This window comes from Rhododendron vialii, chromosome 4a (assembly GCF_030253575.1).
Source record: "Rhododendron vialii isolate Sample 1 chromosome 4a, ASM3025357v1".
In the NCBI taxonomy this organism is placed as follows: Eukaryota; Viridiplantae; Streptophyta; class Magnoliopsida; order Ericales; family Ericaceae; genus Rhododendron; species Rhododendron vialii.
The window spans coordinates 40,419,366-40,544,589 of record NC_080560.1 but is presented as its reverse complement, the minus strand read 5'-3'; the positions used below and the strand labels follow the sequence as shown (position 1 = coordinate 40,544,589).

At 38.7% G+C, this 125,224-nt stretch overlaps 8 protein-coding genes across 14 annotated transcripts; 4 read left to right on the top strand and 4 right to left on the bottom strand.

Annotated features, from left to right (window-relative positions):
* Positions 1 to 18,016: 18,016 nt before the first annotated feature.
* On the bottom strand, positions 18,017 to 28,286 carry LOC131322650 (pyruvate, phosphate dikinase, chloroplastic). Its single transcript, XM_058354047.1, has 21 exons — positions 28,129 to 28,286; positions 27,096 to 27,423; positions 26,472 to 26,528; positions 25,644 to 25,877; positions 25,192 to 25,329; positions 24,830 to 24,992; positions 24,500 to 24,735; positions 24,276 to 24,404; positions 23,941 to 24,120; positions 23,120 to 23,257; positions 22,338 to 22,502; positions 22,074 to 22,235; positions 21,899 to 21,988; positions 21,342 to 21,480; positions 21,039 to 21,216; positions 20,451 to 20,580; positions 20,055 to 20,183; positions 19,620 to 19,757; positions 19,430 to 19,507; positions 18,746 to 18,837; positions 18,017 to 18,333 (listed from the first exon to the last, which is right to left on the bottom strand). The coding sequence occupies exons 2-21, from the start codon at positions 27,402 to 27,404 to the stop codon at positions 18,291 to 18,293; spliced, it is 2,928 nt and encodes a 975-aa protein (XP_058210030.1). The 5' UTR covers positions 27,405 to 27,423; positions 28,129 to 28,286; the 3' UTR covers positions 18,017 to 18,290.
* Positions 28,287 to 34,311: 6,025 nt separating this feature from the next.
* Positions 34,312 to 40,006, top strand: LOC131324483 (probable protein phosphatase 2C 35). Of its 2 annotated transcripts, XM_058356459.1 has the most exons (4): positions 34,312 to 36,027; positions 38,127 to 38,258; positions 38,801 to 39,030; positions 39,703 to 40,006. In XM_058356459.1, the coding sequence occupies exons 1-4, from the start codon at positions 35,107 to 35,109 to the stop codon at positions 39,704 to 39,706; spliced, it is 1,287 nt and encodes a 428-aa protein (XP_058212442.1). In that variant the 5' UTR covers positions 34,312 to 35,106; the 3' UTR covers positions 39,707 to 40,006. The 2 variants fall into 2 exon arrangements, with proteins under 2 accessions (XP_058212442.1, XP_058212443.1); XM_058356460.1 differs by lacking the exon at positions 39,703 to 40,006 and having other exon boundaries at positions 34,475 to 36,027; positions 38,805 to 39,034.
* Positions 40,007 to 40,767: 761 nt separating this feature from the next.
* LOC131324482 (SAC3 family protein B) lies at positions 40,768 to 59,661 on the bottom strand. Its single transcript, XM_058356458.1, has 16 exons — positions 59,283 to 59,661; positions 53,275 to 53,373; positions 52,853 to 53,071; positions 51,571 to 51,693; positions 50,454 to 50,678; positions 49,739 to 49,957; positions 49,388 to 49,644; positions 46,617 to 46,717; positions 46,278 to 46,493; positions 45,464 to 45,691; positions 45,300 to 45,391; positions 45,116 to 45,209; positions 44,496 to 44,588; positions 43,576 to 44,393; positions 43,373 to 43,487; positions 40,768 to 42,685 (listed from the first exon to the last, which is right to left on the bottom strand). The coding sequence occupies exons 1-16, from the start codon at positions 59,420 to 59,422 to the stop codon at positions 40,931 to 40,933; spliced, it is 4,794 nt and encodes a 1,597-aa protein (XP_058212441.1). The 5' UTR covers positions 59,423 to 59,661; the 3' UTR covers positions 40,768 to 40,930.
* Positions 46,739 to 47,845, bottom strand: LOC131324484 (uncharacterized). Its single transcript, XM_058356461.1, has 2 exons — positions 47,291 to 47,845; positions 46,739 to 47,251 (listed from the first exon to the last, which is right to left on the bottom strand). Exons 1-2 carry the CDS (start codon positions 47,567 to 47,569, stop codon positions 47,162 to 47,164), a joined length of 369 nt encoding a protein of 122 aa, XP_058212444.1. The 5' UTR covers positions 47,570 to 47,845; the 3' UTR covers positions 46,739 to 47,161.
* A 2,882-nt stretch (positions 59,662 to 62,543) lies between the features above and the next one.
* Positions 62,544 to 66,133, top strand: LOC131324787 (peptide methionine sulfoxide reductase B5-like). The gene is made up of 3 exons (XM_058356905.1): positions 62,544 to 62,869; positions 65,501 to 65,657; positions 65,740 to 66,133. The coding sequence occupies exons 1-3, from the start codon at positions 62,775 to 62,777 to the stop codon at positions 65,905 to 65,907; spliced, it is 420 nt and encodes a 139-aa protein (XP_058212888.1). The 5' UTR covers positions 62,544 to 62,774; the 3' UTR covers positions 65,908 to 66,133.
* A 3,768-nt stretch (positions 66,134 to 69,901) lies between these two features.
* Positions 69,902 to 74,928, top strand: LOC131324784 (putative E3 ubiquitin-protein ligase RF298). Of its 4 annotated transcripts, none has more exons than XM_058356899.1 (4): positions 69,935 to 70,046; positions 70,309 to 70,351; positions 70,944 to 73,010; positions 74,234 to 74,928. In XM_058356899.1, the coding sequence occupies exons 3-4, from the start codon at positions 70,950 to 70,952 to the stop codon at positions 74,768 to 74,770; spliced, it is 2,598 nt and encodes an 865-aa protein (XP_058212882.1). In that variant the 5' UTR covers positions 69,935 to 70,046; positions 70,309 to 70,351; positions 70,944 to 70,949; the 3' UTR covers positions 74,771 to 74,928. The 4 variants fall into 4 exon arrangements, with proteins under 4 accessions (XP_058212883.1, XP_058212882.1, XP_058212881.1 ...); XM_058356901.1 differs by lacking the exon at positions 69,935 to 70,046 and adding an exon at positions 70,127 to 70,141; XM_058356900.1 differs by lacking the exon at positions 70,309 to 70,351 and having other exon boundaries at positions 69,902 to 70,046.
* Positions 74,929 to 99,712: 24,784 nt separating this feature from the next.
* Positions 99,713 to 108,227, top strand: LOC131324785 (uncharacterized). Of its 3 annotated transcripts, XM_058356903.1 has the most exons (8): positions 99,869 to 100,009; positions 100,171 to 100,215; positions 100,712 to 100,854; positions 101,377 to 101,470; positions 104,283 to 104,318; positions 104,492 to 104,616; positions 107,916 to 107,990; positions 108,033 to 108,227. In XM_058356903.1, the coding sequence occupies exons 1-7, from the start codon at positions 99,943 to 99,945 to the stop codon at positions 107,988 to 107,990; spliced, it is 585 nt and encodes a 194-aa protein (XP_058212886.1). In that variant the 5' UTR covers positions 99,869 to 99,942; the 3' UTR covers positions 108,033 to 108,227. The 3 variants fall into 3 exon arrangements, with proteins under 3 accessions (XP_058212887.1, XP_058212885.1, XP_058212886.1); XM_058356904.1 differs by having other exon boundaries at positions 99,713 to 100,009; positions 100,174 to 100,215; positions 107,916 to 108,227; XM_058356902.1 differs by having other exon boundaries at positions 99,832 to 100,009; positions 107,916 to 108,227.
* A 12,863-nt stretch (positions 108,228 to 121,090) lies between these two features.
* On the bottom strand, positions 121,091 to 122,895 carry LOC131322476 (S-adenosylmethionine decarboxylase proenzyme 4). Its single transcript, XM_058353806.1, has one exon. The coding sequence runs from the start codon at positions 122,715 to 122,717 to the stop codon at positions 121,698 to 121,700; it is 1,020 nt and encodes a 339-aa protein (XP_058209789.1). The 5' UTR covers positions 122,718 to 122,895; the 3' UTR covers positions 121,091 to 121,697.
* Positions 122,896 to 125,224: the final 2,329 nt, after the last annotated feature.

Sequence of the window (125,224 nt, the reverse complement as noted above, 5' to 3'; positions counted from 1 at the left end):
TCACTAAACTTCCGGTGAGGGTTTGAAATACCAGAATTGCTGTGTATGAGAAAATTAAGAAGACTCCTCTGAAAGCCAAGACATGTCAAATTTTGAATGTATTTACCATTTATAGTAGTCAGAAACACAAAGCTTCTCCAAGGAAGCTACTAGCCAACTACAGGATGCAGAGTGGACTATAAATCCTAGCGTATGAGATCGAACTTCTCACAGGACAATTTAGCCAAAGAAGTTGTCCATCATTGAAGGTCAAAGCCACACGTCAATGAGGAACAACAGCTGACCAAAATAATTTAAGAAACCAAGGCACGACACGAGCCAAGCCAGTAGGCCGGGCCAGGAATCTTTGTCTCCAATGGAGAAACCATGCCTTAACTTGGAAGAATGAAACTACAAACGTAACCTGGTACATGAACGGGACAGAATTCCAGCCTGCACTTGAAAAATCAAAAGATTGAAGTGTTTTTACCATAGCTTTAGATTGCATCAAGACAGCAATTAAACAAACTAAGTTGCTTCAAACTGGTATGCAAGCCATTTGTGTCCTTAAAGCCACAAAAAGGAAGTGTTTAAGTATCTCAAATTTCCTTGAAGAGAAAAAAAAGTTCTGCAGGTTCAAATCATCACAACATGGCTGCATACAGTCGGGCTGAATGCAAAACAAATTCCAATCAAAAGCCACCAACAACTGACGGACGCCCTAAACCAAAACAAACCGAGCCTTAAGCCCCAATCAATTGGAGTCGGCTATATGAATCATTTTCCTCCATTGAGCTCTATCAAGGGTCACTTGTTCACTCAAACACATTAGACCCGTTTGACTCAACTGACTGACGCCTTGACTTCTACAAAGCCAAACAAAATCAAAACTAAAAGAACATAGAAAACACCAGCAATGGAAACTGAAGTAAATGCATTAGCACTAGTTATCGATCGAGCACAAGGATGTTCAGAGCATTCAAAACCTATCATTTGAACCACTGTTTGACCACCTCCTGGAAATGCAACCCGACATACTAGGGGGACTCTGGATTGTATGTTGAGAGGGTCAAGCCTGTTAATGCAAAAAATGCACAAAAATTGTGCTTTTTTTTTTTACATATAATTTGATTTTTTCTTGATATTGTATAACGTAGCTCAACAAAAGGAAACTAGGCCCAATAATTCGGAACTTTAATTTACACAGAATCTTTTCTTTTCTTTTTTGATCCGCACACAGAATCTTTTCTACACAGATCTTTGTCTACAAAACAAAAATTCCATGTGAAAGCAAGAAAAAAAGCGGGGGGGGGGGGGGCTCTATTTTACATAGAGCTTTGTATGCAAAACAAACAAAATCAACAGCAAAGTCAAACAAAATAAAAAACGAAAGGACATAGAAAACACCAGCAATGGAAACTGAAGCAAATGCGTTAGCAGTAGTTATCGAGCACAAGGATGTTCAGAGCATACTCATTCACATGATTTGTATAAACTAGATATAGTTCACATGATTTTAAAGTTGTTCAGAGCATACTCATTGGCAGTTGTTCATACTCATTCACAGTTGTTCAAGGATGTTCAGAGCATACTCATTCACAGTTATTCATACTAATGAAAAAGTTGTGCATTCTCATTCACAACTTATTCATTAGTGTGAATAACTTGCGAGTACTAATGAAAGTTGTGGTGCACAACTTATTTATTAGCGTGAACACCCCTAAAACTCACCGTGGGGTTTTGTACGTCAGATGGAAAATTGGAACAATTTGGTTGACAAGTCAAAGTACATTTGAGTAGCGAGTGTAATATTAAAAAGAGTAATGCTAGGAACAAAGAAAACTTATCGTGAAAGTGCCCCGAAAAAAACAATCAGTGGTTGAGATTTACTTTGACGATTTGGCCCCACACATCAAAGTGAATCTCAACCACTAGCTGCTCTTTTCAGGGCACTTTCGGGGTAATTTTTCTTTGTCCCTAATACCTAGAGATCCAATGGTTGGGAGATTTTGTTTGCTCGAAGGTCGGCTAATGGCGTAGCAGACTCGTCAGCAAAGCATGGTTTGCGAGGCTCTGATGTAAAATTTTGAAAAGCTAGGTCTCCCAACTAGTTATTATCTCCCCTTGGGAAAGATAACCATCTTATTTGATGTCTTGATGCATTCATTGTGATGGTTATAATAAAAGTTCTACCAATTTGGGAAAAAAAAACTCCCACATGTCATTCTATCGGCAGGGAAAATATGTTATTGTACTCCCTGGTAAAGTGCTATTACGGTTCCTCGTGAGTCGGATCATTCCATGATTGTTTTGACTAGTTTTAATCTGGACCATTGATCTCTTCACTTCACTTGCGCATAACACATTGGAGTATTTTTCTTGTACACTCTCATGTCTCAATTGTACTGACAACATAATTATTGCATGCCACATGTGGGATTCTGGAACGTCCGATCGTGCCCGGACTTGATCACAACATTGGGCTAGAGCAGTTTGGTTTGGCTGCCACATCCAGTTGAACAGAGGTAATGGCAATCCTACATCGGTTTTGAAGTGGACGTCTCAGATTGTGGATGATCTAAAAGATAGTGATGCTGTTGATTTTCTTAATAAGGTGGTGTTCATAGCATGGTACATTTGAAAAGCTCGGAATGAGGCTATTTTCAACTCCGCGCCTCTTAATCCTGAGCTTTCTATGAGGAGGGCTCTTCAGGCCTTTCATGAATTTCTGGAAATTAAGGTGTCTTCCCCTGTCCAGTTGGATAACCCAATAATTGAGGACGTTATTTCCCATTGGAGGGCTCCGGACCAAGGGTGTTTTAAGTTAAATTGTGATGTTGTGAGTCTTGTGACTGGAAAGGATGGTGCTAAGTGTAACGCCCCGAGAATTCGGAGATATTAAAGAAAAATTTAAAAGAAATTTCCAATTAGTTTTCCATTTTGAAGCATTTAAAATTTCAAAAGCCTTGTTTATTCCAATCAAATCACAACGTATCAACCTTAAAGTATATTGCCAGATTCTCTAACTATACAATGTTAAAATAATTAATTAAAATTACAAAGCAACTAAGGATGTAACCAGAGTTTGATGATATCATCAAATCATTCATTGTCTATGCCCTTCTGTTCCGTCTTCAATACCTAGCGTTCGATTTATCAGGGTAACATAGTACTGTGAGCGATGACACTCAGTAGCCAAAACCCACCTGAATCCATAACTTACAAGCAGCAAGGAAATAGATTTACAATGCATTAACATAACATAAAAAGTGAACAATCAATCATTTTATTACTATTCTTCAATCTAAGTGAACTATTGGATCTTATCCACAAATCCGTTCCTACCCATAACCTTTGACACAAGACATGGTGTGGTCCGACTCCCATTTTCCGGATCCAGATGAAAGCTATCTAAGTTATATACCTGATATCCCATCTGCGACCATAAGTTCAAATAAAACTTCACTGGCAACACACAAGCGCCGTCTAGCCCGGGTTGTGACACAAGCACAATGCCACCCTTATGTCCCATCCCAACATCCAAGAGCCGATCACCACCATGCCGTACCCGGGGTTTCGAAAATCAACAATTCACAAATCCACCACCAATCAATCTCTGATCAAAACACCACGGCGGGTGCCAAGCCCGGAATCCAAATCTCAGCCTCTCATTTTATTATATTTTTCATTAATCCTATTTTCATGTCTACCAAGTTAAATCCGCACATCGCAACCAATCACGAGAACCTATTTGTCCATTCTACCACTAAAACGAGATCCGGTATAAGAAGGTCATCCCTTATTCCATTCCTTTCTCAGGTCAAGAATGGCGGGATGCAGAACGACTACTGTTCAAAGACGGGGACTGGAAAGCTACCTTTTTTCTTTGGAAAATTCTAAAATCAGCCCAATGGGTTGACAATAATAAGTGTGTGAATGTGTATTAAAAGGTGCAAAAAGTATACAGAATTATGTGTTTTTCTTATTTTCTAGTGTATTTATCGTCAGCTGAGTGGGCTAACAATAGCAAGACCGTTTTTCTTTTTAGTCTTTCCTTGCAATGAACCGAAAGGTGAGAGGCACAGCTCGGTCTCAAGGTTTAAAGTCACTAGTCAACAGTCGAAGACTCCCTCAAAGCCCCTTGTCAAGACACTCTTTCTTAGGGCCCGTTCCGGAACCGAAATAAGAACTTATTTTTTGTCTAATAAGAAGCCTTGTTCCGGAAAATAAAAAGGTTGGTACTTATTTTGGAAGAATTTATATAGGTACCGACCGGCCGAGGAGGGAAATCGTACCGACGGCCGCGCCAGGCCGTCTCCGGCCACCGGACGGCCGATCCGAGCCGTCCAAAAATTCTAAAAAAAAAATTCGAGGGGCCTTACGCGGGAATCAACGGCATCCGAGGTGTGTAGGGTGCTTAATCTGAGCACCCCTTTTTTTGTGTGAAATCATATACACGAAAAAGGGGTGCTCAGATCAAACATCTAACACACCTCGGATGCCGTTAATTCTCGCGAAAGCCCCCTCGTTTTTTTATTTTAGAATTTTTGGACGGCTCGGATCGGCCGTCTGGTAGCCGGAGACGGCCCAGCGCGGCCGTCGATATAATTTCCTTCCGCCGACGCCCATTCTCATAGCAACAGTCTTATTTTTTGTATAAGGCAACTTCAAGCTCAAAAATCATGTGTTTACGCAGATAATTTTCTTATCACTATGGATCTTGTTTGATAGATCTCATTGAGATCTTTAATACGGTGCAAAAAAATTGAATTTTTTTTTTCCATTTACATTATTTTTGAGTTTGAAAATGTGAAAGGAACTTTTTATTTGGATTTTGTGGAATGATCCTTCTTATTTTTGAATGAAAAGTTCCAAAATAAGTACTTATTTTTTAAGAAAGTTTCCGGAACGGAGCCTTAGTCCCTTTGTCTTCTCCTTTTCCATGCCATCTCTTATTTCCCCTTAGATGTCACTTCCTCTATCAAATCAAAGAGCGGCTATTCGCAATCAGAAAAGATAGTAAGCCAAGGAATGTCACCCGATTTAACATTTCAACTAAAAAATATATGTACTAACATGCTAACAACATATAAACATGCGATAAAATTAATCATGCAATTAAAACAAATTAAGTAATTATTTTTATTTTCTCTTTTCCTTTCTCGAAACTAAAATATTACATTTACTCTTAATCTCCTCGGGGTGTTAACGGGATTAGAACCAAACCGAAACTAATTAACCTCGAGGCCTTATATTAACTTTTACTACTCAAGGGTTAGATTTATAAGCTCTTAAATCATGAGGGGCTAAACCGTGATTTATCCAAAGATTTTTCAAAAAAAAAAAACTGTAGTCTACACGTTCGGCAAAACAGTGGCCGCCTGGCAGCCGGATTTCGATCGGCGACGTTGGGTTCGAATCTTATCATACCGAGACACGAAACAATCAATACGGAACATAACATATATTTAGGGAGAAATACACTTGAATCTAACAAAAATTCCGAGAATACGAACAAATTACACAAAATGAAGAAAATAATTAAGTTTACTAACACAACTCCTTTCGGTCCCACTTTTGGAAAAAAAAAAAAAATACTAACCAAGAATATGAAACGTACCTAAAAAAAACTTACCAAAAAATAAATAAATAAAGAATCAAAGATGAACCTTCTTTTTTTTTCTTGGTCCCTTGGATCTTTTCATTTAACTGGTTAAATTGAAGTTTCTAGGCGTAACTATTAAAATTGCACGCAGTGGGTTGGGTTAAAGCTTGGGTTAAGCAACCCTAGTTTAAACAAACTCAGGAATTGCATTACATCTGACAGATTTTTCTCTTCCTTTCAAATGCAATTGTAAGGTGTCAAGATTGAGAAATTTTTTGGTGCCAGGTGGTTACCACGTGGTGCCCGCTCGGCGTATCCAGGCCGTTCATTTCGATTTTGGACGGCTCGAATTTGGAAAGAGTAAAAGAAGAGAGAAAAAAGAAGAGATATAGTTTCAATCTGGGCCGTCCAAAACACTTTTGGATGGTCTGAATGGACTGCTCAAACACCACGTGAGCACGGCCACGTGATACCCACCCAGCACCCAAAAATTTGTCTTCAAGATTGGATAGATTGGCAAACAATATGGGTTTTCCGCCAGATAGAATTTAAACTCTTTACGAGAGGATAATGAAATCTATCCTTTTTTACTTAATGAACTTTTCCGCCTGGTCCGGATAGAATTTAAACTCAATGAAATTTATCCTTTTGATTAATGGACCGACGAGAACTACTGGCAGGGTTATTTTTCCATCTTTTTTAAATGCTTATTAGGCGGTACCTAGAAAGACTCCATCAAAGTTCCCTTCAAATTGCAACTTATGTATGGTTGGTTTCCCCATTCGATGACGTCAGGTTGTACGACTCGGGCTTTTCCAACTGATGTAAGAAAGGGATGGTTTCCGCATTCGATGACGTCAGGTTTTACGATTCGTGCTTCGCTTCCCCTGCTCCGACCACTATGAAATATCAGCATTTCCCGACACTAAGAGCATCTCCAATCCACCTCTATTTCTCCAAAATAAAGGATGGATGTGACATATTGAGGGAAGATTTTATAATTTATTCTCTTTTTTCTTCACTTTTTGTAATTTTTGGGAGAATTTTTTAGGGACCCACCGTCCTTTTTAGAGTTTGGTCCTCTAAAAGTAAATTTGGTCCTCTAAAAATGGAGGATCAAAAGTAAATTTGGAGTACAAAATTCCTCCAAAACTCTAAAAAGGACGATGGGTCCCTCAAAGATTCTCCCAAAAAATACAAAAAGTGAAGAAAAAATGAAATAAATTACAAAATCTTCCCTCAATGTGTTACATCCATCCTCTATTTTGGATGGATTGGAGATGCTCTAAGAGGGTGTTCGGGAGCTTCTTTTTTCGGCTTTTGTTTATTGTATTATGGTCACTACGCATTTTGAATTTGGTACAGTATTTGAATGATATATGCAAAATGCGTTTTGCGGCAGAAATAGTGTATGAGAGATATGCATTGAAAATGAATTAGGTTTGATTTTTTACGATTTTGCTTGTGGTTATTTGTTATGGTATATAATGTCGTATGTATGAATAATGCTCCTGGCAATGTTGTAAATTTATATTGTGAAATAGGGATTTGTACTTTATTAACTGAAAGTCTCTACCTATTTTTAAAATTTTTTTTTTTTTGTAATTTGGAAGAAGAAACGATTTAGTAAAATAACGATGCCGAATAAAAATTACTATATTTTTTGGTTCGAAGTCGTTTTGGTTCTTCCTTTAATTTTCGGTAATTGAGAGTCTTCAACAATCGGAAAAACAGAAAAAAAAGAAAAAAAGAAAAAAAAAAGAGACTTCCAACCATCATTTTAATTCAAAAAGAAAAGATGTAGAGGGTAACTTTTTCATCTCACTGTAGAAGTGGAAGAAGAAAATGACGAGGTTTTACTGCAGCCTTGCGGTGGAAGTTTACTCGGAGGTGTTCCGGTTTCTCCGATCCAAAAAATATTTTTTGAAAAAGAAGATAATTTTAAATTCAAAAATCATATATTTATGTAAATAATTTTTCTATCAATATGGATATTGTTTGATAAATCTCATTGATATCTTTTATACAGTGCAAAAAAAATCAAAAAATCATTTTTTATTTTGTTATATTTGAGTTTGAAAATTGAAAAAAAAAAAGAACTTTTCCGCCCGGTCCGGATAGAATTTACAGTAAAGCTATAGTTCCCGATGGCCAAAATCCCGATCGGAATCCCGACGTCCCGCCGGGCACACTCTGGCCACTAGACGGCCGATCCGAACCGTCCAAAAATTCTATAAAAAAAAACCAAGTGAGCCAGCACGAGAATAAATGGCATCCGATGTATGTAGGTGGCCGATCCAAGCACTCCATTTTTGGCCGATCCAAACACTCCATTTTGGCTGATCCAAACACAAAAATGGATTGTTTGGATCGGCCATCTACACCAGTTGGATGCCGTTTATTCCCACGTAGGCCCACTCGGTTTTTTTTTTAGAATTTTTGAACGGCTCGAATCGGCCGTCCGGTGGCCGAAGTGTGCCTGATAGGGCGGGACGTCGGGATTCCGATCGGGATTTTGGGTCGGTAAGGGTAGACTTTCCGTAGAATTTAAACTCTTTATGAGAGGACAATGAAATTTATTCTTTTTATTAATGAACTGACGATAACTACTAGCAGGATTAGTTAATTATTTTCTCATCTTTTTTTTCAGCAATCGCATGTTCCTCACGTCATATAACTCTCGCACAGACGCGGTGACTGTGTGCATTATCAAATCGGATTCAGCTCCCATCAAGTTTGGTCCAATTTCGGTCATTTGAAGGCATATTTCGGTCTACAATAATAATCATAATCATTCATGATAAACATACAATACAATATATCATTGTGCTTAACATATCTCATTCATCGTATCATTATACCTATTACTCCCATTGTCCCATTTTCTCTGTCATTTTTTGAAATTCATATTAGTTTTCAATCGTTTATATCTTTTAAAATGAATCTCTAAAATATGCAATATAAATCTTGTTTAATAGGTCTTGATTAGGTCTATAATACAAAGTAGATGTGTCAAATTGGCAGGTTTGGACAGATTGAAACGGATTGTGAATTGAATATGGACGAGTCGAATATGTGTCAATAGAGACGGGTTGTTATTCTTTTTTGCCGTTGCTTAATTTCACAGATAAAGGCTATCTCTGTTCGCTTTTATACTCGAAACCAGAAACGGAATTTAGGTGGTTTTTTGGATGACAGATTTCTAGAGAGATTTACCAAGGGGAATTTGAAACTTGTTAGCTGCACGCCTGCACTTTCTTGCAAGATTCTTAATCTTTTCTTTTACTCTGTTCTGTAAATCCCTCCTCGAACAATTTATCCAAAAACAGCTCGTGTAATATGTCACGGTTAAATCCTAGACTAGCTATGAGATCAAACTTCTCACAGGACAACTTAGCCAAAGGAAGTTGTCGATCGAAAGTCAAAGCCAAGGCACGACACGATAAGGAACAACAGCGGACACCAAAATGATTTAAGAAACCAAGGCACGACACGAGGCCAAGCCAGTAGACCGGGCCAGGAATTAATCTGTGTCTCCAATGGAACTGCAAAAGTGATCACCTGTACATGAACGGGACAGAATTCTAGCCTGCACTTGAAAAATCAAAAGATTGAAGTGTTTTACCATAGCTTTAGATTGCATCTATACAGCAAATAAAAAAACTAAGTTGCTTCAAACTGGCATGGAAGCCATTTGTGTCCTTAAAGCCACAAAAAGGCAGTGTTTTAAGTATCACAAATTTCCTTGAAAGAGAAAAAAAGGGTTCTGCAGGTTCAAATCACAACATGGCAGCATACAGTGTCGGGCTGAAAGCAAAACAAATTCCATTCAAAGCCAAACAATATCTAAACCAAAAGAACATAGAAAACACCAGCAATGGAAACTGAAGTAAATGCTTTAGCAGTAGTTATCGATCGAGCACAAGGATGTTCAGAGCATTCAAAACCTATCATTTCAACCACTGTTTGACCACCACCACCAAAAAGGTACAGACCGACGCCCTGGCTTCTACGTCACCATTATTCGAAACAAACAAACAAAAAGGCCTATTTTACATAAAACTTTGAATACCCAGATTTCCTTTCCGTTTTTGGTCGCCGCTAACCGAAATTCCTGAACCCGCCTCTGGCCAGACTCCTACCTTCGAAAACCCCAAACCTCGACCTGAAGACTTGGCGGCTTGCCAAGTTTGGTGGAATGTCCACACCATTTTCTAGTAAACCACCACCATCACCACTACCGCCGCCGCCGCCGCCACTATCACCACCACTGCTGCCACCACCTCCACCATCACCGCCATCACCATCGCCATCACTTTCAGAATTCAACTCCAACCCACCATCTTCAATCTCTCCCACATCCAAATTCACCGCCAGCAATTTTCTTCTTGCCCCCAGCCAATCCACGACCTCACTCGTCACACCCTTGCATTTGTCAACCTTAATTTCCACCAGATTAGGACACCCGAATGCAAACGCCTTAATCCCCTGATTCGTAACGGGACACCCCTTGATACACACCTTTTTCAACCCCACGCATTGCGCAGCAATACATGAGATTTCTTCATCCCCGATATTCGTCCTACTACCGCATAAAGTTAACCGCTCCAATTTTGTGCATTTCCATGCTACCGACTCGATGCCGACACAAGTCACATCCACACCAATCAGAACTAGTTCCTTAATCCTGTCACCACAGAGCTTACTGATCAGAATCAGCGCGTCGTCGACGTTGATGACGGACCTGCGGTGGCATCGGATGACGAGCTCAGCGGCGGCATCGAAGCGGGAGAGCAAGGAGGGGAGGAGGTCCGGTCGTGCGGCGTAGAGGGTCAACCGGCGGCGGCTCTGTCCTTCGGCTTTGAGCATCCGTTTGGAGACGAGAGAGGCATTTTTCCGGTCGCCGGAGTCGAGGCAGTTGAAGATACTAGCCAAACACCCGTCCGGAAGTCGGGAGATATAATCTTGGCCTCCTCCTGTCATAACCTCCTCCGTCTCCATCTCCAGAGACATAAGCTCCCATGGGACGTGGGTACAGTTTTCACCGTTCATTTCCGATTCGTTTCTCCGTCTTGTTCGAACCACAGTACGAGGGCAGCGTGTGAGAGAATAAAATAGATGGGGTGAGAGAGGATCATGATATTATTAATATACTCGAGTTCGAGGGTGACCATGGTTAAATCAGACGAAGGATTAGGAGCAGAGGAGTTGAGTCTAGCAGTATTTTAAAAATACTGAGTTTCATTCGTCCACGGAGGGAGGGAGGGAGGGAAGGGGGGAGGGGTTTTCTGTGGCTTGGCTTGTGTTCCCACTGGAATACAGAGGATTAAAAAACTACTATTCACTTACACCTAAACGACAATATCAATACTCCCTCGTTCCCAAATGTTTTGTCCGGTCCGCAAAACGGAGTGTTAAAAATAATGCAAAAAAATTCAATTTTTTTTCACAAATTAAAAATACTTATTGATATCTAGTAAGTTGTTGAATTTTTTTTGATTTTTTCTTGTAAAAATTGTATTATTTTTAACACTCCGTTTTACAGACCGTACAAAAAATTTGGGACGGATGGAGTATTTGTTTTTGAGACATGAAAATCCATGGCCTTTGGTGTATTTTTTTTCCCCGGCAAATACATTGACTTTTGGTGTTTTATAGCTCAATTTTTCATCTGACTTGGGACTTTGCACGGCAGATGAAAACTTGGATTTTTTTGACTTAAATTACGACGGTAACGGATGTCAGCTTAATTCAAAGGAAATCATGCAGAATCTTTACAGAATTATTATGAAGTCATGCGACTAGAAACAATTTAAGTATTATTAAGAAGCTATGCGACTAGAAACAATTTACAGTATTATTAGAAAACAATTTGGTTGATAAAGTCATTACTTATGATACTTTTATATTACAGTAGCATTACAGTAACATTAAAATACTTCCAATAAAGACAAATGGCGGGCATGATTTCGTGACCAATAAGGATACGGTGCAGGCTCTCCGTCCATGCCCAAAAACAGGACGCTGTCAGCTTAAGCCCCCCGCCCCCAAAAAAAAAAAAAAAAACAAATTCAGGAACTTTTTGAATCGGACCCCAAATTAAATCTTGCTTCTCGCGCCAAACCATTCCCACGCTTGAGAATGGAGAGAGAGAGAAAGAGAGAGGAGGAGGAGGAGGCCAACCACCAGCGTCACCTCCACCACAAGCAACCACTAGCTTCACCTTCACCTCCGACGACCACAACCACCGCATCCACCTCCGGCAACCAATCCGTAGCAAAAATGGACGCACCACCGACGACCACCGAGGTCGAATCCACCACCAAGATCTCTCTCTCGTTTATATATCTGTGGGTTGTCGATTCAGTTCATTCTAGCTGGTTTAAATAAGAAAAGAATTAGGGCTTGTGTGAAATAAGGGATTTTTTGGGTGAACCCTATCTATGTATTTTTAGTTTCATGTTTTACGATTATTTGGGCTCCTTTGATCAGTGATTATTTGATGGTTTCAGTTTTTTATTTTTACATTTGAACTAATTAAGCTTATACCCTCCTATGAACTAACTAATTAAGGCAAGTGTATAAATGATACTTTGTATTGATCCCATTCAGTATCTGATGCTGTTGCACATTTATTGGAGCGATGGGCATGTTGTTGATGTGGTGTGAAAGCTTTTTTGAGGACCGGTAGTGCTGGTTTTTGTAGTTGTTTTGGAAGTTTCTATGTATTGATCTTCATGGTAGTTTTGGAGACTGGATATCAGTCTGCCATTTCAGTTTTCTTTTGATTCTTCTCAACTTCTCGTTGGAAGTTTTCCCCTTCTATCCCCCTCTCCTTTCTCGATGTACCCATTATCGAGTTTCTCATTAATAATATTTTTTCTGTTCCATAAAAAATGATACAAGGCATTAGTTGTATTCATTTCCTGATTGATATTTATTTGAAGCTACACTAATATGAATTGATTATTCATATGCATATACTCCACTGGATTGACATTTCTTGATTAAAACAAAGAGATACGTTTTCATGGTATTAGTGCTTAATGTAGCACCGATTTATATTCCGTTGTTTTCAAGGTTCTGGGATAGTGGCTTCTACACGTGATATTGGACATGCAATGATATTATGCTTTGCAAAGATAAGCTCATGTCATAATTTTTTATGTTTTAACATATAGGTGATGTTTCTGTTGCCATCACCATCGTCTTTGATGTCGCTAGAGTCTATTCTGTCAGCAATGCCTCATCGATCGTCGAATCAAGATGAGATAGATAGTAATGAGGAGGAGGAGGTATGGAGTGGACACAATGAAGAAGAAGAGGTGGTATCGAGTGATTCTTCAAAAAAAGTGTGTGATGAGATCGGTACTAATGAGAATGGAAAGGAGGCAACAGATAATTTTGAACTTACAGTTGAGCAACCGAAGGTTGGAATGATGTTCAACACTCCAAATGAAGCTTATTTATATTACTCAAGATATGCTAAAGAAAATGGGTTTAGTGTGGCAAAAAAATGTCACAAAAAGAGAAGAGATGGAACTTTGAGGCATGTAACTTTTTAATGTAGTCGCGGTAGAAAGGCGAGAGTGAGAACAACCAATCCGGTCAAACCACGGCCATAAACAAAAATTGAGTGTCCAACTCGCCTTAATTTTTCTATATGCCCGAATGGAAAGTGGAGGTTAAATCGGGTTGCCTTGGAGCACAATCATGAATATAGCCCGGAAAAGTCCAAGTTTTACAAAAGCAATAGGGTTCTTGATGAACATGTGAAAAGAAAGCTCATTTTGAATGATAAAGCCGGGATTCCGTTGCATTAGACTTATGACTCACTTTAGATTCAGGCGGGGGGACATGATAACCTTCCATATTATTAGAAGGATTGCCGAAATCATTTGGATGCTGAGCGACGTAAATTACTTGTTGAAGGAGATGCTGAGGCGATGCATAGTTATTTCATGAAGATGAAAGCCGACAATTCTGACTTCTTTTTTTGCCATGGATTTGGATGATGAGGGTCGACTGAGGAATATATTCTGGGCTGATGCAAGGAGTAGGGCAACATGCAAGGAGTTTGGTGATGTTGTGACATTTGACACAACATACTTAGTAAACAGGTATGACATGCCTTTTGCTCCATTTGTAAGTGTCAATCATCATGGTCAGTCGATAAGTCATTCTCGTGGTTATTTAAGACTTGGAAGACATGTATATGAGATTATGCTCCTAAAGCGATTATTACTGATCAATGTATGGCCATGAAAAATGCTATAGAAGAAGTATTCCCTAACACTCGACACCGGTGGTGCATATGGCACATCTTGAAAAAGGTGCCAGAAAAGTTGGGAAGTTGCGATGCGTATAAATCTATTTCACGCACTTTGCACAATGTAGTTTATGATTCACTTACAAAAGAAGAATTTGAGGATGCTTGGGAGGTGTTCATCAAAAAGTACGAACTTCAAAATAATGAATGGTTACATGGATTGTACTTGGAGAGGAATCGATGGGTGCCGACTTTTGTGGAAGATGTATTTTGGGCAAGAATGTCATCCACACAAAGAAGTGAAAGTATGAATCATTATTTTGATGGTTACATCAATTCAAAGACAACCTTGAAATAATTTGTGGAGCAATATGAGAATGCATTGGCGAAAAAGGTGGACAATGAAAAGAATGAAGATACGAAAAGTTCACAATCTTACATCCCATGCATAATTGAAGATGAGTTGGAGAAGCAGTTTCAAAGTGCTTACATAAACACGAAGGCGAAAGAGTTTCAAGATGAATTTGTCGGGAAACTTGGTTGTTCTTTACAAGAAAGAAAAGTAGGTGATGTTTGGTTGGAGTATGAGATAAAAGAGTGGGTTACATTTGGAGAAGGAGAAGAGAAAATGAAAAAACGTGTCATATACTGTTGATTTTAATGGTGAGACCAATGAAGCCAATTGTAATTGTCGATTATTTGAGTTTAGAGGTATGGTGTGTAGACATCAATTAATGGTGTTCCATGATAGGGGAGTTCAAAGAGTACCTAACAAGTATGTTTTGAGAAGATGGAGAAAAGATGTGAAAAGGGTCCACACTAAGATTCGAATCAACTATGCTAACTCATCAACAACAATTGAAGCACGTCGGCATGACAACATGTGCAATCTCTTTAATGAGGTTGCCGATTTGGCGGAAGATTGTCAAGAGAAGTATGCTAAGGTGATGGGACGGCTACACGAGCTAAAAGAAGAGTTGATTGAATCATCGGTTATTTGTGGAAGTAGTATGGGTTTGGGTATCCCTAATGATTCATTTTCACTTGGAGATGGAGTTGTACCTTCCAAAGAGAGTAGGAACATCCTTGACCCGGTACCTCTTCGTCGAAAAGGAAGACCACCGTCTAAAAGAAAGCAAGGTGTAGTTGAAAAAATTTGTAACAAAAAAAGACAACAAAAAAATAAGACATTGTCTAACGAAAAAGCGAAGAGGATGAAACCAGAGGGGTCTATGGCGGCGGACGCCACAATAAGAATTTTAGAAAATGCAATTATTATATGTGAAATTTTTTTAATCACCAACTTAATTATATAGTTTCGCCACTATTAGTTTTTTTTCCTTGTTTTTTTAATTATATACTAGTCATAAATCTTCTTTTTTTTCAAGAAAGGAGACCCAAAAAAGTATTCCAAAACTAAATTTAATAGGCCAAAGTGAATAAATGATGATGTATAATTAAGAAAAAAAACTCCACACTCTAACCCTAAAACAACTTAACCTAAAAAATTAAGAAAATTTAATTATAATGCCACTTCCAAAAGAGAGTGCGGTTATCAAGTTAGAAAATTCATATAGGGATCTGGGGAGTGAAATTATAAATTTGGGAAGTGGCATTATCGATGCCCAAAATTAGAGTTAGTCTTTTTCCGTACTCATGTGGAAATGACAAACATATCATTTACTATAGTTTTTGTTATGCTATTTTAATTTTTTATGGAGCCGATGACTATTACTATTGTAATGCATCTTTTTTATTATTTTAGTATACATTTTGCCACTGCTAGCGTAAAATCCTGGTTTCGTCCCTGCTTTCAGCCACATGAATAGTTCAATGAGCTCATCAGCGCCTGACCCTAAAATGTGGATCATCCAATGCACATCAGCATGGCGTACTTTACAATCACTTGACAGTGTAACGTGCTCTAGGATATTTTTTTTTATCAAATGCTAATTGACTTAGTCACTTTCGTGAAGATAATTTGAAGTCGAATATTGATCTTACTATAACGGGTCTTATGCAATGGACGGTCTTATGCAATGGACTATCTGATCTAATGGTTGAGTCACTTCTAACGAACCGATGACTGGCGATGAGAACTTCCTCATTTGTGTACTCATTCAGTAAATGGATCCAAATATACTGAGAGGAGGTCCGATTTCCTGGTACAATTTGACGACGTGGGAGGATATTATTGGTTTGGAGGAAAATTGAGAGTTTCCGATTCTGACGGGAGAGAATTTATTTTCATATTAAAATACATAGAATTGTTGTATGAGTAGCATTTTTAAAATACTTAGATATGATAATGACCACGTCAGCAGACGTCAACGGGATTTTGAGCGGGGTGGGTTGGTTTGACGGGCCAAAAATACTACTCACTACTACCAGCATGTCGGTTCCTCGTGCTTGAACCCTCTCAACATAAAAATGCACTACAAGGAGGTGGGCCAGAAATACTACTCACTACTACCGGCATGACATAAAAAAAATCTGTGTAAATTACTCTGTTTGGAACTCATGGAAAAGAAAAGAAAATTAAAAAAATTTCCCTTTGGGAGAGAAAGAGATCGAGAAGAAAATAAAAGTTTTAAGTTCAATGAATAGTAAATTTTCTCTCATATTTTCCTCCCTTTTTCTTTTCCTTTCCTTTCTTTTCTTTTCTATAAGTTCCAAACAGAGCCAGTTGAAAATTTATTGGGCCTATTTTTTTGTTGAGCTCATTTTTTTTGTGCCCACAGGATTCGCTTGAACCCTCTCAACATAAAAATGCAGCTGCCCCTAAGTCTGGCGCCTTGCACTACAAGGAGGTGCCAAATGGTGGTTCACATGATGAGGTTTTGAATGACGTGAACAAGAATTTCGAAGAAGGTTTCTTGTTCTGTTGGCTGATCAATGGGTACACTTCCAATTGGTGGTTTCTTTGGTCAACTTTAATTCATCAAGTTTTTTGGTTTCGTTTTTGGCATTTAGGAAATAGTGCAGAAATTACTCTGAGAAACTTGTTTCTGTTCCTTGTGCTCCATAACTTCTGGTAATGCATTTACTTCAGTTTCCATTGCTGGTGTTTTCTATGTTCTTTTGGTGTTTGATTTTGTTCGGCTTCGTAGGAGTCAGGGCGTCGGCCGACCTTTTGTTGGTGGCTTTCGAATGTATAATTTGTTTCCGTTTTCTGGCCGACTGTGTGTGCCCATGTCGTGATTTGAACCTGCAGAACTTTTTTTTGTGATATTGAATCACTGCCATTTTCTGGCTTTAAGAACACAAATCGCTTGCGTGTCATCAGTTTGAACACATTCCTGTGTTGTAGGTTACTTTTGGAGAATTCGAGATGCAGATGACGCTTTATCCGTGGCTTAGTTTTCTTGGTCTACTAATACTAGGGAATTTCGGAAGAGAAATGCTAAGAACACAACTTTAAAACACGAGCCGGTCGATAAACGTGGGTCCGGATACATTAGATGGGTCCAAAAACAGTTGTCTCCGGAAGTTGTGTTCCTAGACTTGATGATTACGAAATGAGAAGACCAACATCGAGCAACTTAGTTCGTTAGCTCTCTTGATGCGATCTAAAAGCCATGGTAAACACTTGAATCTTTTTCAAGCGGCCGGTGAGAATTCTGTCCCCTACGTTCATATACCATGTGACTTGTGAAGTTTCGTTCTTGCGGGTCAAGGCGTGCTTGCTCCATTGGAGGTCTACTAGCTCGGCTGGTGCCTTGGTTTCTTAAATCATTTTTTGGGTTCCTCATCTGTGTGGCTTTGACCTTCAATGATCGACCGCTTCACTTTTTTGTAATGTCTTGGCTTTCACTGGAGCGAGTCTTCTTAATATTCTCGATTCACAGCAATTCTGGTATTTCAAAGCCTTGCCGGAAAAGTTTAGTGAAGCTTTTTTGTGTGTCTCAATTGAAGCTTTCTCGGGTTTGGCCGTCTCATGGCAATCACTAAACAGCTAACCAGTTCCTGAGGGAATTTCGTGAAACGATGTGAAGACCAATTCCCTGGAAGATGACTGCTACTTTTTATCTCTTGGTTTTTTGTGTATCGGGCTACTACTTTTATCTTGCTAGACTGAAAGAGTCGAGAGGGGGCGGTGAGGCGTAGTGGTCCTCTCCTGGGTGTAATCATAGAACCTGCAGATCTGCAGACGACTCCCGAAAGGGGTCAAAGAGCCATAGCTTCTATACTTCCTATTACATTTGAATGCCTCTCAAGAACGTACACAATATATTTCCTATCATTTGCAACCAATTCTCAAAATCCGCTTCTTGATACAAAGACTGTATGCTATATATACGTATGAATGTATTTTCTATGGTGATTCCAGTTTAATGTTTTTCATCTTATGAACACTATTATAATTTATTTACAACTGCACAAGGTTTGCAGAAATTGTATGGAAGGTGGAGAGCTTGTCTTCTCGAAATTTCTTCTTCAAACAGCAACTTGAGCTGCAGCTAGCCTTGCAATAGGAACTCTGCCAAGAGACCATATACGTAAGGAATATAAAGCTCAATCTAGGCATCTAGAGGAAAACAAAAAGTCTAATTTAGACTCTATTTGGATCATGGATTGTGGTGCAAAATAGCGGATTTAGGGCTCTCATTTGACGGAGGTCAAAATTTAATCATCTAGAAAAAAACAAAAAAGTCTTATTTCGAATTTTGACGGAGGCCAAAATTCATGTGTCTGTCAAAACAACAAAAGTCTGATTTAGACCGCATTTGGATCATAGATTCAGGACCCTCGTTTGACGGAGGCCAAAATTTAGGCGGTTGGCGAAAAACAAAAAGTCTAATCTAGATTGATATACTCTTATGCATTCTAATGAATGGAATACAATCCATGATTCAAGCAAATTAAGATACAAAAATTGAGAGATTATGCACCTGAATGGAGAACATGAAACATAATCAAGCCCAGCCTCTGCAAAGAAAGCAACAGAAGAAGGCTCCCCACCATGCTCTCCACATATTCCAACCTGTTTTTGTTGCCAAATTATCCATGAATATTAACATATAATTGCAAGACATCTCAAATGTCAAAACTTGCAGCCCTTATTTTGAAATCAGGCCGATTGAAGAAAATTAATCACGTGGGATGGACGGAGAAGGCTAGATTGGCCGAAAGATAGTTATCACTCCTTCACTTCATTATATTCTTTTAATCTTCTGTTTTAGTACCTATTCCGGTCTATAAATCCCTCCTTGATCCACTTATCCAAAAACAGCCCATGTGATACGTTGCAGTTAAGTAGGAATTTTGTAGCTCTTTAAACTGACAATATTCCAAGAAATGCATGAAAATTTATGCAGAAAAATGCAGAAAACAAACAACTAGACAAGGCAGCAGCACCCTGTTAATTTGGTTCATTCGGAGCAATAATAAGATGCTCAAGCTTTGATAAACCACTCATAAAACCTATGCACTCTTCTGAAAGGAGATTCTGACAATTATGCAGTCTAATTCCTCATAAAAACCCAAAATACTTAAAAATAAGCCAAATGTTTATAAGTTAGGTCCATCAGTTCAAGGAACAGGCCTTATCATACAGTGTAAAGTTAGACACTGACCTTCAAGCTCGGCCTGGCTCCGCGACCTTTTTCTGTGGCAATCTTGATAAGTTGGCCAACACCCTTTCGGTCGATAACCTGGGGAATTTTCTCGATCACTTTAGGAGCTTTCCAATTGATCAAGAAGTTTACAAGTATATGAGGGGTGAGAATATGGAATTCATTGGTTAATGGATCTGATTTGACACACCTCAAATGGATCATGTTGGAGAATTCCTTTGGATAGGTATATGGGGAGAAACTTGCCAACATCATCTCTACTATACCCAAAGGTCATTTGTGTCAGATCATTGGTCCCAAAGGAGAAAAATTCTGCTTCCTTTGCAATCTGCACATATCAGTTAGAAGATGAAGAACATGAAACCATAGATACCATTGTTGGTGAGAAAGGGTGCAAAAAGAAAAGAAAGAAAAATCCCTTTCACTTATTAGGACAACTAAAAGAGACGAGAAATGGAGAAAACAATGATAACCCTTTCTTTTCTTTACCTTTCTCGCAATCCAAAGGGGCTGTTAGTGATAAGTTCTCTCATTTAACTTAACAAAATGTAAGTTTGATAAGTGTCTCCGAGAATTTTACCATAAGACTAAACACAAATGGAAGAGAAAGTTCATCACCACGTACCTCATCAGCAACAAGGGCAGCTCTAGGAATCTCAATCATGGTCCCTACCTTGAAGCTTAAGGAGGAACCCATCTCAGAGAATACTTTTTTTGCAGTACCACGAATTAAACTCACTTGGTGTCCTAGTTCCTGAAATCATATGTACCAAAATCGATGAATGAACATCTATAATACAAGCGAATTTGGATGATATCAAGATCAGTCAAAAGAAATAAACTAAGGTTAAATTTGTTTGGCCGAGTGAAAAAAGAGAGGTTAAATTTGTTTGCAGCACCAAACTTTCTTTTCATATTCTATAGAAGAGCAAATCCAAGAATTGATGTAGGGAAAAAGTGATAAGACTTATTCTATCACGTTTGGAAGTAACAGATAAAGAGAAAAGACTGAGACTCATGCCTGGGGACTTCCAACAAGTGGAACCATTATCTCTGGAAAGACTGAGACTCCTTGATTCATCATAGACACCGCAGCCTGGAAGATAGCTCGAACCTGCATCTCAGTCAGCTCCGGGTATGATATTCCTAGCCTTTTTTCATATAGCAGAACCCATTGTAAGTAACAACAGTTTTTTTATGAAGTATCCGGCCCAATGGACCTACTAATAAGTAACATCATTTCTGTACGTATACATAAGTTATTTCACTGTGCGTAGACTAAATTGATAATCAACATACAGATGTACAAGTGATGAAAAGTTTTGAAAGAAACATACTCCCTTAGTCCCCATTTATTTCTGCATTTTCACTACTCTTTTTTTTGAACGGCGCATTTTCACTACTCAATGTCCAAAAAATCATCTATATTAGATGATTTTGAAAACTTCGTACACAAGAATTAGTTGAGATCATTTGAGTTTTGTATAGACATATTTGTTAGTTGAAACTATTAAAAGGCATGGCTCTCAAAACAAGACAAATAAATGGGGACTAACGGAGTGTTTCGAAAAACATCAAATGAAGGCTAGCATAAGAAGGGCTGCCAAACCTGCAACCTCGGAATCCAAGCATGGGGTTTACTTCTGATAATTTCTCTATCCTTGAGTAAACCTCATCTTCTGTCATGCCAGTGTCTGTGGTCAGCTCACCGACAATCTGATCCAGGTCACCTTCTGGTAGGAATTCATGAAGGGGAGGGTCTAAGAGTCGAATTGTCACTGGGAGGCCTGAAGTATATATCATTCTTAGTACTGACTGGTGTATTTTACCAATGGCATAAGATTGACTCTACACATTACTTTAGGCGAAGATAAATATTATGTGTACTAATATTCATGGAAGAGAAAAGTACCATCCATTGCACGGAAAATGCCTTCAAAATCAATTCTTTGATAAGGCAACAGAAGGTCTAGTGCTGCCTTCCTTTGTTCTAGTGTTACTGCCATTATCATCTTTCTCACAGCCTTTATCCTCTCATCAGAAGCGAAGAACTGAAATAGCCAAAATGCATAAATAATTCAAACTATTTAGAACTATGAACATATCCAATGCAACATTGCATTGGCTAGTGGAACTACAGAACAGACACCTGAAGGTTTGAAATAGTAGTAAATATGTTTATCCTCTTGTCAGAATGGTAACAATCTAACATAGAGACAGAAGAAATCCACAGAATCCCATTAAGAGAGATTACTTTCAAACATCTTGGTGCGCCGAATAGTTGAACTCATCAACTAAGAGTGTGACAGGATAATTGATATGTGAAATTATAGCATCTAAAACTTCTGTTATTGGCAGTTTCTCATGTCGATTATTTACTTGGGAAATAAACTTCTTACATCTTTACTAGAAGTCTAGGACACACGGAAGAAGAAGAATGCTGGTGATGAAACAAAGAGAAAGACCTACCATGTGCTCAGTTCTGCAAAGTCCAATGCCTTCAGCACCATTTTTTCTTGCTGTTACTGCATCTTCAGGTGTGTCAGCATTTGCCATAACCTATCGGGCATTAGATCACTGATTAGTTTTGAACTCTGAACAATATATTCCAAACACAGCTCGTATGAAATAAATGGCCGAGCACCTTGAGGCGCCTTAGTTTGTCAGCCCAAGACATGAAGGTCTCCAAATCACCACTTAGAGCCGGAGGAGAAAGTGGTTGTTTACCCAAGATCACTTCACCCGTAGACCCGTTTAGTGAAAGCCATTCGCCTTCGTTTATTACCTTGTCTCCAATTACCACAAACTGCACTACAGAAAATGAAGAATAATTCACTCTTTTGCTAGAATAAAAATCTACTCCATATTCATAATTTACCCATTCAAAAAAATGCATTTTGAAGTCTACCTTCTCATCATCATTCACACGGATATCAGCACAACCAGAAACACAACACTTTCCCCACCCGCGGGCAACAACAGCCGCATGAGATGTCATGCCACCTCTAGCCGTCAGTATCCCTGCAGCTGCGTGCATACCCCCCACGTCCTCTGGACTGGTTTCAGTCCTCACCTGTCACCAAACATCAAAAATTGGATTAAGGAAGTTGGTTCCACTATCACAGCTTGTAGACTAGAGTAGAATGAATTGAATTGTGACAGGAGGTGATTATATTGTCTCACTAGTCTCTTCCCCATCTAAGGAATGCCTATCAGAGCTTCCTATACAACTTAACAAGCATGTGTATCGGAACCTATAAGCCTAATATGCGATGGAGACATTTAGGTAGTGCTTGGAAGTAGGGATTTAAAATGAAAGGATTTGGCTTCACTTATTTAAGAACTTAACCCTTACTTGAAGATCGTATTGTAGTGTTATTGCCAGAATGGATTAGAGAGCTTTAGATTGATGAATTTGAAATTACTTTGTGAATACAGTTATTTGAGATCCTTCCATAGATTGTCCGATTTTGCACATCTTTACTTTTACTATTGAATCTCCCACTCAACAATGATCACTCTGCCTCCAATGGTTAGCATTCCCCACATTTGCAAAAACTCAATCTCTGATATGTTCATATCAAAACCACTCATCCAAGCGACGCATTAGGCAACATGACTCAAATCCACGTCGATCAGCTTAAGCAACTGTAATGGAAATGATTAAAGTGAAGATTAATAGGAACGTACCATGATGACACTCTTTCCTTGTGCATGCCATTCTTCAGCATCATCAGCACTGAATACAACCTGGCCAACTGCTGCTCCAGGAGATGCAGGCAACCCATTGGCAAGTACCTTGTCTATGTAAGCTGATGGATCTTCAAACTACTTCAACAATCAAGAAGTGACATTAGATACCTCATGCCTATTCCCACAGAGGGAATTTTGCAGTGGACTGAGATGAAAAGGATATTACATTGCACATGATATGCAAGAGAAAACACAAAATGTTTGGAATGTAGGACAGAAAATCAACTGTTTCGGTAAGGGTCTGTTTGGTATTATTTTTGTTTTCTTCGACATTGTATCTGTTAATGTGTTCGTATTTCTGAAACAAAATCAATGGAAGTTCGAAATCACTAGTTTTCATATCAGTTCCAATTTTGTGCAAAAAAGGTTACCAAAATGTAAAGCACATATTTGTCGTTTCCCAATAAGAGATTTGTGAAATAGTGCCAAAAACAGTTTTTGGAAACAGTTGCCCAAACAAGTTTACAAATGTTTGTCGTTTCCCAATAAGAGATTTGTGAAATAGTGCCAAAAACAGTTTTTGGAAACAGTTGCCCAAACAAGTTTACAAATGTTTGGACAAATGAAACAGAAAACAGTAAATAAAACCGATGGTGAATAGACTAGAATACAGAGGTCTGCAACTGTTTAGTAGTTGTGAATCTGTAATCAGTGTGTCTCAAATTAAAATGTCCATTAGATAAATGAACTTGATAGTAGAAGGGATGAACGAAATTTCACTACGGTTGTAGTTTCGAACTTCTGCGACAGACGCATACCTGGGGATGCAGAAGTTGGTCAAGATGCTGCGGCTCCACCATCTTAATTGCAGTGGGAGTGTCAACAAGGCCTTCATTTACCATGTCCACAGCAATCTTCACTGCACCTTTTCCTGTACGCTTTCCGGCCCGGCATTGCAGCATCCAAAGCCTATTTTCTTGAACAGTGAATTCAATATCCTAGGTCCACCATAGATAACAAAAGCAACATTGTCACAATTTTTGCCGAAATGAAGAGATCTGGTATGTACTGTTCAAATATAAAAAACAAATGGAAATTGTTTTTTTGATAAGAATGGAGAGTGTTATCTTTGCACGAAAATGAGAAATTTCACCATCATGTCCTTGTAATGTCTCTCTAAAATTTCACAATTCTCCACAAGCTCCTTGTAAGCTTCAGGCATGCAACTTTTCATTTTGTCCAAATCCTCAGGTGTTCTGATTCCGGCTACGACATCCTCTCCCTATTCAGAAGTATTAATCAGCTAATTTGTAAGTTGTGCTAGAATGATCCATATAATGATGTAAACTACAAGTAGAAAGATAATGGTTTTAAGACCTGGGCGTTGACTAAAAACTCGCCATAGAGCTTGTTTTCACCAGTACTTGGGTTCCTAGTGAAGAGTACCCCTGTCCCTGAAGTGTTTCCCATGTTCCCAAAAACCATGCATTGAATGTTCACTGCTGTTCCCCTTAGTCCGGTTATCTGGTTAATGCTTCGATATTTGATGGCTCTCGGGCTGTCCCAGGAATCAAAAACCGCATTAACAGCCAACTGCAACTGTTTCTTTGGATCTGCGTATGAACATAAGCAATCATAAGCTTGACCCCTTCATTTTCTTCTTTTGTTGGAATAAGAAGTTGAAATGTGGATAATGTTACTAGGTACCTGAAGGAAACTTTTCACCCTTTGCTTCAAGGTAGACATTTTTGTATTGTTCCACCAGCTCTTTAAGGTCAGAAGCCGAGAGTTCAGTATCAAGCTTAGCTCCTTTTGCATACTTCAAATTTTCTAATTTTTCCTCGAATAGTGAGTGCGGAATGCCCATTACCTTTGATACAATTTTTTGGAGAATTTCAGAGCAAGAAAATGATAGGCCAACTCTATCAATCTTGACTCTTATTAAGACATTTTAGCCACAAAGTGGACAGAAAACTAAGAAAGAGAACTCCTGTAAGATGTGTCTCAGTAGAAAAGGTTTATGCTTTACTCAAAAAATGTAATGATCCCACATATAACGCGACACTTACAACATCCCCAAACATGTCTAGAAAGCGTCTGTATGAGTCATAAGCAAACCGCTCTCCACTTTTTGCAGCCAACCCAGAAACCACTTCATCATTCAGTCCAAGGTTGAGAACAGTGTCCATCATACCCGGCATGGATATCTAAATGGTAAATATGGAAACAGAGTTACTATATACATTGAACAAAAAAAAGAAATAAGCCAAAGGTAGTTACAGTCCTACAGTAATGGTCTCATACTTTCATCTTCCATTGGCTCAAGCTGAGTACTTTCCGAGTGATTGTAGCAAAAAATAAGTCATTGTAGATATAACAAGTTTCTTATCTACTGTAAGATGTGAAGAATATTTCGTCTTGATTTGAGCCGTGATGGAAATAAGAAACCCGTCAGAATTGACTGAAATATTTCGTCTTGCTTTGTACCTTTGATGCACCGTTGAACAGAAAAGGAACTTACCGCAGCACCAGATCGAACAGAAAGGAGGAGAGGCTTGGAAGGGTCACCAAGGAATGCACCCATGTCCTTCTCAACACTCTCTAAGCCTTCCAGTATCTCTTCCCACAGACCCTCTGGTAGCTTTTTGCCATTGTTCTGATACTCTTGGCATGCTTCTGTTGATATGGTAAGCCCGGGTGGCACTGATAAACCAATGCTCGCCATCTCTGCCAAGTTCGCTCCTTTACCTCCCAACTATATCCACGCATACAAATTCACGTCTATCAGAAGTTCAAACTAATTTGGAATGCCAATTCACAGTGTTAAATGTATACGGAGCAAACCACTTATGCAAGTTACAAATTGGACAAGTTGATAGAACAAGCAAAAGAAGAAACTTAGATTAAGAAGAAAGTCTCTTTCTGCTCATAATAGTTGCTTGCTAGCTCTTTCAAGTGACAATGTCCTTACCAGGTTGTCTAAAACGGAAATACGCATTGGTGCTTAACAAGTAACAAGTTGCCCCTTCAACGTCACTCAGAATTAGAAAGACTAGATTACCACTCATGGGTTTCCATCACCTAAAGGGAAAAAAAGAAAAGAAAAGAAGAGTTTTCCGTTCATCTGATTGACCCACAAAATTACCCAAGAAAACAAGTATTAAGAGCAATAACAGAAATTTGGAGTCGTCCCATCTTGGTATCAGAATGGTCCCAACTAATTTCAATACGGCAGTTCCATAGGAGTAACTTTTAGAGGTGGTCATAAGGCGTGAATTCGAGAATAACCATGGTCCACGGACAAAGATAAACATAGCTTTCTACATGTAGAGGGATGCAAGTTACTCACCAAGGACTTCATGCCTTTGTTGCCTTCACTCTTTCCCTTGCCAAAGGTAAATACGCGCTATGGCAACATTCAAAGAAAATGGAATTAGAAGTTACAACACTAGTTTGAATAAACTAAACTAAAAAAAAATGGAAGAAAAAAGAACATCAATGGTATAATGGCGTAGGGATGGCGGCGCATATTGAAATCCCACTATGAGCCTTGCAAATGATGGCCTAACGAATCGATCACTTTGAAGCTCAATTCTGAAATGACTTAAGAACCCAAAACCTTTAACCAGTAGAACTACTTCAGCAAGATTGAGCATAATGTGATGGGAGAGGGAAGACTGAATAAAACCTAATCTTTTCTTTAAAAAATGAAAAACGACTGCAATTATAACATTGATGTTCTATTGCTTTTGACAGCCCAAAATTTACAACCAAAACTTTTTTTTTTCTTCTCCTGCAATGGGTATCGAAAGAATAGAATAAACGAGAATGACATGCTCACTCTCCGAACTGATCAAATGAAAGTCACGCCCTCACTCTCAATTGTCATGCATTTTTAAACATTGTTAATGAAACTGCTACTAAACTTGTTTGTATGGAGATCAAAAGAACTAGTCACATGTAAATAACATACCTTTTTCGTAGTTAGGGTTGGATCTGATACCGGGGTTCTTATGGCTTTTGATCGCAACCGGTTTCCGATTGATTGCTCCCCTTTGTTAGGAGTCAAGTGGGTGAAACCATTGGCACTGCTATTCAGTTCCTGACAGCGAATAAGCCGAACTCGACAACAGGATGATCGGCTCACGTGAACAGAAGGTCGACGGTTCACTCGAAGTGAACCAATCTTTTTGTGATCTACATACTTGTGCTTCAACAATACTCTTTCAGCATATACATCACATGTTGACCTTATGAGCATTTTCTTTACAATTGAAGACATTTCCAATTATTCCTATTCCCTGCTTATATAGAGATACACACAACCCATTTGTCAATACGCCTCAATCAATTCAAGTATTCATAATTCACTGCGAAAAAAAAATATCGAAAAGTAAAAGAGGTATGGCATGCATCTATAGATGGACCGAACATAGATTATTCGTGTTCTAAGCAGCTGAAACTGGTTTCTCTATGAACAGTCCAGTTTTAACAAAAACTCTACTTGGTTTTTGAGCAAACTTCTCCATTTTATGGGACAAAAAGCTTGTTCATGCATATAAGCTTATGGATCTGTGGCATGCATCTATAGATTCTGTAGAACCCCAAGGTTTTGCTCGCACGTTCAACTTCCGCGGCCAACCCAAAAAACTCTTGGACCACTGGACGTTTGCTCTATTTTGAACTTCAAGGATCAGAAAGAATGCACGTAAGCTGGACCAGACACCCGGTTATCAAAAGAATCTAGCGGATACCGTGGATATCTCATTGTTTTTGACTCATGATAAAATCTGAATCATGTAAAATATCGGCACACATTGATACAAACTTATCCACAATATTGGCTTACAGGATCGAATGATTAAGCAGAAAGATCAAGAAATGGAACAGTGCTCAATCTCAAGTCATAGTAAGTATTGATCTTTTTCTTTTCTTTTCTTTTTTCTTGATAATTGTGCAAGTATTGATCTTGGAAGTTCTTGAAATTGTTTCAAAAAATTGCATACCTTGTTGGGTGTTTGTGCAGATAAGTAATGGAGAGGGTTGAATCAACTGGGTGTGCCCAGTTTAGGCTCAGAAGTGATTCAGTGGAACAGAAAATGGCAGTTGGAGGTTTTTTTTTTTTCCTTTTTTCGGATTTTTTTTTATTCATGAGGATATTAAAAAAAAAACGAGTGGTCGAAATTCCAATTATGGCGCTAAAAGTGATCGAGAGTTTGACTATTGGTTATGTTTATATGAACTCCCCAAACTGCCCCTGCTCTAAATTGTCTTGAGCTGTCGTTTCTAGCTAGAAACGGTTACGACAAAGTGCTGACGTGTTCGAAAGGTATTGGATTGTTGCGCTGATATCAACTACCTGATTCCCATTTTCTTCTTTATTTTTTGTCCGATAGAATGTTACTATGTTAATATTTTTTAGATTACTACGACGGCCACACATTCTATTGATACGAGGTCCATAGACCGAACACCAAGGTGAGAGGTCCACCCAATTCCAGTTGAGTGTGGATAAACCCTTGGCAGTTGGCACTCAAATCTAACACAATCTCTTTTGTTTAATTTATTGGTATGTACAAATTAGTTTAGTACTCGTAAATTAAATTTTATTTCATTCTACTTTATTTTTATTCTATTTTAATTTGAGCTTTTTTTTACTCATATCAGTAATGAGGTTGAAATATTCTTGTTAGTTTTTTTATTAATTTTTCTTGATGGAAAAATGTATAAACAGAACTTGTTTGTTAGGTTTGCATTAAAAACAGATAATTTGTGAGATTGTTTTTATGGTTTCTAAGCTTTTTCAAGTCAGCCGCCGTGCCGCTAAGGTTCATATTTTTTAAGTACTTATTTTTTGTTTTACGAGACATGTCATTCTCTCATAATAAATTGTCTTTAATTCAAAAAATAAGTACTTATCAAATTGTTTTAGTTAGTGGAACACACCCAGGGCCGGCCCAAGAGACAGGCCTTGGGCATCCAAAAAACCCCAAAAAAATTAGGGGCACTCCCATTATTTTTACTATTAGGCTTGAGTAGGAGTCTTTTTAGCCCAATAGGAAAAAAAAATGGCCCAATCTGATTTTAAAAAAAGGCCTAGACAAAAAAAAACTTCATTCAACCTAAAGGCCCAAACTAAATTACACAACATTCATTAGGCCTAAAGGCCCAATATAAGACCCATAATAAAATAAAAAGGAGATCGATTTTTCGATTGGGTTTTTTGGCAAGCCTTGGGTTTCCCGTCTGGTAAGAACCTTCCGCTATTCAGTGTTTTCTTTCTCTGTTCTCTTTGTTCTCTCTCTATCGATAGTTGATGTAAATGGAAAGGGAAAATGAATTGGGTTTTTTATTAATCAGCTTGTTGTTCTCTGTATCTTTAAGAACACTTTTTTTTTATTAGGTCTTAGGCACTAAAAATCCTTGAATTGGCCCTGAACACACCCATCTATAATTTTTATTTTTTTGATTTTCAAAAAATTCAAATATTTTGATAAAACTAATACTAACATTCAGAGAGAGAGAGAGAGAGAGAGAGAGAGAGTACTCATAGTTGTAATCATAATTGTAATCAAAATAAGCCTAGAACTAATGACATTCAGAGAGAGATCTACACACCCATCTCTACCACTTGATCAAAGATCTTTTAACCTTTTTATTGCTTTTACTCTTTTTCACAACATAAAATACTTAGAGCACTGCTATTCGCAGCCCTTTATTTTCTCTCATAGCCCGTTAAAAATTTTCAATTATACTTGATAGTTAGTTACCGAAATTGAGATATATTTTCAGCATCCAATTACTGAAATATAATATTTTTTTCAGCAGCTATTTACCGAAAATATATGTTCGGCAGTTATTTACCAAAAGTTGAACATATTTTCGACATGTAGTTACCGAAATATAATCTTATTTTCAACAGCTATTTACCGAAATGTTATGTATTTAACAACCATTTACCGAAATATAGTGTGCTATGGGAGAAAATAAAGGGTTGCGAATAACAGCGTCCAATACTTATTATTGCTTTTACTTTGGCTTCGGAAGATCATTGGAATTCCCTTTGCAACCACAGTTTACTGCGAGACCAGGGTGACTGAAAAATTCCCTTCAAGGTTGAATTTCAAAAAACTAAAGTGTGTTAGCGTTTGTGCAAACGTAGACAGAAAAAAAAAAAATACTCATAAGTTTGGACTCCGTCATATATTGAAGGAAGATTTGTTGTAACCCGGTAAACACTATCTCATGGGAGCAAATACTATCTTTAAGAAAGCAGCTTAATTAACGCGTCTCGAAATGATTTTGCATTCTAGATTTTCCTAAAGAGAAACCGTTAGTTTGCAATTCCAGGAGATCAGTTTTTCAAGAATTTAAAGACAATATTTTGCAATGAGGAAGAGCATGCATTATTAACGGGGCCAATAGAAAACAACTTAACAGCTGTTCTCTCTCGTGCGCTCTTTCTCTCACTTGAACAGGTCATTATTTAAGCTTGGTTTGAAAATTTAACGAACTTTTAAAATATTTTTGAGATTGGCTTGTTTATGAAATTTATCCATCTCAAACGAGCTATAATCGAACCGAACACAACTGTCTCAAGTAGCTTAACCATTAAACATCATAACCTGAACGAGTCGAGCAGTAGTTTGTCCGAACTTAGTTCAAAAGCTTGACGAGCTTCAAAAAGATTTTCAAACGTGATTTGAAATTTATGTAACAAAGAGTTCTCAAACGAGCAAACATGAGCTCGAACTTGAGCGGTTTTGTTCGGTTACAGCGCCTTACTGAAATGTGATTTGAAATTTATGTAACAAAGAGTTTTCAAACGAGCAAACACGAGCTCGAACTTAAGCGATTTTGTTCGGTTACAGCGCCTTACTGATTATGATTTGTTTCCCCTCTCAAAACCAAATATGGGGAAAACGCATGGTTTCCTTCTTGATTATCAACCTACTGAAGGTGCAATTAACAAGACCCTTTCTAATTGACAGTAACGGAGCCAGGAATCTTGTTCAGACGGAGCACTCACAATAAATTAAAAAAAATTCACAGTAAAATATAACAAAGAAATATTGAACACAAAAATTTAAATATTATCTATTAGGCACAATAACTTGTAGCATAATGTATTCAAAAGATTAAAAACATAAACAAAAGAGTCTAATATTCGTTGATATTTTTTTTTAATTAACCCCGACTATTTTTTAATCCTGAGAAATTATTAGTAAATGTTCAAAAAGGGTGATAACGATTAAGGATCGAGTTTTACATTTACATTTACGGATCGAATATTAATCATCTATTCATATTTGCAAATTAATCTTGTGCGTATACATTTTTGACTAAGGAACTTAATCTGCCGGTCGTCGTCTCCGTTGTTGTCTTCGTCTTTTTTCCGACTATCGTCTCCATTCTTTTCTTCATCTTCCTTCCAGCCGTTATCTCCGTTTTTCCATCGCCGTTCTTCCCCTCGCCGGTCTTCTCCTCGCCGGTTGACATCTCCTCGCCGGTCTTCCCCTCGTCGGTCTTCCCTTCGTCTTCCTTTTTCTCCACCTCCGATTCTTTCATTTCTTTCCCAAATAACACGTCCTAGTTCAAGCATCCTTCTCTAAAGGGAGAGAGAAAAATAGTGATTAATCAACTAAAAAAAGACCAGTATGCAAAAGAATCGGATAGTATATATATTGGTACCCTTCGTCTTCTTTGCCTGTCCTCCATTTCTTTTCTTCAACACATTGAAGTCACCAGCAACTGCAGCATTTCACACCATTTTAGGGGGAGTGTGTGTGGCAGTGACGTTCTTTTGTGTGCAGGCCGAGAGATGATGGTGGTAGTGTATTCATATGTGTAGATCACACTTAAGATTCTAGAGAATTTCTTGATTGTCTCTTCAGGGTAAGTTGGAAATTAGACTTAGCACAATCCTAGTGAATTTGTATATCAAAATAGAAAGCTCCCACCGTATTGAAAAGACTCGAGGAGCCACTCTTGCAATCAGAAAGGTCTCACCATTTCAAAGGAAATAATATCTTCTAGTCGGAAACGTTGAATACATTCCAACTTTGGAATGTTTTGTAATCTTCTATGCTCTTTAACATTCTAGTTCATCGTATCTTATCGTTTCTCTAATATTTTCTATCTAGAATATTATACTTCTTTTTGTAGGGTTAAAATTTTAGGATGGATGAAGTATTTATTTTTATTTTTTTGTAAAAAAAAACCTTAGCTAAGAGATACTCCGTGACCAATAAATACAATTTTTTTTTGAAAATTGAATAGATTTTGTATAAGTCACAACAGACTTATTTTTTGACTTATTTTTGTAGGAAGTCACTAATTTACTGTAATGGGATAGACAGATCTGGAAATGGAAGAAGGAAACGGGGAAGTAGAAAATGGGGAAGAAGAAGAAAAGAAAAGAAAATAGTAGTATTTCAATAATAAATGATGAGATAGATAAAATCTAAGTTACATAATGTGCGGGCTTGTGCGGGAGCGTAAGCGTTTTATGAAACCTTCTAAAAAGACTAAAATTCGTAAGAGTAAGAATTGAGAGCGCGAGCTCGGAACAAGAATTGAGAGCGGGAGCGGAAGCGAACCATTTTGAAGAACTATATGTGACTAAGGGTTAAATTGAGAGTGTTATTTGAGTGTTGAAAGAGATGTGTGACTAAAATGAAAAAAATGCACTAGTCATTAGCATTTTTCCCTATCAACTGATGTACATACTCTGAGACCCCTATCGCTTGAAAGTTATCTAATGCAAGTCAAATGTTTCATGGCCCTTTCAAAATTCACAAATGATAAGCACACACCTACCAACCACATCATTCTTACATATGTATGGATTCCACACATTTAATTGTGGGGTGGACTTTCGCAGTGTGTATTCCTAATCTTTTGAGACTTTATAAATATAGTGAGAGAAGTTTCGCAGATGCACAAACAATGATTCTAAAACTAAACCCAAACACCCACCCACACACCCAAACTCATATGAGAGGTGGGTGGTGGGCCCTGCACATAAGCGCACACTTTTGTGCAAGACCCACCTCTCATATGATTTTGGGTGTGTAAGTTTGTGTGTGTTTCGGTATGACACTAGCAAAGTTGATACACAAATGCCTAGTCGTATAAGTCTGTTTTAGAATGAAAAAATGAACACGACTTATTTATCTAATGGATTGGAGATGCTCTCATGCTATTCATGATTAATGTCTAATTTCATTAAAGAGAATAAGTACTTAAAAAATAGTAAGAATCTTAGCGGAAGAAAGATTACTAGATGTATACATCACAAATTACATGTTTTTTTTTTTCATTATTATTTTCAGGCTTCCTTTTTATAAGTACACATTTTTTTGGTCCTTTTACGTCATTACATGTGAACTCCTGTGTTATTCATAAACGGATAAAATGTCCATACATAAAAGGACAAATGTAAAATTGCATTTTAAAAAGGGTAATTTACACTTATACCCCTGTACTATCACTAATTTAAAGATACATCCTTTTTACTTCAAATTTAAACACTTACACCTTTGTATTTTGAAGTGAAAGAAGGAAAATTTGCACTTACACCCTTTACATTTTTATGCACAAGGGGTGTAAGTGCTTAAATTTAAAATACAAGGAGTGTATCTTTAAATTGGTGATAGTATAGGGCGTGTAAATGCAAATTTCCCATTAAAAAAGTATGATTATAAAAGAATTGAGCCAAAAAATTACTACCAGAATTTTATAAGGTTGGCATGGTGATCAAGACTTTTAAGATTTAATGATTTACTTCCTTCTAAGTTCTCATGTTCGAGTTCGAAACCTCACAAGTAATATCAACTCTTCGGAGAGACATTTGTTTCGACTTTAAAGTAGGCTCACATTAGTGAACGATGAGATTAATACTACAAAATTAGACAAGACACGCGTAAATTGACGCGACAACCCAAGTTGTGAAAAGGAAAGAAAAACTACCCAAATTTGATTGGGGCGAAACCTTTTGTTTTTACCCTATCACAAAAAACATTAAAGAAAACAGGGCCAACCATTAAAATTGTATGAGCATGCTGTCTAGGTAAATGCAAATGACCAATGTCCCATATTTTTCTTGTCCTGCCCTTTTTGTCCCTAGTCTGCAAAAGTCACTCTCCCCTGTTGCTTTTGTAATTTGTATTTTTCTTGGAACATGAGTTTTCCTCAGACAAGCCCTCCCCTCCATGCACAATCGTACATACACTATACACCAAACCTATACGTAATCCCAATCTTTTCTTACCTTCTCATCAGATCAGACCCCTCCTCTCTCTCTCTCCCTCTCTCTCTGTGTAGACTGTTGTCGGTTGTTTTCATTCTCTCTCTCTCTCTCTCTCTCTCTCTCTCCCTCCCTCTCTCTCTGTGTAGACTGTTGTCGGTTGTTTTCATTCTCTCTCTCTCTCTCTCTCTCGGGTTTTCATTTCTTGTCAATTCTTTGCTTTCAATGCTTCACCTCTCCTCTTAAAAGCCTTTGATCTCTTTACTGCCAAAACCCACGAGTACAAAATCTTTTGATAGAGACCCCACTCTTCAATGAGATTCTTTGATTAAAAGCAAAAGCAAAAAAATCGGTGCTTATTAGGGTTTCTTGCTTCTTTATTTTTTACCCCTTGATGTTCTTTTTTCCTTTTTCAAATCGGATTCATCACTTTGATCCTTTCTTGTTAAAGCGGTTATTCGTAACTTGTAGAACTTTTCCAAAAAATCCTTTCCTTGTAACCATCTTTAAAGCAATCCTGTTCAATTTTGCTTCTAGTCATGTTGATCTTTGATTCTGTTGGTTCTGTGCAAAAACCCAGATGTAACTAGTGGCAATGGAGGATTTACGGAGTACCCAGTGTCTGCCAAGAATTGGATTTCTTTGAAGGTTTGGCTCACACGCTCTGTTTCTCTTACGCGCTATATATACATTTCGACATTTTGTTAATTAGGGTTTGCGTACTGTGTTTGAAAATATGGGTTGTGTCCATGGGAAGTGTTGCTGTGGTCAGTACCCAACATCTTCAGATGGTGAGAACAGGGATGTTTCAGAATTGGGTCCTTACACTGGCCAGGGAAAACATATACTTGCAAATAGGTCATTAGATTGTGTTGTTGTTCCTTCCCACAACTTCCGGTTGGAGTATTCGGTCCTCACTCAGCGAGGGCACTACCCGGAAACCCCCGAGAAAGAGAATCAGGACAGTTTCTGTATCAAAACCCAAATTCAAAACAACCCAAATGTCCATTTCTTCGGTGTGTTTGACGGGCATGGCCAATTTGGTACCCAGTGTTCTAATTTCGTTAAGAATAGGTTAGTGGAGATTCTATCTAGTGACCCTACGTTGTTAGATGACCCTCTTAAAGCTTATCATTCAGCATTTTTAGCAACAAACGAGGAACTCCATAACAGTGAGATAGACGACACGATGAGTGGAACAACTGCTATTACTGTTCTTGTCATTGGGGATACGCTTTATGTGGCGAATGTGGGTGATTCGAGGGCTGTGATTGCAGTTAAGGAAGGGAATCGGATTGTTGCCGAAGATCTCTCTCACGACCAAACGCCTTTTCGGAAAGATGAGTGTGAGAGGGTGAAGCTTTGTGGGGCCAGGGTTTTGAGTGTTGATCAAGTGGAGGGGCTTAAGGACCCGGGAATACAGTCGTGGGGTGATGAAGAGACCGAAGGTGGTGACCCGCCGAGGTTGTGGGTTCAGAATGGGATGTACCCTGGGACTGCATTTACGCGGAGTGTAGGGGATAGTACAGCGGAGAAGATTGGTGTGGTTGCGGTTCCAGAGGTTTCAATGGTCCAGCTTACTCCTAATCATCCATTCTTTGTTGTTGCAAGTGATGGTGTTTTCGAGTTCTTATCAAGCCAACCTGTGGTGGAAATGGTACGTCATTATTAGATTACCTTCATCAACGTCCTAAACTGAACTGGGAATGGCATTTTTCTTCCCCTTTTGTGTGGTTATATAGAGTTCATTTATTGCGTACGTCCACCTTTTCTGGATCATGTTCCACTTTTCATATGTTGCTTGTTCAATTAAACATTGTTTAACAGTTGAATTTTGGTAAGTTTGTTAATATGGTGTGGTCATTACCCTTTATAATGTTTAAGTGGGAATGGATTTTATCCTTAGTATTTTTTCTTGGGTTATAGATATTTTATTGTGTACTTCCACCTTTTCCTGATCATGATTAACTTTCTGTACATGTTCTCTTCAATCTTGTTCAACTGTTGAATTTGGTATGTCTGTTAATATGGTGAGACCCAGGCCAGTTTTTGTTTTCTGTAGTTTTCCGCATGATGATTACATATCTTTAGAAGCTTATGACCCCTTTAAATTATTATTCTAATCCTTCAGATTTTTATTTGTGATGTGAATTGAAAAAGCTTATCATTTTCTATCCCGATTCATCTGTTGATTTCAGAAGTTCTGGTAGGGTAAGGCCCTAGATCTAACTCTTGTTTTTTAGTAATTTATTCGGTGAAGTGAATCATTAAGGGGGTTCTTTGGTATGTGAAGATGAGTAGAACTGTGACTGGCAAACTTATCCTTCATTTTGTCGTCAAACTTATCCTTCGATGGCATGGAATGGAACTGTAGAAGTAAACTATGTCTGAATGGTAAACTCATTTGTGTGTATGGACAATGGTTTATTTGTGGAGGTTGAGAGCATTACAATGACTGCAGTGATTTCCAGTCAAATACAGGAAAAGGAAAACTTGAGAGTTTGTCAGTATACACATAATAAACAAGATTCTGGTAAGAGCTATTAAATTGCCCGGTTGTGTTGTTTTCATTATGTAGTTGCTCGAGTTGACGGAGTATAAACTTGTAAAGGTAGGTTCTTAGCTGATTGAGAAATTCTTTAATGTTATACTTCATTGCACATTGAAGAAGTTCAGGCAAAATGATTTTCAGGGAGAAATCCTAGTTCTAATGTCAAAACATGAATTCGTAGAAAGGCTTACTCGTTCTAAGGTGACACACTTAGCAGTGATATACTGGTGCCGCTTTTGAGTCCACTCCGTAAACAAACTACCTGCAGTGAGCTAGGTTACCAGCTTTGGTGTGCTTGGTAAATTATGCAGTTCCAACCATATCTTACATGGATTCAAAATGCATTAAGTATGTGACCCAAATGAAACACCACAAGCCTGGGTATCTATGTGAGCTCGGATATGTATACTATTTCATACACATCTTACCTGCCCCCCAGGGGAGAGATGGTATTACCATTATTATACAATTCCATGATACTAAGAGAAAGTTTGATTTTGTGCTTTTAGGATAGATTCAAGAATGTGCTCCAAATCCTTTGGACTTTGGATATGAAAAGTGTCTCATATGCTTTCCGTAGCAAAATGCAGTAAGTCACACCTTAGGAATCAGGATGTTGTCTCGACAACAAAAGTGGTGGTATTCTTGGACTCTTTGAACCTTTAAAATGTTGGTCTGTTCGATTTCAATTCAGTCAGTCCAGATAATTCTAATGCCTTGATTTCATTTATGGGGATCCGTATTTGTCTGCCTGGCATCATTTCTCTAGCTATGTAATGCTCTATAGAAGTATGTTGTTGTTCTAGCGTGTTTTTCATGCAGAATTGGCATCTATGGAGGGAAATCGTTATGCTCCTAAACTATTAAAGGGGATCCATATTTGTATGCCTGGCATCATTTCTCTAGCTAGGTAATGCTTTGTAGAAGTACGTTGTTGTGCTAGTGTGGTTTCCATGCAGAATTGGCATCTATGGAGGGAAATTGTTATGCTCCTAAACCATGATGAAACACTATCCTTTTTGGCATATTAGATGATGGCTTGAACTTGGGGATTTCTTTCCGTCTTAGAGTTTGGACATTCACTTTTTATGTCATGATATTTCGTGGGTGGCTTATTTTCTTGTTCCCTAGGTTGTTCACTACTCTCAATGGTCCTGATGTCTGCTTTTCTTGTTTCTGTTTTTCCTCCCCTTTACCCAATGTAGGTTGCAAGCTATACAGATCCTCGAGATGCATGTTCTGTTATTGCTGGTGAATCATACAAACTGTGGTTGGAGCAGGAGAATCGGACAGATGATATAACAATCATCGTTGTACAGATTAAGGGATTGTCTAATGTATGAATCATGTATCCTTCCTTCTCTAACAATCTTCCTTCTTTCTCTTATTCTTTACTGAACTCACTGTGAGTTACTGTCTTGAACCGGCAACTGTTACACATATTTAAATATCCTTAGATGAATGTGTGCGTGTGTGTGGTTATCAACTTATCACAATCAGGACACACCTACATGTAATAGTGTCCCATTAAAGAGATCAAATGCCGATTGCAGCTGATTGTTTGATTACTTTTGGTTTATGATATTTCTTGTGTTATCCAAAACGGGTATATTTGCATTAATTTCGTTCTTCTTAACTTAATCCCCTTTCTCTCCTAGCATGGTAGAAATATTTGTAACACCGAAAAGAACTACCAATTGTACCAGTAATGTATTTTGAGTTGCCATGTTTCACATTTGCCCGTTACATTACAGAAATATTGAAAATACCTATTGTAGGAAACAATAAAAAAATTCAAATACCCAACCGAACAAGGCATATATATTTTTCTTTCATTGATTATTCTTTGAACGACTAATATATCTTCCTTTTGTAATAGTCAGGTGCCAATTCCATAAAAGTAAGAAGTGGAGTTAATATCCAGCCTAATGCATTGAAAATACGGAAAGGAACTCCTGATACATTTGTCCATCCGGCAGCTGGGTCAGAAGTTCTCGGCTCATTGAGAAGTGATTTTTCTGATCTTCATCCTTGTCAGCACAATGTTTCACCGGATCAAAGCCCAGGACGGGTTGTCCCATCTCCTGCACTCCCCTTGCCTTCAATAGTGTAAGTTTCTTTGGCTCTTTTTATTTGCCTTCTTTTTTTTTTCGTCGGCGGGATGTTATTCCAACTGAAAAGATACATGACAAGGCTCAAGCTGCCATTTCTTGAAATCTCTCTTCTGATTCAGAATGGTGGTGTAATGTGCTTCCCGGTGTGCAATTAGTTAAGCATTTTAGGGGAATATGAGTTGATGTAACCTGCCCAATAAGGGCTTTACAATCCTCTAACAGAGCGACTGACAAAGAAACATAGCCATGCTAAATGTCTCCCACATCCAAGGAAACCCACTCTCCCAACCAGAGAGGATAAGGAAAAAACCATGTGGGTTGTTTCTCTGGCGCCTTCTCTTTTTTTTTGTCATTCTTTGTTGTTTGTCCTCTCTTTGAAGTGATTAAGCTAATGACATTTAGGAAGTTTCTTTCATCTTTACTTATTTGATTTTGGCAGGACTATGAATCTGGCTAACAATTTTTAACAATTTGCCTTCCTACCTTTTTAACATTTTTTTTCTGGCCTTCTAAAAAAAATCGTAGCTTTTCCCATTACCATGGAATATATGGTTTTGGCAATTAACAAAGTCCAAGAAGAAAAAGGTAGAAAAAATGGCCGGTAAATTTAAGTATTTCACGGTTGCTGATGCACTTTCTTACCAGTAACTTTACGAATATATGGCAGGTAACTGGAGATTAAAAGTTGGCTTGCGATCATAGATCATAGTGGTACACTCTTAAATGCCGGTAACACTAACCATTAACTGCATAGAATAGAGGTGAGTCAGAGGAGGATGTTGTACAAGATGTTAAGAGGGTCATGGAGTTTCTGGGCAGGAAATTTGGTGTCACTGATAATTGTGTAAGTGATGTAAATGGCTACAATTGTATTCCATTGCAGGTAGGAAGAGGAGCAGATTTCAAGATTAGAAATGTAAAAACTCTAGCATCTCTACATTTGAATGGCATAATTCATGGCATTCCTTTCATGTTTCTCTCTTGTTCTTGTTCTGCCAAATTTTTTGGAGTTGTGATTTTTTCCTGCGGTTCCTTTAATGATTGCCGTCTCCAAGTGATTGAGACATAAGGCTCGGTTTGTTTTGGTTTGGTTTGGTTTCCTTTAATGATTGATAAGATGTGAAACTCTTCCCTTTTTTTTTTTCCTCAGCGAACGGCAGTATTGTCAGTTTTAGCTACCCCTCCACTGTGAAATCTCTTGCTAGAGTTTCATGGTGGAAATGTACAAAATGCACCACAAATGCGGCAATGATATTTTTTGAAATAACTCTCTCTCTCTCTCTCTCTCTCTCTCTCTCTCTCTCATAAAGAAAACCAACTATGCGGTTACATGGCGTTCGCCGTTCGATGACTTGCCTTTTGCACAAAATCTTGTGGATGATGAAGGATGATGTATTGTTAATTTCTGAATATGTGTGATTTGGTCCCCTACACTGCGCTACCCTTCATTCACTTGAGATATAAAAACTCTTGCCAGAGTTCCATGACGGAAGATGTGCTTTATTGGGGAAAAATATGTACAAAATGCACAACTAATGCGGCAATGATATTTTTAAACCCCTCCCTCCCTCCCTCTCCTATAAAAACAACTATGGAGTTACACAGCACTTGATGACATTCCTTCTGCACCAAATCATATGGATGTTTAACTCTTACTGTCACGGTGACATAAAATGATCTTGAAAGCATATGTTAGAGCCGAAGATCCATGAATCTGCGAAGTCGTAAGATATAATGCTGGACAATAATAGTCACGTAAAGCTTTTGTTATTTCCTCATTCTAGAAGTGAGAAATATCTCCCGCTGGTTGCAAAGCTCATGAAAGATACAAAACTCATTGCCACAAAAAAAAAAAAAAAATTCTAAAATTATCCGTCTGCAAATAAATTACCGTATCAGAAATAAATCGACAATTTCTTGTCTATCCTATCTTGCAATATATTACACTGCTCCAACAACTTGCTTAATCTATCTGCTTCATCGTTTTCTTTCTCGGCTGCCACCAGTAACGCATTTCTACTGTCATTTGATATATGCTGCATGTAGTTATCAGTACCCATTCCAGCCTCCATCACATTAATGGCACAGGCAGCTTCCACAGCTTTACTGCCATTAGAAACCACCATTGCCAGTGGAGGCTGAAAAGCCTCATCCTCCGCAAGGGCCCCACACCCAGCTTCTACCATTTCGTCAAGCGATGGATGAATTAGAAAACAAGGTGAAGATATTTTACCTTGAATAATCCCCAACTCATTCGCAGCTGAAGTTGAAACATCAACATTATGTCTCTCCAGTACATAAGCTGTAGAGACCGCCCCACTGGATAAACTCATTAAACGCCAATTGAAAACTCTTCGGAAAATCATGACCCAATTTGGAACAATATAGTAGGTTGAATTATGGAGCTCAAGCCGGGCATTCTTTTGTATCATTGCCCGAGCCTCATTTGTTGCAAGAGACAGGCCCATCATCTTACTTGACTCAGTCAAGTATCTGATCAAGCAATTTTCAAGTTGCACTTTATGTTTCTCAATATCATTGCCCAATTTAGAACCTCTATAGAGCCATGATATGTTTTCATCAAATGTAGGAAGTTCTGTCTCTCTTAATGCACTAACAAGCAGTTCTATTCTCTCTGATGAGCTCCATCCTATTGCTGGCAAGTATGAATTCACAACTTCACTCTCATAGCTAGTTTTCTCTAGAAAAGCAATCTCTGGACAAGGCCAACACGTGGGATTTTCCTCAGCTGCAGCAATAACCTTCCCAGCTGCTTTATTCAAGGCTTCATTATAGGCAGATATGCACTGGTCCGGACCCACTTCATAAACACCCATCTCATCAAGCACCTCTAGTGAAGAACTCAATTGGGTCAAAACCAGTTCACGTGTTTTCACACAATTAATAGCAGGTTGTAAAGGTGAATGACTTGCAAGCCATTGCAGTCCCCCTCTCAATTTCTCATCACTGAGAAACCCATTAAACCCTTCCAGTTGCTGGTTGTTCGCAAGGAATACAATCGAAAAATCACTTACCCGTGATTTGTCAATGTCACGGAGACCTAATTGTTCAGCCATTATGGATGAAGAATCTGAATCTTCTTCGTGCGAGTCTGTTACGATTAAAAGCGGCAAGTGGGACCCAGAAGGTAAAGACCTAAGAAGGTTATGTAGCCAAAACTTTTGGATCTCCAATGAGATGGTTTGAGATAAAAGGAACAGAAGTGCATTTGCACCTAACACCGTCTTGTTTAGATTATCAAATTTTGCATCCTTGACGACTGACAAACAGCAGGTGACATCCCCAGAAGATTGGCTTGGGACCCATTTCTTCCATATTGACAAGCTAGAAGAAGAAATTACTAGGTCGTCATCGTCGTCTTTTTTTGTAGGCATGAGCTTAGAGAGCAACCACGGAACTGCAGTAAACTGGGCAACTTGGCCCCCTTCTTGCAGATTGTTACCGTCTAGATTTTCCATCTGGGAGCATAAAATTATTTTCCAGCAAAAACATTTGGCAGTTGGGTTTCTTGCACCAAGTGTACCAGCAATCACATCTGAAACATTTAGCCTTGACCGCGATCTTTCTTGTCTTTCATGTCTCTCATTCACAATGCTGTCAATGTTGAACTTACAAGAAGTGCTTGGTTGCTGAACAAGAAGAAAATGATATCAGAAGCTTCAGCAAATAAAAAATGATCAGTTTAAAAAGACGTTTGCTGTAACTTTAAAAAAGATCAATTGAAAAACTCCTACTCTCAATGCATGGTTCGACTTTTTATTCATACTTAAGCAAGATATCTGTAACATGAATTTTCTCTATGTGCTTCAGTTGACTGTCTCTGCAATGTGTGCGCATTTATGTATCTTTGTATTATGTATGTGCATGGTGATCCGCCATTTATGCAAAAAAACAAAATTCCCTCCTATGATTTAATTGCCTGTTAAATTATCCTTCTAAGCAATCACCACAGTCTATCGTTCATTTTCCTTATCATCCAAGATTCGATTTCCAAACATACTAGCACTAACAACCCTGATTCAAGCTTCTCTACAATGGTTTACCAACTTGGATTATGGACAGTTACCATTTCATCTTTGGTACCTGATATACATGAAGGCTAATTTGATGATTCATTATTCGCCAAACAAGGGCAATGGAAGTTGAAATGCCAATTAAGGAAAAACCTAGAAGACTTGCTATAAAATATGGACTAGGAATTATTTCCCCTCCTTTTCACTTGTGATTTATAACCCCAACATATGGGGGACTTAATTCAGTGCATAAAACGGAACCCAGGAGGAGAGTAATTGAATAAACCATAGAATTAAACTCACATTTACGTTTTGTCGAATTGGTGGGCCCAATGATAGGGAATTTAATGCAGCCATGGAAGCCAATTGCCTTTGCTCCCGTAACTCTCTTCTCTTCATTGTACGACGCTTCCATATTCTGTACATAGAGAAAAGTCAAGAAGAGTAAGACATGGGCCAAGAAATATAACATATGTTAGAGCCCAATAACTAGAAAGGATTACAACCTAAAGATAAGTTTGAGTTTGGCCTCAGCAGCTTCCTCATCTTGATAACTACGCTGTACTTCCTGAGTTTCAACATCTTGATGACTATCTCGACCCTCTTCATCTTCCAAATCCTCTATAAACAATTTCTGGAGAACTGAATTATCCATAGCAGAGTCAAATCCAGAACTTGCAAATTCCTCTTGGTCAACTCTTTCTGACGCAATTGGGGAATCTGCTTTGGCATCAGAGTATGTGTTCCTTTCCAGAGTGTTCTGGAAAACGGTGCTATACTTTGGTTTCCCCATGCTTATAACTCTAGGTTGCGGAGATTTAGGGGAATTATGTGCGGAAGAGAAATCCCATGAGAAAGGAATTGCAGCAGCCATCGGACCTCCATCTCCACGTTGTTGACCGATTACTAATGATGGTTTGACCATGGGCTTTACTTGTGATGCAGCTTTTGGGGATGGCACAGCTTCAGTATTGTCCATTTCCTCATCAATGGCCTGGCCCCCACTTACTGTCCCAGCAAAATGAACAGGTGTGGCCTGGGCCCCACTTACTGTCCCAACAGAATGAACAGGTTTTGGTTCCTGGTCATAGGCCTTAACCAACTGGACCTTCTTTACTTCTTTTCCAGGTAATGACACTGTTACATGAGGAGATGAAACATCCTCAACTATCGTTTCTGACTTTTTCTTATGAACAAGATTAGAACACTTAACAGGATAGTCATTATCACTGTTTAGAAACGGCCCTTCTTTCACCATGTATGGCTCTTCAAATTCCCGAATCGAGAACCCATGATACTCCAACAGGTTTTCTATGTCATCTTCCTGATTTCAAATAACAAGACATAGCAATAAAGACAGAAACTTAGAACTTGCTTGGTAATTTTTAACAAGTGGAATGTGAATCAAGTCAAGAATAAATAATACCTCCATTGCGAGCCATTTAGCAACATGTGTGACAGGGATACCTTGGTTATTTTGTAGACCACAATGTAGAGAAGCAAGTGCCTGGGTTCGCAACTGGTCATAATAACATAGCTTATGAGAATTAACTTTAGTCAGCAATAATAACTGCATAATACATACACTTACATATGAGCAAGTTGAGGTGAGTGTAATATCATAAACAATTATGCCACAAAAAATGACAACTTAGATCCCACAGTTACATTAGCAACCACACTAAATGAGATTGATAGCTAGTGGCCTGAATTGAGCATAATGATTATGTATATACGCTTTTAGTTTTGGGAGATTGTAGTACTATGTATACAGCCTTTTAAGGGGTTAAAAATTATAGATTTGATGATATAACTCGCTAGAATAAGAACTATTGTAGTATTTGGTTCACCAGAGATTTCGGGAAGAATTGGAATGGTCATTCCTTGGCTTCCTAAGGGAATAACCAGTCACCAAAGTTGGTGAGTCATGATTCCATTTGTATTTCCATCAAGTGTTTAGCAAACCAAATGATGGAATGAGAGCTTCTACCCGGCAAACCAAATGGCAAACACTTCCTAGAATCAAAGACGAGCCGTCATCCATACCTTGGCAAAGTGAGCATGTATTAGGCATGCTTGGAGGTAACTCGCTTTTCGTGCAAGCCGAAAGAAGGCTATAAAATTCCCAGTTCTGCAGGCTCTGTTAGGGGGAAAGAAAAACTATTAGATTGAGCCGTATAAAGATAAGTCCAATTAAGTGAACATAGTTTAAATGTAAGAGACAAACAACCTTGCTACATCACGGGCAAATAATACTTCTTGGGTTTGTCTTATCTCTGGAGTCATCTTGGAAAGATCAAGCGAGAGTTCTGCAGGTTCAACCTAGCACAAATATCTCACTTTCAACAATTGAAACAAAGAGGAATAATGGAGGACCCACTTCCAATTGCTTACTTTATATCCGGGGTGTTTATCCAGCTTGAGAAGCGCATAGTAACCTCGAAATTCTTTTTCAGTTGGCACGAAAATTCCTTTCTTTCGGTGATCGTCATACAGTTGAAACAACTCGACAGATGTTTTATTCATCTGTTCAATGTTGAGGTGTGCATCAAATCCCTCTGAAAAGCCTTCACCTTTTGTGTACTCACATAACTCATGCATAGCTATTATGTGAAGTCTTATCTGACACAAACAGCAATCAGCAATACCATTTAGTTGACAAAAGAATTAAGTGGCAGTTTCACAGCAATCAGCAATACTGTTTAGTCGACAAAAGAATTAAGTGCCAGTTTAGCAAGCAACATCAAACACAAAAACAATGATTGCTGTCCTAAATTGAAGAAATTAATGAATAAAAACTATGCCAGATTGGTTAGTGAAGTCTTCCATAAAATTAATAACTATCATAACGATCTCAAAAAAAAAAGTTTAAATCGAACACAAATACTACTGCATACAGTTTGATCAACTGGAAAGAAAAGAGACAATATTTTCCAACTACCTTATCCCCAATATCAGTATTAAAATTGGTAATCAAGCTACATGGTACCACTTCTCGCTGAAATGCTCAATACACATATCAACTTGAGAACATGTAACATTAGCCATCCAAATGTCATTGCCACACTATGATAGGCCCCATTGAGTGATAATTCTAACATGCTAGTCATGTCTAAGCGAGAAATTACCACAAACCATGCTGTCAAAGCTTCTGATAGCATGCATATTGATCCCGACAGATATTACAGGTACCAGAAAGAGGACAGACCATTTGCTCCAGCATTGTAATAGCGTTAAGGTTAAAAATGTGCTGCATCCTCAGATCCATCCGAATTGCTCTCATCCTATCCCACAAGAAGTTGTACAAACCAAGAAATTTGTCATCATAAGGCTGGTCCAGCAAATACAGAAGATAGTCAATCGTCTGCTGCAGGATTGGCATTGGCCTTATCAACTCTGCCTCCCTCTCTGCTGTCCTAGTATACTGCAAGAATCAAAACATCCATAATACCACTGCTGCTACAATGAAATCATATTATAGTTTCTTCTTCTTTTTCCTTGGGAAGGATGGAGTTGCTTGGCAGCAAAATAGACTGCTGTAGACTACCTTTTTAACAGCGAGGGATTTGCTAGTTTGATTTCTATCTCCATCCAAGCGTTCATACTGGTCAAGATCCCCTTTCCTCTCTCTCTCTGCTCTTTCCGACTCTGAAAAAGAACGAGTGTGAGATGCATTGTAACTGTTGTGAGAGAAAGAAGGAAAAGTGTATAGAGTGTTGTGTTCACTAACCCTAACACAATCAACTCTTATTTATATAATGGAAAATCATAACATAAGACTACATTAACTAATGTGGGACTAATAGCAATACTATATTCTAACACTCCCCCACAAGCTGGAGACTCTCCAGCTTGTTACATATCTACCAACGAAACAATTACCTCAACTACTAACAGCAATAACGAAAAACAACTAATTGTTTAAAAACAATGGAACAACTTCAACGAACGAAACAACTTTAACGACTTCAACCAATGAAACGACTTCAACGACCAACCAACTTCAACGACTTCAACTTCAACGATTTCAACGACTTCAACGAAATAATTTCAACGACCAACGAATCAATGAACGAATTCAACGAAATAATTTCAACGACCAACAAAACCAATTTCAACTACCAACTTCAACGACCAATAACAACCAACTTCAATTACCAACCAACAACCACCAACCACCAACTTCAACGAAATAGACGACAAAACAAGATATGTTACCACGCTCACCAAAAGCATGGCCAAAAAACCCGACCACGATACCCAACAATATTCAACCATATGATTGTTGCCATTACAAGAAGTGCAATGGCGAGGAACACAACCACAACCACGACTGCAACTGACTTCACCCAGTATATGACCATCTCGACCAAAATCATGGCTAATATTAGGGCCACCATAACCAGACCTACTACGATCATCTCTTCTGGACTTCCAAAAACCATGACCGAAGATACGAGAGAAAGGACTACCCGAATCAGGAACTGAACTAGAAGCCATTCCAAATCAATCTCAACAATGCACCAACCAACTAGAATATCCAACCCTTAACAACCAGCAACAGATCTACCTTACCAGCCATTATACGATGAAACAGAACCCAAAGTAGAGTAGCGGCAAAACAAGAATCAACAAATCACGAGCTAAGCTTACCTCATTAGATCAATATACCACGAACCAACAATTGAATGACAAACGTGTTGCGCAAAAGAGTAGAATTGTGAACTAACAGAGATCCGGATGAACAGTTCACGTGAACAGTGCGCATGAACAGTGCACGTGTGAACAGATCAACACATCGACTGGGGTTGGGTGGCTGCGTTTTAGGGTTTTGGATAGGTGGGTGGCTGTGTGGCGGTGACAGAGGTGAGCGGCAGCTATTTAGGATTGTGGTGGTTTCGGTTGGTTGCCTCTCATTGCACGGTGACATGTTTGCAATGAAATCTGATTCTGATTCTGCTTCCGTTGTCTCTGATGGGTTTGGTTCTTCATTCAGACATGGTCATGATCGCAACCGTGATTCTGGGTATCGTGGTGAGATGATGATAGCGGTAGAGGGTGGCGGCTAGGATTTTGTATGTCTAAGGTGGATGGTGAACCCGCTCTGATACCATGTTATGAGAGAAAGAAGGAAAAGTGTATAGAGTGTTGTGTTCACTAACCCTAACACAATCAACTCTTATTTATACAATGGAAAATCATAACATAAGACTACATTAACTAATGTGGGACTAATAGCAATACTATATTCTAACAGTAACATCTGAAGAAGATACGTATTCCTAGAAGGCAAAGCCTCCACATGAAAAACAAGGTCAGCTAGTTTCTTCAATAAAAAAGAGAACCACCAATGGCATGGAGTGTTGGACTACTAAGAAGTAAGAACAACATGCGAGGAAGATTAGTGTAGTTGAAATGAGATTGTTGAGATGGATTGCAAGATAGAATTAGAAACAAAAACCTTCGTGAAATGGTAGGAGTAGCACCGATAGAAGATAAGATGAGAGAGAATAGATTAAGGTGGTTTGGACATGTTTATCGTAGATCATTTGGTACGGTAGTTAGTTAGAGTAAATGGTTACGGTAAAGGGGAGAGGTAGACCAAAACTGACTTTAGATGCAAGAATTTAAAAGGATCTAGGCTTGTAGGATATAGGGAACTCGATGCCCTTGACAGAGCTCAACTAAGAAAACGAATCCACATACTCAACCCCAATAAATTGGGACTTAAGGCTCGCTTGGGTTGGGTTGGGTTTGGACAACCATTTGAAACTTCTAATTATGAGGTTCAGAAAATTATAAGGCAGTGTTTAGTATAATGTCCAGAACTAGACAGAACATTATACTATAAATGACCAACGTAGATTCAACTTCTGAGTTTCAGAATGGCAATTATCTTTCTGTTATAAAAAAGAAAAGAAAAAGAAAAAGAACAATTTTCTACAGGGTTCTTCAGTTATCGTCTTATCGAAGAAACGACTATAAGGCAGTCTTTAGTTGACTGGAAGGAAGCTGTACTGGAATGATCCTTCACTTGGAATCCTCATTCCAGCCTTTGGCTTCATAAGCAATTAATATTAATACAGATTACATTTCAAATGGAATCATCATTCAGGAATTAGGTGAATGACCATTCCATTAAAAGGACAAGCAATGCCAATTCCATTCCTTCTCAAAATCATTCCCGAGAACCAAACACTACCTAATAGTTTTCCCCATTTTGGAAAAGATAAAGTTGGCATCAACCTATGACCTAAAACTTGCAGCTCTGATCATAAAAACAAGTTTGCAACTTGATCGAAAAGTTGACACACACACCTGGACACATGTCTGGACACAATCCACTTATAACAGTGTGAGATTCTGGTCCTTCAAAATCAGACAGCACATTGGCATTGGGGACATCTCCTCCCACGTTTGAAGAATGTTCGCCAGTACTTCTCTGACTGCCTGTTAAAGAATTATCATGCCTATTAACTGAGAACTTTTGGCTTCCAATGCCAGAAGTGCTTTCCACAGGCTCACTAAGTTCCACCTTGAAGCGGGCCAATCGCTTTGCTTTGGCTTGCAATTCTCTGCAAGTCACAAGGGGGAATGAGAAAACATTACAACTAGAATCATAAGGGATGAACTGAATTATGGAAAACGAATTCTAATGACATATCTCACCGTTCAACGTCATCTTGAGCAGAAGAGTTGTCCTGGAAAACTTGATCAGTAGAAAGTAAAGTAGGTGACCTAGTTCTTTTGGGAACTGGGACATTTGTGGGCTTAGTTGCAGCAGCTTTATAATCAATACTTCGTGCAAATGGCAGAGGAATTTCAGAATTAGGAGCTTTGGAAATCCTATTCGATTTAGTGTTCAATCTGGGAGGAGATACAGAAGGCCTAAACAAAGGAAAGTTAACTGAGGAAGGGCACCAGGAGAAAATTGCGAAGGTAAGCAGCCAAAAGAAATGCAACAAGAGGAAAGCATAGTCATATTAATTTCTCAACCTCCAAGAGAATAAGGTGCAGATTAAGTTTGACTTCAAAGCAACAGCAGATCACTGTCCAATGTTGATGGTCCAAAATCCACACATTTATTATTTTTGCATTAGAAAAGGTAAAATTTTCTTTAGCCGCAACTGCTAAGGAGAAGATGATATGACCCTCATGATTTAATATTCAAAAAGCATCATACCAATGGTAAGAATCACAAATCTAAACACCCAGGGTTACTATAAAGAGAGAAACCTTTTCAAATAGGCTTTTGGGATTCTACAGGTTGCATATATGCACAAGAATCACCGCCCCAGGCACATTAGAAACTGGAAACAATAGTATCCCTTTGGAGAAATGGCCATATTTGTAATAATTATCAGACTCTTACTCGTACTCGTACCTTTTAGAATCATGCTGAATAAAATGAGGATTTTCCTGGGAAGTTTCATTTTGTAAAGGTGGGGACCGGGCACTTTCATGGACCTGAGAATCAACAAGGTTGGTCGCAAAAGTTTTTCTAGAATCATAAGGTAAAACTGCAGACTGATCTTGGCGAGTCCATGATTTGCTAAAATAGCCTGGCGACCCTGTCCAGTTATCCAACCCAGGGGAATACGAAACAGGCCTGTAAAACAAATTAACAGCATAATCAGACAAATCCAAGCAGATAACATATGTTTATCTCTACTGTGGTATAAAAGGAGAACACCAGTTCGGTGTCTCCCATTTTTGAAGCCATGTAATGCTTTTTCAATTCCTAAAATACCCTAATAAAGAAAATGCAATTTATTAACTCAATCATTCTAACTACTACAGCTTTTCTTTTCCTTTCACTTAAACAAATATATGGAACATGACAAACAATTATGGTTCCAAACCATAAATGGCACATTCCCTACATCAGGCAATTTTGACAGAATGTTTTGAGACGGTATTTGCAGTCATACTTTATCATTGAATAACCGACTAAATGATTTCCAACCCATCTGGCCATCCATCAGGGGTATCACCGTATCAGCCTATTGGGGCACATACACAACCATCCTGATGCATCTAATATAAAACAACAACAGACACCATGGTTGCAATTGCATACCAAACCTCAGACCCAAGTCATGGGTCCTACTTCACACTAATTAATAGGAGTCTGGTGCAACTTAACAACCACGAGACACTTTACGAAGGGATCTACAGTTTCCAAACATGTATTGCCGAATCGGATATATGTTAAATAATCTATTATTTATGATGAACTTATTTAATTCATGATTCTCTCACAATTTTCAGCAAAAACATCTGACATCTACAGCTATTGAGGACTCCACAGCAATGCTATTGACGGCTCCACAGCACTGTTTCATACTCCAGAGGCTCAAAGACAGGCCTATCAAACTGGGTTCTAACCTTCCACTTGCAATGCCTGAGTCGAGCAACACATATATGTTTCCAACTACCAAATCACCCTCATGAAAGCTAGCACAAACACATGCAGAAGTTACATTCAAGATATACGTTACCTCTGAATACCAATAGAAGGACCAAATTTCTGCAGAGAATAATGGTTTTCCGGAAACACAACAGGTGACTGTGTCCTCTGAGGTACAGACTTCCTTTGATCATTGAAGAGCAAATCTGAAGGCCTGTCCAATTAAATGAAGCAAACAAAAATAAATATGACCCGCAAATTTAAGCCCTCAACAGGTAGTTGTATGTAACAAGTGATCAAACCACCAGAAATGAAATTGATAAATACAAGGTGAGTACACAAATTCCAGTTAATACATATCTAGGCACCAAAACACGTCCTCCCTGAAACTAATATGGCCTTTAAGAATGTGAAAGCCCATGAATAAGTGCAATACTACTTTTTAAGAATGCTGTATCTTGCGCTTAGTTACGTCATCAAAAATAGCTTATGCACTGAGATGAGTTCTCCAAATATGTAACATCAGTTGTAGAAACTAGAAAGACTCCCAGCAAACAGAACCAGGTGAAACTAGCAGGGATTGCGTGAATCAGTTTTTACCCTCTTAAGTTGTAACTGGTGCTCTTCAAACTGCACTAAGAAATTAAGCTTTACAACCACCCGCGAGGTTCTTGAAAAAATCTGTTAAACACACGAGCAATGCCAAAGCTAGGGAGGGAGAGAACGACTATTAACAGTCATGAGATTGTCACTAAGTAATACATGACCACATAAAGGGGCTATTTGCCCTTAAAAATTACAGTTCATTCCATATGAAGGTCTTAGAAAAAGGCATTATTCTGTTACTACAGGCATATTGTTTGCCCAGTGTAAGTGGCTAATTCCTCATGCATTAATTGCTTGACAAGGAATGCAGGGACAAACAAAACCAGGAAAACTCACCATTGAACATAATAAACTTTCTCAACTGCACAACAACGAATAACACAACATAAAGCCTTTTACATTACTAATATTGCATTTGATAGAACCGATACACAACAGTTGGACGATGGAATAACCGGATCATATCCACAGTTTTTTTGGAAGTTTGGTTGGCTGAGAGGGCGCGGGGGGGGATGAATTGTACAACCCTTCTCATACAATAGTAACAGTAAAACAGCCAATAAGGATAGTTTTTTCCCGCTGCAAGGGCCAGCTGATGCATCAAAAGAAATCAAGCAAAAATTACATGGGAGAGAACATTTCGTAATGAAAAGTCTGAAAAAACTAGTCAAATGACATTAGCGGTATTGGTTTCTTATTCATTTGCAACGAGAAAAAAGATACTCCTAATGAACAAATAATGTCCCACACAAGATTCAAGAGCTTACCTTGTATCACCCCTTCTGGAGTTTCTCATACCATCTCCATCAGTGGACAATAATTGAGGAGATCTGCTTCTTTTCAGATCATGAAGTGGTGAAATTTCGGCAGGACTTTGTGAAGTAAGAAATGAAGCAACTGCCGAAGGCTTTTGATGAGTTTGGGCATCGTAACCATTGAAGAAAGATTTTTGCCCCTGGCCCACATTAGGAGGCGGCTCAATGGACCTAGGAGAAACCAGAGCTCTCGATGATGAATCCAATGACAATATTTGCCTTTAGAAATTCACAACCATAATATACAATAGCTTGGGGGTTTAGCTATGGTAAAAAAAAATTCTTGGAAGGAATCACGTTTGAGAAAAATAGAGAATTCTTTCAAGGATATGGAGGTAGACAATAATAGAGTATTAAGCTTGCATATGTATTACCTATGTACTGTTGCAGAGAGGTAAGAAGGACGCATGACAGAGCGGTTGTTTTGAAAAGCCAATGGTGGCGGATATGTTCTCTCTGGAGCTTCAAGTTCCCTATTATGGAGAGAAAATCTATAAACTTTCCCGAGAAATCATATAAAAACAATTGGAGCTTTAACAAGAGAATTATGTCTGCAGTTAGTGAGGCCATATCCTGATAATAAATGAAATAGCACGCACAACCAAACCAAACCAAACCCAACCAAGATTTATGTCCCAATCAATTGGGGTCGGCTACATGAATCATTTTTCTCTATTGAGGTCAAGGGCCACTTGTTCACTCAAACTTATTAGACTCATATCTTTGCGCACAATAGCATCTAATGTCAATTTAGGTCTTCCCCTCCCCATAGTATTACTACCCAAAGCTATCCTATCCACTCTCTTAACTACTGCATCTTCAGGTCTGCGGTAGACATGCCCAAACCACCTTAGCCTATTTTCTCTCAACTTCTCCTCCATAGGTGCTATACCTACCATCTCGCGAACCGTTTCATTTATAATCTTGTCTCGTCTAATCTTGCCACACATCCACCTCAACATTCTCATTTCCGCTACACTCATCTTGCACACCTATTGTTTCTTAATAGGCCAACATTCTGTTCCGCAAATCATCACTGGTCTTATGGCAGTTCTATAGAATTTACACTTCAATTTGTGGGTACCCTCTTGTTACATAGTACACCCGTAGCACTCCTTCACTTGAGCCACCCCACTTGGATCCTATGAGTCACATCATCGGCAATCTCTCTTTCTTTACTAATAATTGAGCCTAAATACTTAAAATGGTCACTCTTTGGTATCTCTTAGTCTTGCATCGCCACTCTTCCTTCATGTGCATTGCCGGTACCACTAAATTTGCACACCATATACTCCGGTTTTGCTCCTACTTATCTGAAAACCCTTTGACTCTAATGCTTCCCTCCAAACTTCTAATTTCGCATTAACACCTCTTGCGGCTTCATTCACCAGGACAATATATGGGATATCCTCCTGAAACTGTCTAGTCAACTCATCCATAACTAAGGCAAAGAGGTACGGGCTCAAGGTTGACCCTTGATGCAATCCTACTGTGATTAGAAATTCACTCGTTTCCCTTACTGGTGATCGAATGGAAGTGACGGCACCTTTATATATGTCTCTAATCACCTCGATATACCCTTTGGTCCCTCCCTTTCTCTCCAAAACACACCATATGATGTTTCTAGGCACCCTATCATAAGCCTTTTCTAAGTCTATGAAAACCATATGGATATCCTTTTTCTTTGCTCTATGTTTTTCCACCAATCAGATAGATAGCTTCCATGGTAGATCTCCATGGCATGAACCCAAACTGTTTCTCGAACACCGTAGTCACTATCCTTAAACGATACTCAATAACTCTTTCCCACAACTTCATTGTATGACTCATCAACTTAATACCTTTATAGTTTTGCAGCTTTGAATATCCCCTTTATTCTTATAGATAGGTACTAAGGTGCTCCTTCTCCATTCGTCGGGCATCTTCTGAGTCATAATAATTTTGTTGAACAACATTGTCAACCAAGTCACCCCTAAGTCACCTAGACTTTTCCACACTTCAATAGGGATATCATCTGGTCTCAAGGCCTTACCTAGTTTCATCAATTTCAAAGCCTTGATCACTTCGGCCTTTTGTATTCTCCGATAGAACTCATATTCTATGTTCTCGCCAAGTACATAAACTTCCTCCCCAACAAAGCCTCCTCCATGTTTCTCGTTTAACAACTTCTCGAAGTACGACTTCAATCTATCTCCGATCGTCTCATCTTTCACCAACACCTCCGAATCAATACATTCTATACACTTAACTTGAGAAACGCCTCTAGCTTTCCTTTCTCATAGCTTGACAAGTTTATAAATATTCTTTTATCCATCTTTACAATCGAGTCTAGTGTAGAAATCATCATAGGCTCTCAACTTAGCATCCCTAATGGCTTTCTTAGTTTCCTTGCTAGCCTGCTTGTAGTCCTGAAAATTTTCCTCATTTCGGTCCTTTCGCCACTTTTTGAAGCACTCCTTCTTGGCTTTTACCATAGTTTGGATCTCGTCATTCCACCACCATGTCTCCTTAAAAATTGGACCTTTTCCCTTTGACTCCCCAAGAACTTCTTTCAATATTCTTGGGGAGTCGAAGGGAAAAGATTCAATTTCTAAGGAGACATGGTGGTGGAATGACGAGATCCAAACTATGGTAAAAGCCAAGAAGGAGTGCCCAAGTGAGGATAGGATATGACGGACCCAGAACCGGTCTCTCTGAGGTACATCTTCAGTTTCCTTAAGTCCTCTTGACACTTATCGGTCCATTCGAAATGGCCACTAATCAAGTAGTTGGTTCATAGATTCTCGCATTATCCTGTTTCGCAATCAGTCGTACTGGCAATGAGAGAGGATTCCAGAACTGGTGTAACTAACCCTACGGCCTCATCTGATGCATCGGGGGGTGCCTATTACAGCTCAGGGCCAACTACTGAGTGGGTGAAACTGAAACAGATAGGTTAGCTCAACTCTAGTCAAACTAGTGATTCAGTTCTTGCATATGAACTAGTCAAGTCAAAAAAATGCACTTTTGCAGCTATATAAAATGCACTTTTCTCATTTTTCAAGAGCCCTTATTAGTGCAAATCAATGAATGTCATTTCACAGCTATATGAGATGCACTTTTCTCATTTGAATCCCCCTCTTACGAAGGAAAATCAGTGAAGCATTTCAATATTTCGTGATTCATTGGTAAATCTGCCTCGACCCACTGCGAACCAGTAACACTGTTAACATTGTTAAAGCTATATCAAGTGGATTAGGAAGTAGAGAGCTTCAAGTTCCCTGCTACATACAGAAAATCCATAAGCTTTCCAAAAATCATATGAAACCAATATAACAAGAGAAATATACAATAAGTCTACCCGCACAGCATAAAAACACAGATTTCACACACAGATGCACACATGGCATAACATCTCAGCTTGCGGGTCCCCCACCAAAACCAGCCCTTCTCATTATTACCAAAAAATAAAAATAAAAAACAAAAGAGGCCCCAACAAATCCCCATGCTGTTCTCCATCTCTTTCACCTCCACTCCATCTCAGATGATCTAGCAGCTCTCCATTGCCATTCCTGTCACCTTAAATGCTTGGTCGCCGATTACCATTTTCTTTGCAAATTACCTTCTGTTTTCTGCTCTAGTAACATAACCTCCTATCAGATTACCAAACAAACCCAAGAAAATCCTTCTCTTGGTTTATCAGCTAGACCCTTCTTCTCCATCAAAATTGTTGACATCCACAATTCTGAGATTCTTTGTGCTGACCTTTCACACAAAGGGGGATAAAAATAGAAAACAATGAACTGCTCTAAGAAGTTCACAAGCCATCTATGGAAAAATGGTTGGGATTTATTTTTGGTACAAGGCAAAATGGTTGGTTATTCCACAATCCGATTTGTAATGAGATAGAGAAACCGTTTGATGAATTTACAAAACTCCCAAAAGCAGTAAAAGCCCCCAAATCAAACTGTTATTGTTGCAGACTCAAAATAATCCCGAACTACATCGAAGTTTTTCAACTTTCTCCGTTAGTAGAGTTAACGGCGAACAAGTTGTAGATTGGTTGCCGGAGTGACATCGTCTTCCTAGCTTATTGGTGGGTGATGAACAGAGGCGACATAGATTGGTAAGGTGCGACCCACAGAAATAGAAGGGTATTTGGGCAATCGGCAATGGAAACGATGATGGAGAACAGCGAGATTGTTGAGATGGAGGAGGTGAAAGAGACAGGGTGAAGGAGATGGAGAACAGTAGGGTTTCTATTAGGGCCTCTTTTGTTTTTATTTTTAGTGATAATTAAGAAGGGCAAGGTTTAGGTGCGGGGACCCACAAGCTGAGTTGTGATTCCAGGTGTGCATATGTGTGTGAAATCAGTGTTGTTACGCTGTGCGGGTAGACTTCTTCGGAAATATATCAGCAGTTAGTGAGGCTATGTCTGGATTAGTGGGAAAGGAATCACATTATGCCTATTGTATTACAGTCAGTATCACTTGGTTGAGCAGACCAAAAATATCAAACGACATCGGGATCAGAATCCGGAGCCAATCCAAGAACTTCTATGAGGAGCAAGAAAAGAGCCGGCATTGGCAGTAAAACTGCAATTATAAAGATCAGGTTGCGAGCTTTTAAGGGGATTCATAATGCAAGAATTTTCTAGGCACAACATGTAGGATCTCAAAAGCATCACACCTAGGGGTAATATTGTTTCTGTTGAGCCCTCAGTGTATGGCTTCTTCTTCTCTTTCGCGCTTGCTGGTAGAGTGCAGTCTGGGGATAAAAAAGGGAATAGATCCCCGTGTGCTAGAGGGAGGACCAGTTTGTTTTGTCAAAGCATCGAATGATCCTGAAGAAGCTCCAAAAGTTCTGGAAACTCTCCAAAATATATTTTTGGTTGCACTAGAGTCTAGAAGCATTACATGGTTTTGCATAGACTTATAAGAACTCCAAAACCTAACAAGACTTTTTAAGGATGCCTATCAAAAAAAAAAAAAACAAGACTTTTTAAGGATGAGGATGAAGTGCACAAGTATTGAAAATTTAGTTCGAAAGCATGGTTGATTGATCTGTTGAATCAGAAAGGCTTTGCCAGTTCATGCATCATTTCTAGATTCCTTGAGATGGAACCATTGAGAAAGCCAGGGGCCACGACCTTCACTATAAATAACGGGGCAAGATCAAATATAGGCTTTAACATATGAATAATAAATGCTGACACCAATGCGGAAGAGTAGCATTTGAACATCAACCGCGTGAGTAACAGAACCAAGCATGAGACCAGGAATCATCCTCTCAACTCGCTGTAGGCCTATATATCATAGAGAGATAATGTTTTCCTTTCTTTAAATTTTAGGGTGTGGAAGAACCTGCATACAAAGTGAAGAGCTCTTTTTCAGCTATTTTTGGCTTTGTAGAAATCACAGGACTCACTGGATTTTTTTTTTTTTATTTCATGTAGTTGCCATACATAACTTCGGCGCATTGTTCATGATTGTACTGGCATTGGTTTTGAATTCTAGGAGGTCAGTAATGTTTGACCTCCTCTCCTTCTCACAGTTACAATTTTCTTCACTTTCGGAACAAGATGTCTTTTCATTGCCTCAAGAAACAATAACAAAGGACATGCAACACTAAACAATCGAACTGGTAAAAAGCCAAGTGATTGTAAATATATTGCAAATAACTATCACAGATGAAGGGGCTTTTCAATGCCCTTGTGTCTTTTAACAATTTATCAATGTCCAAAAAATCGCTAGGCGCTAGTTGGGCGAAAAATGGGTGACTAGGCATCGGCTGCCAAGCGCCTAGGAAGGGACTAGGTGCCAACTAGTCAGCTTCCAAATCTAGGCATTGGACCGACTACCGCATAGCGTCTAGGCGGGGACTTGTTACAGTGCCCCGCTAACTTAACTCCGACAACAGGCAACTGCATACCGATTGGGATGATAAAGGGCGTCTGATTTGCTTTAGACATACCTGATAACCTGCTACCGGAAACCGAAGCACCTATGCTTGCTGCCTTAACTCCACCGTAGGAAATAACCTTACTCACAGCAGTACTAGAGTTATATACAGGGAATGTTACCGGTACTTGAATAAGTCGGCCTAGGTGGCCAACTTTTGAACATTGGAATTTATTGCGAAGCCCTGATATAAAAGTGAAACCTTTCTCTTATATTATACCTAAATTTGTCTTTCTAGGGTTCTTGCACTCACATTCAACTCAAGAAGCTATATAAAAATTTCTTTTTGTAATCAGTCGAGGCTCAAATAGGATCAATATGAATTCCATGCGTATTCTTACTAAACTTTCGAATGCACATACATACACGTCTATGTATATGTAAGCAACTATATATATATATATATATATATATATTTAGAGAGAGAGAGAGAGAGAGGGTACCTGGGAGATGGTTGGGGCGGAAAAGAGGAGAAAAGAGTAGGAGTAGGGGGAGAAGGGCGAGGGAGGTAGGCAAAAGGGTTTTGTGTAGAGACGGGGGGTGCAGCTGGGCCTGAGCTCTTCCCAAATCCATTGAACGTCATTCTTCCTCAATCCTAATTTATGTTCTTCCCAAATACATTACATCTGAATTGGATGATTACTCTCTCTCTCTCTCTCTCTCTCTCTCTCTCTCAATACTGTTTTGTGCGATTTGCTGTTTCTCTCGTCGTTTTGGGTTCTCACTCGTGCGGAGTTTTGCGGGGGAGAAATGGAACCCCAAATAGGCAAACGCAGCAAACCAGTGGGGATAGTGGGATACCTTTGCGGATCAAAAAAAAAAAAAAGTGGGGACACCTATACATACATATAAAGATATCAAGAAAATTTACAAAATATATATAGGAGGAAAAGAAATTACTCCGCCAATGGGCTCTAACTTGAGAAATCCTTCCTAGTCAAGTTCGTTGTCTCACCCTCCGTCCGCAGTGGAGGCGGAAGTTCAAGCCTCACAAAAGATGGGTTTAGGATTGTGGACAACTTCTAGATTTCATGTTAAGTAACATACTAAGGGCTTATTTGATAACCTAAATTCAACACTTAATACTGAATTAATTAAGTAATAAGTGATTCAATAGGTCATTTTACATTGCTTAACAAATTAAGTATCACTTAAACTATAGGGTAAAAAGTTGAAAAAAATTAAGTAGCTTTGAACTATTTAATTCTGGTTGAATTTTTGTGTACTTACATTCAACCATTATACTACCACCACAACCACTCCCACCAACACCACCAGCTCCATTACTCCATCACCACCACAACTACCACTACACCACCACCACCACCACCTCCACCACTACACCATCACCACCACTCTTCCATCACCACATCACCACCACCAGCTCCACCACTACACCACCACCAACTCCACCACCAGCACCACCAACTCCACCACCACCACCACCACCATCACCAACTCCACCACTACACCACCACCACATCACCACCACCAGCTCCACCTATCCACCACATCACCACCACCAACTCCACAACTCTACCGCCGCCGCCGCCACTACCATCACTACACCACCACCACCACAACCACTCCCATGTACCATTCCACCACACCACACCACACCACTCCACCACCGCCACTACCAGCACTACACCACCACTCTACCATCTCCACCACATCCACCACCATCACCACCACCTCCACCTCCACCTCCACCACTTCACCACCACCTCCACCACTCCTCCACCATTCCATAAGTATATTGCGACTGTTAGTAAATTAAAAGAGAATTTGAACAAAATTAATTCATCATTTTTTTAATTCAGTGTTTAATATATTTGTCAAATAGCTTTTCAGCTTAAAAATTTCAGCATTCAGCTTTTAGTATTTAATTTTTAAGCTTTCAGTTTTCAGTTTTATCAAACAGCCCTTAACACTCTGCTGATGTCTATAACGTTGGCAAAAAAAAAAAAGGCCTCTAACTTAGTTGACATCTCCCGACCATTGTGAGGAGGCCCTTGTGAGGGGGTGGGGTTTGATCCCCTCGTCGTGAACGTATAGAATTCAAAGCTATAGATGGTCTCAGTTACCCCCACCCACTGATCATCAATATTCGCAAACCATAAAGAAAAAAGAAATTACTCCTATTTGGTATTCTTATTGTAGAAAATGGTGTATATTCTTTCGTAGGTTTTTATTCCATGGATAAAAAAATTAAGAACGAAAGAAGTGCGAGTAATTAATTTGTTGAACATTTTTAACTACTACGATATCTTATGTCCATTACGAATAACATCATACGACGTTTGCAAAAAGGAAAAAAATATATTACTAGAACATCGTTACGTAGTGTTCTAGAGCTTTTACCGTTACATTTTGGGCAAATTTTCACAGCCTTTTTGACACTTTTTTACTTTTTTCTTCTAATTTTATGAGATTTGTATACTACAGTATAACTTTTAAGTCAAATCATTATTATCCACGAGTGTATCTAAAAAATATAAGAATATAGACCAAGATTGGAAAAAAAAAAATCACTAAGAATGAACAAAAAAAAAAAACAGCCAGTGTGATAATAGCCAAGTTGATGTAGAACACGTGAAGGCTCAATTTCATGATCAATTGGACCGGTTGAAGCCTCGGAAGCCCAAATGTTGTTTAATTGCAAATTACCTGATTTTGCAACTTTCGAACGAGCTCGGGTCGGGCCCAAACTTGATGGGTTGACTCATTTTCATGTTCTGATTAGTACTCACCACCGTAATTTGTGACTGATGGTGTTTTTCGGCCTAATTCCTTCGTTTAGGCCTCCAATTGGACGTTTTTGCTGTTTTAGAAAATATTTGTTTCGTTAATAATTTTTAGCGTATAATTTCGTAGGGTTGATTCTTTTTGGGAAAGACATGTTTTTCTTTCCTTTTTCCAATTTTATTATTTTTCCCAAATTTTGAGAATTTTCGTTTTTAAGTTAGGGTTTTGCTAGGGTTATGCCTTTTTCCTATAAAAGGGGTTGTAACATAATGTTTATGCAACTTTTCATTAATAAAATCTCAAACTTTGTCTATTTCTCTTGTGGATTCAAGAATTGCTCGTGACTACGAATACTTATCATTCGTTTGATTAGTAAGCAACGAATCTCTTTGTTAATTCCGCTGCGTCACAACTAGTAGGTATCATATACTGCCAGTCTACCATGCATAACGTATTTGACAAGTGTTTAAATCTCACTAACTACAACCAATAATATATTTTTTTCCCTAAAAAAAGAACCTGAAAGACACAAAAAACTGTCAATTTTTTTTCCCAACTTTTTGTGGGGATGAACGTTGTGACCTAAAAATTATACCCAAATCGAATAAAAGTTGATATACAACAGCAAAAAAGAGGGCGTTGAAAAATCGATGAAAAATTTGTTCAAAATGCCCCTCACTTCCAAGACAGCATTAGCCATAGTACTCCGTAGTAGTATATACAGCGGGTTGGAGTGTTAATAATAATTTTTAGTCAATAGCGAATTCTAAATTTCCACACGAATAGTTTTTTTGGTGGTGGGTGGGCACGGGCCATGTGGTGTCGAGCAAAATCTTGGCTGTCCAAACGTGCTTTCGACGGTCTAAATTTGTTTGGGTAATGTTTAGTGTAAAATTACTAAAACACCCCCTCATGCAAGCCCAAATAAATTTGGACCGCTCAAAATACGTTTGAACGGTCGAGATGCGTGCTCGGCACCACATGGCTCGTGCCCATCTCGCACTGAAAAATTTCTATTTCCATCCCTCACCAACCGGACCGGAGCCATTGGTGATTAGTAAAGTTGACAACGCAGCATATCTGCAACTCCTCCAATCATACCCAATTTTCCGTCCGCGTTCATTTTCCCGCAAAATCTATATAAACTCCAGCAGACGCCCAGCAGCGCAAAACAAATTTGATAAGCCATGGCCGCATCTGGTTCCATTCAGAAGTCAGACGAAGAATGGCGTGCAGTTCTGTCTCCGGAGCAGTTTCGAATCCTTCGTGACAAAGGAACAGAGTAAAATCCCAGATCCCTGTTTGTTAGCAATTCTTTGCTCTTAACATGTTTGGGTTTTTTTTTGCCGATGTAAAAAAAAAAAAACATGTTTGGGTTTTCGGATATGGGTCAATGTATCTTCTCGTGCTTTACTGTGACTATCAATTGGCATACTCTGAAAGTTCATACATACATGTGGATCATGCGTATATATGACATTGATTATGGGCAATGCTCCAAAAACAACTCTAAAACACAAATCTGGACACAATTGTGTCCGGAATCATCTTATGCATATGGGTCCACATGCATGGAACAGCCCAACAGTTGTGTCTAGGGTTGTGTTTGTAGACTTTTTTAAGTTTGAGTATCTGTTTCTGAACCTTTTTTGTGTTGGGTATTTATGCTGGACTTCGTTCTGCTTGGATCGTTTAAGAATCGTTCGAGTGTTTTATTTTCTCTAATCCGGAATCGATCCCACCAACTGCAAGGTTACAATCTTACCTTATATTCCCTTGACTGCACCATGAACCGGACCCTTACAATCTAACCTTAAAGTCGCTTGACCGCACTTTAAACCGGAGCCCTTCCATAATTCCCAATCGCAAATGTCCATCTCGTCTGACAGTCTGAGCCCTCACGACTCATTCCAAGTCGTGTGCTTCTCTAGCTCTTGCTACAAGAAGCAGAAAACAGCTACTGCACAAGTGTTCGCTTGTGGCGTTGACTCAGCTAGTTCTAGTTTTAGTGAGTTAAACTAGAGACTTGTGATTGCAAAACAGTTACCTCCGTCCTTACCACTTTGAAATTGAGCTAATCCTTTGGGTTAGGATTTTCTGAGTGTTGAATTTGCTTAGGCATTTTGATGGACCATTTAACAAAATTCCTATAATTGGTGCCATTGAATAAATTAGACTAATCAGTTTCCTGTTGCTGAGCAAGGAAAGGATTATTTTTTTTCACCCTAAGTATTTGAAGGATATAAAGAAGAATGACGGAGAAATGTGTTTTCAAGCTCTATTCTGCAAAGTTCTTATTGTTCATCTTCCATGATGGGAAGGCTGAGGTATATAAACCAGAAGAGATCCCACAGGTGCCCAAATCATTTTGTATCTAGGCCACAATTGAAGACTGTAAATGGATATTAAAAGGCGCAAAATGAATTTACAAATGTTTCATGGACTAACACGGAATGGATAAGAAATAGTGCTGACTGTGGAGAACAATTTTGGTCATGTTCTAGTTAACACTGCTACAAACTAGTAAAATGCGTAGACTAGAAGACAGTTCAAAATTAGTAACTGGAGTAATACATTAGCACGAACTTGGCTGCAGAGCTGATACTTGTTCAGTCACTGGTATGTTGGTGTTTGATACAGACTTCTAGAATCCTGAGATTTACCATTCATCTTCACTTTGAATGAATGGTCTTTTGCAGCCTCTGGATGATTTGGATTACAAGTCACTCGATGTTTATTATCCTACTTTGACATCAATTTATGAGGTGGACCTTACCCGCATGAAACCAGGCCGCGAGTGCTGAACAAATATGCATCTTCTGTAGCTTCATCTGTAAATAGTGCCTCGCACTTTACCTTTTCCAAGTTCATTTATTCCTGCAAAACAGTGGATCAGACCCAAGAAAGATTTGCTATGACCATCTCTTCTTCCCTTGTGCTACTCTAAATGGGTCATGTTTGAGCTTTTAATCGAGACGCAATACCCCTCATTGGTTGGTAAGAACTCCTCTAGGTTGTCGCTCATCTGATCTTCCCTTTTGTACCACTCAGCAAGTTCAAATATGCTCATTGAGCAATAAACTGATATTTCTTGGCCGGCTTACTTTTATGGTCTGAAGAATGCTAGTTTGGCAGGTTGTGCAGAAATGTTTTAAAATTCTAACTTCAGTTTTTTGGATGTATGATAATATGAGATAGCATCCTAAACACGTGTCTTTGTGTCACTTTAGCCCGTCCCAGTCTAGTTTCACCGGCATCACTCTCTCCAGTCTGCCTGTGGAATATGGCATTTGTGGTATCTACCACAACCAGCTCATGGAATTTGCTTCATGTCTTAAACCTTAGTTCGCTAGAGTAATGTTTGTAGAATTTGATGTTGACGTTTTGTTTTTTATGTGCTTGGCCTCGGTTTGCTATGAGATTTACTCATTTCAACGATGGAAAAAAGAAAAACTGACACGTAATTGAATTCACTTAACCTTTATGCATTATTGTACTCATAAGTCATAATGGAAGGCTATCATTTTCTATAGCACGTACAAAAATAAAGAACTAAAATTCATGATATAAAGTATTCTATCTTGTACCACTCAAACATACCCTGTCCTGTGATAAATTTCTGACATGGACCAAAAAAATGTGTTTAAATAATCACATTCTGTGTATACATGAATGTAAACAGCTTGTTATTTTTCATGTGTGAACTTTTCATGGTTGACTTAGGACGGTAGCATCTACTTACATTGTCTACTAGTATGCAGACAACTACATATCTTCTGTTAAATACTCTTCTGTAAATTGAGTTTTTCTTATAACTGAATCATAGGGTGTGATAAATACACTTCGATGTATTGCTTATCAAGAAGATTTGTGGGTGTGATATATGCGAATCCTTCGAACTTATGATGTACAGGCCAAAAGGCACTGGAGAATATGACAAGTTCTTTTGTGATGGCGTCTATAATTGTGCTGGTTGCGGGACGCCACTCTACAAATCTACCACCAAATTCAACTCTGGGTGTGGTTGGCCTGCTTTCTACGAGGGTTTCCCTGGAGCAATTAATCGCACTGTGAGTATCAATGGTCTTTTTGGTTGATTATTTCCTGCAATTAAGTCCCCACTTGTTTTCTAAGACGAACGCAAATTTTCAGCCAGACCCAGATGGGAGAAGAACCGAAATCACATGTGCAGCTTGTGGCGGTCATTTAGGCCATGTTTTCAAAGGCGAGGGATTTAAGACGCCCACGGATGAACGTCACTGTGTCAACAGTGTCTCGATCAAGTTTTCCCCAGAGGAGGCTTCATCTGCTTCCCTTTGACAATTATCATGCCGGTTATAATGCAAGAATAAGCTCCTTTCATACTTGGATGAAGTCTGGTAACAAGTAATATGGTTCTGCAGTTGTATTGCTTGGTGTTGTTTGAGTCTTGAGTACTTGGGTGTTGAGTTTCTCTCACGAGGTGGAGGCCCTTCCTGTAACTTAAATGTGGATCTCCTTTAATTGTTTCTCTTGTACTCGTCTGAAAGGTAGCTTTTTATGTTTTCATCTTGTTCACCTTCTTTTTCTGAGGTTTCTAGAGAAATACTCCATTACAGTAGAAAACTTAGTCATCTTTCTCCTTCGTTGAATAGCGGAACACAAAACCCTAATGGGTAGCTCAAGTGGCAACAAGGATGAGCTGTAAACCCCGACATCCAAACTTGGCAACCTCTTGGGGTCAGGCCAGGCTGCAAGAGAGAAATCTCTTGTGAATGCCCTAGTCTTGGTATGGATAGTCTGCTTTTGACCGGACCGGAGAGGAGAATAGTCGATTTGCTCGTAAGTTGGTCGAGACACTCCCTGATCGTCTAAAAAAAAAAATTGAAGAAAAAGTAGCAAGTTTAAACTCCCTACTTTTTCTTTTTCTTTTTTGCTCGGCAGTTTAAAACTCACTAATCGAATTTAACTTTACTAATTTGTGTGGTTATGCAAGAAGCATACTGATACTCCTAAACGTTAAAGCATAATAACATACAGGTACACGGGAAAAATTTCAAGTCAGGGACCAAAAGTAATACTTATCGATGTCTTTTGGAGTTAATTTTTTACGGGGTTCCATAAAATAATATTAAAAAATTTATGAATATTTTTTTAGATTTTTGTAAGACCCGAAATTAGACCAAACACGTTTTTTCTCGCAGGAAAAAAAAACACAGTAGACAAGTCGTAAATAAAAAGGGTTCCTTTGAATCAATTCACAGTCCTTGATCTTGATTAAGATGTTTCTTGGCTCGTGAACAAATATAATAGACAAGTTTTTCAATATGTGACGCACGCCAGAATTCTACTAAATCAATATCGAATTACTGTTTGAGTTTTAAAAGATAAGCGCTCAAAGTGAGTATATTTTAAGGTTCATCGATCTCAAAATCTCTCTATATTTCTCGAATAATATAACACAAGTTCTTCTATAGATCTCAAACAAAATTTAGTAATTTTTTTCTTAAATATCTCCTTCAGGTTCCTTTTCCTTGGGATAAAGTTATTTTTCAGTGGACAAATTTATTTTGGTTGCACGACTTTCGGACTTATGTTTTGGTCTGGGCTCAGATTGGGCCATTCGTGTTTGAGTTAGGACCACACCCATACACACACAAATACACAACCACACACATAAGTGCATGGGCTCATGCACTTGTGTGTGTGGGTGGGTGTGTATTTGAGTGTGTAAAATAGGTGTGGTTGTAGAATTATTGTTCGTGTTTTCAGTTCGATGGTCGACCAGGCAGCCTAGCTTTGGACCACTTCTGCTTAGGGCTGTAAATGAACTGAGTCATTTGTGAACTGTTCGAGATACCGCTCAGTAAAGGTTCGTTCGAATTTGATTCGTCTATTAAATGAACCAAACATGAACCTTAATGTTAGGCTCGTTTGATAAATGAGCTGAGCCTGAACGTTACAGTATTCGGCTCGGTTAGGTTCGCAAACCTATAGTTAAATATGTAGTACTTAATACTTCCTCCGTCCCATTTTCATTGTTCATTATTTTGTTTGTCTCTTTTAAGTCTTTTTTCTATATCTTTTTAGTGTGGATCTTGAAAAATATGCAATATAAATCTTGTTTAATAGATCTCAATCAGTTCTATAATACAAAGTTTTTAAAATTATGAAAAACATTATAGATTGAAAGATATAAGCAATTCAAAAATAAACAATGAAAATGAGATGAAGGGAGTAATTCTTTAGGGGTCTATATGCAAATATAAAAATTTAAAGTTCTGTATAAAATTTATTTTTCTCCTAAATTCTATACGGCCAATGAGAGAGTTTGAGTTTAGTGTTTTTTTTTTAAGAAGTCATTCATTCATCATCAGCCCATCTGGTAATACAGATTTCAAAAAAGAAACAGGAAAGAACCAAAGCTACCTAAACTTTGATCTCATGCACCTACTGCCGAAGCAGGCCCTGCGATATCGCCGATACTTAAGAGTTTGGGTTTAGTTGAGTTTAATGAATTGACTCAAACCAAACCTGAGTCTTGACGAGCTCAATTCGAGCCTAGATTCAGCTCAAGCCGATTTGTTTGAGTTTAATGAGTTGAACCCAGCATTGAAAAAATTTAACGAGCCGAACTCAAGCCAAGTTGTTCGGGCTGGAATCGAACCCGAGGCGAACTCAAGCCAAACTTACACCTTAATTCGGCTCGTTTACAGTCCTACTGTCGATGTGCTACATGTGGTAATTCGTGTTTTGCCCCCTGTGGTAAGGGTCATTCCCACATTGATGATTGATCCTAATGTACCATGTGGCTACTGCTGAGCGGGTGCAGAGTGGTTGATTTGGTCGTTCATCTCGGCAAGAATAGCTCGAATCAAATCTGAGCACATACAAATTTGAACCGTTTAATGTTCGGTTAAGATCCGAATCGACAATTACTGAGATGAGTGGCCGGATCAGCCGTTTCGCACCGCCGTACAGGGAGATGCTTCCCTAAGTGAAGTGCAAAAATAGTAGAATCGTGACAGCAAAGGATTTGCACTCAGCATTCTCTCTTCTTTAATTGATATCCATACATGGTTTTCAAGAGTGTGTGTATGTATATATACATCGACCTTGCTTAATCTTTTTAAGTGAGATTTCCTTCTATCTTTTATCTTTTGATGATACCCTATCTATATTAATTCCTTACTAATTACCCACATTTAACGTCTTCGCCTATTACCATATGCACCTTTTCCATTAACTCCATCACGAACAATTATTGTTTAATTACTCACCTTATCTCCTTATCAAATCCATCATCTCATTGTACTCTTTCTCTATTCTCAACTCGCTATATATATCATGGCCACGTTGCATTTTTTCATATCTTTCGAGAGAAAATCTACCAACCATCTCCATCTAAAAATCTCGTTATATTCATTGTCCTCTAACTTCTTTGTACTAAAACCCATATACGATGTCACCAGTATTCCTAACTACTCTTTATGTTTTCATAGCTCTACCCTTTTTAACTAGAATCTCACATCTATTTGATTAAACCCACAAGTCACCTCCATCCTCATCAACTTTCAAAGCTGACCAAATACCCATCACTCTCTTCTGAGCATCCATGGCCATATAAATCTGATACCAAACATGCAACACCACAATATTGGCAGTATGATTTTATGAACCATTTCACCTATTCAATAATCATGCTTAATCCATCTTCCAATATACAGTGCTATGTCTCATATGTCTACTTTCTCTTTAGGAAAATGAGATTCGAAAGAATACCATAGAAATGACAGTGATTTCACGATATCAGTAAGTAAAAAAAGGCACAAGTTTGATCCTAACTTAGAGAAAAAATTTATTACACCGAAAAGTAAGAGCGGCAAAATGGATGATTTTTTTGAAGGTCTTTTGTTCAACTATCATTCAATGAAAAAAATATTAACCACGTTAAAACCATTTTGAGCATACAACGGCCAATCATGATCGCACCATGTTTATATTGATGTAAATGAATTCCAATTTAGTCGTATAATTATTTTATTATCTTTGAAATTGTATTGATCGGTATTTCTAATGAACGTGATTTTTATCATGGTTAATTTTCGTATCGATTTCGGATTTTATTCGAGCATCGTAAAAAACTCGAAAAGGGGTCACGTGGGCGGGCTCTCTCAGAAAAATGGGCCGGTTAGTATTTTAAGGTAACAAATAAAACAAGTGCGCAAAAGACTTGTACCATTTGCAATGTACAAGATTTTTATGAACTAAAGTTTTGACACCAATAAAAACGGTTTTGATATTATCACTGCACATTTAAAAAATGGAGGACATACGGTCACGTATATAGACAGAGACGTCGTTCGATGCTCCCAGCATAAAGAATCATAAACGAAAGGAACTACCGATTCCCTCTTCTAGCTACTTCAGATGCTCGTGGATTTTTCCCACCTTTGATTGCTCCACTTAACTCCAATTGGGTATGTCCTCGACCGATCAATTACCATTGCAAATCTCAAATTATTCTCAATTCCCATTGGGGATCTTTTACGTGCACCTAACCATTCGAATTCCTGTATGTTCTTCAGTTTTTTCGAGTTGGGTTTGTGTCAATTCATCTCTTAATGGGATTGATTGAGAATTTTTAATGGGAAATATATTGATTATTGAAGTTTCATTTCTGGGTTTCTTGTTTTTCTCGTTTTGGATTAAATTGATGTTTGTGTGTTCTTTTTTTGGCAGGAATATTGGTTTTTGTTGTTGAGCCAATTCCTCAACAACCCAGGTAGGATTTTTGAGTAGGTTTTGTGTGGGATGATCATATATCATGTTCATTTCTTGATTTTGCATAATTGGGTTCACGAGCATTAGCTCGTTTATTGAACTGAATAATAATTCTCAAAATGAGGCCCCGTTTGGCAGATATAGATTTCGGTGAAGGGATTTGACAGTGTTATCAATGAGAACAGCCCAAACTTTAATTTGACACATGGATTTTTGGTCATTGAGTTTGAGAGCTTTGTCACAAGAGATCAAAATATCTGTTTACTAGGAGTTGTTTGAAAATGGAAGAGATACAAAGATCTTGAGAAAGTACATCTGATTCTCTTCCACCTCTAATCCTCTAGTTTCATGAGTATAACTAACCTCTTATATTTGTGTTTGAAATAGATATTGAATCCCTTTGTTTGAGATCCACATCTATCCTTAACGGACCCTTTCAGATTGATTACGGACTTTCTAATTACATGCGCCATTTGGATTTTTTGTTGCATTCTTGCTGAGTTCTATTCGTGTTTATATTTTAGTTACCTCTGGTTACTGAGACTTATGGAATGAGATTTTGTAAAGGTAAAATGTGTTCTGTTGGCTTGCAGCTTAGAATGGCTTCTATGGTTGCAAAGGCAAGTGGCAGTATTTCCAATCAAGTATTGTCTGCTTTGCTGGTTCAAGAGAAAGGAAGTAGGAATAAGAGAAAATTCCGAGCCGATCCTCCTCTTGGTGATACAACTAAAATCTCTTTGCCTCAGAACGAGTGTTCAAGTTACAAATTCTCATCTGAGAAATTTGAAATCACCCCACTTAATGGACATCCCAATGGTTGTGACATGTGTAGCATGAGCCAAGACCATTCAGATGCTTTGAAACTTGACCTTGCATTATCTACGGCAGCAGAGCCATCCGAGGTGGTTCCCATCCGGTATAGAGAGGAAGTAGAAGCAGCAGATGAGGTCCATGATGCCGATTGGAGTGATCTCACAGAATCTCAGCTTGAGGAACTTGTTTTGAGCAACTTGGACACAATTTTCAAGAGTGCTATGAAAAAAGTTGTTGCCAACGGTTATAGTGAACAAGTTGTGACCAAGGCTGTTTTGAGGTCTGGCGTCTGTTATGGGAGTAAAGACACCGTCTCCAACATAGTGGACAATACTTTGGCATTTCTTAGTAATGGCCTGACATGTCTTAGAAATGGCCAAGAGATTGATTTGTCAAGGGAGCACTACTTTGAGGATTTACAGCAGATGGAGAAGTATATATTGGCAGAATTGGTTTGTGTTCTCCGGGAGGTTAGGCCTTTCTTCAGCACTGGGGATGCAATGTGGTGTTTGTTGATATGTGACATGAATGTTTCACATGCTTGTGCAATGGACGGTGATCCATTGAGTACTTTATCTGGCGACGGAGGTCCCAATGGGAATAACTCTTTGAATTTAGAGATCAGAAGTTCTGAACTCGATCTTCCTATCCCTTGTAAACCAAATTCTTCAATCGCATGTGCTCATACTTGTCAATGCGAGGCTTCAATCCCTTTTGCTCACTGTTCCCAGTCTGAGACACCCACTATCTCTGGTGTTCCAAACTTTGTAAAAGCAAAATGTTCAAGTAGTCAGAATGGACTTGTCCAAGAGAAAGAGAGTCCAATGCACTCTGATGAAAAATTTGGGGGTAGTAGAAAGATTTCTGGTATTAGCAAGAGAGAATACATACTCAGACAGAAGTCGCTTCATCTTGAGAAATGCTACCGCACGTATAGTTCTAAAGGGTCTTCCAGATTTGGGAAACTCAGTGGATTTGGTGGTTTAATATTGGACAAGAAACTAAAGTCAGTTTCAGATTCTATTGGTGCTAATGTGAAAAAGGCCTCCTTGAAGATAAGCAAGGCAACACTTCAAACCAACGGAAACCATAATTTATCCACAAATAGGGGAGTTCCTTCTTCTACGGCATTTAACTCGGAAACAGTGAAAACTAGGGGCCCGTCTACATTTCCTACAGTTAGTATCCCACTGGCTTTATCAGCTGCTGATACTGAGCTTTCACTTTCACTTCCAACACAAAGCAGCAATGTTGAGGTTCCTAATTGTAGTTATTCTGGGATACCGTACGATAAGTCCACAGGGAAGTGGGTCCCACAGGACAAGAAAGATGAAGTGATATTGAAGTTGCTTCCGAAAGTACGCGAACTGCAAAATCAGATCCAAGAGTGGACAGAGTGGGCCAACCAGAAGGTTAGTCAAGCTACTCGAAGGCTAAGCAAAGACAAAGTGGAGATTAAGTCACTAAGGCAAGAGAGAGAAGAGGTGGAGCGGATTAAGAGAGAGAAACTAACGTTGGAGGAAAACACGATGAAGAAGCTTTCTGAGATGGAGAATGCCCTGGGGAAAGCCAGTGGGCAGGTGGAGAGAGCAAATGGTACTGTTAGGAGACTTGAGGTGGAGAATGCTAAGTTAAGGCTAGAGATGGAGGGTGCTAAATTGCATGCTGCTGAGTCAGCTGCCAGTTGTCAGGAGGCATCTAAGAAGGAGAAGAAGACACTTATGAAGTTTCAATCGTGGGAGAAGCAGAAGGCCTTGTTCCAGGAAAAACTTGTTGCAGAGAAGCGGAAGCTGGCTCAGCTGCTGTTGGAGCAGGAACAAGCTAAAGATTTAAGGGAGCAACTTGAGGTATGTTCACGCAGAGTAGGAATTTTTTTTTTTGTATAGTTCCCGGCAAAAAGTTTGTTTACAGCTGCTTAATAGTTAATATGATATACTTAAGAATTAACAGAGTGGGTAGGGGTGAGGGCTCGTCATTGAATTTTGTGTTTAGTAAGATTTGTATATACCTGAAAAGAATTTATAGCTGCGAAAGTTGTTAGGTTGACTGTCTCGGGACATTTCTCGTAACCTGTAGCAGCAAGTAGAAATACAGCGTGCTGCTTGTATTCTGGGAGAGGCATCATTAAGACATTCAGTATACAGCCAAAAAAGTGGTATTATATGTAGTAGTCGGCTCTAGTAGTGGAATACAAGGCTTTCCTCCCGGGTTGAGACGAGAAGTGAGTAGAAATGCATTTGTTTGATATGCATAGAGTAGCCCGTAGCTGTGAGTTCTTCCTCAAAAGCAACTCATTTGAGAATATTTTCTTATAAACCATGCGTTGAATTTGTGATCTAGATTAGAGCGAAAGGGAGAAGTAATAGGAGGAAGGAGTTTTTATTGGTTATATTCTAGTACTGCTGTGATGATAACTTTGGTTCCTTGTACTACGTAAATATGTCATTGTAAAAATGTATTTGGCATATCTCCCATCTCCCTTTTCCCGTGATTTTTTATGTTGGAATTTAAGGCTCTACCATAGTTAGTAAAGCAAGTGCAGAGCACAGGAACTGGGAGAAGAGAAATGGAAGTGGTGAATTTTGGGTTTTTAGTAAATAGTAGATAGAAGAGATAATGCATGGCTTGATGAACATTACAAGATTTTGTTTTTGGTACAAGTCAGTATCCGGTCACTTAGTCATTTTAGAACTCTTGATCTGTAGACAAGCCAATAAAATGGATTGGTTTTCTCTAACCCTTCAAATCATCTAACTTCTAGGGGTTTTTAAAACTAGTCTTGAATTTTTATCTCAGTAGGTTTCAGTGCATTTTCAGTCTACTTGGTCTCTTAGTTTCTCTAAATGTTTTCATGGTGTTCATATCCTTTGGCTGATGAGTACCACCGCTGAAAGATCACTTTGAACCTCGTTGGATGGATATTTCTGAATCGCTAAAAAATTTTGTGAAAGCAACAGAAGGTAGTGTTATGATCTACACAAATAACAGAATTCATGGATAGCGATGGCGTGCAAATTGTGAAAGCTTTGCAAAATGTCCTGCTTCTCATGGGAAAGGTCAAATATTACAGGCTAGATGGAAACAAGAAGAAAAGGCAACGGAAGAACTTCTTAATCAAGTCAGTTTGATAAGAAAAGAAAGGGAACTACACGAAGCTTCAGCAAAATTGAAAGAGAACACAACCAAACTGAAAGCAGAAACCAATCTGCAAAAATACAAAGATGATATTAAAAAGCTCGAGATAGAAATCTCCCAATTGAGATTGAAAACAGACTCCTCAAAAATCGCGGCTCTAAAAAGAGGCATCGACGGAAGTTATACTAACAGACTGGCGGACGTTACAAATTTTCCCAAAGAGTCCCAAGTGTTGTATATCAATGGAACTGTGGCGAAATTCCAGGAATATTCCGGAACGGGCGGTGTGAAACGTGAAAGGGAGTGTGTGATGTGTTTATCAGAGGAGATGTCCGTGGTTTTCCTCCCCTGTGCTCATCAGGTGGTCTGCACTACATGCAATGAGCTCCATGAGAAGCAAGGGATGAAGGAATGCCCTTCTTGTAGGGGCGCCATCCTGCGGCGTATTTCTGTATGTTTTGCTCGCTCTTAGTTTATTTCTTGATTTGAGTCTACTGTGCTAAATAATAAGTTGTGGGTTTCATTTGGAGATGAATAATGCGTGTCCTTTTACCCCTTCTGATAGTTTTCCCTGGTTGTCTACCATGGTTCTCCATCTTTCATAAATAATAAAGACAAGCTTTAGTGATCTGTTCTTCGTTTTTTCAAAGAATGGTTTCTGTATCCTTCTCCGCAAGGGGCTTTTTAGATCAACCGCCCTTTTTCTTCTTTAAAACCGAGGAACTGTGAGATTGCACTGAATTTTTATTTGCTTGAATTGTGGTACATTTGCTTCAGGAAGCATGTTTCACACACGAAATATGAATGTACACATGTATGCGTATTTTGCTCTCTTAATACATTTTTATTATGCCAAAACTACGGTGGTGTCAGTGAAATTTACCCGATATTAAGCGTGCTGCATTTGCGTTTACCGTACTGTAATAGATTCCATCGAAATCTTGTGGTTGTGAATTCTTCAATTTTTAGAGTTCGTTGAACATCACATTACAAATCATGTTAAATTGGACATTAATCGCGTGATCAAATGATTTATCTTACAGTACATTTTCGGATTAGGATCCTCACCTTGAATAATCTCTCTCTTAATTATTTTATTTTATGAAATGGAATGGAATGGAATTGTTTTATTATATGCACCCTTCTGATCTCTGGCGACTTGGTTCTGCTCTGGCGGATTGGAGTTGGCCTTCGGCGTCGTGGTTTGGCTTCGACAGAAAATTTTGCAACTTCGATTTCTTGGGCGGAGCCGGAGATTGAATAAGTGGGGTGTTTTTTATTTTATTGGTTTTTTCTTCCCCTCCCTTTTGTGGAGTGTTTCCCCACCCGTTGTGCCAAGGCCGGCCCTAAGGCAAGGCCCAAGAGGCCGCTGTTTAGGGCCTCCAAATTTGAAGCCCAAAATAGGGCCTCCTTCGTAAATAAGTATATATATTATTTTTTCGTTCAACAAGAGAATTGTCTTTCTTGGCCCAGCGATATGTTGATTTCATTCCGCATTTGAATCCTTGCATGGTACTTTCTTTATTTCTTTCTTTTCCTTTTTTTTTTTTTGCAAAAAATAATCAAAATTGTAGCTCCTAAAAGTTTTGGACCTAGGTCGAGTAGGATACAAGACAAATACTTCGGCTGCCATAACCAAAGCATGTAATATGCTCTATAAAGACGAAGTTGTAATATAAAAAAATATTTCTATTATCGTAGTTTAATTCCATTAATATCTAGGGCTCCACCCATCTCATGATTTTGCTTAAGGCTTCCAAATCTCTTGGGTCAGCCCTGCGTTGTGCAGTAATTTTCTTATAGATATTGTTACTACTGTAAGGTTAGAATCGGGATTCCTTGTAGAATTTAATTTCTACTACCACATCTTCGACTATCTGACCTCGTTGTTGGAAGGGTTTTGCAGTATGTGTCATTGAACCTGCTAGTGCATGTGCTCGTGTCTAGATTTTGGTATTTTTAGTTCACTTTTGTATCAAAAATGCTACTTGCACAACCGTTGTGTTGGTTGTGTGGGTAATTCTGACCGTCCAGATGTACTTGGATGGTCTAGATTTTAAGCAAACTTTTCTAAGAACAAGTCTAACTTTTATGGGAAAGAGTTTGAATAAATCCTGGCCATTTATTACAGCAATGGACGGCTAGAGATTGGTTGTGTGTTGTGTTTTACACAACCGTTGTGTATGTAGCACTTTTGCTTTTGTATATAACGATGAAATCTTTGTATTGCCTTCGGGCTTTTTGGAATGGAGTTGCCTCCTGTACAATATTATACGTCCGAGCAAAAAAAGATAACCCAAAATACTACGCGCACAACCGTTGTATTGGATTATTTGTGGAAATCCCATAATAGGCCCCACTGAATTATTTGCGCACGATTTGAACTCAAACTATCTATGTGAGTAGTGTTTCCTTGGGTTCAATGGCGCTCCGTCTCTAAATGGGAATTTTTGCCAAAAAAATTGTGCCATATATGCGACACAAGTCACACAATTGGGCAACTCGCCCAATCGGAGTACTATTTTACTATGGCAATGGGATGAAATTCCGCGATTTTAACATCCCGGTGGAGAATAAAATAGAAATGAGAAAAATGCCAAAGCAATTTATTACTCCCTCTGTCCCTAAATGTTTGGCACTTTCATGCTTTTTATTGTCCCATATTATTTGTCCATTTTGAAAAGTCAAAAGCAAAATATGATAAATTTCCTATGTTACCCTTTTCTTTTGGGCACCAAATTTCAAATTCAAATTTTCAAGTACTATTCAAAGTACACAAGAAGGGTAAGATTGGACACTTGATTTTTGCACAATACAATAATATTTGTCCCTTAAAAGTTAGAACTCCCAAAAGTGCCAAACATTTAGGGACGGAAGGAGTATTAAAAAGTCCAGAAGTCAAACTACAAGTAATTAAGGACAAAAGTTTCATTTTCTTGCAGATGCGGCGAAGGGCAAAAATTCTATCCAATAAACGGCTAGGTGGGCCAGGAATAAAAAAGTTATCAACGACGACTTCTTTCTCAATATAATTTTTTCATTCACATATCCATCTACAACTTATTCATTATCGAAAATAACTTGATATTTCTCAAAATCTTATTTCACTATATACCGAAAACACTTAACAACTTAATTATAACAAATTTTTCGTCTCAACTTATTCACTACAGGAAACACCTAAAAAAAAATCATTACGACTCCATTTGTTTCAGTGTAAAATATTTACAATTAAAAATATTTTAATGTAAAATACTTTTACCAAAATTGTTTTGTCCGTTTTCATTTTTCAGTGTTTGGTGATAATTTAAATAAGTCATGAAGTTCCATTTAAATAATCAAAACGTTTGCAAAAACTATTCCTTAGTATGAATGTGTTCATATTATGGTATATGCTCTTGTTTGTATGTATTATTGTACTATATGCCTAGTGTGTATAATGTAGAGAGAGAGAGAGAGAGAGAGAGAGAGAGGGAAAACTAAAGGCATATAAACAGTTACCCCCAGCTGTGGAGTGAAAATAAAATTTGATCATAGACGTCTGATTAGAATTATAGTGAGAGAAGAAATGGGGTTCTTGTAGGAACTCCCCCTCTGGTCGCAGGCTTTTCCAGCAAGGAGGCTTATTCCATTAGCCTAAAAGGGTATTAGCTAGCTCTACGCCCTTTGACAACTGGTCCTGGTTGTGGAAAACCCGTGCTAACCCGCCTGTCGTTCATTTCCTTCGGTTAGTTGGGCACGCGCGTCTGTCCACGAAAAACAATCTGTTCGCCCGCTCTCTCACTCCTGACCCTTAATTTTGCATGCATTGCTCGATCATGTTGAAAGCAACCTTCATGTGCTCCGTAGCCTCCGTGATTGTTCCTTTGCCCGTCTGTTTGACATCTTCTTCTTCCCCCTTCCCTTTGTCCTGATCACTTCCTTTCTGAGTCTCTTCCTAAGTGGCTCCTCTCCAATTGTCAGTCCAAGCTTACCCACCCGTCAGGTTTGCCTTGGGCGATAATCTTCCCTATGTCTTGTTGGTGTATTTATTTAATTGGAACGATCGGAATAGGTTCCTTTTTGGGTCCTTATCGCATAATGATCCACTGGAACAATTTTTTTTTGAGCCACACTGATATTTTGGCTCGGGCTTCGGAATGTTACTTTTACTTTATAGCCCATAATGCTGAGCGAAATTCCAGTCCATCCACGGTTTGGGTTCGGTGGAAACCTCCCGATTTTGGCATGGTGATGCTTAATATTGGTGGGGCAGTGGATTCTCAAAGAAATGTCGCTTGCGGGGGTCTCTTTCGGGACCACGTACAACGGCTGTTTTATTATTGGCTTCCAAAGAAAAATTGGGAAGTGCTCGACCTTGGCAGCAGAGTTGTGGGCCTTAAGGGATGGCCTCAAACTTGCAAATGATCTTCATTATTCCAATATTTTGTTATCTGTACTGATGCTATTGCAGTGATCAATACAATTCAAGACCGAAACCAGTCAATGGCTCATCCTTTGAGCAATTTGATAACTGATCATTGCAGGTTCCTAATGGAGGGAATCATGGTGACAAACTTCAGGCATGAGTACCGGAAGGCGAATTGCTGTGCCGACTTGCTAGCAAAGAGTGCGCTGACCTATTCATTGGGTTTTCTATCTTTTATTGTTATTCCGTTTTTGTTGTTATTTCAATTAAATGCAGACTATGTAGGGGTTAAATACCCCAGACTTATTCGTATTTCGTAATCTATGCATAGTTCTTCATCACAAAAAAAAAAAAGCCACTGCACGTCTAGGTGTAGCATTCATTGGGTTTTCTATCATTCCTGAGAGTGATTTTCGCACTTTTATTTTACTAACCACATTTTTCTTTTTGTTTTAGTGTGTGAAATTATCCAAATGTCTTTAAACTTTGGACAAAAATAATTTCATGATGCTTTTTAATTTTCTTCTTCTTTTTTATCTTGTCTTTTCCAAGGGTTTTTGAATTATGGTTTACTTTTTTTTTTTTTTAATTTTATCAATCATCCAAATGTGTCTCATGAAGAAAATTTTAAAAAGTAATAATTCTAGACGAGACATTGAAAAAAACTCACTAAAACTGAAAAGTATCTTAAAATATTGGCTTAATACCTCTTAAACTTTTCCAAATCAAATTATTAGTAAAGTTTACTCGTCTTGTTCATCTTGTTGAAATTATCCTCATTGTGAATTTTCGTGACCAATAAATTAAAAAAAACAGTCCTAACTCAGCTTAAATATGTTCTGCAATCATGCATATAGTATCTGATAGGGTTTTAAAGGAAAACATCTTCACAAGAAATCAACTTAACCAAGGCCTAAGGGTGTGTTGCATTAGCTAAAATAAGTACTTATTTTTTAAATAATACTCCTAGGTGATGTATTGTAAGAGAATAACTTGTCGCGTAAAACGAAAAATAAGTACTTAAAAAATAATAACCTTAGCTAAACGGAGCTTGAATTGAGTTGATTTATTGCATAACGTTCTTTTTTTCCAAAATTACTAGATAAATTTTTAACAAATCTGTTTGATCTTCCACGAAATAAGTGAGCGAATTCTCGTGGGTGTATAAATGTGGAGTATAGATGATGTGACTATACATGTGTGCAATTTAGCCAAGTGTAGAGCACAAATTGAATGAATGAAAAATTTAACCAAATAACTTGGGATTATGGTCAGGAGAAAAACTTTATTACGCCTGTTTTTGTGAATAGTATTTACGGAGGTGCATCGTGGCCATCCGTTTCTACTTTGAAAGGTTCGGATTTAAATAAAACTTTTCCATGGAAGAGCTCATGCTCATCCGTGAAGAAGCCAATCTCCTTTACAACGATTTGTCATTGGGGCCACCTCATCTTACGCAAACGCGTGAAAATAACTATGGGAGGGGTTGAAGAGAGAGAAAATAAAGATAGGAGAAATGGACCCGATAATAAAAATTAAAACATGTTAGGGTGCGTTTGGTAACCTTTTTAGTTTTTTATTTTTAAGAAACTAGAAATAGAAACAAGTTTATGTTTTCATAAGAACAAAAATAAAAAACATGTTTGGTAATATTTTTGTTTCTAAAAAAAATTGGGGAAAACATATTTTTGTAGTTTCATAGTTTACAAAAACTCTACAAAAGTTTATGAAAAACAAAAAAAGTAGAAACTTGTAACTTGTTAGTACCAAACAAGTTTTCTTCATTAGTTTTCAAAAAAAATAAAAATAAAATATTACCAAACGCCCCCTTAATGTTCCATATGAACATTGAGAGAACGTAGGACAAATGTATATGTGTGGTCAGAAACAAAAGTAGATCATGCCTAAAAGTGGAGCGCTATCAGTAAAAAGTGGAGCGTGAAAATCAGTTTTCAAACATGAATACATCCATGAAGGGAAAATTTGTCAGTGCCCGGTGGGTACACGTGATACCTGCTCGACGCATCCGAGTTGCCATTGCGTGTTTGGATGACTTGGGTTAGTAGAAAGAAAAAGGAGAGATGAAATGTTGGGTGAGAGAAAAGAGAGTTTCAATTCAAGACATTCAAAAATGTATTGGACGGTCTGAATGTGCCAATCGGGTATCATGAGGGATATACCTATCCGGCACAAAAAAAATTCTCAATGAAGGGTATGCGCCTGTTGGGGTGCTTAGTTAGATTTTGAAGTAATTTGGACAAGAGAGTGAAATTTTGTAAAGAAAGAATGGGTGAGAGATGTTACAAGGACAAGTTGTGAAAGGCTAGGATTTTTCATTACACAAAATGAGTACAAGAAAGCTCTATTTATAGAGGACATCCAATTCTCTAGAATTTTCTAGCTAGAGATAAGCACATGTGCATTTCAAAGATTTCCTAACTTCTAGATTTTTCTAGTTTTAACTCATGTGCTTAATTACAAACATCTTTCAAGCTTCTTCTAGAACTATCTAGTCTTACCCATACAAATATCTTTTAGTAATTATTATTTCTACACACTTCTAATTATTTTAAACTTAGATATTTAAATACTCATTCTACATTATTCTAGAAAATTACAAATTACTTATTCTAACAGCGCCTAGGGTTTACTATGTAGTATATAAGCAGTGATCACGTACTCCACCTTTCCTTCTCCAAATTTTTTTCTTTTATTAGCCCAAGATAGAATCAATTCCTGATTCGCCCTTGTTTTCACTCGAAAAAAGCTAATCTTTATTATGCAAGCTTCTGTCTCTATTATGCAAGCAGCTTCTATGTTTATTCTTAAGGAAGGAAAGGAAAAAAGCTTCTGTCTTTCTGACCCAAATCAGAAAAATAAAATCTTTGTTGCCTTGCTCGTTTGGGAGTTTTGAGGAAGATTTTTGAGAGTAATGAGTAGAGAGATATATAGAAAAAGCTTTTTGGAGACCATGTCTAGGGGACTTGAGTCCCCCAAACGAACAAGGTCACAACTTTTCTAATTTTAAATGCATGTTTATTTACAACATGGGATTTTGATAAGATAGAACGTGTTTACTTTGAGAAGACTAGAGTGGAGGGGGCCCAGTGGAGGAAAGAGAGGCCCAATGGTTGGGCTATCTCTTGTCAAAGCTCTTGTGGGGTGAGGGGCTGGTAAAGAGAAGAAGAAGAAGGAAGAAGAGAAGAAGGAAGAAGAGAAGAACGGATCAAAAAAAAAAAGAAGAGAAGAAGGAAGAGAAGGAGGAGAAGAAGGAGGAGACGTTTGCAAAAGGGCAATTTGGAGGTGATGTTTCCGGGCTTGCTTCTCAAATCCTCCTCATCCACGGCATGACCGAAGTTTTGATGTAACTTGTGGGCAAAGTAAATTGGGACTCGGGGGAGGGCAAAAGCTTCGTAGAAACATATGATCAGGTCTTCCAGAGCGCAGTCGGACTTAATGAGAAGCAAGACAACAAGATGCTCGGTAAAATATTGACACGCTTTCAGGCCTGTCAAGTCCTCCTCCAGTACCATCCTCACCATCACCAGCTCTGTCTGTAAAGTAGAACAATGTTTGAGGGTTGGTTCTACCACAATGCTGGTAGCTCTATATTGGTTTGAGGGTTCTACCACAATGCTGGTAGCTCCATATTGGTATTGATTATTATATACCCATGGAATTACAATCAAGAGGAGAGATTTGCTCTTCCTAATCTCTGCAATCAAGGATACATATTCTTCACATGGAAATAAGAATCACTAAAATAAAGTCGTATAAGACTACATAATCGAGTCTGGCTCATCTCCAATCCATAGAAAATTGGAGGATTCTCCAATTACAATTCAATGGTCAGGATTACCCTCTAGCCCCAATGCTCATATGATATTCTTAGGTTCACTATAGCTACCATCCTTGATGGGAGAAATTCTTCAGTGCCGAGCGGGCACGGTACAGCTAGTGCCGAACACGCATCTTGGTGGTCCAAACGTGTTTTGGACGGTTCAGATCTGTTTGGGTAATTTTTAAGTGTAAAATTATCAAAACATCCCCTCAAGCCCAAACAGATCTGGACCGTCCAAAACATGTTTGGACGGCCGAGATGCGTGTTCAGCATTAGCTGTCCGTGCCCACTCGGCACTGAAGAATTTCTCCCATCAAGGATGGTAGCTACAGTGAACCTAAGAAATGCAACTCTACGTAGAAATGTCACCATATCAAGTAGTAAAAAAAAGCTACAGTAATCTAGGAAAGGGACAAAGTGCAGAGTAACCTAGCTGCAGTAACGGAAGGAAGCTAGTGTATACCTCCGCCGCCGTTGTCTCTGCGAAGGACGTGGCGAGCTGCTGCGCGAAACGCCTTTGTCATCTCTGGTTTTGGGGATTGTAGGGGCTTGTGAATGATGGAGTGTTCTCTCTCTCTATCGCGCTCTCTCTCTCTCTCTCTCTTTCGTGGTGGATAATGGATATGGATTGTAGTGTACGTACGACGGTACGAGTGAAAGATTCCAGATTCCACCGGGCTAGGCTACACTGGGACACGTAACCCTCCCACACCGTTGGTGTTTTGATTAGTATTTAAATGGAACTTGTCTTATTTAACGGAAACCTTATAAAATATCCACTGAAAAATGAAAACGGATCTGGTGCAATTTTTGCCATTTCGCCGCATCTCTGCAAAAAAAATGAAACTTTTGTCCTTACTTGACTTCTGGACTTTTCAATTTGTTTTGCCATTTTTTTTTTTTGACTTCTGGACTTTATAAATTCTTTTTGATATGGTGCACCACCCTTGATTCTTTTTAATATGCTATTGCTGGACGATTTCCTAATCCTAAAATAATGGGTTGCCTCAAGCATAGGGCGGAGACCGACGTAGCACAATATCCGATAAGACCGGAGTCGAATCCACAAAGACGGTGATGTATGCTGATTAAAACTCAGATTGTTACTTATTTAAACTGGCTCTTAGGTAGCCACCTCTTGTAGGTTTGATTGAGAGATTGACTAAAATAAAGAAATTTGTTTGTTTTTTTAAATAATTAAAAAGAGGTACGATTGTAGGGTTCTTAGCATTCGTAACCAATCTGAATTAACCTGTTGCATTTGATGTTCTTAAAACGTTCAATTTTAGATTGAAAAAGATACCCCGCAATATGCGAGACGCTATGGTCGCCGTATACCCATGCGCAGCGGAAAATGAGTTTTAAATACAATTTGGATTCAACATCTATTTAAATAAATCGATATTTAAGTATAAATAAGTCTGAGTTTCAAATACAATTATTTTAGTCAAAAGGGAAAGGATACTTCGGTAAATCTAATTAACTCCAAATTGGATTCAACGTCTATTTAAATAAATCGATATTTAAGTATAAGTAAGTCTAAGTTTCAAATACAAATATTTTAATCAAAAGGGAAAGGGTACTACGGTAAATTTATTTTACTTGATGTCCGGCTTCTTCTTCGATATTCTGCTCAGTTCTGAACTCCTCCGAGTATTAAAATTTTTTATGTTCGTCACCTAGGTCTGGCATAATATGCCAGAGTCATAAAAGTAATACCATGAGCTTAAAAACTCAGTAGCTAGCTCCTACCCCTATGTCCTATACTTTAACAAAAATAGCATATACTTTACAATGCATCAAACAAAACTTTAAACAAATCAACTATGATAGATATAGTACGAATAAAGGTGTCAAGTGTCAAAACGACAATTTCACTCCTTATCAAATCTTTTCCCTTATCACTGGTTCCGTTTACTCCCTCTTTCAGAATGACGATTGACCATGTAATTACAAACTTTGGTTCTGTCATTTTGGTCTCTCAGGTTTACTCACGCACATCTAAACTCTAGTTCTACCGTTCCAGTCACCCAGGTTTACACATGTCAAATTTTCTCTTTTGCTCTTTTCGTTTTCATATATCATTTTCTCAATTCTCGTGTCTCGTATGCATGCATCATGTTTTAGCGAACACATTATTCTTTCAATTAAAGCTTGTTATAGACAGACAATATTCAATAAATTCGATTTTCATGCTTCTATTACCAATCAAAAATTATAACAGCTCAAAGTAAGAACAACATTATAATCATTTTATGTTAGTCAAACTTTTCATCTTTCCACTTAATCCTTGTGAATTATCACGCGACAGCATGCGCTACTAGCTAGTTTTCACATTCCAATATTTAATACCTAAATCATTCTTATCTAAGACTAAAAATACATAACAGTCCGTTACTATACTAAGATCCCATCTTTTATCCAACAAGATATCATTTTTCCAGCTTCAATCAACATAGTTATGATTTTCAATTTCCCAGGTAATTCGATTGTTACATGCAAATGTCATAAAAGCCTAGTTTTGTTATTTCAATAAAAATTATAACGGTGATATATTTAGTTAAGTAAATAGGAGGTTTCTACCGTACTTCTAGACAGTAGTGGGTCGATTCTAGGAGTTTCCAAGATAAATCCTCTTATCTCTTTTCCTCTCCCTCTCGGCCAGATTCTTTCTCTGTCTCTCTCACACTCTAGAGTTTCCAAAAGAGAAAGAAAATGGGGTGATAGATGAGTGCCGAAAATGGCAAAGAGAATGAGGACCACCTGTTTGTGCCACAATTAAGATTTCTATTTTTACCCGTCGATTAGATGACACGTGGCGGGGGTAAATATGAGCAAATGTGAGGATATAATGGACTTAACGTAATGATTCAGCGTGAAAGTGAATCGATGGCGAAACTATAAAAAGTCTTGTCCATCGATTAGCCTCCACGTGGCGTATTCCTGTGGCAGTTTGGACCGTCGATCGAGTGACAGATGTCAAATGGACGTGGATCTCATGTTTCCACGATTGAAGAGGATGGAAACCGCAATTAACAGAGCAACTTTCTCAACGTGGGCATGATCGGCAGTTAGAGAAAGTTCTTAATCAGAATTCGAGGGAAAGTTCAACTGCCACTTTGGAGGGAAGTTTTGAATTCAAATGTACTGTGAGGAGGCCTATTTAAGTACAAGTTAATAGCAGTTTCAGACACACAAACAACGCCAATCAGGCCTTTATCTTTTCTTTTCTAGGAGTAGAATTAACTTGTAATTGTTCACTCAATCATCTCGATTGGTTGTTCTTCTACTTTGAGGGTTAATAAAGTCCATTTTGTTAATCTTCTTCCATACTTCATCCACTTCATTGTTTGTTTCCAAAGAAGTCCTGAAATACGGCAAGGAACCAAACTCCACTTTTCACATCCACATTCCAGCAAGCTTTACGATACAGTTTCCCGTCGATTCTCCGTCGATTGGAAAGAAAACAAGAAATTTTTGATAACACCACCCCCCGCCCCGCTCTTTCCTCTCTGTCTCTCTCTCTCCCTCTCTCTCTTATATGAGTATATATCACTTGTCAAATCAATATTAATGTGGGACCCATATAAGAGATATAATCCCTCCTACTCTTCCTTCACTTTTCGTCTCTCTCTGCCGTAAACTCTCTATCTCTCTCTCTCTTTAGGTACTCTCCATGTGGTGGTGTAAGAGATGATATTGGGTGCATGTGATGAGGTTGAGTGTAGAGCAATCCAAACTCGTCTCCTTCTCTCCTCTCGACAATTTCTCTCTCCCTAATTAAGGTAGCTATAATTAATTAGGATGCGGTAGTGTAGATATGAATTTGGTGTAATAAATCCATGGAGATATCATCCATTCTCTCTCTCACGTGGATAAGGTGATGAGATTGGAGGAAGAGATTAATGTGTAAGAAAATTATAAGTTCATGCATGCATGTGTATAATAATTGTGTGTGAAAATATATATACATAAACTAGTCACATATTTAGTAATACTAAGGTATACATGTGTGTACGTAGATTTATATCCTAGTTTAGAGTTTCATTAATTAGAGATTAAGTTTTTTTTTTTTATCGGCAAAAGAATTTTATTAATCTTCGAACATAAAGTTACAAAGATTAAATAGGAGCGGGAAGAAAGCGACATCACAACCAAAAACCTATACCCCAACTATGTTTTTTTTTTGCTCGGCAAAGAGAAAATTTATTGACTCGAACTGGGTACATCGAGAGAGGAACTCACTAAGCACACAAGTTTACCGAGTGAAGAGAACAAAGCGGGAAAACAGGAAAATAAACAATGGACCATCCAACAGAAATTGACACCTAAACTAAAGACAATCATATGCCCCCTGCTACCAAAGAAAGAAAAGGAGTTCGTGAGGAGCAAACCGAAAAGAAAAACAAGACCAAATTCTACTAGCCACATACTCCGCAACTGAACCAATATTGTAACCAAAAGGGAATGGATTTGAGACCACCAAGACCCCACTGTAATAGGTAACGAGCATCTCGAAAAATCCGTTGACGGCATTATCATCAACAGCAGCAAAGCAATGGAAGTGAAACATGGAGCACCAAACCTCTTAGAGTTTAAGTTGGTTAGGTTAGTTACTATAACAATCAAAAAATTTAGTAAAAAGATAATTGAATAAAAAGAATTCATAATTACACATTAAAGTTATTGACAAAAATCTAGGATCATTATGATAGGTTCGTCTAGGGCTAGGGTTTCTTTAGGTTAGTAAATCTAGGTTTAGTTTATAATTAACAAAGCAATTTAATCAATAAAAATATTTTCATAAAATGTTTAATTTTTTTGGAAAAAATTTGGGTCGTTATAATATATGAATTCTTCCCCTTTGAAATATTATACTGTTAAACACGGCTTTAATTTTTTCCCTGTACGATAGAGATCAAGAATTCTTCCTCTGTGACACCATAGCCTACATCTACAAAAAATATTCTTTGTATTTGATGCATCGTCACTTGGTGCTCCAATCCATTCTTCACCACACATTTAGATAGTACTCAAGATAAAGTGTGTAAATTCCACCACAAGTATAGAATGAGCCTAGGGCACCACATGGCGGTGCTCCGATTAATTACTAACTCTGATATATTATACCTCAACTTCTCCCTAACTGAGTAATGCAACTAAGGTAGCCATGCATGCAGGAGTGTTTCGTACATAGTTCTCAATACCGTTTTGGACAGAGTATCGGTTTTCCTACTGGTACGGTACGTACCGGTACCGGGTACCGTTTCGGATTTACCGCAACTACAATATATAAAAGTATAATTCAAAAAAATCCCCCATATCATACAATTCATCATAAAATATCTCTAGTCCCACATTACTTAGTTACAAAATTCTTTTCCACTTTAAATGACTTTGCACACTAGTGAACTTGTGAATGAGGACCCAATGAGAAGTCTTACGCTTTGGAAAAATGTGCCGTGGCCAAAGGCAATTTGGAAAAATTGATTCGAAGCCCAATTAACCTGGTGCGCATCACGGGTTATTCGTGCGTGGGGGAGGGGGGGCAAATCCGGGATCCGCAACAATGGTTAAGCCCATGTTTTGCTAAAATTTTGAAAAATGTTTTTTTTTATTTTTTTGGGAAAAAAAATCCTAAAACGTTTTTTTTTTTTTTTTTGGGACCAGAAAAGAGAAACGTAACGTAAAAAAAAAAAAAAAACTACAAAATTTCGGCCGGAATTTCCGGTATCCCGATACCAGCCGGTATTTCCCGAAAAGCCCGGTACCGACCGGTAAGGATCGGTATTGGGACCGGAACGAAATTGGGGGTTAGGTTATCGGTTCTTCGTCAAAACGGTACGTACCGGCCGGTACGGAACGGTATCAATAACTATGGTTTCGTATGAATCCACTTTTTCTGCCCATTGGAGAATTTTAGGCTAGGACTCATATTACTAGCTAGTCAAGCTGTAAACATTAGTTTTCGTAATTAATCTCTCATCTTAAATTAAAACTTGAACTGCTTTTATATGTGATAAATATGAGTAGCACTAACCCCTGCTATGCACAGGATCGATCAAGATGTAAAGTGTTTGGGTGTTGTAGTACTGGGTTACTTTGGGAAGAACATGTGCGAGTCCAGTTTGGAAGCCGAAATATGGGCGATTTACAGAGATTTTTACTCCTTAGATCGAGGAGTTTGTCCAACATCATCATTGAATCAGATTCCCTCACGGCGGTGCAATAGTTGGTTACAGAATACTCCAGTGACTGTTTTTTTCTTTTCATGGGCAATACACAGTGAATGTTAGTCGACGGTGTCCGGACCTGCTCAATTAATTCTCTTCTCAGTTAGGTCAAAAGCACGTCATTCATGTCGGGATTAGGAACTTCACAAAAAAAAATTATTTTCTTATTTTTGATTCCAAGAATCAAATCTTGATCAATTGCTTAGAGATCAAATCCCACTAACTAAGACTAACCTCTCTGGGCTTTCTAACTTTCTACCTCACGCATTTTTTCCTTCATATTGCGGCCACAAAATTTTTGATTGGGGATCATGAAGGCGGGCGATGGTCACTAAAGAGCAAATTTATTTTTCTAAGCAAAAAAAATTTATTAATTTTTATAAAAAATTACAAAGATTAAAGGATCTAAAGGCATACTGGCACAAAGCCACCCGAGACCTGAAGACAAGTAAGGCGCCAACCGGACACCAAAAATCGAAAACATTCAAGAACCTCAAAAACCAAAAACAACCAAGAACCAAAACAAGCAAAAGCCCCAAAGCAACCCAAACAACCAAACAATCACCAAAAAATATAAACACCGAAAGCTAAACACCCGGTAAATTCGAACACATGGAGCACACCCCAAACCCACCAAAAACTCGATATTAGAAATCCAGAGAGAGAGAGTGAGAGAGAGAGGCTCTATCCTCCAAGTCGGCTTCTTCCTCCGAGAAAGACTCTACCATCTTCCAAGTCGGCTTCTTCCTCCGAGAAAGACTCTACCTTCAAATCATCTAAATCATGGATCCTATCCTTTAATTCTTCCTCTTGCATCTCAACAAATTTCTTCAGATTATGATTTCTCTCTCCTTTAACTTTAATATCTAAAGTGTGATCTACATCCAACATTTTACGAGCTTCTCTGAAGAACAGCTAAGAGTAAGGGACCTTTTTTTTTATAGGCTTCAATTTATCGAATAAAAGTAATCATATATCTTGATAGTAGAACAGAAGTAACCAAAAAATATAACCACTTTTTGAGTCACAATACTACTGTTCTTGCAAAATGCCAAGACACAGCAAAGATAAAGTGTAAACGGAGCAGAGTCGTTTTCTCTCTCTAGATCGTGGACCCCGCAAATAGATTTAAAGTCCAATGATACTTTCTTATCTCTTTCATCCGGATCCAACTATGATGTCCCAATCCGATTTTGGGGAATTCATGCCCCATTTTCCATGAACTGTTGCAGTGTATATTGTGACCATATATTGTGGTAAGTATAATCATATATATTTTGGCAATCATTTTCAAATAAGGAGGTCCTTATTTTAGTTATTGTGGTAAGTATAATCATATATATTTTGACAATCATTTTCAAATAAGGAGGTCCTTATTTTAACTAAAATAAGGACCTCTCCATTCCTTCCATTTTCCGTTCGAATTTTGATGATCCGAGCCGCTCAATGAGTTAAGAACGTGATTTTAAGAGTACCCGCGAGGAATCAGCAAAAAAAATAACCGAGAAGGGCTTCATCCGAGCAGTTTTTTTTTGAACCGTTCGATAAAAAACAAACAAAAACTGCTCGGATGAACCTATTTCCGGTCATTTTTTTTTGCTGATTTCTCACGGGTACCCTTAAAATCACGTTCTGAACACATTGAGCGGCTTGGATTATCGAAATTCTATCGGGAAATGGAGGTCCTTATTTTATTAAGTTAATGTGGTCCTTAGGAGAAGGGGATCATACATGATGGTAATTATAGTTATACATTGTGGTAAGTGCAGCCTGCTGAAAAATCACAAAACCATCTTGTTTTTGTGAGTGGTTTTGATCTAATGATTGAGATTTATCTATTTTTCAATCTAAAGGTTCATATTTATGGAGGCATCATGTCCCAATACTACTACGGGGCATCACAGAAAAAATTCTTCCACATGGAAGATGAGGGTTCAATTCTCACTAGAAGCATGAGTGCTTGATATAGTGGTTAATGCACTTTGCGCTTGTCTCGCCCGTATGCCGCTTAACGATACCATACCTTCATTCCTTTAGAAGTAAGCTAGAAATCGTGGATCCCACATGGGTTTTGCATAACTGATCCGAAATCCCACATGATGATCATATCTATAACGATTTTTTTTTTATTTTTTATCAACGTAAAGAAATTAGATTAGTCTTGTAACGGTATGAAGATACTCCCCTCATATATGCCTTTAAAATTAGTGATCATTGTATGTTTTTTATTAGCTATGGTTGATAAGATTAAGGGCTTTATTATTATTATTATTATTATTTTTTGGGTGATGCAAGTTTAGGTCAACTTACCCGCACCTCGGACTAACTTTGATTTCCTAACCGGATCAAAAAAAAAAAAAACCTTGATTCCCTAACATCTCTCTTACAGTTTTTTTACACGTTTACACATAAGGTGAGGTGACCCAAAAAGTGTGCTAACAAGATGAATTGAACCTGAGATCTTATGAGCAAGCCCGAAGTCCTGGGCTTGTAGCCCAGTTGGTAACTCCTGGCTCTCCCTTGTGGGAGACCAGGGTTCGAGCCCCATTGTATAGGCCGGTTTATGGGTTAAAAGTTACGGATAGCATCTGAACCCCTGTGGGCTACGTATACAATATTGACAAAAAACCTGAAGTCCCAAACTTAAAATAGTAGACCAATCGACAAGAGATCATTTACATCATGTATGAGTACAAAGTACAAACCTGCCAACGTGGTACACTATATCAATTATGAGAGTTCACGAGATAATCAAACCCAACAACTTAACTAATACAATAATATCCATCATAGGGAATAAATGAAGGAAGAAAAAAAGCACATCTAAGAGAAGAAAATCCACAAGCAAGAGGAAATATTCGATACCTTGATTTACTAATGAGATACAAGAATCCTGTCAAGTAAGCTAACCCCAGCTGGTTACCTTGGGATTTATAAGCTTTAAGTGTTATTCTATTGAAAAGTCAAAGCAAAAGAATTCTCCCCCGCCCAATTTTCCTCATGCACCCTATTGAAAGTCCTAAATTCCCTTATCTCTTCAACAAATTTTTAAACCTAATTTTCAATGCACTTAGCGACCACTCCCATAGTCCCATATCCACTCCCGCACTCTCGCCGGTCCTCGTTCGTCAGGCATCCATACTCACCACGGGCCAAAAGCACTCGAGCAAGCAAGATGTCTGGCTACGTCCTCTGGTTTAAATTTTTTTTCAAAACGACAAAAAAAATTCAATCAATAGAGAATTCTTTCTCAACTGATCATAATCTTCATTCACACGCTCACTTTTCCTCAATTGTTACCTAGTCTCTGGCGAAGAAAGTCCTCCCACATCGTACCAAAACAACCGCATTCCAATGCACGGGCGGAGGGAAGAAGGAGCAAGTGGGGTCACCCTTGACCCAACTACAGTTTTTCAAAATCTCTATTACACTTCCATATTTGAGAAGTATGGTACTGCCCCAAGGTCCCCATGAAGCCCATAAAATTGCCAATTCAATAAAAGTAACCCAAGGATCAAAAAAAAAAAAAAGTAACCCAAAAAATTGCCCAAGCACCAATCAAATGATAAACAAAATTATTCTAGCAATGAAAGATACGTAGCATCGCATGTAATTGGTAATCGACAGATGAATGATTGATCACATGAGTATATGGACAAATATATATTTATGGGTCTTCTTAATGTGTGCTCTTGGGGCATATGATAATAACATATCATTCATTTGGCTCCACTTTTACAGGAAATGTAAGACCAAAAGTCAAGTCATTAATTACATCTTTGAAAAGATTAACTTTTTGATTGTTGGACTAATATACCCTAATTTAATATCCAATTTCTAGCCTTTAAGAAGCCCCCCTAACTTGAACTAATTCAATTAAACATCAAAATTATATTTCTCCCGAGCCCAATCTTCTCATATCATTCCCACCCTCGAGCATACTATAAAATTTATACTCCCTCCGTCCCAAAATGTTTGTCCGGTCCGCAAAACGGGGTGTTAAAAATAATATAATTTTTGCAAGAAAAAATCAAAAGTTTTTTAACAACTTACTAGATATCAATGAGTATTTTTAATTTGTGAAAAAAGTTTGAATTTTTTCTTGAAAAAATTGCATTATTTTTATCACTCCGTTTTGCGGACCGGACAATCATTTTGGGACGGAGAGAGTATAAAATAACAAACAAAAATCCCTTACATCAAATTGAAATCCACATCAAATCAAAAGGATAATAGTATTTTATAAGGCTGTTTTGGCCTAGTGATCCTGTTGGGTTATTTTTGTCTTTATTCAAAAAAAAAAAAAATTCTTTGCTAGTTTTGTGTCAATTGTTTTTAGATTATTACTGTAGTTCGTCTCGAATAGAGAAACCTAAAGTGTAAAAATTTGTGATCAAAACCTTTAAAAAAAATTCTAAAGACAGATAATTCAAACAAAACAGATTTTTTGGATTATTTTTTTCTTTATTCATCAAATTTTGTTAGTTTGGTTCATGTTTTTAGTTTTTCTGATTCATTTTGTCGAGACGAACGAACAATCTACCAAAAATTAACTAGTCAAAAAAAATTAAATAAGGAGGAAAAAATAATCCAGTAGGATTATGAGGCTAAAATACTCCTCAAGTTGTGATGGATTTTTTAAATCCACTCTCAGCCCCCGTACTATTTTACCACAAAAATATACAAGAAGAAATAATTACGTAAAGAGGGTATAATGTAAATTCTTCCCCCTACAAATTTACAAGAGAAGGTCAAATTGGGGGGGGGGGGGGGGGGGGGGGGGGAGACGGGGGGTTGGGGGTTGGGATCTGAAACAGAAATGGAAAAAATGTTGAAGGGAGCACAAATCAAAATGGAAGCAAGGAGAAGTAAAGGAGTGTATTGGTCTCTCACCAGAGAATTTTTAACGTAATAAAACACAATTTACTATTTCCCAGGTAAGTGGGTTTATTAGTGGGGTTAATTGAACTCATTTAATGGCTATTAACATGTGCATTAGGGGCATAAATTAACAAAAGCCATATATATTTCGGCTCGGATCGGCCGTCCGGTGACCGGAAACGGCCTGGCGCGGCCGTCCCTACGATATCGGTACCGACCCTATCGGTACCAATATCATTTCTGAATTAATTCAGATATGGCTACAATGTGGTACTTTCAAACATGAATTGTCATCGTGTCTTCCTTAAATCATTTTCATATCTTACGGAGGATATTTGCAATGGTTAAATAGAGGGATGTTTTTTTTTTTTTTTTTTTTTGACGATTATTGCATACCAAAACATTCTTTGGTTAGTCCATTTGCTTCCATGGATGAGCTCAATTCTACACATTGTAGCCACGAGGCCCATGAATCTCGATTTTGTTTGATAGGCCAACTTTAGTGAAGGAACAAATAATTTCTCAAAGGCATTTTTCATGCACGTGCTCACGTGTCTGCTATTATACAGGGCCCATTAAGATTCAATTCGAATTCTTCATATTTTTGGCTCGGATGTATAATATCAGTATTGTACGGGCAATAATTCAAGTACCACACCCTATTTACACACTCACACGAGTGATAGATCCTACACACACTGAATGTGGATCCCGCACGCACTCTAGTGTATGCAGGACCCACCGCTCATGTGCGTGAAACATGCTTCCTGAAGCAAATGTACCACAATTGAAGCAATAAAATTCAGTGTAACCTTACAGTTCCTAGCCTAGGTTTTAAAGAAGAAAAAAGGCGGTTGATCTAAAAAGCCCTTGCGGGGAAAGGCTATAGAAAACATTCTTTGAAAAAACGAACAGCAGATCACTAAAGCTTGTCTTTATTATTTATGAAAGCTATCAGAAGGGGTAAAAGGACACGCATTATTCATTTCCAAATGAAACCCACAACTCATTATTTAGCACATAACTAGGTGAGTAGCACACGTGGTGCCTCATGCCTGGTATTGGTAGGAGGTGTTGATTGCGTGTTTGCCGTACTAGAACTGTAAGAGCACAATTTATTTTGGAAGCAGTCTTCATATATTTACAACATGTTGACATGGTATGAAATAAGTAAATTGTCATTAATGGAGGGTAGGGATGTGGGCGAAAGTTATTTACAGGGATTCAGAAGTACTTGATAATTCGAATACAGAAATCCTATTGGTACCGACGGTACCCATAGGGAAAATGCACCGACGGCCACCGGACGGCCGTCTCCGGTCACCGGACGGCCGATCCGAGCCGTCCAAAAATTTTAAAAAATAAAACCGAGTGGCCTTACGCGAGAATCAATGGCATCCGAGGTGTGTAGGGTACTTGATCCGAGTACCCCTTTTTCGTGTATATACACGTATATACAAATATACACGAAAAATGGGTGCTCGGATCAAGTACCCTACACACCTCGGATGCCATTGATTCTCGCGTAAGGCCACTCGGTTTTATTTTTTAAAATTTTTGGACGGCTTGGATCGGCCGTCCGGTGACCGGAGACGGCCGTCCGGTGGCCGTCGGTGCATTTTCCCTATGGGTACCGTCGGTACCCATAGCAGTACTCATTCGAATAAACATGACCACATATTTTCCGGAGTAGATCTTTTTTGGGTAACTAAGAGGTGTCTTTCTTTGCTACCTTATGGTCTCTGTGGCATGCAAGGAACGACCTTGTCTTCAATAATGTGTCTCTCGGTCAGCTAGCGAGGTAGGGGACCAAATTAAGACGAGGGCGGCTATGTGGATAAAAGCCAAGTTTGATATCAAGGTGTACTCAGTGGATGACTTTAAATGATTTCTAGGTGGTATTCGTAAACTGAAGCTTTAGTTCTGTGGAGATGCACATCCAACCTCCGGCTGGATGTTTGATTTTCATTTTGTGTTTTCTTGTTTTCGGATTGAGAAAGTTTGCTCATCCCTATCCCTTCCTTGATGTACCCCATTCGAGATTTATAAAATTCTATTTCATTTGCCGAGAAAAAAAAAATTGGGTCAGAGATTGACTTCACAGCGAAAAAACACCGGTTGATTCCTCCGTAGTCATACACGTAGGCCTTCAAACTGACGCAATGCTTTTTTTTGGGCTGGATAGCTTTTCAATCAATGCTATTGGCAGATTTCCCTATGCATTTGTTCTCCTTTTGTTCGGATTAGTAGTAGTAGTCAGTGTATGTATTGTAAATATTGAGGAAAAGATGGATTAAGTTTTTGGTGGCTTACTCTTGCTGTATGTTCAACGTCATTCATAAACTCAAATCCCGAACTTTTCCCTTGGAAGTATAATATCGCACTACTAGATGGAGTAAGAGCTACAACTACCATATATAAATGAATGGGTAAATTTTACTGAACTCCCCTACTTTACCTGACAATATGCATAAACACCTCTTCTGTTAAATCGTTCCCAAACGGTGTTACGCGCAATACTAAAATGATAAAAAAAAAACCCCCCCTATATGTTTCATCGTCTTCATCTGCAGTTTATGCTTTTCTATATGAGTAGCCTAGCTTTAAAATTGCATTGTGTTGTTGCGATAGCACTGCATGATTGAGAAGCTGTATAGTAATCATACATTGTTTCAAAAAATGGGTTATTGCCCCACCCTCGTCGGTTATTGCGCCCAAACCCATAGCCGGCCCAGAAAATACCCAAATGTGAGAGGACAAGGAAGAGCCACCCAAGATAGACCAACAAACCCACGCACGGTTGGTAATCCGCTCGCCGGCAACCTAGCGCTTGCACGGCCAAACCGGAGTTTTAGACACCGAACGGCAAGGGACGGAAGGAGGAGAGGAAGAGGGGAGAGGAGGATGGGGGGAGGCGCCACCCCTCCCCCAGTCGAACGCTAGATCAAGTTTTTAGAGACAGAAAGTAGAGAGAAGGGACATTAAGAACAACCTAAACAAAAACAAATTGTTGGGTTTTTGTTACTATTGTCTAGAAGGGTTAAACGGGTTAAAATCTAAAATATTACGTATGAATTTGTAGGCAAAATATTCTCCCCACATTAATCAATTAAAAGTTCATCTAATGAAAACAACTTGACATGTACTCCGTTCGTTTCATATTGAAAGTCCACCATGAAAAATCGTGTCATTTTTCTAATAAAAAAATCAACTATTTCCGTTTGTAATTTTTTGAATTTTTTCTCACCAAATTAAAGTATTAATCGAGGTCTTTGTTGAGGTATTCCACTCAATTCTTGGTGTCAAACTACTTTCAGGTGCATTGGTGAAATCTGGGGCGATTTTATATCCCTTGACTGTGAGACCCTGAAGGAGGAGTCATACGAAGTGGGCAGAATGATGATTGCTACTGAAAACTCTAGTCGTATCGAAGAATGGATCAATATTACAGTAAGAGGTAGAAACTATAGTGTAAAGGTGTGGGAAGAGGAATGCGATGACCTTTTTAACGAAAGACATATTAGGGATTGGTTGAAGGTCCACATCCGAGCTCCGGTGGGAGAAATTTGGCCCAATCAAGTCTTGCAGCAATGGATGGAGGGCACATGCCAACCACCTTACTATTGAAGGATGGCAGCTCTAGATTACTGCAGGTTCCAAGGGAGGCCGTAATTAACACAGAAAATGTGGTACAGGAATCTGAAGAGTCAATGGTGGGTGAATCCTTAATTAATGGCAATCATCCAACTGCAATTGAGGAACCCCAAGTGGAGCCAGCAAAAATTGCAGAGGATGAACATAAGGAGAATCGAAAACCTGTGCCTGATCCATTCCAGACCCCATCGTTGAGCATATTTCCCATAATCAAGAGGTTCAAAGTGGTAATCCGAAAAAGCTAGAGTCAAAAAGAGAAGACAACTAACTGAGATTCTAAGTGCTAGGGGCCCGTTGACTCATTGTGAACAATCTGGTTCCATTGAGTCTGAAGACATTCATCACCGAACCTTAACAATTCTCAAAATTTTCAGGGACGCAGTGGAAACAAGTAAGAAGTTGGGTGTTATTCATCATGAGAGTGACGAAGCTGTGGTTAACAGATTAGTTTCAACTTAACATCGAAGAACATAAGAACAGGTTCCAAGTTTTATCAAGAAAGTGAAGGGTCTGGTGCCAAGAAGTATGAAGATAGTGTCTTGGAATATCAGGGGCACGTCTAGTGACTTTAAAAAAGATGTGTTAGAAAATTGGTTGCTGACAAGAAACCAGAGTTTTTACTGCTACAAGAATCAAAGTTGAAAGTTGTTGACAGATTCATCATGCAAAGGATATGGTTTGATGCTGATTTTGAGTTTGCTGCATGTGGTTCAGGCGGAAGGGGCTTCAGGTGGGCTAATTACCATATGGAACAATGTCCTTAAAGTCGAAGAGGTCATTTTAAGAAAGAATTTCATTCTCATAAGAGATTCAGACTCGTTTCTCCTGGAAAATCTCTATGAAGATGTGGTTTTATTGGCAGCTCCATGTTGGTTTTTGATGTAGATGATGGGGTAATTGTTCCTTTGATACAGCTTAAATACTACTTTGCTGGTTCAAAGGAGTCCTCAAGATACTGCTGTTGTATGATTGTGGTTTTCAGTGAAATGTATTGTTCCTGCGTTTATGTGAAGTGGAAGAGTTAGAAGCAGATTTTCTATGGCTTGTACCTTGTGCGATGGCTTAAGTCAGTCCCAAGAAGAATGATGATAACAGAGATATTTCGCAAGATCTGTGCCAAGCTTTCGTCTTGAGAGGATGTATTTTTCCAGTACATATTGCTGCTATCAGGTGCGAAGAAAGGCGGTCAAAGATGATTGGTGCTCCATGTTTCATTTCCATTTGCTTTGCTGCTGTTGATGATGATGCCGTTAAGGAGTTATTGAGATGCTCGGTACCTATGTCAGTGGCGTCTTGGTGGCCTCAAATACTTCCCCTTTTGGTTACAGTGTTTATGCCGCTGTTGTTTGTGGTTTGTAGAAATTGGTCTTAGTTTCTTCGGTTGGTTCCTCGTTAATTTTTTCCTTTCCTTTCTTTGGTAGTAGGTGGCATATAATTGTCATTAGTCTAGGTGTCAACATAATTGGAATGTAGGTTTTTGGTTGTAATGCCGTTTTTATCCCATTTCCGTTTCATCTTTGTAACCTTCTGTTCGGAGATTAATAAAATGTTTTTGTCGATAAAAAAAAAAAAAACCTTGCCGATCAATGATCAATAAAAAGTAAAAACTGGAAGTTAACTAAACTCTTTTAGTTAATTCAATCGCTAATTTCATTCGCGCAATCAATTTGCTGAGATTCGTTTTCAATTATGACCGGCCACAATTAATTGTTACCGGTCGTAATTGATTTTCAATACGGATCGTTCAAAAACACTTTGGACGTGCGCGATTGGCTTCCGTAAAACCTTCTTAACAAAATGATCTGCAAATAAGATTTTCTGTTAAAGTACAGGGAAGAAGACTTCGGGTGGATTTGGCTTGTTAAGTCAAAATGATTTTTTTTTTGTCTTTATTTAAATTTTTTCATATTTTTTAATTTTGCTTCAAATTTTTGTAATTTATCGATTCATCCCATAGAGAGGAATCAAAAAGTAAAATTTTTTGGTCGAAACTCAAAATTTTTTAAAGAAAAAGATTAGTATTATTTTTACTTATTTTGTCTTTATTCAAAAAATATGAGTTTCGATCATATTATTTTATTTTTTCCATTTCTCTCGTTGAGACGAATCAATAAACTACAAAAGTTTGACGCAAAATAAACAAATGCAAAAAAAATTAAATAAAGAAAAACAGGTCCGGTGGGCTTGGACCATAATTTTTTAATTTTTTGATTCCTCTCTTTAAATAGAACCAATAATTTACAACCAAAAAAAATTGACGCAAAACATACAAATACAAAAAAAATTAAAAAGACCCTACAGAGTTTTGCACATTTGTAAACGTGTTTCGCCCCATATCATGGGAAGACAGTGGAGAAGGAAAAGAAGGAAGGGGGAAACGGGGACGGGGGAGAAGAGGGGGGAAGAGGGAAAGGGGTCGAGTCGGATTTGACTTGACCTATATTCGCCTCGATCCGTTTGAACCTATTTACTATTGGATATATCCATATTTGATTGATAACCCGTCCAAATATACCAGATCCGCCTATTTGCCGCCTCTGCGTAGTCTCCTTGGAGTTTGAGCCGCGGAAGGAGTGACCTTAGCAACGTCTCGTCCTCTCCTTTTATCTTCTCCTTAACCTATCTTTATGCGGTATCATTGTTCAGCTGCCAAAATCCGATTTAGCACAAAAAGGGAAAATTGCAGAAAGAAAGGTAGAGAATCATTCTCAGATCTAATTTCCCCTCAATATCAGGATGAAATTAGGGCTCATTCTGCTCGTATTTTGAGTAGTATTCAATCACGTTGGAGATCTTACGTCTTTTTTTTCTTTTTCTTTTTTTTTGAATCTCCTTGATATGATCCTCGATCCAAGTAGGATACCCTATCATCATGCCTCGTTCATCTGGTGGCGGCAGAGGTCAGTAATTATTTCTGTCTGTCTCGCTCTCTCTCTCACACAAAATGATCCTTGTGCGTTTATTATCCTGCTTCTGGTTTTTGTGCCTTTCGTGGATTATCCAGATTGTTTTTAAAAAAAAATCTGCTGGCATTTGAACATGCATGCATCTCCTTTTGCAACTCACAGCATGATGGTAACCAAAATTGAAAGAAGCAAATATTTTGCGATTATGTATTGGTATTCGTTGTTGTATGATTTTGCTTCCAGGAAAATAGAAATTGTTTTTCAGTTTATAATGCTCGAGATTATAGCTGATTTTCTTTCACCATGGAGATTTCTTTGTGTCCATGTGGGTTAATGAAGTATTCTAAGCCCTACGCGTGCAACTTTTAACCACCCCAACCTTGGTTATTAGTTGATATTGCTACCTTGTAGTTTAACTAATTTTTTTTATGGGTGATTTTCTCCCTTTCTGCTATGTTGTACTAAATTTTGTTGTTTCTATCTTTGCAAGGATCATTTTCTTCTGCATATGCTCGTTCAGACACTACTAAAAATGTTGCAACTTCAGTGGGTTTGTCTTCCATGAGCAGAAACTTTGAAAGACTTACAGGGGACTCAAGTTCATGTCAGGTTGTTTTTGACCTCTATGAAGAGGTAAATTGACCAAAGCTTACTATTTTGGAATTGAAATTGCCTTATAGGCTATAGAATAGCTTTTATCTTCTTTTCTCAGTTGAGGTGAGCACTGGATTGGCGGCTTAAATCAAAAGAAATAATTGACTTGATGCAAACAATTTTAGTTGTAGGTTGAAGATTGTTTGGAGAGGTTTCACTTTCACCTCTTCAATTTTTTAAACCCTTTCATGCAGTTTTTCCACCAGATACCAGTAATAGTCACAACAGTTAACAATAAGATTTCTATTGATGAAAAACAGTAGGGGGATGGGAAGGCGTAGATTCACATAGGATTTTCTAAAGATTCATGGAGCTGACCCCATTTGACCAGGACACTATGCTTAGTTTTCATTTGGTTTAGTTTATTTTGTTACACTGCCTCTGGTTTTTGGGGCAATTTCGGTATGGTCTACTCACAAGTACGGGGATGTCTACTCTTAACCCCTACGTATGTGATATCTATTGTTTTAATCAGTGTTTTCTCCATTCTTTTTTACGCAGTGCATGACCGCAAAAACACCTCTGTATGGTGCAAGCACTTGCAACTTCTTCAACGAAATGAGGGAATCATGCAGTTGCAGTGGATTTAAGAGAGGTTTGTAAATTTGTTACGTTTTTTGTTCCCGTTGATTGTCAAGTATAACTAGAACTTTCTCGTTTTCGCTTAGGTATCGCGATTCTACTAAATATAAAAGTTAAATATGTTGATTACTTATTGCTTTGACTCTATTGTCTCATGAACGTACTTGCGTAGTGAATCTTCAATTTAACCCTTAAACTTGTCAACGGCTCTGAATTTCGATGGTAATTGATTACTGATCTCATGGCTCCTTATCCCCCCAACTTCCTGTCTTAGTTTCCCCCTTTTTAATTACCTGTCTTTTTCCAATCTTGGCTCATCAACTTTAGGGATGAGGTGAAGTTTGCTCATGAGTACAGTTTTGCCTTTTGACTGAATTAGCCTGCTGCATTTTATATGGTAGATATTTCAATACTGATATTTTATACATGTGAACAGTATTGATAAACTCTAATGTTCGTTCAGTTCAGTTGACACCTCCCCTTCTAGGAGCAAGGTGGAGTTTGAGATCGTGAGTCTAGAGATCCACTATATGCCTCTTGCCTGTGTCTTGGTAATTTAGGGTTGGAAAAGTAGCAAAGCTGAAAAAACTGTAAGGTAATCCTCACAGCTCCAACCCAGTAAAGGGGTTGTCACTACAACTTACAAATGTACTAGGTCACCGGAAAAGCTCTATAAAATCCCTGAATCATTAAAATACTAAATATAGAGCTCCAAAGTTCAAATAGAGTCCTCTCCACGCCGTCAAAGTAGGAGCTACATGAGCATAAAGTAACCATCTCCCAAATCTTTCTCCACATCTTCCTTGCCGCAGGCTGGCCTGCAGTCCTTTGCCAAAAACACATGAGCTCCATTGCTTTCGTTGGGAGCACCCAGACCGTGGTAAACCAAGATAGAGTTAGAAAGAAGTCCATGAAGACCAACCCACTGGAAAATGTGTTAGAAGATGATCTACTGACCACACCTTTCATTCACTTGGAACACCAGTTGAAATGATCTGTCTTTCGTTTCAGGTTATTAACCTTGTGTATTGTACAGCTTTGACGTGTATTGTTTAGTATCTTAAGCTTTTTGTACTATTGGTGATCGAACTTGATAATTTTCTGTACTCTTTAGAGCTAGATATACTAGTATGTAACACATGCCATTTCATTTGTTGAAAGGTTATAACTGAAGTTTTAATTTTTTGACCACTTATTAAATTCTTTCACATCTGTTAATTAAGAAATGTTGTCAGTCCAAGGATAAGCATGTTAAACCTCATGGCAGGTCATTGTATCTTTTTTTACTTGATTGTGCAAAACTTTCTTATGGTTGTTCTTCAAGTGGTTGTTATGTGGTTATCCCTAAGGGGTTGTTTGATAACCTAATTCAGCACTTAAAACTGAATAGGTTAAGTAAAAATAAAATAAGTTGGTTTGGTAACCAAAATAGGGTGTGCTGAATATGTTCAGAGCACGGCAAAAGCGAAGAGTAGCTCCCCCCTGCTTAGTAATTATCACTGGACATGCTCAGTGCAACATGGTTCCTTCTTCTTTTCCCTCGCCTCTTCTTTGCCCTCTGTCTCTTCCATGCCCTTCGCCGCTATTCAGTTCCCAGGTCGACCAAATTTGTGAAACGTCCCCAACTAAGACCCATCTCTCTCTCTCTCTCTCTGAATTGCAATTGAGAAAGAGGGAGTAGTGCCGCCGGAATGTCGATTGGATTTACTGGATTCGTGCATCTTTATGGATTTGGGGATTTCAATGGTCAAACCCATATGATTACCATGCCTTCTTACCCCCAATTCATGCTCTGCTGTTTCAACATATTGCTTTATGTAATTGTTTTGGATAAAAATTGTAATTGTTTGCAAGCAAACCATTTTCCCAGACTCTAGAACTAAAGGGTCATGTGTGGTATGTGTTTTCTTTTCTTTTTTCCCATTCAACAGTTAGAGGTGTCCGGGTCAGCTTACGCGCACCTGAACTAATCCCCTCCTTGATCTGGTTAAAGGCATCCCATCCACGCCGGGATTAGGGAATTCACAAGAAATTACTTTCGTACGACCTAACCCCAAGAATCGAACCTTAATCAATTCATTTGGTGGTGTGTGTTTCTGATTGCACATATATATTTGTCTTGAAACCTTCCATTCATTTGGTGATGGTTGTGGCGGTGGTTTTTGGTTGGTTTCAAAAAAGAAGAAAATAGACAAATTGCGACTATGCATATATTTCTTGATTGGAATACTATGATATTATTCATTCTTCAAATCTATGTTGAAATGCACAATCATGGATTGATGGGCAAAGTTGGAAAATTCATGAATTTAAGACTTCAGCTCCTTCTACTGATCAAACAACTTGTTTAATTCGGTGCTTAAAATTCAGTACATATCAAAACTCCTCTCATCTTTAAAAAAAGTCAACATTCAGCTTTCAGTACTTAATTTTTAGTTTTATCAAACAGCCCCCAAGACTAGATGAGAAAACTTAGACGTGGTTATACATCTAATTTTTTGCTTTCTCTAAATGATATCAGATTTTAACCCCTCCCTTTACCCAGTGTCCTTGTCTCACAAGGGAAACCGAAGGGAGATGTTCACGTTTTACTGTTTTAAAATACAATAGAGCGCGTGCAATTTTTCAACCAGAAAAATCTTGCAACAAAACTGGGGTGGAAAGGAAAAGAATGGTTCAGTTTTGTTCTCGATTCTAACTATAAATTGGAAAAGTTTGTCTCCTTGGATGTATTAACAAACGGCAAACCAAATGGGCCACCACCTGATCTCAACTGTCATAATTCAATTATTTACTCTAATTTTTTTCATGTGTAATGCATGCAGACCCACATCGTCGCAGTTCAGTTGAAATACAAAAAGGTAAGTACGACCTTTTGATTTGATTGTGGTGCTTATTTATTTTCCTATTAGAGCTTGTCAACCTTCTATCTTGGTGTTTGGTATCTGTTTATTCATTTTACCGTCATTTAATATACCACTTTTGTTTTTCGTATATTTGGATGGGTCATGCTGTTTCTTGCTTTTTATCGCAGAGTGGGAGAAAAATACCCTGAGGAGAGCAAATGCTGCAGGTTTTGCCACTATTCAGGAGTACTATAGAGACGAAAATGAAAAAGATCCTGCAATGTGCAATATAGCTTTCGAGCTGTACAATAAGGTAAATTTTGTTTGTAGTAGAAGCCACTGAATATTGGATCATGTGATATTGTAACCATCTCTTGCTGTTGCTCTTTATACTCGGGATAAGATTTTAGGAATACATTGTTAATTGTTTGAATCTTTCCCCCAAACCCCGCCAAACCCACACCACCCCCCCCCCCCCCCCCCCCCCCCCCCCCAAACCCCTAACAGGTAGCTTCCTTTATTATTGCAAAATAGGAACATCAGCAGTGGCACTCTGTTGAACCCAACTCGGGAAATCCCCATGCCAAGTCAAAGCAGAGTCACTCGATAGGGCAAACTAGGAGATATCATGCGCAACCCTATTACAATCTCTGGGAACAAACTGAAAAGAACAATAATTAAACTGACTAACAATAGATTAAGTATCGCAAATAATGACTTCTAGGTTGGCCTTCACTTGGATCCTCCCTTGTAGCATCTTAATGACAGATTGGGCGTCACCTTCCAAAATGTAGTTACCATCCAATTGAAGGCTTCAAAATTCAGCAGCTTCTCAGAATCCCAAAGCTTCCACTAGTTCAACAGAACAAGTTCTTACAACTGGGACAGCCCTCATACCCCGAATCCTTCCCTGATCATCTCGAATTACGACCCCAATTCCTCCTTTCCTGGTTATTGCATCGAAAGCTCCATCAATATTAATTTTAAGAGCACCTTCAGGTGGAGGTTTCCAAGGTTGGGCTTGGGCTGTATTTGTGTCGATCCCTATCCGTTCTGCTTCCCCATTACAGTCACAAAACTCATGGAAATCCTCTACCGCTCTATCACTTATTGTTGGAACATCCCACCATGAATGGTTAAATACCCACTCATTCTGTGCCTTCCAACCCTAGCACTTCCCATTCATCCTCCCCTTTAGCTTTCTCCCCGACATCATACCACATCTCTCTGAAACGGGCAGTCTTCATAATCTCTGGTCGGAATCGAAACGGAGACAGCATCCACACTTGACTTGATCTATCACAGTTAAATAACATATGATCAACAGTTTCACATTGCAATCCACATAAAGAACATATGCTATCTACTGGGACAATTTTGGTAGTAAGAGCTTCATTCACTGGTACAATTCCATGCAGACATTTCCACATAAACAGCTTAATTTTCATGGGTGATTTGATATGCCAAACTCTCTTCCATCTCGCGTCATCATCGCTTGTTCCACTTGTTTGCCCCCTAACCTCCAAGGTGGCCAAATCCACACGCATCATCTCCTTTGCCAATACATAGGCTGATTTAACCATGAATTTTCCACTCGATGATTCTTTCCAAATACGTTTATCCGGGACATCCATAGTGCTAATGGGTATTTCCAAAATCTGCTCTGCATCACGGCTTGAGAAAGTCTCCTTAATCAGATTTGCCCTCCATGCCTTATTCGTTGGGTCAATTAGGTCACTCACTTTAGCCAAACCAACCTGATGCGGATTGGGGGTCAAAAGCTTTCGCCATAGTGGGTCTAGAAGCCAAGGATCCTTCCAAATATCAATGTTTTTCCCATTTGCCACATTCCACCTCCAGCCCTTAGCTACCAAATCCTTGCTGGCCAAAATCCCTTGCCATGCCCACGAGGAGTTTGCATAAGATTTGGCCTCTAGGAAAGATGTATCAGGGAAATATTTCGTTTTGAAAATTTGAAAGAACAAAGAGACCTCTTCACAACACGGTCGCCAACCTTGCTTGGCCAAAAGAGCCATATTGAAAGCTTCCAACTCTCGAAAGCCCAATCCTCCCTTTCCTTTTACATCCGTGAGGCGCTCCCAACTCACCCAGTGTATTTTCCTTCCTTCCTCAGCACCACTCCCGGAGCATTTTTATACTTGTCAAGTACCCCTTTCACTGCCTCACATTCTTCTCTTGCTGCCTTACAAAAAATTACTGAATCATCTGCAAAGAGCAAATGTGAAACAGAAGGGCCATTTCTTCTTTTTTAAGCATGCTTGACAACCCTTCTGCACATAAAAGCAAAAAGTACGGGGAGAGAGGATCTCCCTGTCGAAGCCCCCTCGACCGTTCAATGAACCCATGCTGCTGTCCGTTAACTGTAATAGAATACGATAACGTCGAGATGCAGTTCATTATCCGGCAAACCCATTTATCCTCAATGCCCATGTGCTTCATCACCTTCTCTAAGTAGGTCCATTCGACACAGTCATACGCCTTAGTGATATCCAGTTCCATTGCCATATGTCCATCTCGCCCGGATTTCTTATTTTTAAGGAAATGGACCAATTCTTGTGCATTAAGAATATTATCCGAAATATGTCTATTTTAACATAAGCGCTTTGGTTTAGACCGATGAGATTGGGCAAAACATTATGGAGTCGGTTGGCCAAAGCTTTAGCAATAATCTTATAGAACACATTGCACAAAGAGATTGGTCGAAACTGCGATACCTGTGTAGGTGTTCTGATTTTCGGAATGAGAACAATTTGAGTGTGGTTGAAGCTTCTCAACATCTGTCCATTCTGAAAAAAGCTCTGCACGGCACTAATCACGTCATCACCTACAATGTCTCAGTATTTTTGATAAAACCCGGCTGTCATCCCATCAGCTCCAGGCGCTTTGCTTGGATTCATATCAAAAAGAGCTTGTTTAATTTCCAGCGAGCTGAATTGCTTGACCAAGGCAGCATTCATACTCGCTGTAATATGGCCTTGTATAGAATTGATCACTTCTTGCGTTATGCCCTCTGACTGAAAAATATTCTGGAAATAATGCACAAACTCTGTTGCCACCTTCTGGGCTCCTCACTCCAATCCCCATTACGCTTCTGAATACCCGTAATCGTGTTTCTTCTCCGCCTCTGAGTAACCTTTGCGTGAAAGAAGGCAGAGTTACAATCACCCTTTTTCATCCAAAGCACTCTGGACTTTTGCTGCTAAAAGATCTCTTCTTGCTCCCAAGTTTAACCCAACTCTTTCAAAAGTCTCCTCACCTCGCCAATCTGCCCAACCCTGCGGCCCTCCACTATCTCCTTCAATCTGTCTTTGATTTCAATAATCTTTTTCCTTGCATTAAAATTCCTTGCCTTACTCCACTTCCACTACAAGTCTTAACCTTCTGGAATAAACTGAATTGCTTCGAGCCCACACTCGTAGTTTGAATCATACAGAGATAATTTCTACTCTATTCGTCCCAAAATGGATCAATTTTTGAAAGCTATTAGGCTTGTATGATGTTTATTATGTTGAATTGCCTATATATACACCTATGCTTAATTCATGAGATGGTTCAGGTTGGTAATATTTTTCTTTCTTGTTAATCATGCAGTGCATTCGGAAGAACCCCGGGAATGAAGCTTTATGTAATTGCTACCGCAACAACTGCAAACAATTTAAAAGCTAGGCTTCTTTTCTTTTCTTTTCTTTTTTGGTAAACAAAAGCTAGGCTTCTTAATGTCATTGTGTTCCCTTTTTTAATTTCCCGACTAGTATGTCGTATTGTTACCTTACCAAACTGAAACCTATAAATTATGGAAACTTTGTTTTGTAGTAATTGTCCAGTCAGATGAATATATGTCATCTGTTTGCAGAATATTTGAAAGTATGTCAACATCAAACAGGCTCCTAAGTTTACTATCAAGTGATGTGGCTCAAAACATTATTAATATTTTGTTTTTTTTTCCCGGTCAAACGGAATTAATATTGTCTTTGATTGTAAAATCTATGTTATGTTTAACAGTACCATATGAATGGCTAAACCGGTCTGAAGTTTATATTCTACCGCCATTCAAACTCTGTATGGTTCTTCGGGTTTGGTCCAATGATCATTTCGTGCTCCTTTTATAGACTGCACTGTGAGGTCTAGGTTCAAATCCTATAGATCGAAGTTTGGTTCTCGTACGTTAAAAAAATAATGACATTCAATTATCGTTTGATAAAAAATTACTGCATTTACTTTGGCTCCATTTGTTTGAATGTAAAATACTTTCTACAAAATTACAGGCCAGTTTCATTTTTTAGGTTCGATTTCATTCCAAACCTAGTTATTTTTACCAAACCTACATAGGCTCGGTCATGAGGCGTAATTACTTATTTGCCCCAACCCTATTCCAAATATCGAATCACAGTCGAATTTGAGATGAAGACGTAGAACTCGCTCTCTCCACCCCTTCTTCCTCCTCTCTGTCCACCTACCCCTTCTCTCACTCCACCATCACCATCCTCGTTCAAAATGGAAGACTTACCAATGCCGAAGCCCGCTACATCAAGCAGCGCTTGCTCCTCTCCTTCACCGAGGACGACATCAACGACCACACGAGTTGTGGCGACTTGAGAATCGTCGACGATGGTGGCCAGGGTTGGCACTTGCGACCGCTCGAGCGGTGGCGACTTGAGAATCGAGGCCAATGGCGGATTCAAGCGATTCTGTTTCGGTTGACAAATCGGTGGCACAGTCTTGAAATCATTTGATGCTGGAACGGTAAGGACATAGAATCAAGAGAACAACTGTCTCTGTGGCTGAAAATTTAAAAAAAAAAAAATTCTCGCGGAAAAAACAGGAAGGAAATCAAAATGGAAGAACATAACAATATGGATTAAATACCTGAACACCCCTCCGCAAAATACTCTGGTTTTGGACCATGAGTCTGCCATTGTTGTACCAGTAGAGAAAGTGGAGAGAGAAGATGGTGGTGGTGGTGACGTTTTGTTTGAGTTCGCTGGTGCGTGCGAGCCCTAGTCAGAACTGGAAGGAGTAACGCCGAAGATGGCGTTCTCCGGTGAGATTAGGTTCCCGGTGAAGAATGTAGATCGAAAATCTGTTGACCCATCGGTATTTGTGTCTTCTTCTAGGTCATCTGACGAACAAGTCAAATGTAAAGAGAAATGGTGCTTTCAGTTTCATTTGATTCGAATCAAAATCATTGGTGAACCTGTCTTCTTCTAGGTCCGTGAACTTGTCGACGACGGCGACGATTTTGGGAGGTCCAACGACAACCATTAAAATTTTGTGCGAAGCTGAGTGAGTTGGGTTGAAGGGCAATATAGGAACATTTTATCACTTTTGAAAGAATCTAGTTAAAAAATTTAACTGAATTAAATGGAATCCTGAGGGACGGGACAAACAAAATTTAATGAGGGGGCCTCTCAGTAGTGAAAATTCTTGAAGGAGTTTTGAGACAATTATGTTTTTTCGGAGGGTGTCTATGTATTTAAACCCTAACAATGGGGCGACTATTCGCAACTCTTTATTTTCTGGGCGCTGCTATTCGCAGCCCTCTATTTACTCCCATAGCCCGTTAAAAATTTTCAATTATACTCGACAGTTAGTTACCGAAATTGAGATATATTTTCAGCGTCCAATTACCGAAATATAATATTTTTTTCAACAGATGTTTACCGAAAATGCATGTTCGGCAGTTGTTTACCGAAAGTTGAACATATTTTTGACATGCAGTTACCGAAATATAATTTTGTTTTCAACAGCAATTTACCGAAATGTTATTTATGATTTTCAACAATCATTTACCGAAATTTAGTGAGCTACGGGAGTAAATAGAGGGCTGCGAATAGCGGCGCCTTATTTTCTCCATTAGTCCATTAAATTTTTTCAAATAATTACAACATAAGCCCCCAATGCAAAATGTTCAAGTTGCCCTTCTAACTTTTTAGACGAAAACAATTTCAGTAACTAACTGTCAAAAATATATATATAATTTGATAATTAACAGCCGAATTATGGTATATATTTTGGTATTAGGTTACCGAAAATTTATTTAACAATATTATATTACTGAAAATTAGAAAAGTCTTATATATATACATTTCGGCAATTGATTGCCGAAAATATATACACATATCGGTAACCAACTGTCGAAATTATTTAAATATTACAGTATTCAAATGTCAAAAACATTATATTTTTTCAGACCTGAAACGCCAAAATAAAGGGGGGAGAGGGGTATAATAGGAAGATTTGGGAAAATTAATAGGTTATATGGAGAAAATAAAGGGAAATTAATGGGTTATATGGAGTAAATGAAAAAAGTGAGCTAATGGAGAAAATAAAAGGTTGCGAATAGTCACCCTAACAATATCACTCCAATGCTTTTCGGGGTGAATATGTATTGGAGTGTTTTTTTTTAATCTGGTATGTACATGAGGTTGAAATGGTGTTTTGGTAATTTACAGGTTAGAAGCGTCACCAAATATACTGTTCACATAACCTCGACACACTAGACGCACTAAATATATAGTTCACATAACCTCAACACACAGTTCACATAATCAACTACGCAATTCACATAGCCCAAATACACATTAGATATACAATTCACACTAGAGGCTATGTGAACTCTGTGTGTTGAGGTTTTATGGATTGTGTGTAGAGGCTATGTAAAATATTTTTTTTTGTGGTGACACTATATGAACTGTATATTTTCGATTATGTAAACTGTGTGATGAGTTATGCGAACTGTGTGTATTGAAGCTATGTAAACTGTGTATTTTCCAGTTCACATAGCCCAATTCTCATAGGGACAATTCTCCTAAACAGTTTTCATAGCTAGCCAATGACATTTTTGTCCAAACTCATAGTCCAATTCTCATAGAGACGATTTTTATAGTCAGTGGTATTTTTGTCGGAATTAATATGGGTCAAGACTATTTTAAAAAGAATGGTTGAAGATAATATTTTTCAGGGTTGGGATGAAACCAAAGCTAAAAACAAGGGATTGGCCCCTCTAAAACCCCCAATACTTTCTAATAAAATACGAATTGCGTCTGGATAACTTCTGGATCAAAAAGGGACAAATGGTATCAATACCATTGAGGATGTTATCGATAACATTCTGCAAAACTGCAGATTTCAGGTTGGCTCAGCTTCAGCAAATATTTCTCAGCAACTTCACAGCTTCTCAGCATCTTATTTTCATTCTCTAAACTTAAGTAAAGACTACATTTTAAACATTTCTTTTACCTTTTCTTTACTTTAATTTATTTAATGAAAATAAGAAAGTACCCCCTATTTGAAAACAATGGCATTACCAGAATTTCAAGATTTCAATTAAATCAAAATGTCAACCTCTCACTTTTAGTACAAAATGAAAAACTGCACATTTTTCTCAAGAGAAAATGGATCAAAACATGACCTTACTCTTCAAATAAAACCTTGCAACTTTGTAGTTACTCTTAAAAAAATTCAAAGATCAATTACTGCCATTTTTTATCTCGAAAATCGATATTTTTTCAGAAAGTCATTTTTCCATACTTAGACAGATTTTTAAGGGGCCGACAGGGTTTTCGGGTACTTGGAAGTTTTCGGAGCATTCCTTGGCGTTCAAACGCGCCTTATTTATACGAATTACCTGAAACACACAAAAACATACCTTACGTGCAATATCGAATAAAAACGACAATATATAGTACAAACACAACATACTAGAGGACTTAAGCACCAAGAATATGCATTATTGGGTGCTTATCATACACCCATTTACAGCCTATGGGTTTCTTGTTGAGAGGCAGCGAAACAAGGTTCCATGTTCTATTCCTTTCTAGAGCTTCAATTTCTTTTTCCATGGCATCATGCCACTGAGGAAGTTTAACAACTTGGGAAAAGGTTTTGGGCTCATCTGTGGAACAAATGGTGGAAATGATGGTTTTGTGTGTAGCAGAAAATTGTGAGGTAGAGATATATTTATGAAGAGGTTAAGGTGTACCTTTTAACTTGGAAGCAGATGGGCCGAATGAACAATGAACATTCATGAGTGGCAGTAGAACACCGATAATCAGCCAAGTATGGAGGCGGCCAACGAACACGAGAAGGCCGGGCAGTGGGCGAAGCACCTGTAGGAGAAATGCGATGTAGGTTCTCACTTGGAGGTGAAGTATCATCGGCAGCCAATGGTGGGTCAATTGGAATTGAATGGCTCACAGTGGGTATGTCGAAAAAGGAGTTCTCACTTAATGGCATAGGAATGACTGGCCCATCATTAATTCATGGAATTAATAGTACACATGTCAGGAAAAGGAAAAATTCCTTCATAAAATTTGACATGACGAGAGATGAAAATGGTTTGGGTAGCTATGTCAAAAACGCGATAATCCTTTTGCGCATATGGGTACCCAATAAATACACAATGTTTGGCCCTTTGATCAAATTTATGCAGGATGTTATTGTTATGAGCAAAACATAAACCGCCAAAGACTCGTAAAGGGGAATAGACCGGTTTGGAATCAAACAAAATTTCATTCGGTGATTTGTTAGACAAAAGTGGTGTTGGCATTTTATTAATAAGATAGGTGGCAGTGAGGACACATTCACCCAAAAACCTGAGAGGTAAGTTGGCCTAAAAATGAAGTGCACGTGCCACGTCAAGGAGAAGACCATGCTTACGCTCTACAACACCATTTTGTTGGGGAGTTCCAACGCAACTCCGTTGGTGAATATTCCCATTATCTAAAAAAAATTGTTACATATCTTTGGACAAAAATTCAGCTCCATTATCGGAATGAACAAGTTGAATCGAGGGAAATTTTTTTGCACCATCATGAGAATGAATTAGATTTATGCATGATTGGAATTGAGTCTTGACCATGGAACAAAAAGATTGTAGTATACGTTTAATTTCGGACTTGAGATGCATAAGATATATCCAAGTACATCGACTAAAATCATCCACAATGGTTAAAAAATATCTTGAGCCAACTAACAAGTTAGCGAGACGTCAACTGAAAAGTACAGTAAATTGATTCTCTTGAATTCTCTGGACCCCTTGATTTCCCTTTTTATATCACCTTATTGGCCCTCTTTTCTTTCTTAATAAAAAGATAGCCAGAATTCTTTTCAATCAAAAATTACCAATTAATGGGTATCCTAGAGGAAGAGAATCATTTTCTGACCAAAGCTTTTCCTTTGTGGTCCATTAACAATCATAGGTGTGCTAACCTAATATCATTAACTAGAAGAAACATACATAAGTCTAGGATAAACAATCCCTTGGGCATCTGCCCTTAATTGAAAGGAAATAACAGTAGGCATAATTTCTAATAAATGAAAACCAGCATCCATTTGGAACCCCAAGTTTGCCAATCGGTAAGCACAGCCAATTCCTTTGTGGTAGTTTTGCATCACCTCCGTTACACCCAACTTCTGCAAAAGGTACCTGCAATTGTTCAATAATGCACTAATTAAGTTAATGGGTTTCATCACATGGTTTGCAAGTAATGTAACCATAACCATCGAGTCTGTCTCAATTTCAAGGTTCGGGAGGCGTAATCCATCCACTAATTGAAGGCCAGGCCATCACGCAAACCCCATAGCTCTACCGCCAAACTAGTAGCAGCTCCAATGTTGCGGCTGTAACCTATCACCCAATTACCATGATGATCTCTAATAAGGCCTCCCGAGTCCCGGCCGAGATTGCCTTTGATGAGCTGTTCCGGGATGCTCCATCCGAGTTTAATTTGAAACCATTTACTTTTGGAGGCCTCCAACCTGCATTAATCCATAATGGCCTTTTGCTGCTATCCCGATTTCCAACCATACTATCTCATTCTTGTGCTGCCGCTAAAATAAGATTTGAAATGCTATCCCTTTTGATGGTATTTTGCCCGAATGCTTTTCGGTTCTTGTTAAGCCAAATTTTCCAACGACCAATAGGAAATATGGTCGCCCAACACTTGGTTAGAGAAAGTTTGATTGACAGTTTGATTTTACTCAAGAAGAAATATTGGCATAGTAGAAGTCATGCAAATCAGACGGGATTCGTAAAGTATCCAACACACCTCCCTCGCACTCAGATAGTCCCGCAAAGCATGAATTTGCATTTTCAGGGATCATGGGGCATGCAATGAGGACAAGATGGGTCAGTGATAATGTTACGACGAAATTAACAACGTATCCTTTGGTATTCATCTTGTCTTGAATTAATGGCTAGCCAGAGAAAGTGCACAACCCTTGGGTTGGCGTTAATATTCCAAAGCCATGACCAATTACGAAAAGGTTGGGTAGGCTGACCTTTGCATAGCGCGCTATAGCCAGACCGGTATGTGAAAATACCAGACGTGGTGTGTTTCCAAATGGGTATGTCAACCGCAGCGGCTTCATGCATTTGAATGGTGGTCTTAGAAATGTCTCTAACAACATAGGGAGATTGAAAGAGATTCAAAGAGAGACGAGAAAAATCCCAGCAATAATTACCATTCCGTAAATCCTGAACCGTGAGGTTACTTTCATTAGGGTGGAGGGGGCCCTCCACCAAAGTACGGATCGGGCCGCAGCCCAGCCAATCATCCCACAACAAGGTTGTGCTGGTACCATTTTTTGTGAGAATTTTGGTCCCATCGATCACAAAGAGGTTTGTTACCCTTGAGGATGCTTCTCCAAGTATAGGAAGGTTTGTGGTGCTTTTTCCCTCTATATATGGCCATATTTTCATTACAGGACCCTAGCCGAAAGCGCATTCTTGTCGTGGTCAAGCCTCCAATTGATTTTAGTCATGGAAACAAGATTGACAATCTCCATTTTTCTAATACCCAGTCCACCCATCCCTTTCGGTTCAGCCACATCGTCCCATTTCACCGCATGGATTTTCCTTTTATCAACTTATGAACCCCATAAAAAATCTCTATTAATTTTATCCAAAGAAAGAGCCACACGGATTTAGGGAAGACCAAGCTTTGCATGAGATGAGCTGGGATTCGATGTTACAGTGCTTTTCATAAGTTTTGTTATCATTTTCTATAGCATGTAATGTATTACAAAAGTAAAGAACAAAAACTCATGATATAAAGTATTCTATCTTGTACCACTCAAACATATATATATACCCTGACCTGTGAATTGTGATAAATTTCTGAGATGGAACAAAAAGAAGCGTTCAAATAATCACATTCGCTCTGTGCATACATGAATGTAATTAAACAGCTTGTTATTTTTCGTGTGTGAACTTTTCACGGTTGAGTTAGGACGGGTAGCATCAACTTACGTTGAAAAACTAGCATGCAGCTAACTACGTATCTTCTGTTAAATACACTTCTGTATATTGAGTTTTTTACATAACTGAGTCATAGGGTTTGTAATATGGCTTCGTTGTATTTCTTATCAAGAAGATTTGTGGGTTTGATACATTCGAATCCTTAGAACTTATGATGTACAGGCCAAAAGGCACTGGGGAATATATATGACAAGTTCTTTAGTGATGGCGTCTGTAATTGTGCTGTTGCGGGACGCCACTCTACAAATCTACCACCAAATCCAACTCTGGGTGTGGTTGGCCTGCTTTCTACGAGGGTCTCCCGGGGAGCAATTAATCGCATTGTAAGTATCAATGGTCCTTTTGGTTGATTATTTCCTGGAATTAAGTCCCCACCTGTTTTTTAAGACAAAAAACGCAAATTTTCAGCCGGACCTAGATGGGAGAAGAACCGAAATCACATGTGCAGCTTGTGGTGGTCATTTAGGCCATGTCTTCAAAGGCGAGGGATTTAAGACGCCTACGGATGAACGTCACTGTGTCAAGTGTCTCGATCAAGTTTTCCCAAGAGGAGGCTGGCTATATCTGCTCCCCTTTGACAATTATCATGCAGGTAATTATAATGCAAGAATGAGATCCTTTCGTACTTTGATGAAGTCTGGTACATAGTTTTAAATCGTGGTATCGGTCGCCGTTGCGGTATCGGTCGCGGTATATCGGTATCGGAACATATCGGTGATACGTCGCGGGAATCGAGTGTCGCGGTCGTGAATTTTTAAAAATCATCAGCAACATGTATAAAACTTGAAAAATATACTTTTGCGGCTTTTGCCCCAAACATTGGCTTAAATTATCACATTTTAATTAATTTAAGACATGTAATAGCCCGTTCTCTTCATGTGAAATATTCGATAATTTATCAAAACCCGCAAGTCAATAAGATTTTACAAATATGAGAAAAATGCAACATTATGAGTTTCGATATAATTGACATAAATAGCAAAAATAAGATGAAGACATTAAAATAAACACACCATAGAGGTTTTACATTACATAATCGCTAGCCACAACTAGTTTCAAGCTCATAGCTTTTAAGTCATACATAATTTTGCTAATACAACTTCAATGCCAAAATGAATGGTGTGGAGATACCGGAGGATCTACATATTCCTCATTAAATTGATCATCACCATGACTATTTTGCCCAACAGCTTACCGTCCTATCAACATCAATGACTTTCGACAGAATTTGTTTCACATTATCGCTGGTTTCTTGGGTGTCGAAGCCAGCGAAAGTCTTCGATAAAGCAACAACAGCTTCCCCTGAACCCTTGTTTGCAGCCAAAATGAAAGACCCTAGCACATTCAGTGAGGTCTTAGTCGTTGCTTGCACGACCATAAAGAAGTAAGAGGAGAAGAAAGGCATAGAGAAGGAAGAGGGAGAGGGTTATTGGAAGGAACTAAAGGAGTTGTGGAGGAGGGAAAGACGAAAGAGGGAGAAGGGAAGAAGACCGAGGATGGAAATGAGGGAGAGAATGGAGAGGAATGGAAGAATGATGAAGGAGAGGGAGGAGAAGGGAAGCATGGTGGAGGAGAGGGAAAAAATACTGAAGGGGAGGGAGGAGAAGGGAAGAAAGTTGAAGGAGGGGGAAAAAATATTGAAGCGGAAAGAGAAGAAGGGAAGAAAGCTGAAGGAGAGGGAAAGAAGATTGAAGATGGAAACGAGGAGGGAGAGAAAGGAGTGGAGGGTCCCATTATTCCTGCTAGAGGTATTGAAGCGGAAGGAGAAGAAGGGAAGAAAGCTGAAGGAGAGGGAAAGAAGATTGAAGATGGAAACGAGGAGGGAGAGAAAGGAGTGGAGGGTCCCATTATTCCTGCTAGAGGTATTGAAGCGGAAGGAGAAGAAGGGAAGAAAGCTGAAGGAGAGGGAAAGAAGATTTCCTGCTAGAGGTATTGAAGCGGAAGGAGAAGAAGGGAAGAAAGTTGAAGGAGAGGGAAAGAAGATTGAAGATGGAAACGAGGAGGGAGAGAAAGGAGTGGAGGGTCCCCCTTATTCCTGCTAGAGGTAAACATGGAGTATTGGTTGTTTTCTTTTAGTAGTGTGTTTGGAGACAGAAGGTGATCGATCTTCTAATTGACGTCAGCAACATTTTGCTTTAATTCTGCCACATCCTTGCTCAGCAAAAACATGGAGTATTGGTTGTTTTCTTTTAGTAGTGTGTTTGGAGACAGAAGGTGATCGATCTTCTAATTGATGTCGGCAACATTTTGCTTTAATTCTGCCACATCCTTGCTCAACAATTGGACAATCGAGAGAGTGGTCTTCATGGCATCTCCGGCCTCCTTTGTGTTAATCCCCAGACTAATGGTTCATTCCCTTTTATAATGAACCACCTTCTCAATGGATGGCTTGAATTATCTTCATTTAATGGCTCACATTCTCCTTCTAGAGTTCTCCTAAGAAATAACTTTGACTCTCCATGCCTCCATAATATTTTAAAACACTCCACATGTCTAGCATCTAGTGGAGTGTTTTGTAATCTTCTATGTTGTCTAACGTTCTAGAACTTTCTCAAACTTTTTAGACCATTGTAGAATCAAAAATTCGAACAACAGAGACGATTTGCAGAGAACCACACAGAGAAAAACGAGTTTGACCTCATTTCGGGTCCCGAAAAAATCTAGAAAAACATCCATAAATTTTTGATTTCGCCCCTATGAATCCAAAAGTAATACTTACCGATATCCGCTGGAGCTGATTTTTTACAGGGCCCCATAAAATAATATTCAAAAATTTATGGATATTTTTCTAGATTTTTTCAGGACCCGAAATAGGGTCAAACGTGTTTTTCTCTGCGTGGTTCTCTGCAAATCGTCTCTGCAGATAGCAGGGCTCTTGTAGAATAGTCTAAAATATTCTTCAATTTTCTAATTAATATGTTATCCTCCACTCTAGAATACTTAGAACACATGTTACGCTATTTCATGGTTATCTTATGCTCCAAAGGCAGAGCCAGCCTAGGCACAAGGCCCATAAGGCCTAGACCTTGGGCATTCCTAAGATGCTCAATTTTTGGGGCACCCAATTTTTTTTAATATTTAGGTTGGGTATGACTCTTTTTAAGCTATAGGTGAGAGGTTTGTTTTGCAACTTGTTTGTCTCACATCGACAGGGCAAAGGCTCAATTGGCAAAGTGCTCACCTATAAAGTCCTCTACTCCACCTGTTCCACTTGCTCACAGAGTGGTTGCATATGAAAGCAACACGTGGGTAGCAAGTATTGGAATTAAAATAAAATTATTTTGAACGGAAATTTCAAATTTTGATATGTGTGTGTGTGTATTAGTCAAGGGGATTTAATACTATAATTTTGGCTTTCTTTGACTGTTTATTTTTATTTTTTTTCGTAAAAATTGTCAAGCGTTTAGGACATTGTTCTTAGAACAGGTCTTGGGCACCCAAACACCTTGGGCCGGCCCTGTCCAAAGGGTACATGTTACACATGTCTTGGGCTCATGTTAAGTCTCTTTTTGGTTATTGCAAAATGTTATATTGTTATGCCTTGTCATGGTTATTGTTATGCATGGATATAGTTACTGCTACGCCAGCTTATGGTGGGAATTTTATTTGTTTCCATTTCATTTGGAAGGAGCTATGATAAAATAATAAATGGTAGCAGAGATGGTAAGGTGCTTCCTTTTTTTCTGTCCAAGAATAAATTAAAAATGGTAAGGAGCTTCCTTGAAATTATTCTAGATTAGGTTAATTAAATATACACTAAAAAAGTGGAGCTATTAGAGTATCCACAATGTAATAATTAAAATTGGATAACTAAAAATTGGCACATCATCTTTTTATTGTCCATTTAGAGGTTGTTAAATTTAGCAATGTAAGTCCCACATTGTTTACTTTTTGCCCATAATCAAAAAGTAACATGAAATTTGTTAAAGTTAGTGCATAATATTAACATGAAATTTGCACTTCGGCCCTTTGAGAAAGCCCAGGCTTTATTGCTTATTAATTGGGCTTTGTTGGCTACTTTCATTTGGAAGGGAGTTTTTTTTTTTTTTCAAAACAATAAAACCTTTTTTCTCCTCATTTATGCAGGCTTAAAAGTTTGAACTTTTAATTTTAAAATTAATCAGAGACCACATTGTCAAATATAACCCGAATGATACATTTACTGACCACACCCCTCTGAGTGCTCCACATATATGTGGGTCTTATTCTATAATTAAATATGTAGAGCTCACACATATGTGAGAGATTTGTGATTGGTAGGTGCGTATGTAAGATTCCTACAAATATTATTATGCTAATTTACGACAAAAAATAAAGTGCGTTTAGGGGAGTTCAGAGATCATTTTCCTTCCAAAATATGAGCTAAACAGAGATGGGCCAGTAGAGTTATGCCACGGTTCTCTAGATTGGGGTAATAGAGATATATTGCTCTTTCTGATGCGGAACCCCGCACTAGAAGCAAGATTTGTGTCCACTGGCGCCGGCCCCCGCCCTTTATTCTTTCAAGTTAAACAGTACTGATGGGGCTTTTAAGAAAAATACAGGTTTGGCCACAGGAGGTGGTCTTATTCGTGATACAAATGGGAATTGGTTAACTGGTTTTTTTTAATTTTATTTTAATTTTAATTTTTATCATTATTGGTTTTTTTATTTTTTTTATCATAATTGGTTAACTGGTTTCCAAAGGAAAATGAGAACCATGCAAAGTTTGGAGGCCGAATTGTGGGCTCTTCGTGATGGGTTGGAACTGGCCCATAACATGCATTTGAGGCCTTTTGAAGTGGAAATGGATGCTTTGGCAGTTATCCAACTGATAATGCCCAAGTCAATATCACGGTCTGCACGTTTGAGAGAGAGAGAGAGATGAATTTGGTATGGGATTTAAATTTTTGGTGCATTGATTTGTTTGGTTTGATTTTCTTTTCTGTTTTGGTACATAAATCCACCTTACTTAAATGAGGGGCCCGCGCTAACTTTTTATTTATTTATTGTGGCCAGCTTAGTGTTTGTATTAGTCCGTCAATCATGTCAATATGCATGTTTCGACACTTCATTAACGGTAATGTTGCATTGAAAAGCACTTCATAATATAAGGATGGAATCGGTACGAAAAATATTACAAGAACGATTTTTAAATTAGCTATAATCTATAAATAAAAAAATAGAAAGGAAGTACATAATTCTGTTGTGCCGAGATTTTAAAATAACATAGGAGAGAGAGAGAGAGAGAGAGAGAGAGAGAGAGAGAGAGAGAGAGAGAGAGAGAGAGAGAGAGAGAGAGAGAAAACCAGATATCTAATTTTTGAGAATATAATTTCTAGTTGAATAGTTCATCAAAATCACCCACATATATATTTCACTACGCCAGACGTAAAAGTTTACTGAAACAAAATTGCCGGAAATTTCGGTAACCAAAGATTAAATGAAGCTAAGTGATAGTAAGTAATAATAACAAGAAGAAAGAAGAAAAATGGGAATTACTATAAAGGTTCAAAAAAGAATAGAATGAGAAAGAGATAGAAAGTTCATATAATTTCCACATGAACACTTTTTGCCCCCCCTTAATTCCCACTAGTAAAAAACACAAACCCTCAAAATCCCTTTAGGCGTGAGTGACAAACCCAAGTGGGGTGCACTATCATGGTGAAATCCACACCCAACCAAAAACCCACCCCCCTTCCCTGTTACAATGCATGCTGCCATGCTTACATACCCAAAGTCATTGTCCACGAGTCAACCCCACATCCACTACAATTACCTCCACGCATTCACCTCACCATACATCATGCATGCACCCATCCATGCATCAACATCTATACCAATTTCTGATGTACCTCTGTTCCGATGAATTTTTAGTCATATGATTATGCCTCAAGATCCCCTAGTTTAATGATTTCACAAAAAAAAAAAAAAAAAATTGATTGAAAATGCATCGGAAGAGAGGAAGAGAGGTACAATACGAAGAAAGAGGTACAGAAGAGTTTGAGTACTCCCGGTTCATGATCACCCTTAAAAAAAAATTTGCTAATTAAATCTCCTAGTAATAAACTCTCTATCTCACCCCTCTTTTTAGACCATTTTAATGTACCCACCACCACCGCCGCCGCTATGGGCTAATTCCGGCGAGTCGCGAACGTTTGGAATACCACACTCCCTACGGCCGGGAAGTCATCCGCCGCGACGCTCCGGCATTTCAACCCCATCGGCTCCAACGCGCTCTTGACACGCGTCCACACCTCCCGCCCGGCGCCCGTCGTGGCCACCGACATGGTCGCCGGCCGGAAAACCTTCGCCACCTTCTTCAACACCTCGCCGAGCCCGTCGCAGCCCGGCCCGACCCACTCGAAACTCGCGTAGCTGAACCCGTCCTCCGGCGTCACGTGGATCGTCGAGTACCTATCCATATCAACTCCGTTCATAGAATACCCGCACGGGTCAAACCCATAATCGCAGATAATCGCATTAGGGGTTATATCACCGATCCCCGTCATTGCCGTCATCTCTTTCCCATCCATATCGCCGGAATACTCGCAATTGGGTCGCCGGAAAAATTTTCTTGCCAGAACGGGGTCCAGCTCCGTCATGCAAACCTCAACGGTGTAAAACTCGTCGGAAACGAAGTGGGTCCCATCGCTGGCAGTGAAAGCATGCCATTGGTGGTGATCGGTATCGGACGAATCCATCACAGTGGCCTTTCTGTAAATAAGTGTGTTCGGGAGCTTATTTTCCAAGTAATTGACCTCTTCCCTGAAGCTTGTGTGGGGGTAAGGTTGGGAATTCGGAAAAATGAAGCTGCCTCGGGTGTACCTGCACCCGCAGAGGATCAGACCCATATCGGCAGCGTAGCCCAGCAACGGACGGATGGATTTCAACAGCTGGGTGGTCCCACATGTTTTTATGATGATCTTGGTGGGGTAAACGAACAGGCTCGATTCCGACAAGACATAGGCATCGAAGTAGTGGTTGGCGACCGCTGACACCACGGTGCACTGCACCGCGTGGAGCACTTTCTGCAGCGACTCGAACCCCAGCCGCCGGAGGCCGAGGTCGACCCGGCCTCCGGCGACCGCTACAGGATCGTCGCCGGAGAAGTTCAGCTCCAGGCGCTTTTCGAAGCCTTCGAAGCCAGCCATTGAGGTGTTTTTATAAAAAAAAAAGGAAACCAAGTGGATGGATGGGAGGAGGTGGAGTAATGTTGGGGGTTAATGAGAGGAAGCGGTGGATTTTGTGAAGTTGTTGAACTACAGGGAGGAGGGTGTGTGTATATATATGTGTGGATATGTAGAGAGAGAGAGAGAGAGAGAGAGAGAGAGAGAGGAGGGGGGGAGGAGAGAGAGAGTGGGGGGGGGGGGGAGAAGAGGGCATGCGGGTGAGGCAACCCAGAATAATGATTTTGGAGGCATCATGAATGGACGATGATGGTTTTTGATGGGTGAGGGGAGAGATCTTTCAACAGACAAAAGGAACATGAAAACGTAATTTATGCCCACGCGCACTCTACTTATATTTAACTTGTCAATTTTGTGGGAAAGAAAAGTGTGTTTTTTACTAAAAAGGATTTTTTTTAAATTTTTTTTCTGTGGTTGACAATCATTGTATTTTGTTTGATTATGCATGTTAAACTTCACATCAAACCCCAAGTTTTGAAAATCCTTTTAAAAAATTTTTAAAAAAAATCGATTTATATTACTCACACGATTCTCACGTGAAAGAATCCTCGTAGAAGATCCAGATCCCGCTACGTGGTGTATTGTCGTCAATAAGTACTCCCAACATTTTGGATTATGATTGGTTTTTGGTTTCTGGTTATTTGGATCTGTTGAAAAATGTATGCATTATAATTTGTGAAAATTTATATGCATCTCTATTAATTATTTTGATGATTAATTCAATGATATTTTTATTCGGCAAATACAAAATTATCGAAAAGTCGATTCCCGAACTAAATATTTTCGTGACCTTGAAATATAGCATAAAGTCTCTTGGATTCATGATTTATATTTACAAAGACTTTATTGAGCTCAATACATGCTTTAACGGTTTATTTAGATGAAATTGTGAGCCACAGGTTGACGAACCGGCTGACAAGCCGGCTGTCTGAACAGAAAGCTGTGACAACCGGAAACCATCGGACGACCACCCGGATGACCACTCTGTTAACGGCTAGTTCCAACGGCTAGTTCTAACGGCTAGTTCCAACGGCTAGTTCTAACGGCTAGTTCTAACGGCTAGTTTCCAACGGCTAGTTTCAAACGGCTAGTTTCCAACGGCTAGTTTCCAACGGCTAGTTTTCAACGGCTAGGAAGCATATGGATGGCTATATAAGGCATCAAGAACTCATTAATGAGTACATACACAAGCTACAACATTCCATATTATTGCAAGAGCAAATTCTCAAAAGATCAAAGCCAAAAATTCTCATTGTTCTTCCACTTTCATATTATTCTTGAGAGAAAATTTGTACAAGTCGTGAGCGATAATTTTCATACCTTCTTCACATACTTGTATTTCCTAAGTGAGTGTTTGAGTCAAACACTTGAAAGCTTAGAAGACCAAATTCAGGTTGGAATTTGGGTGTTATTGTTTTTGAGAAGTTTTCGGAGAAAATTCTTGCGGTTGTGCTAGCTCCTCGGGAAAGCTAGAGGCATTCGGTTCTTGTAAGCACCCGCAAGACTTACAAGTTGTAATCTTTTAAAGATTAGTCTAACCTTCAAGTAATTGCTTGAGGAGAAGTGGAGTAGGGCCGGATCGTGGACAAATCCGGACCGAACCACTATAAACGGGTTCTATCTCTCTATCTCTCTATTTTGATTGCATACTTATTGTTTGCATATATTGTTAGAGATAAATTTTTATTGGTAATTATTACTAGCAATCCTATTCACCCCCCCTCTAGGTTGCATAATTTGGGTAACAATTGGTATCAGAGCCTCGGCTCTTGTTTGTAGATTTAACCATCTAAGAGTTAAGATCCATGGCAACCACTAGTAATGTTTCTTGTATCGAAGGTCAATCATCCAATAGACCTCCCTTGTTCACCGGAGAAAATTACTCTCATTGGAAAAATAGAATGATGATCTTTATTCAATCCACGGATTATGATCTATGGAAAATTATCAAAAATGGTCCCATTATTCCTACTAAGAAAGTTGGAGAAGAGACTATGCCTAAACCAGATTATGAGTGGAGTCATTTGGAAAAGGCTTCAATAGAAAAGAACTATAGAGCTATGAACCTTCTTTTTTGTGCTATTACTCCCAATGAATATGATTGTGTTTCCGCATGTGAATCGGCTAAAGAAATATGGGATAAGTTAGAAATGTCACATGAAGGAGATAGTCAAGTTAAGGAGTCCAAAATTGATATTCTTGTGCATAGCTATGAGCTCTTCAAAATGAAACCGGATGAATCTATATCTCAAATGTTTGCTAGATTTGCTAGTATTACTAACGGTTTAAAAGCTCTTGGAAAGATTTACAGTCAATCCGAAATGACAAGGAAGGTGCTCCGTTCCATGCCAACCAATTGGGACACTACCACCTCCATCATCCTACAATCCAAAGATTTCTCAACATACACGATGGACAAGCTCATGGGATCTCTCATGACGGAGGAAATGCATCACAACCTCAAGGGTGAA

What these genes read in the sequence shown, in the direction of transcription:
- LOC131322650 (XM_058354047.1), bottom strand. Translation starts at nt 27,404, where the DNA reads ATGTCTTCAATTGTAAAGAAAATGCTCATAAGGTCAACATGTGATGTA. An exon ending in TTTGCAGAACTGAGCACATG is followed by an intron (nt 21,481 to 21,898) that starts GTAGGTCTTTCT and finishes TGGCTATTTCAG; the next exon opens with TTCTTCGCTTCTGATGAGAG. An exon ending in CACTTGTTGGAAGTCCCCAG is followed by an intron (nt 20,184 to 20,450) that starts GCATGAGTCTCA and finishes ATATGATTTCAG; the next exon opens with GAACTAGGACACCAAGTGAG.
- LOC131324483 (XM_058356459.1), top strand. Translation starts at nt 35,107, where the DNA reads ATGGGTTGTGTCCATGGGAAGTGTTGCTGTGGTCAGTACCCAACATCT. An exon ending in GCCAACCTGTGGTGGAAATG is followed by an intron (nt 36,028 to 38,126) that starts GTACGTCATTAT and finishes TACCCAATGTAG; the next exon opens with GTTGCAAGCTATACAGATCC. An exon ending in AGATTAAGGGATTGTCTAAT is followed by an intron (nt 38,259 to 38,800) that starts GTATGAATCATG and finishes CTTTTGTAATAG; the next exon opens with TCAGGTGCCAATTCCATAAA.
- LOC131324484 (XM_058356461.1), bottom strand. Translation starts at nt 47,569, where the DNA reads ATGGCTTCTAGTTCAGTTCCTGATTCGGGTAGTCCTTTCTCTCGTATC. An exon ending in TGGCCATGCTTTTGGTGAGC is followed by an intron (nt 47,252 to 47,290) that starts GTGGTAACATAT and finishes ATTTCGTTGAAG; the next exon opens with TTGGTGGTTGGTGGTTGTTG.
- LOC131324482 (XM_058356458.1), bottom strand. Translation starts at nt 59,422, where the DNA reads ATGACGTTCAATGGATTTGGGAAGAGCTCAGGCCCAGCTGCACCCCCC. An exon ending in TACATGCTCACTTTGCCAAG is followed by an intron (nt 44,589 to 45,115) that starts GTATGGATGACG and finishes TATTATGACCAG; the next exon opens with TTGCGAACCCAGGCACTTGC. An exon ending in AAACTCAAACTTATCTTTAG is followed by an intron (nt 43,488 to 43,575) that starts GTTGTAATCCTT and finishes CTCTATGTACAG; the next exon opens with AATATGGAAGCGTCGTACAA.
- LOC131324787 (XM_058356905.1), top strand. Translation starts at nt 62,775, where the DNA reads ATGGCCGCATCTGGTTCCATTCAGAAGTCAGACGAAGAATGGCGTGCA. An exon ending in CTTCGTGACAAAGGAACAGA is followed by an intron (nt 62,870 to 65,500) that starts GTAAAATCCCAG and finishes TATGATGTACAG; the next exon opens with GCCAAAAGGCACTGGAGAAT. An exon ending in CTGGAGCAATTAATCGCACT is followed by an intron (nt 65,658 to 65,739) that starts GTGAGTATCAAT and finishes GCAAATTTTCAG; the next exon opens with CCAGACCCAGATGGGAGAAG.
- LOC131324784 (XM_058356898.1), top strand. Translation starts at nt 70,902, where the DNA reads ATGAGATTTTGTAAAGGTAAAATGTGTTCTGTTGGCTTGCAGCTTAGA. An exon ending in ATTTAAGGGAGCAACTTGAG is followed by an intron (nt 73,011 to 74,233) that starts GTATGTTCACGC and finishes CAAATATTACAG; the next exon opens with GCTAGATGGAAACAAGAAGA.
- LOC131324785 (XM_058356902.1), top strand. Translation starts at nt 99,943, where the DNA reads ATGCGGTATCATTGTTCAGCTGCCAAAATCCGATTTAGCACAAAAAGG. An exon ending in TTTTTGACCTCTATGAAGAG is followed by an intron (nt 100,855 to 101,376) that starts GTAAATTGACCA and finishes TTTTTTACGCAG; the next exon opens with TGCATGACCGCAAAAACACC. An exon ending in CTTTCGAGCTGTACAATAAG is followed by an intron (nt 104,617 to 107,915) that starts GTAAATTTTGTT and finishes TTAATCATGCAG; the next exon opens with TGCATTCGGAAGAACCCCGG.
- LOC131322476 (XM_058353806.1), bottom strand. Translation starts at nt 122,717, where the DNA reads ATGGCTGGCTTCGAAGGCTTCGAAAAGCGCCTGGAGCTGAACTTCTCC.